This window comes from Cucurbita pepo, chromosome LG17 (genome assembly GCF_002806865.2).
Source record: "Cucurbita pepo subsp. pepo cultivar mu-cu-16 chromosome LG17, ASM280686v2, whole genome shotgun sequence".
Taxonomy (NCBI): Eukaryota; Viridiplantae; Streptophyta; class Magnoliopsida; order Cucurbitales; family Cucurbitaceae; genus Cucurbita; species Cucurbita pepo.
Genome location: NC_036654.1, coordinates 5,481,615 through 5,605,390, shown reverse-complemented (window position 1 = coordinate 5,605,390; position 123,776 = coordinate 5,481,615). Strand labels below are relative to the sequence as shown.

General features: G+C 36.0%; 17 protein-coding genes and 2 long non-coding RNA genes across 47 annotated transcripts; 7 read left to right on the top strand and 12 right to left on the bottom strand.

The window, feature by feature from the left end:
• Window positions 1-4,547: 4,547 nt before the first annotated feature.
• On the bottom strand, window positions 4,548-5,760 carry LOC111778946. Its single transcript, XR_002812616.1, has 3 exons — window positions 5,563-5,760; window positions 5,303-5,417; window positions 4,548-4,918 (listed from the first exon to the last, which is right to left on the bottom strand). It is a non-coding gene; the product is annotated as an uncharacterized LOC111778946 (long non-coding RNA).
• Window positions 5,761-5,829: 69 nt separating this feature from the next.
• On the bottom strand, window positions 5,830-9,082 carry LOC111779197 (pentatricopeptide repeat-containing protein At3g53170). Its single transcript, XM_023659292.1, has 2 exons — window positions 8,719-9,082; window positions 5,830-7,385 (listed from the first exon to the last, which is right to left on the bottom strand). Exons 1-2 carry the CDS (start codon window positions 9,052-9,054, stop codon window positions 6,282-6,284), a joined length of 1,440 nt encoding a protein of 479 aa, XP_023515060.1. The 5' UTR covers window positions 9,055-9,082; the 3' UTR covers window positions 5,830-6,281.
• Window positions 9,083-14,179: 5,097 nt separating this feature from the next.
• Window positions 14,180-18,017, top strand: LOC111779163 (cytochrome b5 domain-containing protein RLF-like). 2 transcript variants are annotated; one of them, XM_023659238.1, is made up of 6 exons: window positions 14,180-14,312; window positions 15,352-15,448; window positions 15,605-15,989; window positions 16,875-17,009; window positions 17,384-17,434; window positions 17,605-18,017. In XM_023659238.1, the coding sequence occupies exons 2-6, from the start codon at window positions 15,407-15,409 to the stop codon at window positions 17,679-17,681; spliced, it is 690 nt and encodes a 229-aa protein (XP_023515006.1). In that variant the 5' UTR covers window positions 14,180-14,312; window positions 15,352-15,406; the 3' UTR covers window positions 17,682-18,017. The 2 variants fall into 2 exon arrangements, with proteins under 2 accessions (XP_023515006.1, XP_023515005.1); XM_023659237.1 differs by having other exon boundaries at window positions 14,185-14,312; window positions 15,349-15,448.
• Window positions 18,018-19,667: 1,650 nt separating this feature from the next.
• Window positions 19,668-25,199, bottom strand: LOC111778369 (protein OBERON 4-like). Of its 2 annotated transcripts, XR_002812537.1 has the most exons (3): window positions 21,733-25,199; window positions 19,886-20,501; window positions 19,668-19,752 (listed from the first exon to the last, which is right to left on the bottom strand). XR_002812537.1 is itself a non-coding variant. In XM_023658152.1 (2 exons), exons 1-2 carry the CDS (start codon window positions 24,800-24,802, stop codon window positions 19,939-19,941), a joined length of 3,633 nt encoding a protein of 1,210 aa, XP_023513920.1. In that variant the 5' UTR covers window positions 24,803-25,199; the 3' UTR covers window positions 19,689-19,938. The 2 variants fall into 2 exon arrangements, 1 of the variants encoding a protein (XP_023513920.1); XM_023658152.1 differs by having other exon boundaries at window positions 19,689-20,501.
• Window positions 25,200-27,299: 2,100 nt separating this feature from the next.
• Window positions 27,300-47,810, bottom strand: LOC111778655. Of its 6 annotated transcripts, none has more exons than XM_023658598.1 (20): window positions 47,724-47,810; window positions 46,247-46,733; window positions 44,349-44,423; window positions 43,611-43,726; window positions 41,924-42,038; window positions 41,661-41,789; window positions 40,686-40,733; window positions 40,209-40,387; window positions 39,931-40,127; window positions 39,511-39,803; window positions 33,846-33,995; window positions 33,213-33,758; window positions 32,969-33,115; window positions 31,195-31,267; window positions 30,450-30,577; window positions 29,971-30,171; window positions 29,747-29,887; window positions 29,550-29,657; window positions 28,155-28,394; window positions 27,300-27,936 (listed from the first exon to the last, which is right to left on the bottom strand). In XM_023658598.1, the coding sequence occupies exons 2-20, from the start codon at window positions 46,376-46,378 to the stop codon at window positions 27,775-27,777; spliced, it is 3,180 nt and encodes a 1,059-aa protein (XP_023514366.1). In that variant the 5' UTR covers window positions 46,379-46,733; window positions 47,724-47,810; the 3' UTR covers window positions 27,300-27,774. The 6 variants fall into 6 exon arrangements, with proteins under 6 accessions (XP_023514366.1, XP_023514367.1, XP_023514371.1 ...); XM_023658599.1 differs by having other exon boundaries at window positions 29,747-29,884; XM_023658603.1 differs by lacking the exon at window positions 44,349-44,423 and having other exon boundaries at window positions 46,552-46,733.
• A 270-nt stretch (window positions 47,811-48,080) lies between these two features.
• Window positions 48,081-52,260, top strand: LOC111778656 (cation/H(+) antiporter 28-like). The gene is made up of 4 exons (XM_023658604.1): window positions 48,081-48,287; window positions 49,274-50,251; window positions 50,652-51,242; window positions 51,436-52,260. Exons 1-4 carry the CDS (start codon window positions 48,099-48,101, stop codon window positions 52,066-52,068), a joined length of 2,391 nt encoding a protein of 796 aa, XP_023514372.1. The 5' UTR covers window positions 48,081-48,098; the 3' UTR covers window positions 52,069-52,260.
• A 47-nt stretch (window positions 52,261-52,307) lies between these two features.
• LOC111778657 (DNA-directed RNA polymerases II, IV and V subunit 11-like) lies at window positions 52,308-54,251 on the bottom strand. Of its 2 annotated transcripts, none has more exons than XM_023658606.1 (5): window positions 54,178-54,251; window positions 53,955-54,044; window positions 53,768-53,846; window positions 53,110-53,205; window positions 52,308-52,647 (listed from the first exon to the last, which is right to left on the bottom strand). In XM_023658606.1, the coding sequence occupies exons 1-5, from the start codon at window positions 54,228-54,230 to the stop codon at window positions 52,615-52,617; spliced, it is 351 nt and encodes a 116-aa protein (XP_023514374.1). In that variant the 5' UTR covers window positions 54,231-54,251; the 3' UTR covers window positions 52,308-52,614. The 2 variants fall into 2 exon arrangements, with proteins under 2 accessions (XP_023514374.1, XP_023514375.1); XM_023658607.1 differs by having other exon boundaries at window positions 53,110-53,199.
• A 1,665-nt stretch (window positions 54,252-55,916) lies between these two features.
• On the top strand, window positions 55,917-62,281 carry LOC111779329. Its single transcript, XM_023659468.1, has 12 exons — window positions 55,917-56,126; window positions 56,361-56,727; window positions 57,266-57,443; window positions 57,516-57,565; window positions 58,110-58,202; window positions 58,287-58,375; window positions 58,954-59,032; window positions 59,185-59,267; window positions 59,846-59,924; window positions 60,028-60,757; window positions 60,875-61,508; window positions 61,746-62,281. Exons 1-12 carry the CDS (start codon window positions 56,095-56,097, stop codon window positions 61,891-61,893), a joined length of 2,562 nt encoding a protein of 853 aa, XP_023515236.1. The 5' UTR covers window positions 55,917-56,094; the 3' UTR covers window positions 61,894-62,281.
• Window positions 62,282-62,655: 374 nt separating this feature from the next.
• Window positions 62,656-64,738, bottom strand: LOC111779328 (protein TAB2 homolog, chloroplastic). The gene is made up of 5 exons (XM_023659467.1): window positions 64,121-64,738; window positions 63,887-63,956; window positions 63,606-63,777; window positions 63,328-63,471; window positions 62,656-63,052 (listed from the first exon to the last, which is right to left on the bottom strand). Exons 1-5 carry the CDS (start codon window positions 64,636-64,638, stop codon window positions 62,793-62,795), a joined length of 1,164 nt encoding a protein of 387 aa, XP_023515235.1. The 5' UTR covers window positions 64,639-64,738; the 3' UTR covers window positions 62,656-62,792.
• Window positions 64,739-64,841: 103 nt separating this feature from the next.
• Window positions 64,842-70,485, top strand: LOC111779327. Of its 5 annotated transcripts, none has more exons than XM_023659463.1 (4): window positions 64,842-65,179; window positions 65,741-66,081; window positions 67,358-68,956; window positions 70,148-70,485. In XM_023659463.1, the coding sequence occupies exons 1-4, from the start codon at window positions 64,969-64,971 to the stop codon at window positions 70,391-70,393; spliced, it is 2,397 nt and encodes a 798-aa protein (XP_023515231.1). In that variant the 5' UTR covers window positions 64,842-64,968; the 3' UTR covers window positions 70,394-70,485. The 5 variants fall into 5 exon arrangements, with proteins under 5 accessions (XP_023515231.1, XP_023515232.1, XP_023515233.1 ...); XM_023659464.1 differs by having other exon boundaries at window positions 67,358-68,978; window positions 70,170-70,485; XM_023659465.1 differs by lacking the exon at window positions 70,148-70,485 and having other exon boundaries at window positions 67,358-68,417; window positions 68,502-69,294.
• Window positions 70,486-70,989: 504 nt separating this feature from the next.
• On the top strand, window positions 70,990-77,799 carry LOC111779324 (actin-related protein 7-like). 2 transcript variants are annotated; one of them, XM_023659454.1, is made up of 7 exons: window positions 70,990-71,252; window positions 71,618-71,833; window positions 72,913-73,054; window positions 73,688-73,932; window positions 76,411-76,594; window positions 77,117-77,184; window positions 77,330-77,799. In XM_023659454.1, the coding sequence occupies exons 1-7, from the start codon at window positions 71,175-71,177 to the stop codon at window positions 77,480-77,482; spliced, it is 1,086 nt and encodes a 361-aa protein (XP_023515222.1). In that variant the 5' UTR covers window positions 70,990-71,174; the 3' UTR covers window positions 77,483-77,799. The 2 variants fall into 2 exon arrangements, with proteins under 2 accessions (XP_023515222.1, XP_023515223.1); XM_023659455.1 differs by lacking the exon at window positions 71,618-71,833.
• Window positions 77,800-78,694: 895 nt separating this feature from the next.
• LOC111779325 (probable cytokinin riboside 5'-monophosphate phosphoribohydrolase LOGL10) lies at window positions 78,695-81,522 on the bottom strand. Of its 6 annotated transcripts, XM_023659461.1 has the most exons (7): window positions 80,183-81,500; window positions 79,943-80,040; window positions 79,840-79,870; window positions 79,651-79,750; window positions 79,485-79,555; window positions 79,122-79,265; window positions 78,695-79,002 (listed from the first exon to the last, which is right to left on the bottom strand). In XM_023659461.1, the coding sequence occupies exons 1-7, from the start codon at window positions 80,315-80,317 to the stop codon at window positions 78,904-78,906; spliced, it is 678 nt and encodes a 225-aa protein (XP_023515229.1). In that variant the 5' UTR covers window positions 80,318-81,500; the 3' UTR covers window positions 78,695-78,903. The 6 variants fall into 6 exon arrangements, with proteins under 6 accessions (XP_023515229.1, XP_023515225.1, XP_023515227.1 ...); XM_023659457.1 differs by having other exon boundaries at window positions 79,077-79,265; window positions 79,840-80,040; window positions 80,183-81,520; XM_023659459.1 differs by having other exon boundaries at window positions 79,092-79,265; window positions 79,840-80,040; window positions 80,183-81,519.
• A 1,555-nt stretch (window positions 81,523-83,077) lies between these two features.
• On the bottom strand, window positions 83,078-86,227 carry LOC111779323 (nuclear transcription factor Y subunit A-4-like). Of its 2 annotated transcripts, none has more exons than XM_023659452.1 (6): window positions 86,054-86,227; window positions 84,968-85,434; window positions 84,782-84,897; window positions 84,527-84,598; window positions 84,074-84,235; window positions 83,078-83,900 (listed from the first exon to the last, which is right to left on the bottom strand). In XM_023659452.1, exons 2-6 carry the CDS (start codon window positions 85,203-85,205, stop codon window positions 83,514-83,516), a joined length of 975 nt encoding a protein of 324 aa, XP_023515220.1. In that variant the 5' UTR covers window positions 85,206-85,434; window positions 86,054-86,227; the 3' UTR covers window positions 83,078-83,513. The 2 variants fall into 2 exon arrangements, with proteins under 2 accessions (XP_023515220.1, XP_023515221.1); XM_023659453.1 differs by having other exon boundaries at window positions 84,968-85,181; window positions 86,054-86,226.
• Window positions 86,228-89,763: 3,536 nt separating this feature from the next.
• Window positions 89,764-96,605, bottom strand: LOC111779322 (protein FRA10AC1). Of its 2 annotated transcripts, none has more exons than XM_023659451.1 (11): window positions 96,521-96,605; window positions 96,350-96,417; window positions 94,968-95,049; window positions 94,544-94,627; window positions 93,772-93,811; window positions 93,637-93,682; window positions 93,073-93,131; window positions 92,009-92,076; window positions 91,107-91,190; window positions 90,973-91,031; window positions 89,764-90,232 (listed from the first exon to the last, which is right to left on the bottom strand). In XM_023659451.1, exons 1-11 carry the CDS (start codon window positions 96,574-96,576, stop codon window positions 90,147-90,149), a joined length of 732 nt encoding a protein of 243 aa, XP_023515219.1. In that variant the 5' UTR covers window positions 96,577-96,605; the 3' UTR covers window positions 89,764-90,146. The 2 variants fall into 2 exon arrangements, with proteins under 2 accessions (XP_023515219.1, XP_023515218.1); XM_023659450.1 differs by lacking the exon at window positions 89,764-90,232 and adding an exon at window positions 90,458-90,818 and having other exon boundaries at window positions 90,929-91,031.
• Window positions 96,606-100,369: 3,764 nt separating this feature from the next.
• On the top strand, window positions 100,370-106,886 carry LOC111779316 (cellulose synthase A catalytic subunit 3 [UDP-forming]). Of its 3 annotated transcripts, none has more exons than XM_023659440.1 (15): window positions 100,370-100,736; window positions 100,896-100,961; window positions 101,175-101,370; window positions 102,178-102,401; window positions 102,468-102,582; window positions 102,683-102,881; window positions 102,957-103,223; window positions 103,301-103,646; window positions 103,744-103,881; window positions 104,435-104,560; window positions 104,651-104,863; window positions 104,943-105,207; window positions 105,421-105,623; window positions 105,719-106,069; window positions 106,186-106,886. In XM_023659440.1, the coding sequence occupies exons 2-15, from the start codon at window positions 100,941-100,943 to the stop codon at window positions 106,768-106,770; spliced, it is 3,249 nt and encodes a 1,082-aa protein (XP_023515208.1). In that variant the 5' UTR covers window positions 100,370-100,736; window positions 100,896-100,940; the 3' UTR covers window positions 106,771-106,886. The 3 variants fall into 3 exon arrangements, with proteins under 3 accessions (XP_023515208.1, XP_023515210.1, XP_023515211.1); XM_023659442.1 differs by lacking the exon at window positions 100,370-100,736 and adding an exon at window positions 100,783-100,798 and having other exon boundaries at window positions 106,186-106,770; XM_023659443.1 differs by lacking the exons at window positions 100,370-100,736; window positions 100,896-100,961 and having other exon boundaries at window positions 101,299-101,370; window positions 102,173-102,401; window positions 106,186-106,770.
• Window positions 106,879-113,738, bottom strand: LOC111779317 (protein DETOXIFICATION 43-like). 4 transcript variants are annotated; one of them, XM_023659445.1, is made up of 12 exons: window positions 112,607-113,738; window positions 110,650-110,796; window positions 109,841-110,358; window positions 109,565-109,737; window positions 109,347-109,482; window positions 109,154-109,250; window positions 108,932-109,032; window positions 108,664-108,827; window positions 108,455-108,526; window positions 108,080-108,196; window positions 107,696-107,992; window positions 106,879-107,008 (listed from the first exon to the last, which is right to left on the bottom strand). In XM_023659445.1, exons 2-12 carry the CDS (start codon window positions 110,679-110,681, stop codon window positions 106,904-106,906), a joined length of 1,812 nt encoding a protein of 603 aa, XP_023515213.1. In that variant the 5' UTR covers window positions 110,682-110,796; window positions 112,607-113,738; the 3' UTR covers window positions 106,879-106,903. The 4 variants fall into 4 exon arrangements, with proteins under 4 accessions (XP_023515213.1, XP_023515212.1, XP_023515214.1 ...); XM_023659444.1 differs by having other exon boundaries at window positions 110,650-110,789; XM_023659446.1 differs by having other exon boundaries at window positions 110,650-110,759.
• Window positions 107,767-112,096, top strand: LOC111779321. Of its 3 annotated transcripts, none has more exons than XR_002812674.1 (3): window positions 107,767-108,044; window positions 108,339-108,430; window positions 111,778-112,096. It is a non-coding gene; the product is annotated as an uncharacterized LOC111779321 (long non-coding RNA). The 3 variants fall into 3 exon arrangements; XR_002812673.1 differs by having other exon boundaries at window positions 111,775-112,096; XR_002812672.1 differs by having other exon boundaries at window positions 111,751-112,096.
• Window positions 113,739-115,691: 1,953 nt separating the features above from the next.
• On the bottom strand, window positions 115,692-117,943 carry LOC111779318. Its single transcript, XM_023659448.1, has 6 exons — window positions 117,650-117,943; window positions 117,494-117,546; window positions 117,264-117,319; window positions 116,719-117,150; window positions 116,068-116,245; window positions 115,692-115,980 (listed from the first exon to the last, which is right to left on the bottom strand). The coding sequence occupies exons 1-6, from the start codon at window positions 117,792-117,794 to the stop codon at window positions 115,831-115,833; spliced, it is 1,014 nt and encodes a 337-aa protein (XP_023515216.1). The 5' UTR covers window positions 117,795-117,943; the 3' UTR covers window positions 115,692-115,830.
• A 528-nt stretch (window positions 117,944-118,471) lies between these two features.
• LOC111778351 (E3 ubiquitin ligase BIG BROTHER) lies at window positions 118,472-122,379 on the bottom strand. Of its 2 annotated transcripts, none has more exons than XM_023658124.1 (8): window positions 122,191-122,379; window positions 121,514-121,660; window positions 121,187-121,415; window positions 121,052-121,089; window positions 120,840-120,884; window positions 120,034-120,161; window positions 118,751-118,859; window positions 118,472-118,669 (listed from the first exon to the last, which is right to left on the bottom strand). In XM_023658124.1, exons 2-8 carry the CDS (start codon window positions 121,658-121,660, stop codon window positions 118,604-118,606), a joined length of 762 nt encoding a protein of 253 aa, XP_023513892.1. In that variant the 5' UTR covers window positions 122,191-122,379; the 3' UTR covers window positions 118,472-118,603. The 2 variants fall into 2 exon arrangements, with proteins under 2 accessions (XP_023513892.1, XP_023513893.1); XM_023658125.1 differs by lacking the exon at window positions 122,191-122,379 and adding an exon at window positions 121,871-122,161.
• Between the last annotated feature and the right edge of the window lie 1,397 nt (window positions 122,380-123,776).

Below are 123,776 nucleotides of genomic sequence, written 5' to 3'. Positions count from 1 at the left end.
CAAATACATGCATTAATACATACATACATATATATATAAACATTTGAAATAAAAGTAATGTCCTCATAAAGGATATTTATGTCCGCAAAGCAACCACTTTGGATAATTGTTATACAATTTTTTTTTTCAACATAATATTATGTTTTTTTAATAAAAAATAAAAATAAAAAATCATATTTAGATAATTTTTCTACAAAAAGTTTTGTTTTTTTTTTTTTTTTTTTTTGGAAANTTTCTATGAGTTTTCATAAAAAAATAAAAAATAAAAAAATAAAAAAGTTATTTTTCTATTAAAAGAAATGAGTAGTTAATAAAACAATTTTGGAAATAAAAAATATAAAATTATATTAGAAAAAAAAATCTAAAATAAAAATTTAAGCTTAATTTAATAAACCCTAAAAAAGATAGCAAAATAATAAATTTGGAAAAGTATAAATAAGAGCATTAATGGGATGTTGATGATTGCCTTCATGCCCACCTCCCCCACTTAATTTAGGGTTTTGAGGATTAAAAAAAATAATTAATAATTTAAAAAATTCAGATTAAAATCAAATAATTTTTGCATTTATTCTTTTAAATTTATTTATTGTCCGACTACTCTTAAAAATAATTTTTTTAATTATTTAGAAAGTAATTTTTTAAAATATATATTTAAATTGAGTTATAAATTTTAATTAGATATTTAAAAGTAAATTCTTTTATTAAAATTAAAAAATTTATGATTGCGTTCGGATATAAAAAATGTCTCGGTCTGACTCAACTCAATCGCAAAGTTCAAAATCATGAGTATAAATAATTCAATATGACCTTAGTTTAACCCACGTAAAAATTTTAATTAGTAAAAAATATTTGACATTTTAAAAATGATAATACAAATCGAAACCAACCTAGTTAAAAAAATATGCATATCTAATTCTGTTCGATTTTTTCTTTCATTTTTATGTTAAAATAGCTCAAACAACGCGTGATTTTATATCGATGGAGAGATAAAAGTACAATTTGGATTGTAACAGCCTAAGTCTATCGCTAGCAGATATTGTCTGTTTTGGCTCGTTACGTATCGCCATCAGTCTCACAGTTTCAAAAGCACGTCTGTTAGGGAGTGGTTTCAACACTCTTATAATAAATGTTTCGTTCATCTCTCTAACTCGGGTAGAATCTCACAATCCACCCTTTTGTGGGTCTAACATTCTCATTGGCATACCACCTGGTGTCTAGCTCTAATACCATTTGTAACCGTCCGAGCCCACCATTAGCAGATATTGTCCACTTTGGCTTGTTACGTATCGCCATCAGCCTCACAGTTTCAAAAACGCGTCTGTTAGGGAGTGGTTTCCACACTCTTATAATAAATGTTTCGTTCATCTCTCTAACTCAGATAGAATCTCACAATCCACCCTTTTGTGGGTCTAACATTCTCATTGGCATACCACCTGGTGTCTAGCTCTAATACCATTCGTAACTACCCGAGCCCACCATTAGCAGATATTGTCCACTTTGGCTTATTACGTATCGTCATCAGCCTCACAGTTTCAAAAGTGCGTCTGTTAGGGAGTGGTTTCCACACTCTTATAATAAATGTTTCGTTCATCTCTCTAACTCAGGTAGAATCTCACAATCCACCCTTTTGTGGGCCGAACATTCTCATTGGCATACCACCTAGTGTCTGGCTCTAATACCATTTGTAACTACCCGAGCCTACCATTAGCAGATATTGTCCACTTGGGTCCATTACGTATCGCTGTCAGTCTCATGATTTTAAAACGCATCTATTAGGTGGAAGTTTCCACACCCTTAATGTTTCAAATATGGGCTTTCACACGGGCACGTGTACAAGTGTAGATACAAGGTTTGTTATCTTTTGACAATTGGGCACATTCGTGATCAAGTATAGATTGCAAGATCTACCCTTAATGATTCATTGGATGACATTGGGACACATTGATTGTCCTTAAATTTAGGGTCCAAAGTTTTGTTCTTGTCACATGGAGGGCTTTGTTTCTTTATTACCAAATGCCTCTAAACATAGGGCTCCTTTAGGACCCAATTCCAAGGCTAGTGGAGCACTTTGACTTTTGTGTCCTTTCTTTGACTTTTCTTTTTCCAATATTAGCCCTATAGACTCCTCCTATGTCTAAAATTTTTAAAGGTATCAAATATCGATAAGTCCTATGACAATTAGTACGAGTTCTTTGAAGTAGAGATTTCAAGAATAAATTTATATCAGTTTATACCGAAAATAGTTGATATCATATTAGTGTAGATATAAGTGAATCAAATGTTATTCCGTCGTCAATTTTATATATATTATTCTGTTAGAGTAAAAGTTTGAAAGTGAAATATATTTTAGGTTAAATTAATAAAATTGTCCTTGAAATTTGTAGTTGGCCTAAAAAAATATTCGAAAATACGTTTTACGATCAGTTTTGGATGATAACTGTTAATACTTTGTGTAAAAAATACACGTAACAATCAAATGTGCTTTAAAAAATATCTTTATTTTTTTGAAAAGTTTCACTAATACCCTTAAACTTTTGTATATGAAAATAACCATTAGTACCACGTTTCATAAATACCTATAAATTTTCAAAAGTAACACTAATTTTTATTAAATAGTTTTTATTAAGGTGCAAATATTTTAAAACTTTTTTATAAAAATTAAGAGTGTTAATTCTACGTTCAGAAGTTTATGGGTATTATTGAAATAGAGTACTAACAGTTTCCATCCAAAAATAACGGTAAAGATATTTTCGAAATTTTTTAAAAGTTTAAGGGTACTATTGAAACTTTTACTAGTTTTAAGATAATTTTTTTAGATCAAATATGAACGGTATGAACGAACGAAAGCATACTCAATCATGATACAATCATGATAGCCATTATGAAAGAATCATGAAAACTTTGAAAGGCAAAGTTGATGTTATATTTGAAACAATTTGATGATTTTCCAAAGAAAAAAAAAATGTGGAAAAAGAATTATCTAAATTGATAAATGGAAAAGTGGGTCCCTTGACATTTGTCCCATTCCCATTGGTCAGTTTAATGCAACTATGGAAAATCTGTGTGAATGTTAGAAGTTGAAAGGAATCCACTTCTATGCTCAATCATGCATTACCAAGAAATCTAAATTTTCATGATTTTTAAACACACAGGTGTTTGTGTTTCTGTTTGTTCTCATCAATTTGGAAAAAGCTGGAAGAGATTGGAGAAAGATTCGGTTCATTCACATGTTCATCGAATTTGAAATCTTAAGCTCGTTTAACAAAGTATTCGAATAAGAAAGATTTCATGTGTAGATGGAACTCTTCACGATGTTTGATTGAACTGTTCGACATAAAGTTAAAAATTAGAGACTAAACTTACCATTTTGTTGTAGGTGAAACTGAACCATAAAAACAGAACTAGCAAAATCAATGACTAAATAAGGCAAAAAGCGCGACACGAAATAAATGAAGGAAATCGGGTAATCAAATAGGAGAGTAAAAGAAACCTTGGGCAAAAGCACAAGTTCCTTGGTCGGCCTAAGGCACACACTAGTCCAGTCCAATCAATCCTCTTTTGACCTAATTCATAAAGAAATCGGATCATGAAAATATTCTTCTTCGACTTGAAAAATGTAATCACTTGCGGAATTTCTAAAATTCCTGATACACCAAATTTCTTCCACCTAAATTATGCATTAGAGTTCACGTGGCAAGCACTACATCGATTTACAGGTTTGAAAATGACCTTTTTTTTTCAAACCCGAGTTGTTGATAATGAAGCAACGATATGCGAGAAAAAGGAATGAGAATATATGGTTTTGTGGGTTTTTGTCAAATCCAAACAAGTCCTTAGCATTCATTGACCCAAATCCAAAATTATTGGGGGATGAAAAACCATTGGTGTCTTAACCCACAAAATTCCTTCAAACAATGATGCCTTCCAATTCTTTGCTTTTTGCTTTGAAAACAGATTGATGGGTTAGCTTTATCCAACTTCTTTTAAGGCACTGTTTGAGCTTTGGAGGAGCTTACATTTGTCATCCCTCCACTAGCAGCCTATTCGTTTTCTCACTGCTTTTCAAGTATCTTAGTTTTTGGATACACGTAATGCTTTAACGAGTTAAGTTATACTTATGTTCATATTGACGGTCTAATTTCTTCTTCGATTGTAGGATTAAGTGGATAACTCTAAAACAAAACTATTCGTAGCTTAAGGAAATCGAGACTCATTCAAAATTTTCTCAAATGAAAGGATCAATCTTATCTTCCACAGACCCATTAGTCTATTCTTGATTCTCTCATCTGGGAGAAGACTAATAAATGCTAGATTTTCCTTAGAATCTAGACCACTAAATCTTCTATATGCGGCTATAAAGTATGAATGTAGTCACAAGGGTGTCTATGTTAAAATATCATCACTAGTTCAATAGGGTCAAACCTAATAATTGTATGAGCCAATTGTCTATGTATTTTAGGAATAAATTGCCTACTCTCTGTAAATACTTCTCCACCCTATAAATGTTTTCATCTCAATAAATACAATCAAAGCAGAAGTGTACAGAGTGTCATGTAATCTCTTCTTAATTGGTGTTAATAAAGAGTGCGAGTATTTCTGACAAAAAAGTTGTGTTCATACACGTTTTAGAATGGCACAACTTGGATCGCTAGTGAAAATACCAGAAGATTATGCAATAGGGTAATGGGGCACAGTATAAAAGTAACAGTCATAGAGTTAAAGATACCAGAGGATTATGCATAGGGTGATGGGCCACGGTAGAACAGTATAGGAGCATCTAGAGTTGAGCTGTAGTCCAATTCTAGAAATTGTAAGCCATATGCTAGGGAGGTAGAGCTCCTCCTCGAGCGCCAAATCATTTGCGATAATCAGATAAAGCTTGTGGGGGGTGGGGTCAATGGTCAAGAACACAGTTTTCCTGTCAAATACAATAATATAATAGGAATTAGCAATGCAATCGTGAGGAAACGAAAAAGTAGATGTATATACCATGTTGCTAATGGAAATTGAACTGAAAATTTGTTGAATTTAGATTTGGTTATGAGTCGAGTTGGTCTAACTGAGATCGACTTTTAAAATCAACCACTGCGCGGGTGATAATTGAACCCTCGACTTTTGAAATAGTAAGGCATCTAATCTACTGAGCTAAGTATGTTCCTAAGTCTATCCTTAAACCAATAGCATTCTGCATTCTCATGAAAGCAATTTGAATGAATGGTGACTGCTGGGATTATGCTATTTACACTATTTTGAGAAGTTCTTTGCAGTCAATTAGATAGAGAACGGAAAAGGGTGCGCTTACACGTCAACACGATCATTTAGACTCGAGACCATCAAGAAACTTTCCTTGTAGTGAAAGATATTCAATGCCACGTCACGAGACACAACTTTTGAACGATATGCAATCTACCTTGAGCCTGAATAAGCACAAAACTTTGGAGTTATAAAAGTGTCATCCAATAGAACAAATCATTTTCCATAAAAGAAGCAAGCAATAACAAAAGAAACAAGTAAGGAAATCTTCAGTTTGAATTCGTAGTGTGACAAATTAATAAAGTCTACCTGAAGACTTGAGAAGCATGGCCTGCTCTAATGAAGGTAGAGATCCATTGAAAAAACATAACCATGCCCCCGGTGGCAGAATTGTGGATCTTCCGCACTAGGGAAGTGTTAGGCACTGTTTTTGTAACATCCCAAGCTCACCGCTAGCAAATATTGTTCTTTTTGGGCTTTCCCTATCAGGCTTCCCCTCAAGGTTTTTAAAACGCATCTGCTAGGGAGAGGTTTCTGCACCTTTATGCTTCGTTCTCCTCTCCAACCGATGTGGAAACATCTCCCTAGCAGACGTGTTTTAAAAATCTTGGGAATAAGCCTGAAAGAAAAAGCCCAAAGAAGACAATATTTGCGAGCGGTAAGCTTGAAATGTTCCAGTTTTCTTGTCGAGCCAGATTCTATTAGAGCCCACCTCTTTGCATCAAACCAATAGGATATAAAAGGGATGTAAGAGGATAATAAAGTTTTGGTACATGAGAACAACATAAAATCAGCTGCAAGGAAAAGGCACTAAAAAAGCAAGAGATTTTCTGGTGTAGGCAGAACGTGGCGTTTCCAAAGAAGCATATATACGACAAGAGAACTGAGTGACATGCCAACATAATCTTATGAATCTACATCACATGTGGAGTAGGAAGATTCAAACCTACAACCTCTTGAGATTAGTAGTAATGCCTTAACCGTTGAGCTATGTTGAACGTGGCGTTTCCAAAAATCATAAATAAGCACTAATTTATCTTGTCGTCTCTACCGACAATCAACTTATTTTCCAATCTTTGAGCAGCCTCAGTCATGCCATGAGTCTTTAAGGCATGAACCATTGTAGCAAATGTAATGCTATCAGGAACACATTTATTCTCTTTCATTTCCAAGAATAACTCTCCCATCTTTCTCACATCACCAGCCTGGCCATACACATTGATAAGGCAGTTAAAAAGAGGGGTATCCAGTACCACATCAGAATTTTCAATTTGCCTCAAAATTGAATCAACTTTCTCAATATTACCAGCTTTACCATATGCATTAACAAGAGAACAGTAAGTTACAGAGTTAGGCTTCATTCCCTGATGTTTCATTTTTCTGAAGTATTCTTCCATCCTCTTAACATTTCCAGCTCTTCCAAACACATCAATGATTGTATTCATAGTAACAATTGTTGGAGAGAAAAAGCGTTTTTCCATGAAATTCAAAACCGACACCATCTTGTCATACATTCTAGCTTTCCCGTACGAGCTGATCATAGTATTGTATGTCCAATCATCTGGCTCAATTCCCATCAGCTGAAATTCATTATACCACTTCTCCATCTTCTCAATCTGCTCACTATTTCCATAAGCTCTGATAAAAGAATTGAATGTAATCAAATCTGGAAGGCAGCTACCAGTTTCAATCATTTCCAATAACAAGCTTTCCATTTGCTCAAACATTTTAGCCTTTCCAAATCCATTAATGATAGTATTGTAAGTGACTGTATTACATGTAATCCCCAGATATGACATGTCAGCAAGTATGTCCTTCAGAAGGTCAAGACGACGGTATCTTGTGCAACAATCAATGAGAATTGAATATGTATGTACATCTGGCTTGCAGTCAGAAATGGATTTCATTTCATCAACTGTTTCAATGGCCTTGTGAAGGAGGCCACTTCGACCATAAGCACTAACAAGAGCAGTGTAAACATCAATAGAAGGTTTCAACCCCTCAGACAACATAATCTGAAACAGCAAGCTTGCTTGCTCAGGTTGCCTGCACTTACCCAGCATCATCAACAATTTTGTGTATGTTTTGCATCTTGGTTCATACCAATGTTGCTGGCGAAGTAGGCCAAAAATCTGAAAAGATATACAAAATTATTTGGTCATAACTCTTATTGTTGAAATACGACGGTAAAATCAGTTCATTAGTAATGAGCTTTTTCATTTTCATCATGGAAATGCTGTATCAATTCTTTGTTTTCTCAATTGAATTAAAAAAAATGAAGGAAAGAAATTTCTCAAACCTATATGAGCCTTCTTTGGATGGATTCTCGGTTGTTTGGTTAGCTGCTACCTTGAAAGCTCTTGTAATAACCCCTTGAATAAGAAGTTCTTCAGAAGCTCCTTCTCAAGAAATATTTCAAATGGGTTTAAACGATCACTAACAAGACGGGATGCAAGGGTTCTGAAAGCAGAAACAAAGCAAACATGGCTCTTTGGGCAGGCTGGGAGTGGGAGGTATCAGAAACTGAAATGCCCCTCTCTTACCAAAACAGCTATAGAGGTTTTTTCTTCAGGAGAACACCACCGTACGGTGACATATCATCTCAAATAGTGATAGCCTGATTCCATCATGAGAGAAATTTCAGGTAGAAGTGTTAGGAATCACGGGCTCTCCACAGTAGTATGATATTGTCTACTTTGAGCATAAGCTAATGACTTTGCTTTTTGGCATTAGCTCTAATGGCTTTGCTTTTGGTTTCCCCAAAAGACTTCATACCAATAAAGATGTATTCCTTACTTATAAACCCATGATTTTCCTCTTAATTAGCCAACGCGGGACTACTCTTTTCAATAATCCTCAACAAGAAGAAGTTTCGGCCAATGGGTTGAGATTGCTAAAACTAGAGCTTTTCTGAAGAAAGGTATAGCCTCTACAGTTTGGGAGGATTCTCCATTTAGTCTTTCATTTCCTAAGATTTACATAACTTCCAGAGCTGAAGACTTCTGGAAGGATATTGAGAACACTAAGAATTTCACAAAAAAGTAACCATTCAGGCATGGAATTGGAGTTGGATGAGTGATCTCTCCTCAATGACAGAGTAGAATTAGTTCATTTTAGCCGCAATTCATGTAGAATTCATACTTCATTCATATTCAAGTTATCAGCTCGTAATAAAAGATTAAGTTTACTGTAATTCATTGAACTTACTTCTGAGTTGATTGATGATTTTATACACTATGAAGAATACGTAAGAGTGTGAAAGCAATTAAAGATTAAATTTATCCTGACTCATCGATTTAGAGCTTTCGTTAAGAGCCGTGATTCAACATTCTTCACTTATAAATCCAACAAAGACAGAAAGAGTATTCTTAACTACATAGCAATCAATTCCAATCAGTTCCAATCAGTTCCAAGCATTGAAAACGAAGAAACAGAAAAAAGGATTAAAGAAAAAGATCGAAAAACCTTAAGAGTGGTTTCCCAAAGATTCTCCTGAATAGCCTCATCGAGAGCCTCGAGAACAGCTCTCGGCCAAAGGTTATTGTACTTTTTGGAATTGGCTTTTCTCTCAATAGCTCTAATAGCAGCATCTTTCCTCAGAATCCGAGACAGGCCCTTCTTGGGATCTCTCTGTAGGCCGTCGGAGGACTGGTCGGAAGTCCGGTTAAGTTTCCGTGAGCGGGAAGAGGAGATGAAGAAAGGAGTGGGGTTTATGGAAGCCATTGAAGCGACTGTGGAGGTTGGGGGAAAGGATAACCAGCCGAAGATTGGGGCGTTGCTAAGGTGAAGGTGAGGCTCCATTGGCGGGTGAGACTTGAGAGTGGAAAGATTTTTGTTGTTGTTGTTTTTTTTTTTTAATTATAAATTATTTCACCTATTAATTTATTAATCGAAATAATAATAAAAAAAAATTAATGACTATTTTTTTTTATAAAGATCAAATTTTGTAATTATAATTTAGACTTATATTAATTTTATATTTTTTTATTTATTATAAATGAAACAATTTTGTGAATAAACAATGATTTATGAGGATTAATAATTTATATTGAAAAATAAAAAATTATACATTAAAATTTTATTTTAAATAATAATAAATTTGAAAAAATTATCTGAGGACAATTCTTGTTTAATTCGAGCAAAAAAAAATTATATTATTGATCTATGATATGAAACTCGAGTGAATTAACTAGATTATATGATTTAAAATATTCAATAAATAAAAAATAATAAAAAAATTCATTTAGATTATATTATTGATCAAATATTTTAAACAATAAAACTTATTTGAGATTCCAATATTTCTATAAATAATATCCACTAAATTAAATTTAAATAATTATAAGCCTTCTAAGAAAATTATATTTTATATTTAAATATTTTTTTAAAGGATTAAAATAGAAAGTGATGAGAGCCAACAATATTGGATTTTGTAGAGCTAGAGGTCATTCTAGAATCTTGCTAAGGTTCACAAAGAAAAATAACTTAACGAATTCATTCCAACCAAGAGTTGGTTAGGAGATGAATGATTCTTAAATCGAACTTGAAATCTATAATGATCATTTTTAGATTCCAAGATGACTCACTCCAAAATTTGCTTGATCAAAACTAATTCAATGAACCGGTTTAAACACGAAACCTATATAGCAAGATTTGAAAAAAAATAACAGAAAAAATGTATCAAAAAAACACGAAAGTTTTGTTTGTAAAACATGATCCTCAAGCATGAATATTATATGTCTTTTAAATAGGCCAAAAAAACAACCCAAACATAATGGAGTTCATCTACCAACTACAAACTACAACTACCGATAAAAGCCAGTAAACATAAATCAAAGAAAATAAGACATACATAAATTATCTTAATTGGTAGTTCAAGTTTTCTAATCTCCTTTCAATGTCAGTCACTCTATTATTTTATTGTTTTGATATACAATGTATCGGCCTTTTGAATCTTCTTAACTTTGCTTCCTTGTAATCGATCCTTTAGATACATACAAAGGGTCAGTAACATCAATTGAGCTGGTAAGTATAAAAAATATTATATTGCAAATTTCTTAATTCATATTATTATATTTAAAAGATAATAAAAACTTTAATAATCTAGTATGATATACACTCATTTATTTATTTTAACTATAATATATATTAGAAATTATATGGTATCATAAACAATAATTATATAAATTTTATAAAAGAAAAGCACACGTCAAAAAAAAAAACAATTAATAATAGTTTATATTCAGCTTATTACTTCGTTTTGCACTTTTTAACAATTATTTAAATTAAAATTCAATTTTTAAATCTCTCATATATATATATATATGTATATATATATATATTTAAAAAATTTTGTTTTATCGAATATGTCCGTACAAACAGGGAGGGTATAATCGGGAATTCACCGTTGCGTTATTATGCCGCCGCACAACACCACCACCAACCCCATAAATTAGAATATATTTATTCCGAATTATTCGATGCCAATAACGCGGCGATTTTTTCCCGCGTAGTTGAGATACACGCGCTTCGTACGTGGCCCACTTACATAAATAAGGCTTTTACATACAACCCCTCTGACCTTACTTTATTTTCATTATTTCCAATAAATAATATATATTTAATGGGTTCTTAAAATAGAATAAATACTCTTAAATAAAAAAATGTTATTTTCAACCATTTTTTTCAATTATATATTTGGTCGGCGATAGAAGAATAAATGTATTATTACTTTTTTAAATTATTAATTTACTCCTAAAATTAAATGTATTTCCAATAAATAAGATATATTTAATGTTATTGTATTCTTGTTTTTTTAATATATATTTCCTATTTATCCTTAATTCGATTCGAATATTGTTTACCGTATAAATTGATTTTGATTTTTTTTTTAAATTTTAAATTATTTCCTTCAATGTTTATCCGGAAATAAATAAAAAAATAAATAGCCAGCTTTGGCAAACAGTTATTTTCCTTTTATCCATTACTATAATATTGTAATTGTTTTGGAAAGTAGGGTATATTTATTAAAATATTAATAATTTATATTTTTTTAATAAGAAAAATATAAATAATTTTATTCTCATTTCCAATATATATTAAAAAAAAAACACATTTTTAACCTCTTTTCTTGTGTATTCAACTATTTTGGTCGGACAAGATGCCTTTTTATAAATAAAAAATAAAAAATAAAAAAAAGTCAACAGAAAAATGGTCAAAAGTCAAAGTTATTTAAATATTTAGGATTTATGAGAGTATTGAAATACATTAATTATTCTTGCAATTTTTTTAATTTTTAAAAAGGAATTAATATTACCAAATACCTTAATAATTTAAATAAATATTTCTAATCTCAACCAATAAAATTGGATAATTTTTAAAAATCAAAATTAAATGGTTCTATAAATCACATAAAAAAAATATGAATGTTGAAATTTAACGGATAAAATTTAAAAATATTATTTTAATTATTTTAATAAACATTTGAATATTTTTTATGAAAAAGATTAAATTATAAATTTGGTTTATATGATTTTTAGAAAATATATGATTTTAAATATTTAAATTAATATTTAGTAGAGAAAAAATTTATAATTAAAGAAATATTTATTTATTGATCGCCTAAGAAAAGAACACGAGGGCACGCGTTCCAAACCAAACGAAAACCCAATTGCAGCGAAACGGAGAAGGAAGCCAGCTGGGCCTATAAATACGAATTAATCACCGTTGTTCTTCCACCTCTAACCATAGCTTTTATCTCTCCTCCATTTTTATGGCCTTCCCCTGGGACGTCTTCTAATTTTTCAATCATCTCCTCTATCTCTCGCACAGAGAGATCCGCTTCTCTGTTTCGATTCCTATTGCGATCGTTGCAGAGATTTCGATTCCTTCGACGTCTCCATGGGGAAGTTCATCGATGTTCTTGACGCTAGCGTCAGGATTGTTGCCAGATTTCATTCGCATTGCCCTCAAACTGGCCGGATGTACTACCATCCGCCGGCTAACTCCGATGATGGCCATCATTCTGACAACCAGGAGGAGCTTCGCCTCGGGGACGGCGCTCGCAGCGGTGATGTGTCGTCTAATCAGATCGTTCGTTGTGATGCCGAGGCCGCGGTCGCGGCCGCCGTTCTCGGCGGCGATGTGTCGTCTCATCAGGTTATTCGTTGTGGTGCCGAGGCCGCCGTTGTCGGCGGCCGCGTTGAGAGTAATGAGTTTATTCTTTACTCTGTCTGATTGCGATTGAAATAGAGAAGTTCTGGAATGTTCTTGAGATTTCTCTCAAATCATGAAAAAAAAAAAATCGAAAAGTAGTTTTCGATTTGATTTTCCCTTTTTGTTTTGATGATGATATTTTATTCGTTAAGAGATGCGGACCGATCGTATCCTGATTGTTTTAACAATGATCATTATTGAAACTGATGCTTTACAAATATACCGATTTCTGGTTATGAGTTCATGTTCTTGAGCTTTTTTTTCTTCATTCTCTACCAGGAAAGTACGCGAGAAAATTGTGAGAATTTTTTTCGTCTCGTTTGATAATGTGAAAAAGAAGAGAAAAGAATCTGAAACAAATTAGACTTGCATTAAAAGCTCCTAATTATAGTAATTTAATCTGACATTTATGGATTTCTGTTTCCACCCGTGACCTCCAAGAAAAGTTTACTTACCATTCTCATCCTCGTTCTCTGTCTTTATTTCATTTTCGCCATTCTAATTTTGAAATTTCCAATTCCCTACCTATAGTTTTATGTGATTACTTGGCATATAAGGTAAGGAATTAATTAAAGAAGATAAGTTTGAGTGTCATCTTCGTTAGAGGAACACAACTCTCCATATGGTATGATATTGTCCACTTTGATCTTAACTTTGCTTTGGAAACACGACTCTCCACAATGGTATGATATTGTCTACTTTGAGAGTATTTTTTGTTTATAAACCCATGATCATCATCCAACACCTCCTTTCTAGAGTCCTTTGTTCGACATTTGAGGATTTACCAATCTAATGGCACGAGTAAGTTTAGGGTATGACTCTAATACCATGTTAGACAAACACGACTCTCCACAATGGTATGATATTGTCCACTTTGAGCATAAGCTCTCGTGGCTTTGCTTTGGGCTTCCCTAAACTCTCATGGCTTTGATTGGGCTTCCCCAAAAGGCTTCATACCCATGAGTATTATTTGTTTATAAATCCATAATTATTTTCTAAATTAATTGATATGAGATTTTCATCATTCAACATCCATCACATCATTGAAGCCCAGCGTCTTTGTCGAATCCTGCTAGTGGTCGAAGCACAGCCTCTCTCGCTAAGCTCAATTTGTATTTTGTAATAATTATAAATTATAAATTAAAGTTAGTAAAATTCCGCGCACATATTTGTAAGATTAAATTTTAAATTGCACTGGTTTGGATTGAATTTTGTGTCTAATAAATTTTTAAATTTAAAAAACATTTGACTAAATAATTTTGAATAAATCAAAAACTTAATTTTCCTTGAATTGTGTGACGTAGGAATGGAATTTCCGTCTTCTAGATGTTCTATGCCCACTTTTCATTGTAAAGGGTATTTTTTTAGAGTATAAAATATTACACAATTTTAAATTTAAATTGTTTAAAAAATAATTTCTATTAATTTAGAATTTAGATTTTTTTTCTTTTTTTATTTTATTAAACTTTGAAAACTAATTTAGATTTAGACTAAAAAGTGAAATATTTTGAGGGATGGATTAAAAGAAAAAAAAAATTATATATATATATATATATATATATATATATATATATATATATTTTTATTTATTTATTTATTTTTTTTTTCTCTTTTTGTTTTAGTCCCAAAAATGTATTTAGACCATGGTTAACTTAACCATGGTCAGCAACCGCGTCACCGTCGGCTCAAGTTGGCCAATCACCCGCCACCGATTTTGTACGCAATAAACCATATTCTTCTTTAATTTCTCCGTCGCTTTTTCTCGACGACATTGGGTATCGAATTCCGTTGAAAAGCTTCGTCGTCAACGGGCAGCCGGCGTATTGACGGTCTTTTCCGATTCAGTAGGTTTTCGATTCGTGAGGATTCTCTAAGTTTCTGACCACTATTTTCTGGCTTGAATTACGATTTCATACAAATGCATGAATAAGTTAATATTCTTCTCTAGTTTCTTGAGATTTCTTCTGTCGATTCTTCATTTACGTCCATTTCCTTCAGTTCCGATTCTGTTTTTTTAAACGATCCAGGTAGTGTGAACTTTGATGTCTTTTGTCTCTCTGCTATGTTTTTCCTTCGTTCTGAATTCCTCCAACTCTCCTCTTCTGTGCTTTAGTCTGAATCTAAACTAGTATGGAGCTTATTAGTTCTCTTGTCATGTCGTGATTCGATTTTTTTTTTTTTTTTTTTTTTTTTCCCCCTTTCCTTCCGATTTTGGATCTCGGATTACGATTTTCTTCTGTTTTGTACTATTAAACGATAGAAACGGACTATTCGACGAAATTGGAGTCAGAAACACGCTTTGAATCATCCGCTGTGCGAGTTTAGCAACATTTCTGTTCATTTTAGTTGTGGTTAGGTGGTAAATTGGCGTGGTTCTCGAATCAAAACGCATTACCCCCTTCATTCCTATGATAAATTTGAGGTATCGATTTGGTTGCTGGAGGGACGACTATCGAGAATCTCCATAGATTAATTAATTTGTTTACTTTTCTCAGATTTTCTTTCACAAGATGATATTAATATATGTATCCTTCAAAGGGCAAGATTAATTACTGAAGTTATACAATGAGTCTTAATGTGCTGATTTAGAAGTTTAAGCATGGTCCCTTTCTTTTCATGGAGTGGAGTTACGGATTATTCAGGACAAAAAACCATTGGTTTCAGGTTTTAATTGCTTATTTCATCATCGCCTTTTTTGTTGCCAGATAATATGGTAAATCTATATATATATATTTCTTTTTATCCCCCCTCCTTTGTATTTCTAATTGGTTGAAAGTAAAATAAGTTCACTCAGACTAGTTAAATAAACTGTATTTCACTTTATTTGAAATTAATGTCAAATCTATCTGAAATCTATTGACTTCTGGTATTGGAATGCAGCAGAACAATTTCGAGTTGTGTTGTTGGATGAGAAAGGTTGCTTAAGATTTGAGACTAAATGACTGAGATGGATTCTGACAATGACTTCACATTTTGTCAGGCAAGTATAATTTTTATGCTATAAAATTAGGTTATAAGTTTTCAATTCAATGACATGTTTCCTTTTTTTCTATCAATTCGCCTTCTACAGTTGTCATAATGTTTGACATCCAACCTAAGTTATATTACTGTTACTGTTATATGAATATATTAGTAGGTGGGTTTACCTGAAAAAGATGATAAAGAGGCAAAGGATCTTGCATATGACATAGGTGATATTACATTGAGGGATGAATTGACAAATGGCGCCGTCAGTAGGACGAATGTCATTTGGGATGATAATTTGTCAAATGATATCACTTCCAGAAAGCAGGCAACAGTGGGTTCCTTGCATTTCAATGTTACTGATATGTCGTCTTCAAAACAATCAAGCACACAGTCAACAGAAAAGGTGCCAAAAGATGCTGAGAAAGTTGCGAAGGTTTCAGGAAAACAAGGGACTGCTGGGCGTAGGCCTGCAACTCGAACAAAGGTTCCTTTTGAAAGGGGGTATAGCCAAATGGATTGGCTTAAGCTTACTCGAACCCATCCTGATCTTGCAGGTACTTGTGGTGTTATGAAACTCTTAGAATTTGATCTAAAAATCTAAATCATCCATGACATGATTAAGACACCTTATTCCGTATAATGTTGAAATGGTATCTTGTGAAAGGGCCTTGCCTATGTAGCAACTGTTTCATTCTTCTTATTACAAAAGACACTTTTGTATCTTAATTTGGTTAAAAGATACTTTTGGTCCTTGAACTTTTATGAAGGTAACTATTTTTATCCCTAAATTTTAATTTGTAACTGCATTTTCAAATTGGTAATAGTTTAACCATTGAACTTTAGTATGTAACGATTTAGTTCTTGTACTTTCAAATTTGGTACAATTTAATCCCTATAGTAAAAAATTCTATCAAAATTAAGTTTATGTAATCACTTAGTCTTTTAGTTTATAGACACACTTAGTTTCTAGTGAGTCTATCCATCTATATATATTACAAATCCCATTAAATCCTAACAAATTTTAACATAGGATTCAATTTCTAGGAAATTGGCGGTACAAAGGCTGACTAGTAGAAACTAAAGTTCACGGGACTGAAAGTGTTTTCTTAAACCTTAATCTTATGACCTTGGCACATATGTTGATGCTTGTTTGGGCTATTAGAGGATACAAATCGTTTGCAACTAGTTGCTTCTTGGCATGTTCAGGGTTCAGAAAAGCTTCTAAAGATCTATAGTATCCAAATTATGAACTTCACGGAGGATCCACTTGTCATTTCCGTTTGTGTTTGTAACAATATTAATATGATAGTTATTATTTGTGTTGCAAAATAGGACAATTTTATTGTTTTCAACATTACTGGTAATTTAATGTTATAAATTCTTATCCCGAGAAATTAATGCAACTGATTTTCAACATTTGTTTTATAATTGTGAATTAGGATTGAAAGGCCAGTCAAATAAAAGGCTTATCCCTATGAGCGAAGTTAAAGAACATCAGACCGAGGGCTCGATGTGGACTGTTCTGAAAGGTCGTGTGTACAACTTATCTCCTTACATGAAGTTTCACCCTGGAGGTATGGGCATCCACAATTTTTCTATATTTAATTTTTTCAGTGAATTTGTTATCCATCTGGTTGTAGTCAGTGTGTCTCTGAGGACCCTAGAGTTGGTAAAGTAGCATGACTAGATTTGTAATGCATGTTATGGTGTCTTCTGTGAAGGATGATTATTCTCCTTTATTCATGACCTAAGTTACTCATAAATACTAGCTTCTAGTCCTACTTATATGTTACTGGTCTACTCTCATGCATAACTTCTAGTTATTATTTGGGTTGAGATTCTTGCAATGCATGTTTTAACTGATGCTGAGACGCATTAGATTACATCATAGCCATTTTCTTTTGGGTAGACTTGAAGTATTTGACCTCTTGACAAACTTCTTTATCAGGTGCTGATATACTCATGAAAGCAGTGGGAAAAGATTGTACATCTTTATTCAGTATCCTTGGAATTTGGTTTAGTTTTTTTTTTGGTTGAAAAGTATCACTTCTTCCTCTATGGAATTTTACTGTTGCCACCTACACCTAGTTCATTTTCCATGCAATTTCAATTGGCTTATTGAATGAACCCTGAATTGGTGTCAAAAAGTTGTCCTTAAACAACCTTCAGATAAATACCATGCATGGGTGAATGCTGAATTTTTGTTGGAGAAGTGTTTGGTTGGCACTTTGGATAATAGTCATTGACAGTTTTATGGCATGTAGCCTTGACCATGTCTAGATGGTGTGTTGCATTGCACAAGTAGTCAAAGATTTGGTATCAGAATGTGTTGGGAACGAACTTACTTGAAGGTTCGAAGGTTCCGAGCAACGATAGTATGCACACTTGAATTTGATTTTGAATTAACTTCTAAGATATATTACCTATTCTTAAGCATAGAAAGTTAGGTATTTTCTGGATATTGCAGGGCACAAACCAAATAAAAATCTTGACGGACAATGTTTATATCTATATATTGTGACTATCCAAGATTCTGTTGTGCACCAGGACCAACTTTAGTCTAAAATATTTGGTTATCTTGATCTTGAAGTTCATTAGACTTTGATATTCTGGATTGGTAAACACTATACACTATGAGATCTTGAGTCTTTTTCTCAACCTTTTGAGTTATTTCCAACCATATTGGTTGAAGATAAAAGGGGCGACACAATGTTTGATTTTGGAAAAAAACTTGAGCCTCCAGTTGTGGTATAGATCTCATAAGTTGTCAATTAGCCATTAATAGTGCCATGAAAGATCGACTTCATCTTAGTTTGATGTTGTCAATTAGCCCTTAATGGATCCCATGAAAGATAGGCTTCGTCTTAGTTTTGAAGTTACCAAAGATGTATTATATATATGATTAGGGTTTTTAGCCCAAATTCTTCTCTTCTTCTCCATTGTCTCATGGCTCGATCCTTTCGTGTTGACCCAAATTCGTACTATATTGGACGTTTTCCTGCTAGTTTCACCTCTGATTTCCCTTGTAATTTGGAGTGTCCTCTTGATCTAATTTTATCTATAACATTGTGTATACGAACCACAACCACACTCTTCTCAGCACCAACTACTTTGTTTTGAACACTTTTTAATTTTTAATTTCCAATCATTCCAATGTTTATGTAAGGAGTTTGTTCCATGACTCCTTTTGTCTATTATTATTACAATTTATCTCACTAAACTTCAGACATACGAGTTCTTTTCTTGTTGATTCAAAAAGCAGTGAGTTCTAAACAGCACTAAGCCTTTTACATTAGCAATTTGCCTTCACATTGCTACAAGATTTCCTAGCCAACTTTCTTCACACCTCCAACCATTTCCTTTTTCGAAAGTACCCAAACACTTGCCACAAACACCTATTATCACTACAGATTTATCTCGAATAACTCTTCATACATTTTAAAAACGAAATTTTAGGGGTTAAAAAAACATTTTTAAGCACTTGAAATTTCATTCCAAACTAACCCTTCAACTCATGTTCACCATATTCGCCTTTGATGTTGAAAGGAAATGCTTCGAAGACTTTCAGTTGCACGATGAACTTTCAAAGGTTGTAAGATCAAATGAACTTCAATTGCACTTTCTTCTCCAATAATATTTATAGCAATTTCTATCATATTCATAGTCATTGCTTGTCACAATCCATATCCATTCGGGGTAAATATATTATTCGAAACGACGAAAAAGGAAAGATAATTGAAGTTGGTTTTCTTTGACCAAAACAGGCTTCTCTTCTTTTTATGAAGATAAAATGGTTCTGTTACAATAATTGAAGCCACTGCATGATCGGGAAGTCTACGCAACTAATGCATATGTGTGCGTGCTGTTTCTTTTCCTGTGCTTATAGTCGTCGGCATGGACAAGTTATCACCAAATTTCTACAACTCACCAATGAAGAAGTGGTTATAACCCCACAGCCTTCCTAATGAAAACACTGATAATATATAAAGCACTGAGCTAACAATTTGGACGTAAAGTGACAATAACAATACAATAAAATTTCAGACCTCTTGATCCTCATTGTCGGAAGACGACGTTGCAGCAAAATGTTGACGCTTCGGGCCGGGTGCTCGGGTACCTGTTACAAGAGACTTCATGCACATCTGCTTCAAAGTGTTTGTGAGAAATATAAGAAGTTTTCAACCTGATAAGAGGTGGTAGTCCAAAAGTTCATCTTCAGCTTAGAACAGACAGCCCAACCAAGAACACAATGCTTTGAGATAAATTTTGGATGAAAACCCGATTGAAAATTTTCTCGGATTTCTTTCATAGATGGAACTGTTTATACATGAACAAATGCTGTTGAAGTCGCTGTACAGACTTAAGTTAGCAGTCCAAAATAGAGGGAGGGGCAAAAACTTAGAAGGTAAAACCTAAAAGAACTAATACGCCAGATTGAAGATATATAAACCTATAAATTTGGCTTGCTTGCTTCGAGTTCGAACGACCGAGACCAGAAGGAGATCACCCTGGAATGTTCCGCTTTGTAGCTTCCATTTTCAAAAGAAGATCTTTAATATCTGCTTCCATCCTTACCTTCAAGCTCGAGTATTCTCGATGAGCTCTTTCTAAAGCCTGGAGTTCCCCGATTTTCTGCTTACGCACGTCCTCGGCTTCAGTCAAACGCAACTTGGCAATTCTACTTGTGTATTCTTCATCTATTTTTTTGTTTTTTGCAATAGCAATGCGCTTTAAACCTTCTGCTTCTCTTCTAGCATCGTCAGCTCGAGCTTGAAACATTTTGGCCTCTGCATGTTTTATTCTAACAATACTGTCCAATTCATCAAACAGAGGCTCCCTGTGAGAATTTATCTGCAATTCTGGCTCCATTACCCGTTTGTCGCTCCGTTCGAAATTCAAACTAGGAAGAGTAATGGCTGCTCTTTCCATTTGGGGAACTTTTTCGGGATATACGGATTTCAACCATGGCGCTTCCAGACATGACCCTGAAACTCCGTTGTTGCTTTTTGATGGATCCTTCCCGGACGGTAGCGGTGTCTTGCCGAGCTTGGAAGAATCAGCAGCATCTGTAGCCACATATCACAAAAAGGTAGAAATTAGCAACAACATTCCCATTCACACCAACAGCACTACTAGACACTCTAATTCAAATCTCAACAAGTCATAGCTAAATGAACTTGTCAACTATCACAAGACATTCCTGAAAAAGAGCTGTTTCACAATGAAAACCAACAGCCAGGCTGCTAAAAAAGAAAACAAGAAAAAACGTTGGATGCACAAAAGTCATATAGTAGTCAAATCTAGTCCGGATTTGGAATCCGGATTCGGCACCTAATGGCCCCAACATTCCCCTACATCTCTCGTGACATGGTCACATTACTTACTCCTCGCTTTTAAGAGTGGAAACTATCTCTGTAGACCAATACGAGTCCTTCCAACATGCTTTATCTTCACTCACATGCATCCATGCATCCTAGAAAAATTCTCATGTCACCCAACATAGAATTGCTTAAAGCAAAACAAGTTTAATTATACAGTTCTTATGATTGAGTCACCAACAAGGAAGATGCACCTTGTTGGTGTAGGTAGTGACTTTCAATTTTTCAAGTCTTTCTTAGTCATCTTATCTTCAAGATTGCTCTCTAGGAATGGGGTCCCGATTTATTCATGCACCCATCATTTATTCGGGTCACATGCCCACTAGCTTCCTTCCTGGTTCGTCCCCAAACCCCATCTTACTAGAAAAGGTGCCACATTGATACCATTTATGTATAACAACCCATACCTAGGATTGGAAATCCAGATTTGGCTAGACATGCTCACATTACTTACTCCTCGCTTCTAAGAGTGAAGACTATTCCCACATACCAACATGGGTCATTTCAGCATACTTTGTCCTCATTCACATGCATCCTAGGAAAAAATTTAGGAGATCACCCAACATATAATTGCTCCAAACAAAGCACGCTTAACTATGAAGTTCCTACAATTGAGCCATTGTAAAGAAAGGTACACCTTGTTGGTATAGGTAATGACTTTCAATTCTTTAAAGCCTTTTTAGTTATCTTATCTTCAAGATCGCTCTAATTCGGATGTGGTCTCGGTTCATTCATGTATCCCTCATTTACCCAGGTGTCACATTAGCTAAGAGACCATCTTTGGCAAACAAAATAAAGGAATGATAAATTCTGATGCTACCAACCAACCAACCAAGAATTCTACAGAATAAGACTATATCATTTTCAATTGCAAGGCAATAAAAGAAGCCATAACATGTAAAGCGTAAACTTAGCTTACCAGAAATGAAAGTCATAATATGAGCGTACACCTCTGGAAGATTTGACTTATTGGCCAATCTTGCCAGCATACGGCCAGCAAGTTCATGAAGTTGTTTCCCTCTCACGTCCTTGCTAGCACAAAAAATTCTTCTAACATATTCAAGTTCCCTAGAGAGAGGTTCAGCCGCCCAATCTTTTGCAAAATTTTGAAAAACCTCTTTCACAAACCCAAACATCTCTGAAGGGTGATCACAGGCAACACAATGAAACTGCATTTCAGTTGCTCCTCGGTCTCCCGTAGCACTCGGACCGTTTCTAATATAAGATTCGCGCAAGGCACAATCCACATGGCACCAGTGAAGACAAACATCACACCCAACCCAACTACATGTATTAGACGCCATATCAAATTTTGAACAAACAAGACACATACAAGCACTGCAAAATCCATTTTTTGGACCACAAACTTTACAATCACACTCATCCACAGGCAAAAGATTCCTGCATGACATATTTCGGCATCTTAAGTTTAGAAATATCTCAGCTAAGTCGGTCGATCCAACGGAACTTACTTCCTTAAGGAAATCTGGTAGACCAGTTTTTAGGCCAACCAAGATTTCCAGCTGTACTCGATGGCATTTAAGTAGCATATCGATAGTTATGTCCGATCTGTTTTGCAGTGCTTTCTGAATTGCACATAATTGACCACGTTTTTCGGCATTGGACATGATCCCGAAGATACTTGCTTTCAGAAATGCTCTGAACTGATCTGACATCTCAGTAAATTTCTTGGACATTTCATTCACAGGTTCAGTAATTAGTCTGGCCACTAATGTGTCTGTAAAATCTGCACCTCCTGTCGGAAGCTTTTCCTGTTCCTTCAAACTACTAGTTCTATATAAACTACCACTGCTAGTCTCTAGCACAATCCTCCTCTTCTCCAAATTATTAGTTAATCCACCATCGTGAGATCCTATTCTCAGTGCAGGCGATTTAACATCATCATTGGGCTTAGAATTTCCCATCAACTGTTTATGAAAGCTTAATTGCCTATCCAGCCCACTCACATTTTTTGAGCTTTCTTCCTCACATGAATGAGGACCCAGAATGGGTTGAAGGCAGCCATTGCCATTCATCAAAATTCTTTGATATAAGGGAAGTTCCTTCGACTTAGTCTCGTTCTGTGACTGTCCCACCCAAGCTCCTTGAGAAGCCTGATCAATGCCCTGAAATATCGGGCGACTTCCAACGGATTGTTCAAAGTTGTCCATTGAGTTCTGATTCAAAGAACAGCTTGGGTTGTGAAAGAAAGAGTGAGACCCTGAGAATGACATTGATGGGGCGAACCCATCTGAATTAGTGCAAAAAGTGTTGCTTAGGGACTGTACACTTCTCCCACGACTAGGGGAACTCGGCGCTGGAATCGAATCGCCAGTGGCACCAATAGGTAACAAAACATTTGGTAGGCTAAGAGAAAGATCAAGAGGCTCGAGCATAAGCTTTTCGTCCCTTCGCTTACTATCACCAGATTCATCCACTTTCTCTTGTTTCCTCACGGGAGATCTTGTAAACAACTCAAACCCCCTAGTACTTGGCCCTTCCATATCATTGTCCCTACAAATTTCAGCAGCTCCATGTTCTCTATCTGTCCAAGCTCCATCTTCTGCAGAATATGCTGCATGGGAGGTTGAAGGACTAACAGCCACGCTTTTGCCTTTATCTCTAAAATTTTGAGTCAGTGCGTTGGTAGCTTTTGTTGTCTCTCCATCTGACATTTCTTTTTCTACCTCTTTATCTGATACATCAAAGTTCCTGGTCTTCACTTCTTGATCGATGCCCTTGCTTTCCTTGCACTCTTCATCCAACTGAACTGAAGATTCTAACGAGTTCTTGTCATCCATCCCATTACCTTGTTCTCTTTCACCAACCGAACTGTCTCCCAATTTGTTGCCTTCGTCAGCCACAACATCACGTTCATCCTTGGTAGAATTCTCCAAATCAATCGATACATCCCGACTTTCTGATAAACCAGCGTCATCACTGCAAGCTTCTCTCTCTTTAGCCACATCCATGCTCTTATCCAACAACTCAGCCTCTACTACAACACTACCTTTCTGAACTTGGTCTAGATTCTCACTTTCAACCTCCCTCTGACCATTATCAGACTTCAAATGTTTTTCTTCTACCAATTTATCTTCACTCTTAGGAAACGATTCAGCTTCACATCCAGTTTCAGATTTGGGGTCTGGTTCGGGTTCAAGATTTGGTTCAGGTTCAGATGCAAGTGCAGTTTCAACCTCAGGGTCAGGTTCTAATTCTCCTTCCTCCATTTCACTGTTATTCCCACTATCGACCTGCAAGTCCTCCCCCTTTTTCACCTCAATACTCTTTGACTGCTCGCTCTCTGAATCCTTCGACCTTGTCGGTGACTTGGACTTAGATTCTTGGGCTCTCACACCCCTTGAAGCCAAGCTAGGAGAGGTTCTTAGTTTCGATTGCTCACTACTTGAATCTTTCGACAGAGATGGCGATTTCACATCTCTCAATCCCTTGGGAGAATTCCTCCCACTCCCTCTCTCGTCCAATCCTCCAACACCACCACCTCTGCTCCTTGTTCCCTCATCAACATCTTTATTCCAACTTCCAAATCGCCGCCATGAAGATACACTGCCTTCTCTCCTTGACCTGTCCCGCTCCGATCGAAATCCTTTAGGGCACACCCTGCGCGACCCAGAGTAGCTTTCTGACCTATGAAGACCAATACGATCCCCTCCACCGCCACCTCCAGTACTACTGGCATAACCCCTACTCTCTCCGCTTTCTCGAAATCGATCAAACCCTTTTCGCCGATCAACCCCCTCAAAATCATGATCTGATCGCTTACGCGCCAGCCTCGACCCTTCCCGATCCTCATCCACCGATCGATCCCGATAATATCTACCAGACGAAGATGACAGATTCTTCCGAATAGCCTCGGATTTATGGTAAAACACTCGATGAGAAGACGAGGTCCGACTCAACACAGGATCCTTACCTGGATTTTTCTCGACGTACGAATCAAGATCGTCGCAAGACTTCAACCTCTTCATCACGAAATAAACGAACTACGAAATCAAACAAACAGCAACAACAAACTGGAAAAAGGATATCGGGCTACAAAATTCTAAACCTCCGCCGATAACCCATATCGAAATTCACGAAAATACCCCGAGAGCTAGGGCTTCAAAGAACCCTAGCTTTGAAACACAAGCGGCGGTATAAGAAAAGAGAGACGATGAAGAGAAGGAAAATAGAATCATAGAATCGGTCACCGGAAAAGGAAGGAGAAATGGAAGGCGGCTGCGGGTGGGGGAGATTGACCGGCGACGGCGAGGAAGGGGGATTTGAGAAGGGACAAAATGGGAATTCAGGAAAAAGGAGAATTCATCATCGGGTTTACAAGCTCAGTCCAAGTAGTCAACGCAGTATAAAAGCAAGAGAGACAGAGTTTGTTACGCAAAGTGCTCAAATTTTGCAGTTTTTATATTTATTTATTTTTGTTATATTAAAATTTTAGAGTGAATTTTAGTTTTATAAATATAAGAATTAATTTAATTTCGTGTTAAATGAACATCTCTATTTACGATTATGTCCTCCTAAGTGCCATTATTCTCGACACGTGTTTAAAAATAAATTTATTCATGAATTAGAAGATGTTTTGGTTCTCGCACGTTGGTAATATTTTTCGGATGATATTTGTATTATTTTTAAATGCTTTAATATACTTTTTAAAATAAATTTACATGAATTTAGAAGAAAAAAATTAAAAAAATATATCAATTTCTCAAAATTTTAGAGGAATAATTTAAAAAAATTATAACTAATTAGGAGAAAAGTGTAATTTTAAATTAGTTTATTAACAAAATAATTAAATTAAATTAAGTAATATTAATATTTTAACTAATAAAAACAGCCTACCATTTATTATTTTACGTTTAATTGTCATGTTTTGTGATTTGCCAGCTGAGATCGGGAGAGGAAAGAGAAGACGGAATCAGAGCCGTCCACGTGGCAAATCAGACGTCAGAAGAAAGGTTGTCAGTATTGGGTTTGACGGTTTGACGCTTTCTTGAATGTTGTCACGTCGCTGCTTTCTGACTCTGACATTAAAAAATAATGGCTTTTTTTTTTTTTTTTTTTTTTTTTTTTTNTTATTGACTTCCAATTTCAGCCGTTGGATGCCGTCGGTCACAATATGCCACGTGTAGGGTAAAGGTGAGACCTACAGTCAAATGTCAGACGAATTTATTATGGGAAAAAGGATTACCAAATTCTCTCTTTTATTTTTGAATGGCTTGGCCTATTTCCAAAAGGTCAATGCCCTATTTTAACTATATATATATATATAATTAATTAATTAAAAATTTTGAATTATTAAAGATAATAAATGCATGTATTTGGATAGGTAGTATAATTAATATTAGAGTTAAATGTTTTTGGCTGTTATATAGGTTTTGTTTATTGGAAAAAAATAATTTAAATTATTTGATTGAATTAAAATATTTATATTAACTATATAACTTAAAACAATTGAGTAATTTTCTCTCTTTTCTCTCTCCATTTCAGAAAAGAAAAAGAAACCTACATCAAGTAAAAAAAAAAAAGTTAATTAAGAAACCTACATCAAGTAAAAAAAAAAAGTTAATTTAAGGGTGTACGTGAATCGAGTTAGGTTAAGATAATCTTTTGGACCAATTCAAAAGTTCGAGTTTGTTGGCTTAGTAGCTCAATCTTTTGGACGAGAAAGACAGACGAAGAAGGATTGAGGAGAACGTCATGCATGTTGGGCTGGCGTTGGGTGAGGAGGACATTCGTGGAGGAAGAGTGGAGTACACTCAACATGTTATGCATGTACATGCATGCAAACTACATAAGAGGAATCGGGTTGGACTTGGGAAAGAACGAGAAAGAAAAGAACAACATGGGCATCGAGTGGGTATTGGGTTGGTCGAAGAAGTTTTTTTTTTTTTTTTTTTTAAGCTTGGGCCAACCTTTATATTAGATAATCGAGTTGCGTTGAGTTGACCTGGTCATTTGCACAGTGAATCTATACTCAACCCAAATCAAATCGAGTACACAAAAAATCAACCCAACCCTTATAATTTGAGTTGGATCGATTGTTCTCGAGTTGAATGTAGACCCCTAAAATTAATATACAACAAATATAATAAAATCTCATAAAGACAATGGTAATTTAATCAAAATTTTAATACACATTACAAGTGAGAAGAGAAGATTCAGACTTACCACCACCGACTCAAACGGTATACAAATGTAAACATAACTCATCAAAACATACATCATTGACTAATAAAAGTTCAAATCTCTCGTAAAAAAAATCACATACTACATGCCTTCAAAGTTTATCAACGTTTTAGCCAAAATTCCATTAGGGCGCTCTCAATGATTCTACAATCTTAGAACTAAAAGAATGAAATTTAAATGATAAAAAGTGTAAGATTTTGAAACTAGGAGGAGGATTTAATTAATTAAAGGAAAGAGGGAGAAAAATGCGAGGAGCCTCACCTCACCTCACCTACATAACACTACATTATAATCCTATATTATTTATATCACAAATATCACAAATTTTTACAAGTGGAACCTTCCTTACAAGCCCAAATCAAAGGCATACATACCACCTAAGAATGCTCTCTTTGGACAAATCCACGGACAGATAATGCCCAACCCCATCTAAAAACCTAATATCTATCCATCCAAATCTAGGGGAACCACCAATGAAGGGTTTCAATTTCAACAATCTGTGAGCGCAGCTGAAGGAAGCCAATGAAAAACACACTATTTGAGCATCGCCATGAAGAACGTGCCAGCAATGAATCAAATGGATAATATATACAAAAACAATGGCAAAAATTTGCACAAATATCTTCATTCAATGAGAAGATGAATGTAGTAGCAGCAGCAGACCTTGAAATTTTGTTGCTAGCTAGCTCGCTCACCTTGAAATTTATAGCCAAGTGTCCCCTAAGTACTCATTTTCATATCCATTCCATGGTTTAACTTAACACCCAGCTGCCTTTAGAAAGTTATCATATGGGCTTGAAGGTGGTAGTTGAAAGAGGTGGGGATAGTGTTGGTACTCAATTGAACAAACCCTAGGAAGGATGTCTTTAGAGGAATGCCGGTTCTTGGGAAAATCTGAGTCCACGAATGGGTTTTCGCTCTGCATTTCAATGAGATTTAAAGTTAGATTTTACAAGAAAGGGATGGTTATAACAGCATGCGAGCATGGCAGAAGTAATTGTGTGAACCCAGGTTGATATATGTTCCAAAACACGCAATAAAATCTCCATTTTCTAATGAGAATGCTTCAGTATCAATTTTTCTCTTTATCTAGAATTAAAATTGAAAGAAAAGTGGAGTATATAAGAAAGAACATACCGTATTTACACAGAAGTGAACTCGACGCCGCGAAGACTCTTCCTTTCTCTGATTGTTGCCACCATGGGTGGAAGTTTTAACTGGACGTTGCCCTTCACTTGGTTGAGAGTTGGTAAAATTTGATAAATTTTGCTGCTTTCCTTCTAAAAGGGCCTCACAGTTGCTAGCCATATCTTTGTAAGGCACATTTACCGGGAAGGAGCCTGATGTTCTTCCTACTTGATTTGATATGTTGGAAACCTGTAGCATACTCCGTTAATAGGGAAATATCCTCCGACTTAAGCTAGTGCACACCACTTGGAAGCATGTAAAAAGAAACTAAGAAATATATCCAGTATTAACTTTAGCCACAATAATAGATCTCAAGAGGCCACATCGAATAAGGGTAAGATAATAATTAAAATCAAGCCTTTTATCATCCTGTCCTTGATCCCAATAGGATAAAAATACCAACAATAATGGTGGAGCCACTCGATTCAACCACCAATTAACGAATTTCTGATTGAACTCGAGTGTTTAATCCAATGAAATGGAGGGATTATTAGGAATCACGACTCTCCACAATGGTATGATATTGTCCACGCTCAAATGGCTTTGCTTGGGGCTTCCCCAAAAGGCCTCATTCCAATGAAGATGTATTCCTTACTTATAAACCCATGATCATTCCCTAAATTAGCCAATGCAGGACTCCCTCCCAACAATCCTCAACGATCCTCCCCTCGAACAAAGTACACTATAGAGCCTCCCCTGAGGCCTATGGAGCCCTCGAACAGCGTCCTCTTAATCGAGACTCGACTCCTTCTCTGGAGTCCTTGAATAAAGTAGACCATTTGTTTGACACTTGAGTCACTTTTGACTACACCTTCGAGGCTCACAACTTCTTTGTTCGAGATTTAAGGATTCTATTGACATGGCTAAGTTAAGGGCATGACTCTAATACCTTGTTAGGAATCACGACTCTCCACAATGGTACGATATCGTTCACTTTGAGCATAAGCTGTCATGGCTTTGCTTTGGGCTTCCCCAAAAGGTCTCTCATACCAATGGAGATGTATTCCTTACTTATAAACTCATGATCATTCCGTAAATTAGCCAATGTGAGACTCACTCCCAACAATCCTCCATAGGGATGGGGTAGCAGATTATGAAAGAATGAAGTTTACATTTTTTTTCATTATATACTACACACGGTAGCCAAAGAGGTTTGTTGTCGATTTTCCTGGTCAGTAAAAAACATTCATATTTTCCCTTTCCTTTTAACTTGATCATCCTACTTTTGTAGTTCGCATCTGCACTGATTTTCAGTTGCATTTGTGGAGAACATATAAAAACTACATTTTCTTGTCTCACTTTATACAACTATATGAGCTCAACTGTATAGCGTTGTTAACTTACCAACTTCAAAAGTTCATCAGCACTCATGACAGTTGGACTTTCCAAGGGGTTCTCTATCTCAAGCTCATTCTGACTTTGAGGTTCATCACATAAGTTACCGTTATCAACCTGCCAAGTAAGCCAAAATGTAAAGTGAAGTCCACAACCCGAAAATCAGTGCAACTATTGGACAGGAAGATGAAAGAAGTGAAAGGAACCAAGTCAGATGTTTCTTCCTTCAAGGGTCCACATTTATATATTTCTCCTGGTGTGACAAATAACTGAGCTCCTAACGGACATGCATCATCTGGTAAAAAATCTTGGAGTAGTTGCTCTCTGATGGATGATAGCTCATTCTGCTTTAAAGATCACACAAATTAGTTATATTTACTAGAAATAGAAACTGACGATCTACTTTGTGGTATACTGAAATAATGCTTACTTCTGACATATTTTCGCATGTTTGCAAAATTAGGTTAGCAAATGACTTTTTAGATTGGCTTTCACTTTGATCAACTGCTGAAAGTGACTTCGCAGCATTTTCATTGTCTTCTTTTGATCCATAAACTTGTTTGGGATTGTCTTGTCCTAAATTAACAACCTGTAACTTGCAATCTTCTACCAACTTTAGAAAGGGGTCAACCTGATAGAAGTAAAAATTCATATCAATTAGAACATTATTCAATAAAGTTAAAATCTCTAACTTTCTCTGGATTCCACATTCTAGGCAGGACTAAAAAAGAAATAAATAAATAAATAATAAAAATAAATTCTGAAGTCAGATCAAGACCACACTTAGGCATCCAGAGTAGAGAGATATGAACTAAAGACTAGACACATTTGTACTACGTATGAATCAGAGTGGCAATTTTTTTTTTTTTTTTTTTTTTTTTTTTTTTTTTTTTTTTTTTTTNCACCTACTGTTTCACTAGTAAGGGCAGCTTTAGCACGAGGGACAAGAGGCATGATGTTGTAAGCTTTTGATGTGAAGATGATCATCGATGTTGCCAACATAAAAAGGGATCTACGCTGTGATGGTCGCAACTGGCCTGCAATTTCGTAAAAGACTCTTTTAGTTGCAGAGTTGGCCTAATGAAGATCCACTCAAAGTGGACATATGACTGGTGATGAAAAATATCTTTCCATCCAAATACATTTGGAATGTCAATTTCATCTTTATACTTTTTCTATCTGAAGTGTTGTGGGCCAGTTAAACTCACTAGGTTACTAGCCTTTCCTCCACTCATATGTCAAGTAAATAAACTACAAAATTTTGTTTGATCCATTAAAGAAAAAATAGCTGTTTCTTTACAAAGATAAAGAAAGGGCCTTTATTTCTACAAAGATCCACATCTAGTATGACATCATTTTTATGGAGTCAGTTTTCAGGATTCCAAATGATCTAGGTTTTCAATTACGGGATCTTCAAATAAAAGGAAGAAATGATGAAAGATCTTACAACTTGACACCCCAGTGTTTACCACAATATTTCGAAGTAATGAAAAAAACTGGTACGATAATTTTATAAGAGCTTGCTCGCAAAGTTTTGACATCACAATGAGGTACTCAACCTCGCTCATGTTTGAATGGGATTATAAATTTAGCAAGATTTGAGAAACTGAACAAATGAAATAAAACATTTCGTTAGTTCTAGAATGTTCCCTACCTCCAGAAAGGGAAATGCTCCGCAAGGAAAATGCAAGTTGGTAACTTCGAATGAGCGTCTCATGCCTCGAGCGCTGTGTATAAGGAAATAGAAAATTCATATAGGTAGTTACAAAATTGTTAAGTATCAACTGGAACCGTAAAGAACTAAAGGATAAGCTGATATCTTAATGTAACATTTACTCATTAGGCTTTGTATGAGTTCACACGAATTAAGAGAACTCTAAACTTAGCTGAATTCCTAGATGTATTTAGAATATGAGAAAATAAAAATGTATATCGTGGCTTGGTTGAAGCTCAGATGACCTTAAAACTGTTAACTGAGTTCCTTTTTACTTAAAAGTCATCCGTGTTTTCTGATTTTCTGTAATAGCTCAACTTAAGAGCACTCCACAATACTCTCACGAGATGTCTAATGCCCTACATGAATGCCCCTTGGGCTTCGTAAACTCTCCCACCTACGCTAGATTGAGTTCAAAAGCCTCTTAGAGCCCTTAGCTACCAGAATGCAATCCATCAATCCAACCCCGTGGGATGAGACATCTATTATTACCTTTAATAATTAGAGGATGCACTTTTAGTAGTCTAAATCAGAAAGCAGTTGGCTGACTAGAATATGTTGGTTCTCTAAAGCTTTACATAGGGCTCAACTCAAAAAATTAATAATTCATAATTCATAACAAATATAAAATAGCATTTCATCAGAACTTTTAAGTTGTAATATACTGTGAAAACATTCGTTAAGTATCATGCTAAGCACGTATACTTTACTTGGTTTGATCATAAAGGATGTTTAATGAGGGTGTATGCACTAATTTGGAATCTTGCATTGACTCCATTGACTGAAGTTGAACATAAAAATTACATGTGGATCCAATTCCATGGTAAAATGAGGGGAGACATCAGTAAATCATCTAATGGGTAATTATTTGATTGTAAGACCTATTCATCAATCCTCAAAGTTCTCATAACCAGTTTCAGTCCACCAAGCAATGTTAGGAATCTAAGTTTGCAACTACACGAGCCTCAAATCATAAATCACCATTTTTTTATGCAATTCATCGAAAGGTTTTCAATTCTATAATTTACTTATGAATGCCCCTTTGAACTATCAAAAGGTTAGTTAGCTCGATAACAGTTCACAAAACCTATGAAATTTGTTCTTATTCACAAGAATAGTTGTCATTTCAAAAGAATTTTCTCTAGCCCTCCCACCTGAAGTTTTCTTCTCAATTTTGAGCAATCCAGTAACTATCCATTTGAAACTCATGCTTATCATGCTAAACCATTGGATCAATACCTCATGAAAACAAGTTTGGATCCTAAATTTTAAATAATAAAGATAAAAGCACATTATAATGCCACATGAACAATTATATAAGAAGCAACTGTGACACATTCTTATAAAAAACATAACTAACTGATGCAAAATAATAAATACTATCCATCAAAGTTGTAAAAAAAATCACTTTACACAATTGTAAAATATCATTCATACTTGATGCCTTTACAAGCCAAAATGTCTTTCAGAAGTAAAATATCATTATCTTTTTTTTTTTATTATTAGCTTTTATCATTAACATACCAATACACCATTAGCCATAATGATGATTGACACTGCCAGAGCTGTTATAATATTAGTCAACCCAAAATGAAGCTAACAATAGAAAAGAAATACGTTCTCTTAATTTCAGACTCCGAATATGAACTATATTACTTGATGCCTGCAGAATACTGATTCAATATATTGATTGAACAAACAACAATGAATTTACCTTAGTCCGTGCAAATAGCAACACCAGGCAGTAAGTATGAGCAATTGCTTCATAGTTTTCCGGTTTGTTTAGAGGAGAGATAGATTGTGCCCATATTGATGAGAGCAAAGTGGTAATCTGGCGGCTGCTTAGCCTAAGGAACATCGTCTGAAGATTTAATTCAACAAAATGAAAATATCAGGCAACCAAGAAACCATAATAGAAGAATCCTTACTGAAACGGTTATAAAAACCAACATACATACCTGTTCCTTTTCTGCACTTCTCAAATCTTTCTCATCAGCAACCACACTAGGTGGATACATTTTCACACTATAAGCTCGGCTGTAACCTGACTTCAGTCTATTTAGCATAGTATTATTGTTGAGCTTTGGATCATTGTCATCTAAAATTGAATCTGTAGCTAGAATTGATGGATCCTTTTTTACAGTGTAAACTCGGCTGTAACTTGACTTCAGCCTGTTCAAAATGGACTCACTTTCAACCTTTGTAACCTGTTTAATAATAGGCTTTTCAGCCACCCTCAAGATGATGTTCTCTTCTACAGAATAATGCTCAACTTTCACTTTCTGAAAAAGTGCTGCAGAAGAGGAAAACACAGAAACAGTTCTTGACAGTGTCCTTTGAATATAAGCGGGCTTTGTGGAGTGGGGAATAGAAGCATGAGGACGTGGGCAGACAGATGATGGAACAAGAACAACAGAAAATATGCGGTGGGCACCAACTCTGGTTTCATGGTCTGAGCAAACCATTGCTAGTAGTAATTGATGAAATAATGCCTCAGGAAAAGCCTGCAACACATTTGTTAAAAGCTTAGAAGACGGGAGAAGAGGGGTAAAGAAAAGGTGGTGCAGAACACATAGAGCATGTGCTCTTGCCTTATCTTGATACACCAAATTTGGTATTGATGCCACAATTTGAGCTGTACGGAAGACAGTAGAAATCAATGTTTTGGCCATCACCGGAATATTTGACAATTTTTCTAGCATTGCAGCCATCATCTCTAGAATAAGACCTGCATCTCCAACCTAGATAACATTTCAGAAAATCAGCACTACATCCATCACAAGGATGTTTGGAAGTCGAAAAGATCATAGAAATCAAATTTACTGTGGTGTGCATCTATGGCATATATGGTATGCATGCAAAAGCGAAAAGAAACTGCTGTGATCTTTATAAATGCATTATGTGTAAAAGTTAAAATGAAGGGACCTTGCCTATAAATAGGCATTTCCCTTGTTTGGAATCTGTAGTTACTGGTTTGACAGGTAACTTCAGCCTAGCTACCAACCTTTTGGTAGCTACATTGCCATGATATTAGGTACATCAAATCCCTTACCCTAAGGATACCAACTTATGGGGTGGATTATCAATAAGCATTAGTTCTTGTTGCCAAAAATAGTCATTTTTGTCTTCTGTAGCTAATTCTGAGTAGCTTTGACACCAACTTGATGTGAAAAATAATTTTCTCAAAGGCGACTTAAGGAACAAGCTCTTATGATTTACCACCAGGTTTTGAAAAGGAACTTGGATACAATAAAATATGTAGACTAAAGAAACCTCTCTATGGCCTCAAGAGAACTTGGTTCAAACTGTTTGAAAAAGATGTGACTAGTTATACATCCCTTCAGAGTTAGGTTGACTATACTATATTTTATAAACAATCTAAAAATAATAGGATCTCAATTTTGATTGTTGATGTAGATGATATTAATTTCATGTGTGATGATAGAGCAGGTCTAGTTGATCTAAAGAAAGATCTTGGGAGTTCCAAATCGAGGACTTGGGAACATTAAAATATTTCTTAGAGTTGGAATTTGCAAGATCAAATAAAAGGTATCTTTGTAAATCAAAGAAAATATGTCCTTTGTCTTATTTGAAAAACAGGAATGCTTGGCTACGAGCCCAATTTGAAATTACAAGCAACAAAAGCGGAAGAAAAGGGGAAGAAATAAAGGACAAGAAATGACACCAGAGACGTGCAGGAAGATTAATTTATTTGTCTCGTACACGTCCAAACAGTGTTCTTACTGTAAGTATGGCAAGTCAATTTATGCAGCGTCTAGATCAATTTATTTTGAACCTGCCTAAAGAATCTTAAGAGATTTAAAAGGAGCTCTTGGAAAAGGAATTTTATTTTATTAAAAAACAACAATCACTTCCAAGTAGAAGTCTATATTGATGCAGACTAAGCTAGAAATACTGTTGATAGAAATCTATCTTTAGCTACTTCCATTTGTTGGAGGAAATCTAGTTACCTGGTGTAGCAAAAAGAAAAATGTGGTGACCAAAAGTATAGCTAAAGCAAGCCTCAGCCCATAGAATTAATGAAGGAATATGGATCAAAAGAATACAAGAGGAATTGAAGTTCCCTTGACTAAGCCTATTCAAATTTATTATGACAATAATAAAACTGTCATATCTATAGCTCATATCCAGTTCTATATGTTAAAACAAAACATATTGAAGTTTTTTTAAAATTTACTAAAGAAAAGATTGATGTTGGTGCTACATGTGTCATTTATCTCCAGACAACAGAGTAAATTGCTAATGTACTAAGGGACTTTCAAAGAAGTAATTTGATAAATTGATTGATAAGCTGACTATGGAAGACATCTTTAAACCAGCTTGAGGGGGAGTGTTGGAATTTCTAGTCTTTATAATTGTGTAAATATTAGTTGTCAATATTCAGTCTTTATTATTTTCATTCTTTCCTTATATTGTAATAGGTCTTTCTCCGATATAAGAAGACCTATATGTTGAGGATTGCTGGAGTCCTACATTGGCTAATTAAAGGGAAGATTATGGGTATATAAGTAAGAGATACTATCTTCATTGGTATGAGGTCTTTTGCGGAAACCAAAAGCAAAACTATAAGAGCTTATGCTCAAAATGGACAAAATCATACCATTGTGGAAGCTCGTTGTTCCTATAAGTGGTATCAAAGTCATGCCCTTATCTTAATTTATCTATGTCAATAGAATCCTCAAGTGTCCAACAAAAAAGTTGTGAGCCTCAAAGGTGTAGTTATAGTGACTTTAAGTGTCGAACAAAGAAGTTATGAGCCTCAAAGGTATAGGCATGGTGAAGATTCATGGTAGAGCACTATTGGACTAGCAATGTGCTCTAGAGAAGAGGAGTTGCGTAGATAGTGCCATATGGATAGATATGACTCTTTAAAGGGAGACTCAATGGTATAATTTGTTCGATAGGAGGATTGTTGTCAATTGTTGGAGTCCCACGTTAACTAATTATAGGGAAGATCATGGGTATATAAGTAAGAGACACTATCTCCATTATACAAAGCCTTTTGGGAAAACAAAAGGCAAAGTCATGAGAACTTATACTCAAAGTGAAGAATATCATACCATGGTGGAGAGTCGTTGTTCTCTCACTAAATTGCACCTATTTGAATAACATACTATTACTCTCCTCAATTTAAGAGAGACTAGATGAAATATTCAGGTCTTTTGGCAGTTTGATTTTATAAGCATTTGGTCAATGTTTGCCGAACATTTTGCAAAGGTCAGCTTTCCTTTGGCGCAGTTCATAAATTTTTGCAGTATGAATCTACCCTTTTTCATCTGAACCAAAAATAGTATTAGTGACATAAAATTCCTTAAATTTCTCCTTTATTTACACTTGTCATTGGCTTCTTGATCTGCTTTGTAACATCATTGTGAAGCTGCAGATCATTTCCAGTTGTTTAAACCCCTTCTTCACGAAGAAAAGTACGCTAAGTAGCAATGAGTATCATTAAGCCAATAGTTAGTCGAGGCTGTCTTGTTAAAATTTAATTCTAATTCACGTCGACCACTTCCTTTGTGTGTCATTTGTTTTCTTACTAAATATTCCACAGGTCTCCACTTTTGTCTCTATACGGCTCCAAGTCCAATGTCCTCTCCTGCATCTTCTTTCTTCTTAAAAAATAAGGTTAAAGTTCAGTAGGAAGAGAACTGGTGTTGAACACAGTTTCTAGTTCAGGACTCTCCTGCTGTTTTAGTGTCCGATAAAAACCCACTTTTCACATGGTTTGCTTGAACCGCTGGAAAGGCCATGGAAATTCTAAGCTTTCTCTTTACTAATTGCAGTACAGTCCATGTCCTGATTCCTTCCACCTTCACCGCCAATGAACCATAAAAACTTTAGTGTTAGAAATACACACTTGGCTGCACTGATGCAGAGTTTACTTTTAGATAATGTAAGAAAATGTACCTAAGCATTTTGCGTGGCTGTCCATTTCCTTCCATTAGACAAAAATGTAAGCAAAGTAGATCACTGAATTCTTCAAATGAGGTTGTAAAACCAGGGTGAAGCTACTTGGGGCATTACTAGTCATTTAAACAACACACCCTCAGCCTTGAATAAAAGTTGCTTTCCACACGTCTACAAGTCATAATCTAACAAAAAGCTACCCACTTTTTGAAAATAAATTAAGAGTATGCACCACTTAAGTGATCTAGGAGACCAAGTAACAGTAAAATGGGGAACCTAGGCTAGGCTATAATTGGTAGTAATCTTGTTCATGGCCCTATTAATATAAATGTATATAACCTTCGATTAGGTGTAAGGACTGTGGATACTGCACATGAACTCATACTTGGCCCAGTGAACCCCTTATTCAGGAGGTCCATCCCATAATGGGGAAACTAGGTAGGGTAGCGACAAGAGAATGATTGCTTAGTGTGGATAGGCTATTTACCAATTCACTAGAGCTGATGTTGAAAACTCATTTAATAATGTCATTACCCTGTTACTGGCACCTAGGACTCAATCTACTCTTCTCTTTTGAATAACAGTGTCAGTAGAGAGTCAACCTCCTCCTTAGTTGTGCCAATGTATTTGTTCCTCTCGGCTACAATATACTTCCTCGTTTGGGGTTGCCTCATGAGTCTTGACAGTGTTATGCAGTAGTAGAAAATCTTTCTTGATATTCTAAAAGAGTTTTTTTAAGGGTTCTTGTGTCCATGCAACATTGTTTGAAGGTCATATAGGCAAAGTCTTACAAAGAAAACACAGGATGCTTCTATTTCAACTATATCACACTAATACAATTGAAGGGGAATCTAGGACATACTTTACTGGCTATATAAATCCAGCACCTTTCTTGATCCATGCAATCTTGCAAGGTGTGGGATGGGGTTTGCTAGATTCTCACAACTTTTGAGTTTTGCAGTCTATAATTACCTCATAAACCATGTCATTTATACCTTTTCCTCAAGAGGATGGTTCTTGTTAGGCATGAAAAATGTTTTTGTGCTATGCCAGGCAAAATGTTCACCTTCCTCCTTATAAGAAAATTGCTTTATTTTTAATGGCTTCCCTTTAAGATGCCATTCCATTCTCTGATTCTTATTGTATCATATCCTATTACCCAACAAGCATATGTTGGGCATCACTCATTTGACCTGTGTCCTGTTTGAACCTGTAGCAACTGATAAGATCCTGAATTAGTTATAGGTAATATTGGGGTCAATAATCTGTCCACTTTTGTTCACTCAGTCACTCTCTCTTTTTTTTTTTTTTTTTTTCCAGCCGTCCTTAATGTCATTTTGGGACTGATTGTGTAACATAGTATGTGAGTCCATCACTTGTTTCCATGTATAGCTTATGTAGCTGCCCTATTCAGTATTTTTCAATCTTAAGGATTAATGTCATGGCCTCCGTGAGATAAGTGGCCTCCGTGAGATGAAAGTCCATTAATGAATCTTAAGATTTTCTGGATTTGTCTCACTGATGATATTCCTTGCATTCACTTCGATGAATTCAGCCACTCCGCTACTTGGTTGCAGCAATTATGATATTAACTATACAGTAATTGCTCATAATTTTCAGGTATGTGTGGTCCTTCAATAGTTTGCTCACTGTAGGCCACTATCTTGTAGGAATTTCCCCTACTCTTTTTAAATTAGCTTGTAGTAGGTCCCACCATGTGAAGATGCTCGAATGTAGTTTAATCAAGAAGCTTACTCTATTTTCCTCGGTGCACACGAAGAAACTCTTGACATTTTTTTACCAAATCACAAAACTATTCAACGTTCCACCATCCATCAAATCTTGAAGCTTACTCTATTCAACGTGTGTCTTCTTGGAGCAAATCTTGAAGCAATAACTATTTGTGGATTGACTTCCTAGCCCTTGCCCATTCTGTCTCTTTCTTCCTATATCATTCAAAAAGGTATGGCTTTGTCACGATTTTCATATATTTCTTCAAGGTCTGATTCACTGCTGATGTTTATCCCAAGCCGCGCATGTCCCATGGTGGCTAGATGCTCAGCGATTATGCTGAAATCACCAGAGATTATGATGATATCTATTTCTTCCTCCATAGCTCGATTTTTCTGCTAGCCATCTCAATGAAATGCTCTTCAAGAACAACTGTAATCTTTATCAACAGTAATGAGGGAATGTTATATTGATGGGGCCTTTAAACGGGTGTTTCCTGGTACCCCATGATGTCGGTAAAGAATCTTTAGTTACCGGTTTGAAGGGAAACTTTGGCCTAACAACCGCTCTTGGGAGAACAAATGAAAGGATAATTACCTTTTTCGACAGCTCCACGAGGCAAGCATCAATTGAAGCTTGGTTTTTTTGGTTCCATTGTACAACTTCCACCCCCAGGTTAGCATCATCAAGGGAGCAATGTATACTTTTTCGAAGATGTCTCATCGTATCACTTAGTGCACCAATGATGGCCACTGATGGATGAGCATCCGAATGCTTAGCAAGGGAGGTGGCGATATTAACAATGTCAATCTGCATGGTAGGATTTTTTAAAACATTCTTGTGATCTAGGTGTTTGATGAGAATTGCAAGCATGAAGTGGGAGTTGTGTCCTGTATCAAATAAATGTATTTCATAAGAACCACTAGCACAATTATGGAAATATACGAATAAGTGGGAAGTAGTAGTTTAGATCTCAAAGGCACCGACTTTAGAAAAAAAATCAAAGGAAAATATTACCTAAATTCTCCATTATCAATTGCATATCCATTAAGACAGAAAGACTAATCCCAAGTTTTGGAGACCAAAGATTTCCGTTATCAAAATAACGGAAGAAACATTCAAAGACACGTCGCATTGTTGTAACTTCTTTAGCCAACTTAGCAAGGTTACGTAGGCAAACCCTGGACCAAAATTCTGGGTTCTGAGCGTCTTCCCTGTTAGATATGTATAAGAATGATAAGACTTGTAAAATTGACATGCAAACATAATTATGGAATACTGAGACATGGACTTACAGGGATACAACAATTTCTCCCTTCTCAGTTACTATCATCTTCCATGAACACATCCTTGTTATGTGTTCACGTTGATGGGAAACTACTGCAGTGACATCCTGAGCATCTTGCTCATCATGGCCAGAAGAACAGGCATAATTTTCAAGATCCCCATAATTATCCAAGACAACAGATATAACCTAATTCACATGGAAGATGAAAATGTTACTAAATTTTTTACAAAAGTTAATACCACCAACGGAAGAAATAACAATGAGTGTGAGGTAAAATATCTATAATAAATAAGAACTATAAGAGATAGGCATATTTATCACATGCCACAGCCATAAGGAAATTATCTAAATTGTTAATCTTGCTTCCTCATACTTATTCAATTTGACGGAGAAAAATGTCAGTTCCCACTGGTAGAAAAGCTGTAGTAACTTCAGGAATTAGAGCAAGAAAAATATAATTATGTGATAATGCAAAGCAACTCACATTGTCAAATTCTGCTGATATATTGGAAAATTCACCCATAAACCAAATCTGCAGGTTGAACGCACTCGGATAAGAAAATAATTTCCAAAATGACAAGAAAGAAAATATGGTTCTTCAAACAGAAATATTGCATAAATGAGAGAACTGGAATGCCATCTAAATGTTAAAGGGTACAAAAAAAAAGCGTACATTGGAAGAAAAAATTAGTTCAGGATAACAACTTTTTTTTTTTTTTTTTTTTTTTTTTTTTTTTTTTTTNTCAGAAAAGCAATGCTTTTGGGTCTTCTCCATTCAAAGATCTTACAATCCACTCTGCTTCAATGTTCCTTCCTTTGCAGATGATACCCACCTGCACAATGTGGAACCTTGCTGCTTGAACATAGCACCAGTCAAAGGACATAGTGATGAGCCCCGGAAAGGTGGTATCAAAGGTCCATTTTCCAACCCAAAATTTCAGATTCAGCGAGTCAAAGTAGGACTCATTGCAAAGGGTCTGGTTTAGGCTTTGATTTGAAAAGTAGTTTTCCACTCCGGTCTTCAATGCATATTCATATCAGGAGGTAAGATGGAAAAACTCCTTCCTAGGTAGGCCATTACATTTGTTTTGTAAAAGAGATGTTCTGCAAATGCATTTGTTTTTTAATGAGAAACGAAGGTTCCATAGATTTATAACTACATTCTTGTTTAACCCATTTATTCTGAATCCTCTCAATTACTTCCTTTTCCCAAAACCCAAAGAAGGATCTCAGACACCTCCTCCGATCCAAAATGTCCTTTGGGTGGCTTAGGTCAGTCAAGACTATGGCCTTACAAAAGCAATGTTTGTGGGCATCATTTTAAGATCATTTTTCCACTCTATTTTCCATCATACAGAAGAAGTAGAGATTCAAAATTAGTCTACTGACTTTGAAAGACCAACACATTCAGTACGTGCATAAATATATAATACATCCAAATAAATGCAATGCTGATTACCATAGATGAGAGAGCTTGAAGGCCAGCTGAACGCATTTGTTTTTCTCTCTGTTCCTCCCCTATTTCTTGCCCTAAAAGGCAGAGTTTGGGAATCATTCCATCTAAGTTAAACATATAAGTACCATCCCTCTGCACAGGCAATAAAAGTACATAAAAATAATGAAGATTTTCAAGGAACAAGTTTAAGTTAACTCATCGCATCCTTCCAAAAATAGATTAAACAATCATAAAAAATGTAAGCATACCATACTGGAAAACCTTACTTGGTTATTAATGAAATCAAAGAGAGCTCGGCATCCTAAAATTCGCAATTCATCATGATGTGCTTGATCTAGTAGAACGTGGATGATGCCAAGCAAACTACTTGCAAATAGAGGCCTGCAATAGTTTGTTCTGATTACAACTTTCATATGCATGTAAGTATTACGTTATCAAGTCAGGAGATATAACAAATCGATAGGCATGCTTATTATCAACCAGCAAATCAATTCTCCATCTATTGCACAAGATTCCACTGAACTTGGAAGAAAAATATCTCAATTCATATTCTCATTAGCCTAAAAGGTTATTATGGTGTTTTAAAACTTCTAACAATATAAAATAATTTTACACATGAACCACAACATTTTAATAAAGAAGTGAACAGAAGATATTAATTTGAAATCCAATCACAAGGATGTACACGTAACAGATACTTGAGGCCATTAAAAATCCAAACAATTTACACAAATACATAATTTCATCCAACCTATATGTGAAAAAACATTAAAAAAATTTAGGTTAAAATAACATTTTGATGTTTGTATTTTGGGACACATTCTATTTAGTCTATGTACTTTCAATAAATATTAAAGAAGTCCTTATAGTCTATGTACTTTCAATAAATATTAAAAAAGTCCTTATTGTTAGTTCGAAGTTAGTTTCTATGGAACTTGGTAAAATAATAATAAATTTAAGAAAAGATACCATGTGAAAATATTTTTCAAAATTTATAGGAGAGAGTCAGGAAAGACTAATAGAGACTAAGTTTTTAAAAAAAAAAAAAAAGTTAGCCATAATTATTTGGACATTTGGACATTTATTAAAAGTACATGACTAAATTTGTTCATTTATAATAACCATTGTACTCTTGTCCCGCGTGACTATTAAAAAAAAAAAAAGAAAAAAAAAAAAGAAAAAAAGTTAGCCATATTTATTAAAAGTACATGACTAAATTTGGACATTTGAAAGCATGTGAATTATAATAGAAAAAGCAAAAAACTACACCATATTTTAACCAAATATTTATTTTCCATACCCAACTATTTTTAACCAGCTTGAAAATACAAATTAAAGTGAAAGATGTTAGACCCTAGAAGCTTAAAAAAATGAATGAAAGAAATGAAAGTGCTACTAAAGTGAAAATACAATTAAATTACCTTGTGTTCATTTATAATAAACATTGTACTCTTGTCCCGCCTATAACTACTACAGGCAATACCAATGTCCTAAAGATACGTCAGCCTCTATTATATAACTTGGCAAATTGGACCCAAATCCTAATGTAAGTCTGAATAGTAGAATTGGTCACTAAGTACTGTGAAAAGAAGAGTAATCAAAGTACAACCATTTGTTCATAGAGCACAGGAATTCCTAAGGACTTGTATGCAAGGTCATCTACAACAAGTATTCTGAAAAGGAAGGAATTTGTTTGTTTGAAATGAGAGAAGAGGGTTAAAATATATTTTGTATCCGAGTTGAGTTCATTTGATTGCCATGAACAAGTTCTACTTGCTTCAGAAAGTCATTGATATAACTGAGATGTACTCATGTATCAGCAGCTTGCACCACTCAACCATATCTATCTTTCCTGGTGCAAGTTCTATAGGCATCTCATAGGAAGATATTAAGGAAAGTGATATTAATATTTAAAATATTTAATTCCACTACAAAATTAAATAAGTAACTCACATTTGCGCTTTACAGGAAACCAACAGCTTTCTATAGATACATATGATGATCTTCACGGAGTGAAGTTGCCCATTCCGCAATTCCCTGTAAAATTTATGCTCAAGATAACTTGTGATCTGCAAAAAGGAAAATTAAAATTTCGTGAAAGAATAAGAATAGAGCTGTTCTAAAGGTTAACCAGGAAATTACTATGGCCCAATGCCCAAAGGACCAAGCAACGAACCTACGACAAACAGCTGAATTATGCCAAAACAAAAGAGAAAAAAGAAAACACAAGCACTGGAAAAATCCTTAACCTCTCAAGCTGGAAAATAAGCTTTAATGGGAAGAAAACATTATTAAGGTATCCACATCAATCAATCATTAATCAAAACCAGGTAAACAGTCTCTGTGTTAGGGAGCATGATCATGAAAAAACAAAAAATTCTGAATTTCAAAAATAAGTTTCCCATGGACCTTCGAACTATCAACTCCCATCATATGATTCCTCGGAGGGGAACAAAATGAGAGGGCAGAGCCCAATGCTTGATACATATCATCATAGTTCAGTACTCCGTCCCCTATGTTAATGAGAGTCCATTACCTCATTGTCAAAAACAGTTAAAGCCACATAGCACTATGCTACTATAACTTTAGAAATGTGACATGGACAAAAAAAAAGTAAATAATTCACTTTCAGAATAATCCAAAAGCACAGTTCAAAGATATTACTGAAAGTAAAATTCAGCTAAGTGACACCTTGGGAATACGAAAAGGATTTTTGGACGCATATTCACATAATTTATTAATCTGTCTGTCATTGGGTTCTTCATCCTGCCATAAAACAAAAGAGAATGATCAATTTTGGAATAGAATTCTCAGACGCTTAAATAGAATATTTAACTTGTAGGCCATTCAGGCACAAAAAATACTGACGCGCATTATAAGCTATAAGGGAAATAACAAAAATTAAACTATGAACAAAGAAAAATAAGCAGGATAGAGTTAGCTTCAAAGTAGTAAAAATGCCTATGTATGTTGTAATACCATGTACATTAATAAACATTATTGTTAGTAATTTAGTAATATTCCTCTTAGTCATACCATATTAAATAGTACAGTGTTCCTTTTAGGAATAATGGTTTGAAAGACTAAACCACCGGAGGGGGGAATAACTTATCTTTTAAACTCTTATGTCTCTTACTGTTGTCGTCTGCAATAATGTCCATCTTTGTTTGGTGTGTTCATTTTGTACCAATACAAACTATAACCTATAACTACACAGAAGGTCTTTTATAGAAGCTAAATTAGCAAATAGGAAAGGTGGTCAGACAATTCAAATCATCGTCGAAGAAAAGAAAGGGGGGAAAAACTAATAATCTGAATGGAACTTTATTGAAGTAGGAACCACCTTTACCAATCAAAGAGACTGGAACACGTTTAAATTCATTGGAAAAGGGAAAAGGAGAGAATGTTAACAGCTTTGTGAAGTTTATATGGTTGACCACAACAAAAGCCATTGTAGAGAACGATGCAAAATAAAGCTGTAATAATTTGTACTTGGATGATGAACCAATGAGAATTATTTTAAACCTTTGTACAATTTTATATCATAAAATGGTCATATATATTTCAAAGAAACGATTCTGGAACGCTCTCTTGAAGATTTTATGGGATACACGAACGTTTTCAAAATGAGAGAGATGAAACCTCCTGAAGAAGCTTTTGTTGGATGATGTAAGTGCCACATCGACTAATTTAGGGAATGATCATGGGTTTATAAACAAATAATACTCTCTCCATTGGTATGAGCCCTTTTGGGGAAGCCCAAAGCAAAGCCATGAGAGCTTATGCTCAAAGTGGACAATATCATACCATTGTGGAGAGTCGTGTTCGTCTGACATGGTATTAGAGTCATGCCCTAAAACTTAGTCGTGCCAATAGATTGGTAGACCTCAAATGTCGAACAAAGGACTCCAAAAGAAAAGGAGTCGAGCCTCCTCGAAGGCGGTAAAAAATGACTAAGACTCCAAAGGAATCGAGCCTCGATTAAGGGGAGGCGTACTTTGTTCAAGGGGAGGTGTTGGATGATGTAAGTCCCACATCGACTAATTTAGAGAATGATCATAGGTTTATAAACAAAGAATACTCTCTCCATTGGTATGAGGCCTTTTGGGGAAGCTTAAAGCAAAGCCATGAGAGCTTATGCTCAAAGTGGACAATATCATACCATTGTGGAGAGTTGTGTTCGTCTAACAGCTTTAACATGGATCTGTGGCATTCTAACATTTCATGGAATCATTTAACCTCTGGTCGAGCTCATATGTCTTAACCTTAACGGATTGTAGCGTAGATATTGTAGTTTTCTCTCTAATCTCTCGTCTAAATTGTCAAATTTGAAAGTTTATGCATGCAAAAAGTTTAGAATGTAGATTTTCGTCTCTCCCATACAAATTTCTGACTCTACCCCCCTAGCCAATCCGGTCACAATCAGATCAACCAGCCACCTGTTTATGGAACAAAACTTAAGATGCAAGGGCCAGAAGATCAATACAACAACCTGACCAAATCTAGACTAAGCTAAGCATGGATTCAACTCAGACCAAAAAATATTGCAATTTTTAAAAAAGAATAGTAGACTGAGAAAGAGATAGAACCTGAGAACGAGGAAAGATATCGGCGAGAAGCTTCTTATAGCGCTTGATGGGATGCCTCGACCTCGCACGCAAAGCAGGGCAAAAGAAACACAAAGCTTCACAAACAGGTAACATCACTTGCCCCGAAACCATTCTTATTAATCTTTCGACACTAAAAATTAGAAGAAATCCCCAACGACGCCCCTAAAATCAAACAGATACCTCCGTCCACAAACTCCGGCGGTGAAATCCTCAGCCCAAAAAATCAATCCGAAATCGATTGAAAATTTGGAAAAAAAAATAAAAAATGGAAATGAAATTCTCACCAACGGTGCTTGGGGAGGAGGACCTACGGTGGGATTCAAGTGGCCTCCGGAAATTTGTTAAAGAATTGATGTCCGGTCTGATCTCCGAGGCCTCCACCGAAAGAAAAATGGCCGAACTCAACGCCATTTTATACCGTTCTTCCTTTCCCTCCATTTTCGGCTACACGTATGCTCCCATGGTCCTGGTTTTCGCGCAATGCCATTAGCCGTTATTTTGTTATAGACAAAAACGATCTTGGAATTTATCTTTTTTTAAAATAATAATAATAATCAATTAAAAAAAAGGGCATTTCCAATTATTTACCAATATATTATTTATTTATATATCATAAAATATTAAAATTATATATACTATTTTAACTTTTATAAATCAATTACTCCCGTAAATAAAATCAAGTACGTTTTAAAAAATTTTACACATTAGATCATATTAGTAATTGTATGCCGATGTGGTGTTCGTCACAAACACTGCTAAGTTAGAGCACTGTAGCACATTTTAAGTTTAAGAACGAGGTTTAATGTCGTTTTCATACTATATTTATGCGATTAATTTAAGGGTTTCCTTCGTTCTTTCAAATAGAGCTAGGAGAAGGTTGAATCGGGCTTCTCCCGAGCTTCATTAGATTGTGGCATGCCCACGTGTGCTCAACCCACCTTAGTTCAGGTCAAGGTACCCTTTCAAACCTTATAGTTCAGTCAGACTCGACCTTACCTTGGGTTCTATATGACTCTAGTTTTGAATCTAGTAGTTTTCTATCGTTTTGGGTTTGATCCTACTGTTTAAATTTTATCACTCTCAAATTGGGATCTGTAGCTTTAGCCCTTCACGATCGTTAACATTGATAACTAAAATCTCGTAAAATTTAATATCAAACAATTACCAAATCATAACGCATCACTAACATCGGTTATAAGCGTTAAATATTATCAATCTCAGTAATTATCTTAAAAGTAGGGTTAATTTACGTTGCAATATTACTGTTTAACTTTTCGTAAATCTTTTAAAAGCCGTCATTTTTTAAATAATAAATGTATTTTTTTAAGAAATAAAAAAGTTTATAGTTTTTTTCTTTTAGTTTAATGTATTGAAAAATATATTATTATTGTTATTTTGAAAACATTAAATTATGAAAAAAATAAATAAATAATTACATAAAAAGGAAAATAAGAACCTGATAACTGATAATAAAACTGTCGTCTGATCTGATCTTGACCTCGGTAGGGGACGCATTTGGTATATGATCTCTTGCATGGCTGTTCCTCCGGAGACTGCTGCTTCATTTTCTGCTAGATTTAAGCCGATAATCCCAGCCACTCGAACAGCCGTGTTGGATCAACAATGTCAATGGTGCAATCGTTCATCATTTCCAAGGAAAAAGGTCGGATCAACAAAAACTTCATCGCAGAGAGGCGGGGAAAAAACAAGGATAGTTATTATTATTTTGTGTTCTTCATCTTCTTGCAGAGCAGAAAAGGGATTTTTATGGTGATTGGGAATTCAGTGAGGAAGAAGAAGAAGAAGAAGAAGAAGAAGAAGAAGAAACGCAATGGCGAGGACTAGGGTTCGTGAGCCATCGCGATTGTTAGCTGGTAATACATGCAGGATTCGCCTCAGTGAAATTTTCGGGAGGGCGACCCGGTCTATTTTGGGCTTTTTTCTCATGATGGGTCTTTGCAATGGCGTGCATTACCTTTTTAGGCCTTTTTCTCAACCTCGTATTAGCTCTGATACGATCGTAAGTCGCTTTTTGATTCTCTTCTCTGAAAATTTCACATCGATTCTTGAGTTTGGGCTCTGCTTTTTGGTATAACAATCTGATTCTTGAGATTTTGGTCCGATTTTTGGTATAATAATCTGATTCTTGAGATTTTGAGTCCGCTTTTTGGTATAACAATCTGATTCTTGTGATTTTGAGTCCGCTTTTTGGTATAACAATCTGATTCTTGAGATTTTGGTTCTGCTTTTTGGTAGAATAATCTGATTCTTGAGATTATGGCTCCGATCTTTGGTAGAATAATCTGATTCTTGAGATTATGGCTCTGATCTTTGGTAGAATAATCTGATTCTTGAGATTATGGCTCTGTTTTCTGGTAGAATAATATGATTTTTGGATTTTGAGTGTCTCAATAATTCACATTCCAGAGCACAGAGCAGTGAGTTGAAGGGAATGGGAAAAAATGGAAGAAAATCTTCCATTGTTATTAGAATAAATGTATCAAATGGCAATTGATCTTTTAGGCAATTCTTAGTTTCGCTATCAACCTTTCAAAACTCTTTAAGTTCTTTCAATTAGGTCCCTCACAAAAATAACTTATGTCTTATTCAATTATTAGCTTATCAACATGGTTGGACATGTGGTTTGCCCCTTTGAAGAAATGGATTTTGTTTATGGACAAATGGAGTTTTGAGGATGAATAAGTTGGATCTCGCGTGTCGGTGAATCTGTTTAGGGTCAAATTGAGAATTTCGTAGGACCGAGACGAAAATGAGAATAACTCAAACGATGAGGGACTATTATGTATATTTTGCCTTATGATTATTATTATTTGTTTTTGGGTCCTTGAGAGGCTGATAGGTTATATGTCATATGATGGTCATTAGTGTGTTCATGAGTGATTTCTTCTTTTCAATTCATTCTAATGACACTGAGAACAGGGTGCTTTTGCCCTCTTGGTCTAGGTTGAAATGCTTATGATTTTGTAATGTTCTTTGAACATGCAGGTAGGTTTGGTTGTTGGGAACTTCATAAGGAAACAACTCGATTTATCAACGCTTAAGACGCTGCGTTATATCGTTGACTTTGGTATGATATGCTATATGTTCTCGCTGGGTTTGGAGATGGATCCATACATACTCTTCAAAGCACCTACACGTGATGCTAAAGTAGCTTACGCCGGGATGATTTCGACACTGGTCTTAGCCTGTTCCATAACCCCATTTATCAGTTTTTCAAAGACAAAAGAGATCAGTTTCATCCTCTCCCTCTCAATTGTCCTCTCTAGCACAGCTTCTCCTGTGCTAACCCGTTTGATCACCCGTCTTAAAATAGGCAAGTCGGATATAGGTCGACTTGTTATTGCTGCTGGGATGCATTCTGATTTTATATCCACTCTCATTATCTGTATTGGTTATCTCTTTTGCAAATGTCAAGAGGTACGCCTCTCCACGACACGAGGTTTTCAATTAGGTTTTGTGTTATTGATACAGATGATAGTCGCAGCAAAGGTTTCGCCTGTATTTATGAACTGGGTTAATAACGAAAACCCCGAGGGTAAACCTATGAAAGGTCCTCACCTGGTTCTTGCAGTTGCTTTCATGGCCTTCCTTTGCAGCTGCCCTACTATACTCGGTTACAATCCGATTCTCAGTGCATTCTTAGCGGGAACGTTTTTACCTCGAGAAGGTCGAGTATCGAGATGGGCCATTGGCAAAATTAACTACCTGCTTAGTACCGTTTTCTATCCCATCTTCTTCTTTTGGATGGGGGCTGAATCCAAGTGGAGCGACTTTGAACCTGGACAAATAATGACATGGGTCAGGTTGATTCTTCTTTTTGTCATTGCAACCGTAGGAAAAGTTGTTGGTACTGTGATTGCTGGGGCAATTTTGGGGTTTCATTGGCCTGAATCAGTAGCACTTGGGCTGCTGTTAACCATGAAGGGCCATTTTCACATATACTTGGCCATTGCTGCGAAAACCGTAAGTACCCTTGTACAAGGCTTGTCGAAAAATTATCGATTGCGATTCAGTTTTTTTCAAATGCCCCAACCAGGGTTTCCAAATGGGTTTTGGTTTTAATTTCGTACGTACAGTGCAATAGGCTCTCTTTTCGCTCCCGGCCATCTTTTGTTCGACTGACTTCAAGGTGCCATCGTGGCTATTTGCTCACGTTCTAGGGCAGTTTCGAAAAGCTACCTTCTCTTTCTGATATCTTAATATTCCCCTGGAAAGTAGTGCTCGATCTTGAATGTCGAAGAAAGAGAACTTATAGCACTGTACATACAGGATTAAAAACGAAACCCTAAATTGGAAAGCCTGATTGGGGCATTTGAAACTTTCGTCTTGTTAAGTACTATACTGAAATGATGAACAAATGCAGGCTGGAAAGACGACGACTTCTACGAGCATTGGGATGGTAATTGCAATCTTCTTCACAATTGTGCATGCGCCAAAAGTTGTCGCACATATAATCAAAAGGGCAAGGAAACGTACACCTACGCATCGAATGGCGCTCCAATTGCTTGATCCATCAAGCGAGCTTAAGATCTTGTTATGTATACATGGACTTCAGAACACTGCAGCAGCCATTAACATCATGGAGATTTCTCGGGGGATGGCTAAACCTGGAGTTGTTGTATATCTCACAGACATGATTGAACTTACAGATGAAATAGCAGCCACATTAGTGCAGGTTGAAGGAGAGGACACCCTGACTGTAACTCACGCGGGAGTGAGACAAATGAGAGACCAAATTACTGCTGTGGTTCAGAGCTATGTAGACGAAAATGGAGACGGAATTACACTTGGAAGAATGCTAGCTCTCTCAGCATTCAATTCTATGGCTCAGGACATATGCATTTTGGCTGAGGAATTGATGGGAGCTCTTATCATACTGCCATTTCACAAGAGCCAGCGTGCTGATGGGTCTTTGAGTGAGGGCAATGCGGGTTTTCGCTACGTCAACCGCAAGGTAATAAGTTATTACTGGCAATGCTGCCATCAACTGGTGCATTTCAAGTGTAACACATACAACTACAAGGAAATTGGTTGATTATAGGATGTTTGATGCGAAGAAAGTGAAGGTTATTATAGATTTAACTTTTGAGAATTTTGCGTTTCTTACAAATCTTCTCATCAATGGCTGACACATTTCATTCAAGCAGGTTCTCAGGAATGCCCCATGCTCTGTGGGAATCCTAGTGGATCGAGGTCTTGGAACAGTAGAGAAAATTTCGAGATCGTATGCATCTCTGAATGTGGCAGTCATCTTCATCAGCGGTAAAGATGACCGAGAAGCATTAGCGTATGCAGCTCGAGTAGCAAGGCATCCTGGAGTTAAACTCTCTGTGATTAGATTCTTGGTGGATGCTGCTGCAGAGAATGCTGCAAGAAGAGCTGGGACCTACAGGATAAGTGTTGCTGAGCAGGAAGAGGAAATGAGACTAGACGATGAATGTTTTGCTACTTTTTACGAACGACACGTGGCTGGTGGGCACGTTGCTTATGTCGAAAAGCACCTTGCGAGTTCTGCGGAGACATATTCTACATTGAAATTACTGGAAGGGCAATATGCACTCATAATCGTCGGTCGAGGTGGGAAGGTGAACACGGTGTTAACTTTTGGGATGAATGACTGGCAACAATGTCCAGAACTTGGTCCTATAGGGGATGTTCTTTCGGGGTCTGAATTCTCTGTTAGGACCTCGGTTTTAGTCATCCAACAACACAATCTAAAAGGAGAACTAGATGGACTTGATGATGATTTTTCTATTATGGAGATGTCAAGAAACCGATGAGATTAGTGGCGGGATAGACATTTAGAAGCTAATTGTAGCCTTGGAATACAGTGATTTGTAGAACTCTAGCTGCTGGAAATTATAGAAAAAAAGTGTAGAAATATTGACAGAGTACATAGAATTCTGACCATTTGACTTGTTCTGTAAAACAGTGTTCTCTAACCAGTTGAAAAATAAGGCAAGTTCTCATTTTATTTGTTTGTTCTCATACTTTCAGGACTCTCCCTGCTATTTGTGCCTTGACCACTCCTTTAGGCTCAAATTCGATTAATAATTTAATTAACATAAAAACAGCTGTTCTTTGTTCCTGACTAAATTTCAAGCTTTCATTGAAAGAAAATGGAAGAATATACTGGAGCACTTATGCTCCCCCAACACAGTAGAGAAAACTAACAAAACAAAAGAGGAACCTAAAAAATGCTATAAGTTTCATTTTTGGCATTCCATTTCCGACTGGAATTTTTGGAGTTCAAGCACATATGCAAGGAATTGAAATCTTAAAATGGTCGGATAATAGAACTTTCCCTTGGTTTTCTTCAAGGCAAACTAATAGGTCCTCGAGAACCTAGAAAACGCACCCTGCATCAAGTAATTATTCACAAATGTAAAATAATGGTAATAATGTCATAATCTTTTTTACCCTTTAAATATTTGGACTAATAACTTGTATACCTAAACTTTGCATTAAAGCTTTTTTTTACTGTTAAGTTCTTAGGCTTTATTTAACAAAAACTTCAAACAATTTTAAATGAACTTGTATTAGAGACTACCTGTATCCCATATGTTATAGAGGTTAAAATAAGTGTTCTAAAATCTAGATTACATTAAATATGAACATTTAACAAGACCACACAAATTTTTATGCAAGTTTCAAGGATAATCAGTAATTTTAAATATATGAACAGAAACAAAATAAAATAGGCGTAATACCTCTTAGTGCAGAGTAAGCAGAGAACTGTATTCAGTCATAATGAAGAACAAAAACATATTCACGTCACCCAAATTGCAGAAAAAATGGTCGAGGGGGAGCGAAATCATTACCTCGAGCTCATATTTCAAAACGTCAAGCTCCTTATCCAAATCATTGATAGCCTGATTATATGCCTGCATCGGCGAGGACTGGCTAGCCGTCTGTATCTGCCCAACAATGAGATCGAAAGAATCGAACATAATGATATAAAAGAACACCAATAAGAACTTAATGGCCAATTGTAATTTAATAAAAAACAGACGATATAAAGCTAGAAAAAAATTACGGTATTCAAAAACAATCAGTAACTGCAAAGCTTTTGCCATCCTCAGGGATTTCTAGTTGAGGTTTTCTCCCCATGTGATGGAAGAAGGAGGGGTAATTACCCCTGGCTCGTCTTAAATTGAGAAAATTGTATAAACAAAAGCGAAGATTTTAAAGTTTCCATCATAAGAAGTTAGTGGCAAAATTCTTGATTTACTCCTTCCCAGGGATGTTAGCCCCCAAGAACAACTTAACAGTCTCAAACTAGCGCATGTAACAGAGAATCATGAGAATAAATCAACGCTAGTTACATTATAAAATTTAATCAGTCGTTCTCCTCCAGAGTGTAATCTGCCATTACCAAAGAGAAACATTTCCTAGCAGATATACTCAAAATTCTGTTCAATTAACCATTCATGCAATAGAACAACTAATATACAATGGAAAATTGACCTAAGTACTAACCCGAACAAGTATTCTGTACTTAAGAGGATGAGGAAGCTGGTAGGCAGCAAACAGCACATTATCATCTCTGTGAAGTTGCCTGATTATTCCACCAGAAAAACATATATAAATATACAACCACGTCAATAAACAATAACGAAGAAACTAATCAAAGTCGCCGGAACTTCCAGTTAACAGAAAACCTTACATGCGGATGATGTTTCCGATAGTATGATCCTCTCTCTCTACGATGAAAGTCGCCGCGTTCATGATCTTCGTGTCTCTCTCGTATGAAACCCTACAATGTTCAATAAAATGGACGCCCGTACGGGAAATCACAACAACGATGGTGGTGGTGTGTATATAAAGAAAGCAAAACCGATCGCCGAATGAAACTGATTATGAAAAAGGTTAAGGATTCAAGAATTTACTTCTTGGCGCCCTCGGGGACGACGAAGCGCTCGTAACGATCGGGTACGTTCATCGTTTTTTCTTCTTCCTGAAACTGAACTTCCTCTGAAAATAGCTTTGTGAAGATGGCGACTTGGGGTATTTATACGCGCTCTGTTTCCTCAACGGCTTCCCGCTACGACGCCGTTTTGACAGTCGGAGTAATTCAATGCGCTAACGACATGTCGTTTTGGGTGGGATGGAGTCGTATCGTCTAAGTTGGTAGGGTTGAAGTAATTTTGGTGTCATTTTACTGAGAGGAGGTTGAGTTTGGAGGGACGTGTGCTCGACTTACTCGTGCGGTCTCAAATTTAGCACAGTTGATAACTTCAGGGTTGATCGATATCTAACACAATTTCTTTTATTTTTTAGATTAAACGTCTCGAATGTATCACTCGATTTTTATTACGAAGATGTACCACATTAGGATCCGTTGTTGGCATTTTGTAGAAGTGGCTCGGTTATTCCCATTTGTCTCCCACGATTCTTCCCGTTTAGAAACTCTGGGGAAGGATAGGGGTCGCTAGAGTAAGAAAGGATTTAGTACCGAGAACCAATAATGCGTAGACTAGAAATCCATCGTTCGAGGCCGACCAATTCTAGCAAGAGTTAGTCTCACAGCATTCTCTCCACTTAACGGCTTACACATGGGATAGATTTTATCTCGACTTGTACATACCACTAGACATTAGTGTCGTTTTCAACTTTTGTGGACTAGTAAACACAGAATTTCTTTTAAGTTATATTGCATTCAGTTAGATTTAGTGTACTCGTGGCTTTTGGTCTCACTCGATCGAGCCGTAACTAACTTATAATATGTGTTAGGTTGCTTCTAACAACATTCCATTCTGAGATGACGACATAGTTTCTTCAAGTTCACAGGGATTCTAATGATACTCGATTTCGCTCATATTTAGTTGCTACTTATCTTAGATGATTACCCGTCTCACTTAGTTAAATTACAACTAAATAATAATAATAATAATAATAACAACCACACATATATACATATACATATACATGTACATAGATACATATACATGTACATAGATACATATACATATACACACATATATATATATATAATATTTATTTATTTAGTATTTTTATTTTGTTTAAATACAAAAGAAAATAAAAAAAACAAATATTAAAAATACTATAGTTTAATAGAATAAAAAAAAACACAATTTAGTAAATCAAATCGTATTTAAAAAAAAAAATTATTTGATTTTAGAAAAATACCCTAATTCAAATAAACTTCTAAACTTATGAAATTAGATTTCTTATAGACAATACTTTACCTGGATTTAAATTATATTTTAAATCGTACAAATTGAACGTTACAAAAATTAAAAAATAAAATAATTATTGGAATAAAAGGAGATAAATTATAAAATTAGACTCTATTATTCGAAAAAAAAAATTAAAATTAAAATTTTATAATTTTAAAAGTTAGGTTCATAATTTGATAAATTATTATAAATAATACCTTATAGTTTAATTAAAATTAAATGATACAAACTAAAATTGTAATTCAACTAATATTTTAAAAATATATTTCATAGGTTGAAGTAGGGAAGGTGGGTGACTTTTGAAAATTCGAGTTGAGGGGAGGGGTATTTTGGTAAAACGAAGAACAATTGACCTAATTTAATTGAAAAAGTAGGGCAGTTTGACAAAATTAAAAATGGGGTCTTTCAAAGAGGACGAAAATTTTAGTTGCCCCGCCCTTCATCTTCGCCTCTCGAAAACTCTCTCATCAGTGTCCTAATTTTTTTATAAAATTTTCAATTTTTATATATATATATTTTGGATGGGATTAAAATTTTAGAGGGAGAGAGAAAGAGAGATCCCGAACGCACAATCAAAAATTCAAAATCTCTAAATCTCTCGCAAATATGGCATTTCACGTAGCTTGTCCAATTACATGGTATACACACTTCCCCCTTCTTTTGCTCTAATTTTTTTTCATTCATTCTTCTAATCCTCATTTTACTTCTCTTTTTCTCTCGCTTTCTTTTGGGTTTTATTGGGTTTTTATTGGGTTTTATTCGGTTGTTCTCTCTTCCGTTGCTGTTTTCCCTTTCTTTCTCTCAACTACCCATCTCGTTTTTGTTTTTCGCATTGAAACCTCACATGGGTTTGGTGTATTTGCGTTGTTTAGTCGAAGAATTTGCTTCTGTCCGCTTGGATTTGCTCCGGAGTTGCAGAATGGTAGGGCTAAGAATGAGTTTCTTGATGGGGTTCATAAGGTGGAGGATTTTCTCAAGGATCCTTGGGGAATTAGGGTTAATAAAGATGGAAAGGGAACGACGGTTCAAGTGTGGGTTCCTAAGGTTGCGCCGCCTCCCCCACCAGTGCTGCAGCCTGTTGGGGTTGTCGGTGAGGCGTTTGGTGGAGCTGATGGGGTTGATGAGATGACGGCGGCGATGTCGGCTCAAACGAAGCGTATTGCGCTTCAGCGTAAGGCTGCTGCTGCTATGATTGCTGCTGAGGACTACGCCAGACGGTTTGAGTCTGGGAATTTAGTGGTGAGGATTTGTAATTTGTATCGTTTTCTTTATCATGTTGAAGATTTTGGCTAGTTGAGTATGTCTTTGTTGTGACAATTATCGTTGAGTGTGCAGTTTTTGTTTGTTCTTTGTTGTTCTGATACTCAATTTAGCTGATAAGAACTGGCTGCTCAAGCATTTTAGGTTATTAGAGGCACTACTATTGGAACTTTTATGGGGAAAGTTCATTAATAACTCATTTTTTCTTAACCTTTGGGATACTTGGACATGTTTTTGGACATATCAGGTGTTCTCTCCTTGTTACTATCCACAGATTTGTATTTGGCTTTAGTGAGAAATTTAGTGAAAATACGAAAAAATGTACGTAACGAGTAACGCAGCTGATGGTGGAGAGTATACATTTAGTTTGGTTTTACTAGATCAGTGAATGACCTTTACTATGGAGGGGTACCTTTTGCGTTTTTTCATAAATTTCGCCGAATGCACATTATAAGGATAGGTTTTTGAAGTGCCCTGTAAGCTGCGGTCGTAATCATGTTTTTCTCCCTTCAAACAGGATGCCTCTGGTAATCTCGTGGAGGAAGAGCAGGGGCAATCCAACATCAATGTAATGTGTAGGATATGTTTTTTTGGTGAAAATGAATCGAGTGAGAGAGCAAGGAAGATGCTTTCGTGCAAAAGTTGTGGCAAAAAATACCATCGCAGCTGCTTGAAATCCTGGGCTCAACATAGGGGTAAGGCTACTTCGTTATAGGACCGTTTTGAGACTCGAATTTTTTAAAAATTTGTTATGGGTTTGTCTGCAGATCTATTTCATTGGAGTTCATGGACCTGCCCTTCCTGCAGAGCATGCGAGGTAACGAGCTACATGCAACATTCCTGTATTCTTTTCCCTTCGTCGGTTTCACTAATCTATTAGAGATATGTCTATGCAAAGTGGCACATTCTTATTTAGTAGCCTGATAGCCTCTTTAACTTCGAGTCGTGAGCATTTTAATTGGGTTTAAATTACAAAATCGAAGGGGTGGTACTTCAAGCTACAACATTTCACAATACTTGGTGCATCTGAAATCATCGATCGAACGGATTTTCTTCATTTCATGTTTGAATCCGATAATTCACGTGATCAGGATTGAATGCAGATAATAGTCCATTAAATGAATTAGTGAATGTTATAGTAAAACAAATGGCTGGGAGAGTAATCTTCTAGTTACTTCAAAATGATAGAATATTGCTTAAGCATTCTCCTCGATACTGAATGAATCTCAACTGCTTAAAATTTTGGCATTTAACTCGAGACATCTAATCGAGATGCGTAATATTGCTCCTTAGTAATTGAAGAGATTAGAGCACATTGTCATTTGATTTAAATAAACTTTGCTTTATGAATATTTTCTTAGGTATGCAGAAGAACTGGTGATCCTAATAAATTTATGTTCTGCAAAAGGTGCGACGGTGCGTACCATTGTTACTGTCAGCATCCTCCTCACAAGGTAGGGGCGGCTTTCCCGTTCTTGAGTTGTATATTTCGATCAAGTAACCTGCGTATTTCTGATGCACATGATTGAATATTGTAGAATGTAAGTTCTGGACCTTATTTGTGTCCAAAGCATACGAGGTGCCATAGCTGTGGGTCTAATGTTCCAGGAAATGGCCAAAGTGTGAGGTATGCACTTCCTTCTCTTGGATGGTCTTGCTGATATTTCTTATTTTTTGTTTCAACATTTACATCTCGATTCTGTTGGTTTCTAAGTTTTTTCTTATCGAAAGGTTCTACATACGTTCACCTCATTGTCTGTTACTCTTAATTTTTATTTAAAATAAAGAAACGCAGTTTTATGTGGTGTAAATGAACTACTTTTGTCTGGTCTGTTATTCTCTTATATGCACTTCGCTGTTAATAATTCAACTAAACTCGAGTGATCTGGCTAACCTGCTGCGATAGACGATTAAGCTTTTCCGTTCAGTTTATCAATCTCAATTTCAGTTTGAATGTTGCAAGATATTTACTACCAATGATGCTTTTTTTAAAATTTGTCTTTTAATTAAGTCGTGTCGACTAATTAACAACATTCGAAGTTTGCATAAGGTGGTCTAGACCCCTACGATTATATATAGAAGGCAGTTAATTAGTAATACTCTTCATAGTAACGTGCATATGCATCGCTATGAGTTTATTTCCATCGGCATCAGGAAGGAACCTGTTTGTTTTGAGTTTTCATAAGTTGAACTGTTGAAATGCAGGTGGTTTCTGGGATATACATTTTGTGATGCATGTGGCAGATTATTTGTAAAGGGGAACTATTGCCCTGTGTGTTTGAAGGTAATATAATTTTCAAACACGATATGTTAGGATCTTAAGTCGAAGTTTGGAAAGTTCAGTTTCTGTGGTTAAATGTATTGACCACCAATAGGCTGTCGCCTTCTTGGTCGACTCCGGTTACTCTCTGTAAACTTGCGTGTTCTTCATTTTAGGTTTATAGAGACTCGGAATCGACTCCGATGGTTTGCTGTGACACTTGCCAGCGCTGGGTACATTGCCAATGTGATAGTATCAGGTTCTTCCCTGCCTTTGTTCCTTACTTTTGCACTTCTTTCCTTTTACTGTCCATGCTCATTGTTTGCCGCTAATTATCAGACACCACTTTTCCGACTTTTTGGAATTAAACGATCTATATTTGCTATTGGGAGTCCATTCTTCTATCTGTTAACCGAGTTCCACGTCTGGCATCGGTGTTTCTTACAAGTAATAACCACTCGAACTTGAAACTAAATAATCGAAAGCCTAGATGTTCATAGTGGTGGTAGCTGTGGTAAGCTTATGGATTGCACAGCAGGTTCGCACCACTGTTGCTTTCCTTTGACACCACCGCGATAGTCATACAGATGGTGTCATTGGTCGGTAGTCTAGAATTGTTCCCTTGATGTTATCATCCGATTTGTCTTTAGCTGTAGACGAGCAGTAACATCGTCTGTCGTTTCCTTACGAAATTATTACAGCATGTTACCGAGTTAACTTTACTGAGTTCCTGTTTCCATGTGTTTTTAGTGCACGCGTTAATGATGAAATCGCTGTTCTCCATTTTCTAAATCTTCTCGTTACACTTGCTAAGTTTAGTTCTTTTGATTTTTACAGTGATGAAAAATATTTACAGTTTCAAATGGATGGGAATCTCCAGTACAAATGCACCGCATGTCGTGGAGAATGTTATCAGGTTTTCTTCACACCGCGAATCCGTTCCCCCTATTGTAGACGCTTACAGGAGATAGATGGTTTAGATTTATGTTGTTCTTGAGTCCTAAAACTTTATTTTGTAGGTTAAGAATCTGGATGATGCTGTTCAAGAGATTTGGAGAAGAAAGGATGACGCCGATCGTGATCTAATTGTTAATTTGAGGGCTGCTGCTGGATTACCCATTCAAGAAGAAATATTTTCGATTTCACCTTATTCCGACGACGAAGAAAATGGTCCTTCTGTTATTAAGAACGAGTTTGGACGTTCAATAAAGCTGTCTCTGAAAGGGTTAGGGGACAACAAAGTGCCCAAGAAGAGTAAAGATTATGGGAAAAAATCGTCGAATAAGAAGTATTCAAAAGAAAAAGTTTCTCAGACTCCCGTAGCCGATCAGTCTGAACTAGAAGAGCATAACGATGTTCAACAATACGGATTTGGCGAAGGTAACGACAAAAATGGTGGTTTGCAACCCCAAAATAATAAAGGCACATATTCATCTCCTGTTGCTGGTAGTCTTGGCCACCATGAAGGAATGTGCTCTATTAATCAACCAGGGGTGTTGAAACACAAGTTTGTGGACGAGGTGATGGTAAGTGACGAAGAAAGGACTTCAAAAGTTGTTCAAATCAAGGCCAACAAGACTCCTGGTTTGGAAACTGGAGAAGATGCAGGAAAACACGCCAGTAAGTCGAAGACAACGAAAGGAAAGAAGCTAGTAATAAATCTAGGTGCCCGGAAAATTAACGTAGCTAATTCCCCAAAGTCGGATGCTTCGAGCTGCCAAAGAGAGCAAGATTTGGTTACCTCAAATGGTATGGTTTCTAGAAAGACTTGATAAGCTCACAGTGGTGTATTTACGTTAAATATGATGAAATGTTGGATCGAAATTGTATTGTAGGATTTAATTTGTAGTTCTCTTCTACGTGCAGGAGACAAAGTCGATAACTCGAGTCAATCAACAGGACCGAAGGCGGTTGAAACGGAGAAGAGCCTTCCTAGCTATGGGAAAGTTAGATTTGGATCTTCCGACACGAATTCTGCATTTGGCAGGACAAATACTGCCAGTGGATCTGAAGTTGGTACTCCAGATGGCCCTCGGGTATTTTCTCGTAAAAGAAACGTGGAAGGAAGCACACCTGCAGTTGGTTCTCTCAGCGACGTTTCCACGGTAAAAGAAGAGAAGGTAGCTTCAGGAAAGCAACACGAAAGTGGATCCCATATATGCAATGATGGAAATGATGATAGTTCTCAGACACCTCTACCACAGTCTTTGCCCAGAGACTCGAAACCTTTGTTAAAGTTCAAATTTAAGAAACCGACCCTCGAAAATCAAGCTTCTTCTCACGAGGAAGAAAGAAGTCTTGTCAAAGGCCAGCGGTCGAAAAGGAAAAGACCATCGCCCTTAATGGAGAAAATATACTTCAATGAAGTCGAAGACATGGCACGGTCTCGTCAAGATAATTTGTTGGATGAGATCATGGATGCTAATTGGATTCTCAAAAAATTGGGTAAAGATGCAATTGGAAAGAGGGTTGAAGTCCAACACCCATCAGACAAGTCATGGTAAGTGTTCTTTTCCTCTCTATCTACTAAACCCAGAAAGGGTATTAGTTTATACACTTCTAGCTATCTAAACGGATCTGTTGGCATTGGCTAATGATATTACCATTTTAAATGATCAAGAAGTCATTTTCTTAGGATGATTCTATGAACATAACGTTGTTAAAGAACATTTTCTCTTTGATTTTTGTACAATATGAACTCCAAATCTCCAATTTCTGTATTTGATATGATGTTCAGGCAGAAAGGAGTGGTTTCAGACATGATCGATGGCACATCGACATTATCAGTCGAGGTCACCCTCGACGACAACAGAGTAAAAACGTTGGAACTTGGGAAGCAAGGGATTCGGCTCGTTCCTCTTAAGCAAAAGAGATCGAAATCATGAAGGCGGGTGAAGAGAGGCAGTGTGTAACTAATATCAAGTGGGATTTTCTTCTCCATTGTATATGCAGTGTATATGGAGATGTGATTCTTTAGAGGATTTGAAGGAGAAAGCAAACAGTGGCTTTCTGGTTGCTTCGTGTGGAAAGCTGATCTCTATCTAACTCAACCAGATCCTGTAATCCCTTGCAGAACAAGAACTGGGTAGCTCACTTCTCTTGTAGTTCTATTAAGCTCTCTGCCATTTTGATAAATTTATAAAGTTTTAATTCTTCTAGGATAATACCATTGTCATAGAATAGGGAATGAACAGTCGGCCTAAATGGCCATTTGGGTTGTATTGGGTAGAACTCTTGTTCAATGAAAGTATGAGATTTTTTTAATTTTATTTTTATTTTTATTGTGGTTGATGAATGTCTGCTTCTAAATCTTTTAACCCACCGAGCACTCACCGAGCAGATACTGTCTTCTCTAGGCTTTCCTTCAAGGTTTTTAAAACACATTTGCTAAGGAGAGGTTTTCACACCCTTGTAAAGAATAAACGAGCTTCCTCTCAAAGTTTTAAAGCACGTCAGCTAGGGAGAGGTTTCCACACCCTTATAAAGAACAAAGAATGTTTTGTTCTCTTCTCCAATCGATGTGGGATCTCACATTCAACGTCCAACCGTGCTAGCTACATTAGAACAAAACACACGTTTCTTTATCTTTTTTTTTTTTATTGGCAAACACAAGTTTTGCAGGTCTAGAACTTTGCTCAACAATCCCATCTCCCAGAAGTGAACATTATCCTATATTATGCATTTGTTTGTACAACCAACAAATAATCAAGTTACAAAATTTAACATGCTTTATACGACTACCTACCTTAAAGCGAAAAAGAAAAATTTGAAACTACTTCACTGATTATACTGGCGGCGGTGGCAAGTCTAGTAGGAGCCAGAATCCAACACAGTCCTCTGAATCCAAGTCGTCTTGTATGGCAAGAAAATGCAAGCCTCCACAAGCCTTTTTTGCTGCTTCCCAAGCTTCAGCCTCAGCAGTTGTCACTGGATTTTTTTTATAAGTAGCATAGACATATCGAGTCGAGATCCCAACGGATAGAATCAAACAAGCACGAGAGGTATCAGCTTCAACTGAATATACTTCCATTCCATTAATCCAAGCTGTGGAATGATACAAAAAGAGATCAAATGGCAGATTGTTTATACTCATCGTACTGCGAGTATTGTTTGGGGAACATGTATGAAACAGAGTTCAATTTCTTACATTACAAAATCTTCGTGATGGACGATATGATTATCAAGAAATATTTTATACTGCAACGAACTAATCGACTCGGAAGATTGAAATTAGAATGATTAAGGAGTTTGTTGTGAATCATTTGTTTATATATGTTCCGAATCACCAAATCTCAACGGGTTTTAAAGTGGTGGTATACCTGCCAATGGTTGAGCTCGTGAAGATGCAACAGACAACCCTGGGATCATTGTATTGTCATCAATTTCGATCCCCAGTAAATCCAGATCAAGACTGGAGCCAAACATAAAACTTGCATTCAAGTTTGAGACCTCCTCTTGAACAGCTGAGAATCAATGGAGGATCAAATTATTATTGGAGAAACTATAAGAACAATAGGCAACATCCTTTAGTAAAGCAGCAACTCTTCAGCCATGTTTAGAGTCACCACAAAATAAAGAAGAAAAGCTATTGGTTTACCTGAAAAGGGCAATTGAACAAATGCCCACCTCTCCCCGAAAAGATTGTCTGGGAGTTCCATTGGAAATGGATTATCTAATGCAAGGAGGGGCTTAGACCCTTTCTGAAAACCTGGATGACGCGTGTAGACGGTCTCGTATCGTTCTTCCAGCCATAAAAGCAGGGAAAGACACTGATAGAGCAATGGAAAATCTTGAGCTCAGAGAGTTTAATCCATAATCTAAATCCAATCTACTTCACCAAGAAACTGAATTGAATATAACACCTATAAATTCATATACCCTTTTACTTGGAATGGGCTTTACGCCAAGCTCGGTACATGCTTTTGTAATAATTGTCTGCATCTGTGACCTATAATCCCATCAACATTTCTATCATATGAAGACAAAGACACCATTCTCGAATAAATTGCTACTCAATCATAGGTTTTTTTGCACAAATTCAGACACATTTTGAAGTTGAAATGCATAAACACAAGATTCATCCAAATGAGCTTAATCAATCAGAACATGTACCTGAAGAAGCGGATTTTCTCTGGTAATGGCACCCCCAACTCTTCAGTAATCGAAGAAATCGCATCTCTCAGAGTAATGCTATTAATAACATTGTTAGGAAAATACTTCGTGTACTGAAGCGAGAGCGAATTATCACACGCTACAAGCTCCCACACCTTCTTCCCTCTGATATCCAAAATAGGTCTCGAGCAGAAATCCAGCTCCCACTCCGTAATACTCTCAGGATCTGTCTCCGAATCCAAATAGGCCAACTCCAAAGTCGGATCATCCTCAGCCTCATCCTCATCCTCATCCTCGTCCACCGCCACCTCCACCTCATCCGGCACCGAAATCGAGCTTTCCGATACAGAATTCGATCGAAAACGACGGAGTAGTTGTTGATTGATACGGAAATCGGCTGAGAATCTTTTCGCGGTTTTAATCGACTGTGGAAATGGTAACGATCTAGGTTTCGGTTTGCAAAGGTGAAGCCCCCCTGGGGTTCTTATTCTGGTGGGGTTGAAGCTTAAGGTCGCCATGGAAGTGGAGCTCTCTCAGTAAGATAAGCTTTGTAAGAGAGAGAGAGAGAGAGAGAGAAGCCAGTTTTGTTCGTTGTTTTTCCGCCACAAAATATCGTTACTGAAAATCTGCGCCGTATTGGGCCATCCCAATTCTCCACCTTCAAAAGGCCCATTTTATTATCTTCCTTTTTTAAAAAAAAATTTAAGCATAATTTAATTAGTCAAGAGTATTAATAAATTTAATAAATGAGTTCGCTTTGAAATTACGAACACAAATCTGAATTCCTCACTCTCTTTCTGCTAGCTATCTGAGATTCTCCGTTCAACACAATCGGGAAACCTGCCGCCATGGATTCACAGACCGACGTCGACGTTGGTTGCAGTCCTTCATGGAGCTCCGTCACGAATTGGTTGGTCGCTGGTGGCTGTTTGGACAGTACAGTTGCTTATGAATCCTTCTATTATCCGACTAACGAGGAGGAGACGCTCGATTCCGGCCCGAAGTTGCCTCTTGTTCTGCGCCGTCCTTCACTCGAGTCTGGTCCATGCGAGATCACTCGTGAGTTCTGAACTACTCGTTTTCTTCTCATTGTTTCGTTTGATATTTTGTTGGAGTGTTGTGGAGATCAGATCAAATTTTCCCTAACATAGGCTCTCAGAATGATACAATGGATTTTGCATCAAGAAATTGTAGGTTTTCTGATTCATTTATGCGTTTGTTGTTTCATCTTCTGATTTTTAGCTAGAAAATGACGATCGATGGATAATCTTAGGGCTGTAAGATTAAGTAGAGAATCGGTGACTATAAGTCAGGATTTAGCTCTCTGATTTGATTTGTTTAACAAAGACGGGACTAGTGACTATACGTTACTGCAATTTCTGGCTACTGGAGGTTGGGTGAATTTAACAATTTCTTGTTTCTCGAGTCACTGTTCAACTCGAGCAACTTCAAACATGGAATATTTAACGGGGTTATGCTATGCATTGTTAGTCCTTTTCCAGTTTGTTTTTCCCTCATCTTTGAAGTAAAAATTGAGTTGGCTACATTGCGTTAAGCATTTCAGACTTTCAGTGATGCTTCTTGAAAGGTTTAACAGTAACTAAAGATCATGGTTTGCAGTTCATTTTGCGGAAAAGCACGAGGTCCAGCAGGTTTATGTTAGAAGCACCGCTCGAGTCTATGAAATATATTACGCTACCAATTCCGAGAATGAAAAGGAATATTTATGTACTGTTCGTTGTGGTGCTGCATTGAGAGATGAAGAAGTGCTACACACTACTGATATTGAAGGTGTATCTGCTCTTAAAAATGGGTCTAATGGAGATGTGGCCGAATCGAATTCACAACGTGGTTGTAATTCGAACACAAATGAAGATGATTGGGTTGATGTTAAAGCGCTTGATGGCCCGGCCGTTCATCATAAAAACAGTTCTTCTACATCGAAGTTTGGTGCGGACTTGGTGAGGATTTTAAGCAGATATGTTACATTGGAAATCTTTATTGCAATTCTCTTTGTAGTCTGGGATTTTACCTTCCATTTTATCATGAAATCTGCTTCCTATTAAAAAAAAATCATTGATCTCACCAGTATTTTATTGAAAAAAAACTCATTCTATCCTTTCCTGTTTATTTGGATTCTCATGATACTATGGTGTTCTCTACTTAAGGTTTCCAATCTTGGATTAGTCTCAAGTGACAATAGTTGACCTTGTAATATTTCCCCCTGATTAATAACTATTTCATGGTGGTTGAATTGAATTGTTTTATTTGAAGATAGCCAGTAGACTGGAAAAAGTTTTATCTTGTCATCTGTAACGGTCCAAGTCTACCGTTAGCAGATATTGTCCTCTTTGGGCTTTCCTTTCAGATTTTTCCTCAAGGTTTTTAAAATGTGTTGGCTAGGGAGAGGTTTCCACACCCTTGTAAAGGATGTTTCGTTCTCCTCTCCAACCGATGTGGGATCTCGCAATCCACCCTCCTTCGTGGCCCAGTGTCCTCGCTGGTACACCGCCCTGTATCCACCCCCCTTCGGGGTTTATCGTCCTAGCTGGCACACCGCCCGGTGTCTAGCTCTGATACCATTTGTAATACTCCAAGCCCATCGCTAGTAGATATTGTCCTCTTTGGACTTCCCTTCAAGGTTTTTAGAACACGTCTACTAGGGAGATGTTTCCACACCCTTATAAAGAATGTTTTGTCCTCCTCCCCAACTGATGTGGGATCTCACATCATCTATCAATGAAAAGCAGTTTCTCGCTAAAAGAAAGTCTACATGACCGAAGTGTTTATTAAAGAATGTGCCATTAGCTCCTAGATTTGGAAAGTCGCCTAAATCTTGGAAGGGAAGCTACCATTGGACTTGAAATGTCAGTGCTTGGTGATATTTTGAGAACGTTTCTTTTTAGTTGAGATCCATCTATTTTCTCATTGATGTGGACTGACTTTAGTCCTAAACAGTGACTAACTAACTACTGAAGAGGAAGTGAGCTAATTGTGTTCTTGGATGATTTCTACTTAGGAAGGGAAGGTTTAAACTGCAAAGTAGTATGAAAAAGTTAGGATATCTAAACTTTTGCCTTGATGGAAGCAATCTTCTATGGAAGGAAGATTCACACCGCATCTATATAGCTACCGAAAATTTTGAATTTCTGAATGGTGATCTGGCGTTTAATCACGTCGTCTGAATAATTCTGTTTTTACTAATATTTTCCTGATGAATGAATTTTCTTCCCCCAGGACTTTTATGAGGCTACAGCAGAAATAACGGATGCACAACCTTGCATGTCTCTTACAATCCGTCTTCTTTCACTTCAGAATAGAAGTACTGTATATGTTGATGAAGTCTATGTGTTTGCCAATCCCGTTGATTCAGAAGAAGAGGGTCCAGTGGAGAACTCAGGTCAAAATTCTCATAGTTCTTTGATGTCCATGCTTGTCCCAACCCTTCTGCAGTTATCTAAAACTACTAGCTGTAGTAAGAACAGCGACGGGCGCACTTCTAATGCAGAGGGAATACTTGCATTGCCCAAGGTTGAGCCAAAAGCTCCCCATCCAATCAATAGTGTAGCTGAACTTCAGAAGGAAGGAAAATCTTGTGCAACTGTCGACGATGAAGTGATATTGCAAGAAGAAAATGAGTCCGACAGACCTGTACGTAAGCCCGAGGTGCCTCTACAAGTTCCTGTTAAAGAGAGGATGCGTGATGAACCGCTTAGTTGTATTGAAAGCATTTTGGGGCAGCTTGTTTCTCGAATGGACCGAATAGAGAATTGCTTTTTGAGGTTTGAAGAAAATATGCTAAGGCCCATCAACAGCATTGAAGGCAGGCTGAAGCAGGTTGAGCAGCAACTTGAAGTTTTAACTAAGGAGTCTCATGGTTCAGAATGGCCATCTTGCTACAGAATGTCTGCTCCGAGCTTTTCTGCTAACGAATCGGTTTCTAACTCGTTCTATAACAGTGGGAACGATCATCCCAGTTGTGGACCAATTGAACCGGATCAAAAGGAACTTCAATCAGGTGCATCACCTGTTGCACTTAATATACCCAATTCAGAGTGTTCTTCACTGTTGTGTCCTAGTCTTGTGGTAACTGCTCCTGAGTTTTCAAACGGCGAGGATGATGATCAGGAGCGTGTTATGGTAACTGCTTCCGAGTTTTCAAACGGAAATGATGATGGCCAAGGGAATCCAGTCCAGGAAGTTGTAGTCGATTCGCCAAAGAGTAAACCGAAGCCATCCATTGATGATGTATTGGCATCTGCTCTAGCTCAGTTCGCATTATCATCATCTTTATCAGGTGATATGTCTGAAAGTGAATTAGATCCTTTAAGCTGTTCCCAAGAAACTGATAACACACAATGCACACCAAATTCTTCTTCAGCCAATGGCGGGAACTTGAGCCCTTCCAGGCATGACCATACTTCCAAAATTGACGAGGGAGATGGCGACGACGTTCTCGACAATCCAGAATGTAAGCATCAGAGTACCGACGGCGATGTTGGAGTTGCTTCAGCTAAACAAAGCATGAACCAAATGGAGGAACTTGAAAATGTGCAAGCTATTAATGAAACAGGTGAAGATTACATTCCAGAGAGGAGTAACATTAATGAAAACGAACCTGATAGTATTCATGTCGATGCCGATGCCGATGCCGATGTTGATGGTGATCCTATGGAGGTTACAAAAGAAGTTCGTAACATAGACATTATCCACGATGTTCTCGGATTTTCCCGTGACACATCTGTTGTGAATTTCAAGATTCCAATCCTGGATGTAAGCTTCACCACCGTTGGAGATTCGACTTCCAACGATACCCTCAAAGAGCTTCTCGGGGACATGGCGGAATCAAGCTATGGAGGAGCATCTCGTCCCAAGGAAAGTGATGATCGTACTCCTGTTGGCGAGCAATATGACCTCATTTTGGTTGAGGAAGAGGTCCAGGAGAATGCTGCCACAAGAAACTGCCCCATATCGGTTGATATGAACTACTATACCATTATGAGCGAGCCGCTGGTTACTGATGGCGAAAATTTGCAGGATTACTACTGCAACAATGATACAGCCATCTCGAGTCTTATATGACTAATTTCTGATATAGTTCTTATGGTGAATGTGGATATGTATTTGTATATAAATCTTTTTTAGGCAACAAATAATCTTAGTTTATTTTGGTACCGGTCTTTAAAATTTCAAAAGTTTTAACTGTTCGTTAATTTTTTTTAAAAATACATCGAAATTGTCTTACAGCATAAAAAAAAAAAGATATCTTTGGTCGATTAATTTTTACTTTTTATAATGGAATATAAAGGATAAAGATTCGAACTTTAGATCTTTTACTCCTAATGATTTGATTCAATTCGAAGCAATTGGATGTTCGACTTGGACCTATATGACATGACCGAGCAATAGAAATATTCTAACACTCCACCGTTGTCATATATTCCATATATCACACTGGATAGATATCATATTCATGGAATATGATTCACTTTCAAGATGCTTCGGTGAATGGTAGACACACGAGACTCAAATGCTAGAAAATTCATTTCTAATAGATAATGCTATCAAGAAAATCGATACAATCTGAGTCTCGACCTAAAGAGCGTGAAGGATGTTTTAATAATTTTACATTTTGAATATATTGATATTTTACTAAATGATAATTTTAAAGTTCAAATAATATTTTAATTCACTTAGTTTAAATTTTATTTTATTTTAGTCTAATTTTTAATCTTTTACTTTTAGTAAAAAAAAAAAAAATTATTTACCATTTGTTGAATTTAAAAAAAAAATAAAAAAAAAATAAAAAAAATAATTTCTATTAAATTTACAATTTTTTTATGGACTATAATTATTATTTAAAATTAATTAATTTTAAGATTTTTTTGAAAAAAAAAATAAAAAGGAAAATAAAACTCAAACTAAAATCTTATTTTAATCAAGAAAAAATGATCGAAGCCGCGAAAAACACAAAGCGGAAGAAACATTCGACGGTGAACTGACTGAAGAATTGAGCTTCTCGGGGACATGGCGGAATCAAGCTATGGAGGAGCATCTCGTCCCAAGGAAAGTGATGATCGTACTCCTGTTGGCGAGCAATATGACCTCATTTTGGTTGAGGAAGAGGTCCAGGAGAATGCTGCCACAAGAAACTGCCCCATATCGGTTGATATGAACTACTATACCATTATGAGCGAGCCGCTGGTTACTGATGGCGAAAATTTGCAGGATTACTACTGCAACAATGATACAGCCATCTCGAGTCTTATATGACTAATTTCTGATATAGTTCTTATGGTGAATGTGGATATGTATTTGTATATAAATCTTTTTTAGGCAACAAATAATCTTAGTTTATTTTGGTACCGGTCTTTAAAATTTCAAAAGTTTTAACTGTTCGTTAATTTTTTTTAAAAATACATCGAAATTGTCTTACAGCATAAAAAAAAAAAGATATCTTTGGTCGATTAATTTTTACTTTTTATAATGGAATATAAAGGATAAAGATTCGAACTTTAGATCTTTTACTCCTAATGATTTGATTCAATTCGAAGCAATTGGATGTTCGACTTGGACCTATATGACATGACCGAGCAATAGAAATATTCTAACACTCCACCGTTGTCATATATTCCATATATCACACTGGATAGATATCATATTCATGGAATATGATTCACTTTCAAGATGCCTTGGTGGTGAAATGGTNAAAATAAAAAAAAAATAAAAAAAATAATTTCTATTAAATTTACAATTTTTTTATGGACTATAATTATTATTTAAAATTAATTAATTTTAAGATTTTTTTGAAAAAAAAAATAAAAAGGAAAATAAAACTCAAACTAAAATCTTATTTTAATCAAGAAAAAATGATCGAAGCCGCGAAAAACACAAAGCGGAAGAAACATTCGACGGTGAACTGACTGAAGAATTGAAATGCCGATTTCCTGCGGAAGCTAGGCAGCATCTCCAAGCTTTCTCGTCGCGATTTGCAGGAAAAGATTGAAACCCTGAATTCCTCTGATTTCCATCTGAAGAAGGGAAGAACAAGGAAATGGAAGCCGCCGTGGTCGACCCTGGTTCCAAGCTTCTGAAGGCCGGACCTGCCATTCCGGATCAGGCTCCCTCTATGGTATTTTGCTTCTACTACTTTTTTTTTTTTTTTTTTTTTTTTTTTTTTTTTTTTNTATCTGCTTAGGATTGTATTCCACCGCTGTGAATAGTTATGCAAGTTCCCCACTTCAGTTGTAGACGATTCTCGAGAAATGTTATGGTTCCTGCTGGTTTTCGATCAAATTAACAGGTTATTTCCCTGAGAAACGTCTTTTGAAGGGGGTTTTCTCTAAGAGACTAGCGGAATGGTGAGGGAAGGTCGTTTTGAACATAGAATTTCACACTATTAGTCATTGTGTGGAAATGATTTGGTCAACTTGGAAAATGGTTTTTAGTTGGGGATTGTTTTCTTAATTGTCTTAAATTTATCTCCCCATGATTCAGGTAATTCCTACCCACATGAAACGTATGCCTGAGGATGAATCGGTAAATAATAATTCACAATTTGAGGACGTGACTGTTGATCCAGTTGTTCGGGGGTTTATTAAGGATTGGGATGCTATGGAGGATTTATTGCACCATGTTTTATATACTGGACTTGGATGGGAAATTGGCAATGAAGGACAGATATTGTTTACGGATCCACTTTCTACCCCCAAGGTCAGTCTCAGTTAATCTCCTTGTTTATTCTTCATGAACAAATGAATAATACTCATTTCACCGGGAATCGATGGCTTCTGCTTTCTTCCGGTCCTACACACTGAAAAATGTTGTATGGGGTCTTGTTCCTAGTAGTTGCATTATTTTTCTTATTTATTGTTTACTTTTTACATTTTCTAGTGATTTGAATAAGCTATTTTTCTAAAGGTGATGTCCGATGTGAGAGGGTAGCCTTTATAGTTCTTTCATGATTTTGTTGTGCATTCATTGTCTATTCATATCCTCCAATGGCTTCTGTTCTCGTGTGAGGTAAACCATCATTTTTCTAGGCCTATGATTGATCTACCAAATAGGCCAACAATAGACAATAGCTCCCCCTTGTACATAGCTTTCAACTTTCATTGTACTATATTCTTCAAGTGCAACTCTTCTCAAAACTTTGAAGATAATGAACTGTAACTCCATTTTAAAATTCTTATGGTTCTGGCAGATCCAATTACTACTACTAGGAAGCGTCATTTAGCAAGAGTATGTTAGGTTCCTAGTTTCAAACAACCTGTAATCACACAAAAAGAAACACAAAAACTAGGAGTAATGGAAACCAACCCTGTACTATTGATAATTCTTCAATGGAAAGAGTGTTATTTTCGACAGATTGTATTGTTATATGAACAAGGGAAAAACACAGAATCTTCACCCATACCTTTCCAGCTATTAGAGAGAAAGTTGGCAACCTCTCCTCATACTCAAAAATCTACCTAAAAGCACAACCCCCAAAACCTCTACAAAACCCTTTCACAACTGGACCATACCACAAAAGCATGATCCCAAATGGTCCCACCACAACTAATCACTGCATCCCTTACCTCCTTTGATATGTGTGAACAATTGGAGGTCTCATAGAGTACTTATCCACCTCTGAACCATCTTTGTGTGGGTGGTGAAGAAAGGGCATCAATTGATGGAAAAATACTTGCTGGTCACTGGGGTTATCCCGTACAACGAAGTACATACATGTAAGCATACCATTCATATACCTTCTTCTCTTCAAGGAAAATGAGAGGCATTCTGTTTTCCAGGCTATCAGAGAACAGTTGGTGCAATTGATGTTTGAGACATTCAACATCTCAGGGTTTTATGCATCTGAACAAGCTGTATTGTCACTTTATGCAGTAGGGCGTATATCAGGATGCACTGTTGATATTGGTCATGGGAAAATAGGTACAGAAACCCTATCTCAACAGACCTTTGCTATGGATGTTCAAAATTTATTTTCTATGATGAACAAAGCAAGGTATTAATTTGTTTCTTGGATAGAAGATTATAAAGATAGAGATCATGCATTATTTTTTTTTTAATTATAACTAATGAAAATTACCTAGTTTGAATTGGTTCCATTGTTTTGTATCCATGCAACTAGAAATTCAATGATGTACCTGTTACTTTAATTGCTACATGTTATTTAAACAGGGTATGACCTGTGAGAATGTTCAAATTAAAAATTGAAAGGCAGTGGTCATTTTACCACGAGTATAATAATGAACACGGTATGAAGTGGCCTTGTGATTAAATCTTTAGCCTTGCAGCAGATTCCTGGTTAATATAGCCACTGTACTGGCTCATCATCTTGGGCTTGTTTTGTTCCTTATTGTTTCCTCAGCAAGACCCAAAATTTCGTAAAAGGCACCCTTATGAATTGTTAAGTATCACTTATCAACATTCTTCTACTTTCACTTGAAGGTTCCAAGACGTGGTTTAAAATTATCATCTCTTAAAATTTTCTATTTACCATTTCAAGCTCTCAATGCAAGAAACATAATTCTTGTTTATATTGCCTTTTGGCTTCGTGACCAGATATTGCACCAATAATTGAAGGAGCTGTTCATCACATTGCATCACGAAGACTTGAAATCGGAGGTATCGACTTGACAAGGTTACTTGCACAAGAACTTGGAAAATCTCACCCAATGGCGAATATCAACACAGCTGATGTTGAGAAAATAAAAGAATTGTATGCTTGTTGTGCTGAAGATGAGTTGGCTTATTCAAAAATTGGTGGTTCATGCCAGCTTGAGACACACACCCTTCCAGATGGGCAGGTTTGCTTTTGAATTTAGTTCTTTCTTAGCGATTGTATTTTACTTGACCCAAGTATGTGTTTATGCATGTGCTTACAGTAACTGGTTGTTGAGCTGATTTTAGTTGGGTAGGAAAGTTGGTATCCAAGAGAGTTGGAAGTTGGAGTTGGTCTAGAATTTTCATGACTGATGAATCGTGGCCTTTTATGACTATTGGAAAACAAAAGAGGGGGCAGTATGTTACATACAACTGAATATCAATATGTGCATGCTGAGCTGTGTTGCAAGTCCCAACATCCTATAAAGAAATACTCTTTAAAGAATTCTATGCAGGCTTAGGCTTATTGGGCGTGTGTATGCTGAGCTGTGTTGCAATTATTTCTGAATAGCCCTTGGCTTATCAGGCCATGATAGTGGAACACCTAGAGAGTTGCTCAGACTAATCTATGCAAACAGTGGTATTTCTGTTTTAATCTAGGCCATAGAATTTACATTTATGAATTATGGTAATTATAACGTTAAGCCCATTCTAACCTGAATATTTCAGATTTACTTGGCACGGTTCCAATCTCAAGTCATCAAATTGAAACTCACAAGTACCATGTGATTTCTAATAAGGTAGACCTAATAATTAAATATGGCTTACTGCTTGAATAAGAATTAGGAACATGAGGCAAGTGACTCTAGCAAAAATTTATAGAAGAATCGGGTCATTCCACATGCATTTTGAGTCATTGTCTTTCCTTTCGCTCCTACCGTTGCTTTAATCACTTTGATTGCTACCTAAGAAGCACAAACGAGACATAGATGTGACATGATAGGAACACAATGACATGTCATTTAAAAAATAGAACACAAATACGACAAGAACACATACACTTTTTTTTTTTTTTTAAATCTAATCATTTGAAGGAAATTCAAATTTAATTAGTTTATGCATTTATATGCTTAAAAAACGAGTTTGACATATTTCATTCTCAAAATGTATTGTTTATATTTGGTATATTGAACAAGTGTTTGATACTCAACTAATGTTGGACTCATATTCATTTTGTACAACTAGTGTCAAACACATTTTTATTGTGCTAACATATGTCTAATATGTGTCAAACAAGTGTTCGATTTGGTGTTAAACATGAACACATTAACCTAACTAAATTTATATTTTGCCTCATTACCTTTTACTGTCACTACTCATGCCTTGCTTGAAGGCCTATGAATACTTCTTTGGTGGAAGCTTTCAAAGTGCTTGGCCTTTTTTTAATGAAAAAAATGTAGGAGTGCGGATTTGAACCTTTGAACTCAAGAGAAGGAAGTTGGGTCCTTATTGCTTTTTTTAGAAAAATATAGATGAAGAATGTTTGAATTTTATAGTAACCAGACATTTGAACTAAGTACATAGATGATTCTGAAACACTTAATCAACTGCTTATACCTGTTGCTTTCATGATCTTGCCCACCTGTTGTCTGGTTTTAAACTCCACTGAATAATCCAAACATTTATCTGACATATAGTTTATTCTCGTGTCTTTGGAATTTCTTTCTAGACTTCTAGTTTCCTCTATTAGTTGCATTGCAAACTTTCCTCAACTGGATTAAATATTCTGATACATACACGTTACACCCATGGCAGAAAGAAGCATTCACGTAAGGAACCCATTAGTTGAATTTTTCTTTATGTAGTTTCTTTTCAATTTCCATATTGTAAGGTGTCCTCCACCCTCATTTCTATTTTAGTTATTTCCCTTGTTTTAGGAGGATGATCCTCCATGGTCGGGTCATGGCTCCATTGAAGTTACAATGGTCGCAAGGATCCCACTTTCATTTTAATTTTTAGCTATTTCCTTTGTTTTAGGAGGACGATTCTCCATGATTGAGTTATGGTTCCATTGATGTAGTAATGGTTATTATACAACTTGTATAAATAATCATAAACATTAATGAAGAGGTACCTAAATTTTCAATTTAGTTTTGAGTACCTCTTAGTTAAAGTACTCAAAACTAAATTGAAAATCTTCCGGTACCATCTTCATTAATGTTTATGACTATTTATACAAGTTGTATAATAACCATTGCTACATTAATGTAACCATGACTCGAGGATCGTCCTCCTAAAACAAAGGAAACTAAAAATAGAAATGAAAGTTGAGTCCTTAACCATTGCTACATCAATGGAATCATGACTCAATTATGGAGGATGATCCCCTAAAACAAGGGAATAACTAAACCATTGCTACATCGGAATCATGACTCAATCATGGAGAATCATCCCCTAAAACAAGGGAAATAACTAAAAATAGAAATGAAGTGGAGGACTCCTCCTTACAATACGGAAAAAAAGAACTGCATAAAGAAAAATGCAACCAATGGGTTCCATATGTGAATGCTTCCTTTTGCCATGAGTGTAACGTGTGTACACTTGTAGTGGCATTTGTATCATATTCAAACTATAATATCTATAAATTTGCCCTCTGTATAATGTTTGGTCATTGATTTTAGGTAATAACAATTGGAAAAGAGAGATATACTGTTGGTGAGGCATTATTCCAACCACAAATTTTGGGTTTGGACTCGCATGGAATTGTCGAGCAGCTTGTTCGGACTATTTCAACCGTTTCATCTGATAACCACCGACAACTACTGGAAAATACTGTTATATGTGGAGGCACTTCTTCAATGACCGGTAATGGTTGCCATTGGTTTTGTCTCCCTTTTCTAGGGGGTCATTTTTACTTCTTCAGGCCTCTTAAATATTAAATAAAAACTATATTCAGGACTTTTGATTAGTATACTTTAAAGCTAATTGGCCCTTCCTTTTCAAGATGCTTTTTAAGTGTAGAGCTTTCTATGCCAACATTGGGAACTTGATCGGCATACCACCTACTGATGGGTGGCGTCAAAACTACACCTGATGACAGTTGATCTGTAGATGGCATGGTGTACCTGCTAATACTTTCTGAAATGAAGCAGTGATGATGTGCATTAGCATTTAAAAAAAAAAAAAAAAAAACTGAACGAAGCTAATGAAATTGAGGATGTAGATTTTTTTTTTCTTGATCTGCTGATATTTTTATTATGTTTACAATTTACCATTACTTTGAAAGGGCACGCAACTCTGTTCATGCTATGTGTTTGATTTTTTTGATTCTTGAAGAAAGCTATTTCTGTATATCATTGTACAGTTGGTAATTTGTTACATTTGCAGGCTTTGAAGAAAGATTTCAGAAAGAAGCAGGTCTCTGTTCATCTGCTGTTCGTCCTGCTCTTGTGAAGGTAATATAATCCTTACAAAACATAAGGAACTGATTTTGAGATTGTTTCACTCAACAATCTGAATTTGTGTTTGTTGTCTTTGCTGTAAGGAACTCGACATGTTTGCTTGGATTGATGAGGGGATAATATCCTTTTCTTTTTGTAGGCTCCAGAATACATGCCAGAGAATTTATCCTTGTATTCAGCATGGATTGGAGGCGCTATACTTGCCAAGGTTGTCTTCCCCCAAAATCAGCATATAACTAAGCCAGACTATGATGAAAATGGGCCTTCAATCGTTCATCGGAAATGCTTCTAATGACGCTCTCTAGTACAAATCTTTCAGTATTTGTTTCTCTTCCTACTTTTAGAATATTACATGGATGTATAGTGGTAGGAAACTAGTTCTGCGCAATGAGGTTTGATAGTTGTACAAGTATGGATCTGTATTTAGTCTAAATGTTAAGTCATCACACCCATTAGTTATGTGACATAATAGGATAATAGAATTGAATCCTATCAATGTAAGTCATCTTTAACAATGTCATGCTAGGGATTGGATTTTGGATCCTTCACTTAGAACTCAAGTGAGTTAATATTGAAGAATTAAGACCACATGGTTTTGACTTTTGATCATTTGTTTTGTCAACTCGGCTCAATGTTTCATTTTGAACAAGCAGCGTTATCGAAGATGTGGAGACTTCTTCAGCGGTTGACAACAGCTGGTGGATATAAGATATGTATCCTATCGATTTTGTAACATCCGAGTAATTTTAATTGTTTTATATATCTTTTTCAGTATAGTATTTGTATGCTGTAATCGAAAAATCTGATTGTTAAGAGTACAATTATTCAGATCAAATTGCTTATGAGATGAGTAATTTTCTCTAGTAAACTAGTTTTCCTTCCTGTGGTCGTACCTAGGCAAGGCCTTGTCAAAGTATTCTTGCCCACTATAGGAATATTCTCTCTCTTTCTCCTTTGTAATTGTTACAAAGGAGTTAATCAATTCTAAAACATTTAATACGAAAAGCAGAGATAATTATTGCCTTGGGACCCCACTCGTGGGAGGTTGGGTTTAGAAATTTCCTTCAAGAACTGATAGTAAACAAACTCTTATTACATTCTTCAGCCTGCATTTATAATAAATTCTGGAACATAATGTGTTATTGACAACACTAACGAGAAGGAAAAGATTGTCTGATGAACATATTAATGGAAAGAAATTGAGAAGAGAAGAGAAGAGAAGAGAAAAGAAGCCACTAGGAAACAAATGGGTCACTCTGCAGGGAGGGTCCCAGCTCAGTGAATAAAGACCCAAAATCCAAAATACTGCTATCCACACATCACAATGTAATAATGAACTTTGCTGCACCATTGGTACAATGGTCAAGTTGGAGGGTCTCTTCTCCTTGCATCCCTACCCTCCAAAATGTCTCCTTCTCTTTCATGGCCTTTTGGACACCTATTTTGTACCATTAACCATGTATGGCTTGTTTTCCCTTGCCTTTTTTAAGTTAGTCAATGGCCTGATGAGAGAGAAAGATCTTACTATTCCATTGATTCTTAGTGGAATTTAATACAGGTCATCTTTAAGGATATACAAATAATTGATCAAGATTGAGGATCTTGAGAGAGAGATAGAGAGATCTGGTCTATCTTTTGGTAATCTCCTTGATCAAATTTGAGCACACAACCGCAGATATTTATACAAATGGCTTGCTCGATGGTGATTGAGATCTAAGATCTCATGGATTGCCCACTTTGAGTAGACTCTGATAATTGGTCCACTTCCCATCTTTGTCTGGGTGCAACCTTGTCATGGACAGCCACATACTCCTGCAAAACATAGCCAAAATACAATGAGTAATCCGTTCTTTTCGTGCCTTTTCGGACAAAAATCTGTTTCCCACCAATAATTCAGCAACCTCTAATAGAGCACCTTCTCCCCTTCCTACCTCCATTGTCTGTATTAGTTCCTCTGCTGTGTTTGCTATTACCACTATTTTCCTGGCTGCATTGTCTATGAAACCTTCCTCTACTCCTTTGTCGAATAAGGCAAGCAAGCTGTCGTAGTACCCATCTACATTTAGCAATCCTACCTGATAACACATTTTTCAAAACCAATAAAAGGGCAAGATAACAATAAACCACTCCAATCACATCTCTGTTTCTTGTTTTTTTGTTATTAGTTGTTCTCAAGAACACTGTTGGAATTGTGAATGAACCAAGGAAGTAAAGAATGGAGATCTGAAAAACCATCTTTGTCGTATTCTTTACTCTTTTTTCCAGAAAGTTGTCAATAAAAATCCATATCTTACTGGCTTGTCATGAATTCCTAGCTGAGCCCAAGTTATCATCTCTAGCAATTCTTCCATGGTTCCATAGCCACCTAGTTCAACGGATTTTGAGTTTCTGCCAGTTAAGTAAATGAAACAAGCCATTTTCAGGGCAAATACACACACAGTCTATATTTGTTATAATAACCTGGAAGAGCTACAAATGCATCAGCATGTTTTGCCATTTCTGACTTCCTTTGGTGCATATCTGCTACTGTCTTCACTTCTCCGACAGTCTCTCCTGATATCTACAAGTGGGGTTTCATTAATTTAACAAAGAAAAAGAAAACAGCTTACATTCCAAAAGACCTAGGAAGGAAACTTGCAGAAAAGGTACCTCATGAATCTGAAGTGCCTTGGGAATCACTCTGTACATCATGAATGAAACAACAGAATTAGCAACATGGTAAACAGAAATGTAAATTTGTATAAAAACATACCCAAGTACATGGCAGCCTCCAGAGAACACAGTTTGAGAGATCAAACCCATTAGGCCCACACTTCCTCCCCCATAAACCAAGTCTATTTTTCTCTGAACCTGATACAACCAAGAAAAGATTAGGACTTTCAACTTTTGTGGGAAAACATTACATACAACTTGAAGAAGAACGAGAAGAGCAAAAAATATAGAATAAATACTTGTAATTACAGTATAGTCCATTGATTGATGTAGAAATTACCAGTATTTTACCAAGCTCAATGGTGGCTTCAGCATATGTAGACTTGTATCCAGCTTTGCTGCCACAGAATACACACACCCTTTTGAATCTTCCCAATTTCTGTTCACTTGTCGACGATAAATCTGTTCCCTCCATTCTTCACACACACACACACACACACACACAGAGTTGAGAGGAATTAGGAGACAACAACCTTTGATTTTGTGAGTTAGCTATTTCTTTCTGTCAGACAAAATCTCTTGTCTGCTTTAACGAGATCTCTATCTTCTCATCCTTTTATCGTCTCGACACCAACAAGACGCGACCCACTCTTTGAATTCTTGTGGAATTCATGGCAATAACCTTGAACCCATTCTCTTTCCTTTTCTGTTCATCTGTCTCTGACTAACACTTGGCTTTTATCATTTTGTTGTCCTGCATCCCTTCCTCTCTTAGTACATGATGGGCCTCAACTTAATCATCCACTCTCTAACCTTAGCTTTATATATAGCTCTGTGGAATCCTCAGAGCTTTTGCATTTATTTTCACATAGGAAAGTATCAAACCAATGAAAATCATAAATAGAGATTAAAGTCAAGGGAGAATCATTCATTTATGATGCAATTGATTCATCTTTTTTTTTATTTTTTATATTAGAGGTCTAAGCCTTTTTTTGTCTAGTTATTATTGTCTATATCTTGGTTGAACTGACATTTTGAATCAATTGATTATGTTAAAGATGGAAAGGGGAGTTCACACTTCTTTGCACTATGTCATTTCACCTAATATTCATAAATGTTCATCGGGTGACCTACTGAACATTAATATATTATGAATGGTTGTTAAGACCTATGAAAATAAATAATGTGGCAAGTTTCTGATGGACCATTAGCAACATTGCTAGGTTAGACTATTTGATTTATCAATTTGTTTTGCAGCAACATGGAGTCTATGATAAAACTTTCAATATTTGTTGGAGATTCTCTTTTGATCTTCCCTATGTATTTGACACAGACTAATATTCTTGTTTTATAGTTCATTAATTTGACTCTTCAATCCCAAAGCTCTCAATAATATTTGGCTTGTTGTCTTGTCAGCACCTTTCTTTCTAATTTCTTGTTATCTTGCAGTGGTTCTTGACCTTTTACAACCATTTGCAGCAATTGAAAAAGATCTGTGAGAGAGAAAGAGATGATTATGGAACTCAATATGGCTAAAAGTATTGAGAGAAAACTACTAGGCCAACCAAAAACATGTGGTTGTCTCTCTCTTTCTCTCTCTTTTGAATTCAACTGCAAATATTTTTTCAGGTTACTGATTGATCTGCTGCCCCATATGTTGACGCCATCAGCATCACATGGTTAAGTCTCTTTCTCCCCCTTTCTTTTGATTCTAACTCTAAATATATATTCAATTTGCAGTCTCTTGATCTGTGTCTCCATCAGAATGAGTTTTGTAAGAAGCAGAAGGATATTAGATGGTTCAAGAATTCCAACCCTCTATTTGTTGGGTTTTGAAGGGGTAAAAGTGCAGAGAATTATAACAGTTTTTACTGTTATTTGTTCTAAGAGTTGCCTTCTTTCATCATAAGAAAAGCCTTGATTAAAGAATTAAAGCATTAAAGATGGGTCTGATGTATGCTTAAATTATCATCATCCTAATGAAATTGGGATCTTGAGAGCATGTTCTGAGGACCCATATTTAGATTCTTCTCTCATCCCATCCATCCTTTTCTTATTAGAGAGAGAGAAGGCAAAGTTATATCCATTTAGATATTGCTTCATCATGTTTTTTGCTTTCTTTTGCAGATTTAATATGCGCAATTGGCCACCACCCAAAGCAAAGGATGTCATAATCTTATTAAAGCTGCAATTAACCAAAAAAAGGTCAGAGTCAATGAATTGCTTTTCTTGTTAAAGCTTGTGAAAACAATACAAAATCAAGCTCCTCCTAATTAATATATATATATATATATATATATATATATATATATACTTCTTTTTAGTACTGAATTTTTTATTAATAAAATCTGATAATTTGAGAATTTTTAATTAATTTAAAAGAATTTTGGACATGTCATTTTTTCAAAATTTTAATAAAACTTGGTAGAATATAAGATTTAAAAAATGTTAAAAAATATAGGGTGAGTGCCCTTTATTATAATTTAAAGAAATAAACAAATAAAAAAAACTTTATAAAAAAAATAGTTAAAATNGATTTCCATGATCCACCTTTCTGTTACATCAGAAAATTAACACGTTTTATTCTTGGGAAGCTGAATTCTTTTGGGCTTGGTCCATTCTAACCATTATATGGGCCATACGAGCCCATTACAAGCAATTTCTGTAAAATGAGTTATGGGCTTTGAAGAGACTGGTATTTTAGGAAATTATTTAAATGGAAATTATTTATTTAGTTTTTTTTTAGCATGGAATCCTACGTCGATTGGAGAGGGGAACGAAACATTACTTATAAGGGTGTGGAAACCTTTTCCTCACATTATTGTTTTAAAACCTTAAGAGGAAGCCTAAAGAGGATAATATTTGTTAGTAGTGGGAACGAAACATTACTTATAAGGGTGTGGAAACTTTTTCCTCACATATGTTGTCTTAAAATCTTAAGAGGAAGCCCTAAAGAGAACAATGTTTGTTAGTAGTGAGCTTGGAATGTTACAAATAGTATCAGAGTTGGGGCCTCAAGGGAGATGAATTGTGAGATCTCACATCGGTTGGAGAGTGTTTTTTTAAACCTTAAAGGGAAGCCCGGAAGGGAAAGTCCAAAGAAGACAATATCTTCTAGTGGTACGCTCGAGTGTTACAAGTATGAACAAATACGAGCTTAATGATATGATTATATAAATAATGTCTTTTAACTTTATATGTTCTTTGTTATGTATAATTTAATGTATGCACACACTTGAAAATGAATATCATCTGAAAACAAGCACACAAAGTTGAATAGGTACACAGCACATAACTGCGTCTAAAATAAATTACAAGTCTGCACACATCAAATCTTTGTGTTTCAGAGACACAATTCAGAATTAGAATTACATAGGAAATAGAAAAGGTAAAGAGAAAGGAAATAGCAGAGCGAAAGTACCACATTTTTGGTGCACTGCATTTCATCATCCTCCTTCAACCAAAGCCAAGAATGAATTGCCTGAGAAACACCACCAAAAGCGGTGTTCTTCCCAGCAGAGAAGGGGGGTAAATCCACCAACTTGTGCAACCAGAAACACAGCCTTAAAAGAATCAACGATCTTCAACGATCTTACCGAATCTCGAGTTTTTTGCAGTGAAACTGGTTAAACAGCGTTGGAGAAGGAAGCCCCATTCCCATCAAGAAACTTTCACTTGATGGGGATGGCCCTCTGTGGAGCCGCATTCACCTGTATGCTTTCATCAGCAAGTTTTGAATTGTATGTGGATAAACCATGGCCATTCGACTTTCCACCATTGAAGAAAGCGTGTGTTATCTGCATATTTTGAGGCATGAACTCTTTGTCCTCCTTTTGTTGATCATCAAGTGTATCCTTCATTCCATTTTCATTAGCCACCATGTAATTTGATCTACCCTCACTGACAGGTTCTGATACATGGTTGATACTAGAATTGATGTCTTCCTCCATAGTTTTGTTGGAAATAACACTGTTCGGCTTTTTGGTATTCAGGAAACGTCCTCCGCTGCCTCTTGCTCGTCTCATAGCATGGAGATGTCTGGATTCATGAAGATATGGCTGCACAAAATGGAAAAGAGTATCCAGAAAACGAAATTATGAGATACAACTATGATCAATTGTAATATCGATAAGAACAGAAAGACAACTTCTAGCAAAAGTTTCTTTCAATAACTAAAAGTGTTCATTTTTGGTCCGCTTAGTCCTTGAATGAAACAAGTTAGCTGCTATACCTTTCTACTTTTTATCACTTTCTTCTCAAGCTCAGCTTTGGCACGCGACTGTCTTCTCCTCAGGATACCATGATACTGCTTTGCGTTCACATAAACAGGCTCTGCTTCCATTTCAAGGGGTAATGGCATCCTAGCATGGTGAAGTCCATAAAAATGAGGTAACTGCAGGGAAATCAAGTATAATCATAATCCTTGAACAGCCAATCAGCAAGTAGGATCTATACAAAAGGATCCCCCATTCTTATATGCATTCTTGTTCAGTAGAACTCAGGGTTAAACAATATATCATAAGAATTGCAAGAAACAAACATTTCGCGTCTGTTCATACCGAATAAACTTCAACAATACATAATAAACACAGATGAGTACCCTGGTAGGATGCCTTTCGTTTCTATGCAAGGCAACTGATCATATGAATTAGCAAAAGAAACTGTACCAGAGATCAGAGCATACCGTTGTTTGTGGTCCATATGAAGTCAGCATTTGACAACATTGTGCATCTGAAAAAGGATATGATGTCAAAACCTGCAAATGGAGATCCTTGAAGTTCTTTTGAAATCCAGTAAAGAGAAACAAAGTCTAAATTCCCAAATATCTATTTCTTCAAGGGAAGAAATATATTCATTAGTCATTGCAGACGAATGAAGAACTTAGGCACCTACTCATATACATTGATTTCAGAGAGAAAGATAGACAGTTCGTTCTTACAATCGAGTGGCCAACAAGTTCCATCTGGGAATTTGGATCTAGGCGTTCGCCCACGGGTGGGGATGTCGAAAATGGAATGTACTTGAGATGCTGAACTTCTTGCCCAGTATTTTCATCTGATCCAAGAAAAGTTTCAATATGTTGCTTAAATTGTGTTCATAGGAAGCATATTAAATTAACTAATACCATTTGCTTGTGAAAGCATAGCTGCACTGGTAACAGTAACGTTCAGGTATTCAGCAGAAGACGTTTTGGTAGCATCTTCATCAGTGATGGTATTGTTCCCAACGCCATGCCACCAAGGCTCAGAGTATTTGGTTGATTGCAGCAAATACTTCGCCCCATCAGCAGCTTCTTGTTCTACAATTCCTGGTTTTGAGGGCATTGTTTGAAACTTGTTCTGCCACCCCAAAGGGAAGAACATTAGAAACAAAAACAATATAAATCACTTCTACTTATACCACACCGGATTCCATGGTTTGGGGCTGCTCTAAAAAAAGTCCGAGCCTTCTCCAAAGTACGTCGAGGGTTTAAATTATTGTTCATCTGAAGATTCAAGCGCATGAACAATAGGGAGGACACGATCTTATTGTAACGGCTCAAGCCCACCGCTAGCAAATATTGTCTTCTTTGGATTTCCCGTTTGGGCTTCCCTTCAAGGTTTATAAAATGCATTTACTACTAAGAGGTTTACACACCCTTAAAAACAATGTTTCCTTCACTTCCCCAACCGATGTGTGATCTCACACTTAGGGTTCTATAACCCTAAGCAACCCAAAATTCTCGCATCTCAAAATCATTGAAAGAGCTCCAGAATGCCGGATGATCATTCAATGTGGACAGAAACTCATCAGAGATCCATATAACTCATCTACAATACATTACAGGGCTTCAAGATATCAAGAGACATACATCCAAAACAGACTATACAAACTTCAACCTCTGCAATTTCCATAGATCCAAAACAGAGGCTCTATAGATATATTTCTCTGGTTGCCGAAAATCATGCAGCAAATAAACTAAAAGTTAAGAGAAAAATTAGGGAAAAAAAAAACTAACAAACAAACAGTATTTCTCTGTTCTACTCATTCATAAACTCAAAATTCCTAGTGTTTTCCGTAAATATCATGATTCCGTCGCTTGTAGATGAAAAACAAGCACAAATTTCTCGAGAGAAATGGAGCCTTAAGGAAACCAAACTCCGATCAAAATTCCGATTGAAAGGAGCGAAATCAGTGAGAAGTGAAAGCAATTTGCAGGAAAATCACTTACAACTGTGATGTGAAACAGACGATCGAACCCTAGACAAGCTTTAGCTTCGCAAGTCGCTCTGGTTTTCTAGCTCAGCTCCATTACTCTCTCTCTCTCTCTCTCTCTCTCTCTCTCTCTCTCTCTCTCTCTCTCTCTCTCTCCCTCCCTCTATCTCTCCCCTCTCTGCGCGCAGTGGCAGTGGAAGGTAACAGAGAGAAGGAAATTAAAACGGAGAGGGACAAAATTAAAAATTAAAAATTAAAAATTAAAAACTAAATTATTAAATTATTAATTAAATAAATAAATTTATTTATTTATTTATTGGTAGTTTATACGCTTAATTTATTACTTTGCCTCCCTAAATTCCAACAACTAACAGCCGTCTAATATCGCAGCTTTATATTATTAAATAATAAATATTAAAATAATTTTTATCTAATTTTTTTTCTTTTTCATTTTGAAAAAAATAGCTCTCACACACCTCTTCATAATGTCTACTTTGAGTATAAGCTGTTATGACTTTTCTTTAAGCTTCTCCAAAAAGTCTTATATCAATGAAGATAGTATTATTTGATTATAAACTCATGATCATTCTCTAAATTAACCGATGTGAGACTTTCATCCATAGTTTAACATTTATAACTAGTTCAAAAGTTATTATAAAATTTTCGTGTTTATTTTGTAAGTATGTAAAAAAAAAAAAAAAAAAAAAATTCAAAATATATCNAGGTAAAATTGTGTAAATAAATAAACAATTAATTTTAATTTTAATTTAATTTTATAATAATATTGAGATGAATTAATATTATATTAGGGTGAAAATTTAATGATTGATACACGCAAAGGACACAACTTGTTATCCAATTGTCTCCTTTTAAGGAAGAAAGGGATAAAGATGCTGCCTGAGTTGACCCTTTTAACCTTCTTATTTTAGACACGCGCACAAAATTATTTTTTTATTTTTTAAATATAAATAAATATCAATTGACAAAACAAACCTTTCCATTTGACTTTGGGCCTTTTTTTTTTTTTTTTTTAATTTAATTCCTTTTATTATGATTTATTTAATCCCATTTTTTATATTATAATTAGGTATAATAATACACTTGCTCCAATTGAATTTTTATTTTTATTTCTATTTTTTAATTAGATTAGTTAAATAATACTAGATATGATATTCAAAGTTCCTAATTTCGTTAAACTTTTATTTTATATATATATATATATATATGACGTTTGACATTTAGATGAAATGAGAAATAATTAATTATTGGACTTTTAATTGGTTGAAACGTACCGCTCATAACGGGTATATTGTAGGTTCGAGCCCTACTAACCCTACCACCCCTTCCCTTATCTTCACCTGATACAAGGCAGTCGAAGTCCCCGCCACCCTGAAGATCTCAATCTAGCGACGTGGAACCACACCACTGCCGCTGCCCTTTGGGCACGCCTCCTATGCTTACCACTCACCTTCGTTCTTGCAGCATGCCCCCTTCCTTCGGGCAATACGGCTTTCATAATACGCGGAGCAGCTGAGCGAGCGATATCTATTCGATCGTTATATTGTCCACGAACTATATATTTTTTAAACGAGCTTTGAACATCAATCATTATTTGTCTATGGGACATTTAATAATAATAATAATAATAATAAATAAGGTAGAAAAAAAGAATTGGTTATGGGGAATTTTAAATCTAAAAATAAAATGGATAATGATCAACAAGGGCAATTTTGTAATTTCGTTCATATTAAAAAAACTATAATTCAATGCATACAGAAAAGGAAATCAAGAAGTAAGTTTGGACCCCAAGCTTTTGGACATTCCCAAAAGATAAAAAAAATAAAATAATAATAATAATAATAATAATATATATTTTTTAAAATGCAGATAATAATTATTGGAAAATGTGAGAAATTGACAGCTGTACGATTCAATTGAAGGCCGTTACGTTTCACAATTAGAGAGGTCAGAGATCCACCTCTGACAATTACACTACAACTCCATTTTATAACGCCGTGATAACAGTTACCGTACTGAACCGTTAAATGATCGTAACAAGTCGTTTGTGCCATTATGCAGGCAGCACGCAAATTTCGTGCCACCGAATGCATGAGCGCCACGTAAGAAAGATTAGTGCCTGAGATAACGCCACGTTTCATGAACTTAGTGGATGAGGTGAACGTGGCGTTTGTGCATATGCATGGACTTTGAATTGAAACATTTAAAAATAAATAAAAATCAGTTGAAATTTATTCAATATTTTTAAGACGTAGCTATATTTCAAGGTGACATCACAAATCCACAAACAAATTTATTAATAAAATATAATTTAATAATCCACAACTTTCTTTTTTAAAAAATCAATTTTTAACCTTCTTTTTTTAATAAAAGGGTTTAATTGATTCACTCCGATCTCTTTTTTCCTTTCCATACACTCGAATCTCTTTTGTTTCATCAATTTTATCCGGATCCTCCTTTTCGTCCGAAAAAGTGGAAGAAGAAGTATTTTCTTCGGTGGATCCCTTTTGTTCCTATTTAGTCCTCTCCGTTTCTTTCAATTTCTTAGTAAGAATGAGTGACGGTATTCTTCTTAAATAGTAGACACATGTAATAAATAAGAGAACACTAAAGATTCGAGCCATAGAATTGAATTTTTCAATTCTGACACAAGGTACTTATTAGATTTAATATTAATCCAACCCATTTCATGAATGAATAAAATGTGACCAATTAACTGATTAACCAAACAATGGTTAGATAAAGTTGAAAGATCCAAAAAAATTTTACAGACAAATGAAAAAAAAGAAGTGTCTCCACTTGATATATTAAACATATTATATCGATTTAAATTTTTATTGACTTATATTTTCAAATATCAGAGTTAATCAACATGTATATTATATCATAGAAATAAAAAATAAAAAAAATAAAAAAATAAAAAACCTAAAAATGACCTATCAATATGTGGACCTTATTAATATTTTCTTACAAAAATAAATAACTCAAGAAATTTAAACTTATTTAAAAAAAAAATATGCATATTTATTTGTTAAGTTAAATATATATATATATATTTTTCCTATAAATTTAACTTCATTTCAAAAGGGCGACTTTTTACAGACATTTCAACTAATATTTTTATAACAAGAACCCTTTAAAACCCCTATAGCCATATTAACAAGAACCCTTTAAAACTCCCTTATAGCCATTCTAAAACTATGACATATTTTGGTTTTTTAAATTGTCTTTATCAATCTTAAACTTGACTGATTCTTTTTTAAATTTAAATTTCTCTGTTTTTTTTAAGTAATATTTATTATATGAATTCAGAGAGCCAAATTTAAGTTAAAATTACGAAAGTCAGACCCCTAAATAGCATTTATTTCTGGTTAAACTATTCATATTAAAAATAATTTAAAAAGTTCAAAATAACATCCTATAAATCTTCATTAAAAAACGAAAATGCAGACAAAATATACCCTTATCACTTAAAAATGGCTAACTGGATGTGAAGTTCTAACATCCACCCACCACTCACTAACCAGACAATTGGACATGTCCTCATCAAAAGTCCTCTTAGGAGTAAGCAATCTCAATCAGTCATGAAGTTCATCCGAGGAAGCTAACAAAGGTCAATCCAATCGAAACGAAAAGGGTTGTTGGTGATAGTGAGGGAGACGATGGTCAGAAGGGGGGCAGATAATGAACATTGAATAGATGGGAGACTAAATCGACCAACAAATGTTCATTTTATCGGTTTGAGTCGGGTGGGGTTGGTTTTTCAGTTTTGCCCATTTCATTCCCAAGGGAAAGTATGAGCCTTTCTACTAGTGGCCTTGGGCAAAAATACATGCTTCACAGCTCATTAACAGAACAAGTTATATAGACCGTGACAAGACTACAATTAAACCATTATTAGAACACACACACACATGATGTTTCAAGTTGAGATATAAATTGCCAGAAAAAAAGTGCATACGTACAGCCACAGGCATTTGTCGTCTTCAAAAAGGTTTCAAGGAAGTGGATACTGAGAGTAATAGTCGTGGAGACAGGAAGTGTAGCCTTGAGGTCCATATCCATCCACATTTTGAAAAATGGCATCAACATTATGGAAACATTCCTTCCAGATATTCATCGAAGTCCTCTTTATCATCAGCTTTAGGATCCCTTGATGATGTTGATGCCTTCTTTCCTGCATAGAGAAGGCAAAAGGGTATTAAAAAAATTCTTAGGTTTGTTCATCTATTTCGGATAGGAAGCCATTTCATTGCTAATATGAAATGTTACAAAAGGATGAATGTTTAAACTATAGTTGTAAAAAGGTGAAAATTCTTCACACCAATATAAAGCTATAAAGATGGAAATATCTAACAATGCTTCTGGGCTTCTTTCTTCGTACTGAAAAATTCTAGCATTTCTGTTCATTCTAAATAAGAGCTTTATTGATATTCAGCCACAAGATCCTCTGGCCAATCTAGCCAATAGTTTCTAGTCTATTTTGATAGGAAAGAAATGAAATTATTGACAGTGCAAGTCATTAGCTAAGGACGCTCGAGTATGTCGGTGAGAGAGGTTTCAGAGTCCTCTTAACTACTTGGGGTATCTTTCTATATTTCCTTATACTACAAATTATCGAAGTGGTTCTCTGATTTCAGTTACAGACCCAACTTTTCACACTATCAAATGAATCTGACAGAATGGCACCAAGCCTAGTAAATGGTCTCCCTCTATAATTTAACAAACGCTCTAAGGGGCACGATATTTTTAAGTTCTTCAAACGCAACCACTTTAACTTAACTGAAGAAGCAAAAGCAAATATAAGCATAAAAGTTAGTGTAGCAACTATAATATAACTTTCACTTTATGGCCATTAAGTACATAGTAAAAAAAAAACTCTCATGCGTAATGGTGTAAAAAGGCACTTCATCAGACCTTTTCTCCTCCTTGTTCTGCTCCCCGCATCCTCACTATCTGAACTGTCATCACTTGGCCTGGAAGTAAATATAAAGTCAGCTTCTGTAAAACTTGACAATTACAAAATTGCACCTTACAATTTTGAGTAGCACCTCTTTCTTTTGGACATTTCTTGCTCCATCCTTTCCAGTTTCTCCTTATCTTTATTTCTCTTGTAGTGAAGCTTCTTTGAGCATCTATTCCAAATTATCCAAGATGGTAGAAAACGTTGGTAAATAAATCTTACAAAGAAACATAAGTTTGAGATAATATGAAAATAGAAAAATTGAATCAAAGACAATGGTTTTGGTCAACAGGGAGCTTGGTGAGAAAATTGTTAGATTCCAATTTGACAAATCATTTTTTTTTTTTAATTCAGATTCCAAACAAACATTTACTACAGTGAAAATAGTTGCTTGCTTTATTTAGCATTTAACATCATATTACCGCAATCGATGAAAATATAAGATATGGAAGTATGGGATGATGGAAACTAAATAGCAACTAATTCAACCATATCCAAGCAGAAATAAAACGTATAAATAAATGTAGATAGCTATATGACATTCAAAATCATGCAAAATGGACTTAATAGAACTGCATTTAATGATATTATATATTCAGATTCCAATTAATTATTTAATTCAGCAATCAATCATTTGCACCTCTATGAATGCTAAAGTAACTCGTATAATTTTCGGCTTCAATCACCTCAGAAGAATAAATGAAATTCTTGGCCAAACATATGGCCCTTGATTGTGAAAACAATACCAATATGTTATAGTATGACCTAAAGGCATCCTTCAATCAGCTAAAAATAGACAGTGTTATTCCATGAGATCAAATCGCATTTTAGGAACAAACAGCATTGGATAGTATAATGGAGTTTTAAAGGCTTCCATGGATTGCATAATGAATAATTTTTTTAAAAAGAATACAACATCATAGAAGTGCTGAAACAAACAGCATAGTCGAAATAGAATGGAGAAACTAAGCATATAAAAGGGCCACCTACCTCTCACAAGTTACCAGCTTTACAAGGGCTTGTTTGTTTTCTCCTGCTTCAAAATAAGAAAAGTTCACCTGCAATAACAGAGAAGTAAAAAGATTTGCAGTAACTAGAAGCAGCCAACATGGGTCATTTAAAATTTTAGTTCTGTAACAAATAGGAAACCATTTCAAACTTGAACATCCCAGCTCACCAGAGATATCATTATGACGAATAAAATTGCAATAGAAAAAATTGGCATTTTCCTGTATACATCAATGCCAATAACATTTGCACTAACAGCTTGCAACCACATGGATTTCCATCATTACAATCTCATGATCGTTCCTGTATTTATAAAAGAAAATTTTAAGCCTCTGTCTCTTTCTTTTTCTGAAGTCCTTTTCCTAGCCATATAGGCCATCTTTTGCCTCATGAAGAAACAATTACAGTCGAACGGATAAATTATTGATCTGACCATGTAGAAGTAAGTTCAGCTGGTACTTCGAAGTTTGCAGAAAAAGAAAGGACAGACATGCCCAAACAGAATGTTGATCAAGCACATCTAGCCAAGTCAAAACCAGACTAATAAAGTTTAAACTATTACGCTATGTTAAGCTTAATCTTTTCAATTCACTCTTTCTTGCGTGGCCTTGAATATTGATTTCGATTCAAAAAGTCTAGTACATAGATTATTAACCAACTGAGAATGACAACATATTCAATTCAAGACTTCTTCCTTTGACACCATGTCATATCGCAATTACACCTGACAGCTTAAGCTGTTACGCTTAAGAAAATAATATTTTCAATTCAACAGAGTCGTGAGATGTGATGGGCAGTGCAAGAATCAGCTGAACAATTGTACCAATTTAAGAACTATTAATCCTTGTTATATATCTCCTCTGGTCCCAGAATTCCAAATAATATGTTCCTATTTGTACATTATCAAGTTTATCACTGTCCAAAAAAAATCTCTATCATTTCTGATATGCTGAAGTAGAAAACTAGCTAAAGCTAGCATCTAGATATAAATTGAATAAAACATTTTTTATATTTTGTTTTAGTATCTAGATGTAAATTAATTTCACCTCATAGCTTGCTAAACCATCTTTCTCATCACAATGCTTGTTACCGCATATGAACTGCCCTGACAGAAGAAAAAATGGTCAAGAAAAAGCTCAACCACAAAGCCAAGGCAAAAGATAAAGATTACAGCCAAGAGGAAATTGTGTACTTCTCGACTATTAAATGTCTTTGGATAAATTGTGAAAAAAATGCAACTTATACAATTCTATATGCACGTTTAAAAAAGAGGAGGTAGCTCCAATATCCAAAATAACAAAAAAGGTACTTAGAGAAGTGGAATAATTTTTTAAGGCTACTGACCACCGACTAATTAGCCAGAGAAACAGAAATTTAAACTAGAGTAAATAATAAATGAAGAGGCAACCAACCTTACAACGAGTAGGAAAATACCTCATCGTCAACGAAAAAAGCAAAGCACCTGCGAGAATTCAAGAGGGTTGACCCTCGTAACTTTAGTAGTTCTACAGATGATCTGATAGTGGCACAACTGTGGTTGAATTCAATAAAGANAAAGAGTGCCGACACTACTAAAGAATGGATAATTTTTCTTCTTTTTTTTTCTTTACCTTTGCCAGACATTACTTCCTTCTCTACACGCCACCTGAGACCAATCTATAAGGAAAAATTTTAATAGTAAATATTTCAAGTGACGATTTCAGCGAGAAACTGAAAATTGTAGTGAGAAAATTCCATATGCTCACCTTCCCACTTTTGTATTGTGTCATATCAGCTATGCAGTATCTTCAACGAATTTAAGGCAACAAAATCTGATTTCCTCTCACACAGGCATAAAAATATTATTAATTTTGTTCTAGAAATCAAAAGCATTGCACATTGCTGGAAATAAAGTAACTAAATAGGGAACCAAATTTAACTATTCCAGTTTCCCCAATAGCAATTTAGCCCTTAAAAAGCATATTAAAGAAAACTATTCAAAAGTTACTAGTAAAAGAAAACCTTAACAGATACAAGTATTGCGATGGTACACAGTATCTTATTTAGATTTCAATGTAGTTTTGGTCTTAAAACTTTTACCTAGTATCTACCTTCGTCCCTTAACTCTGAACATTCTGATTTTGGTTATTCAATTTTAATCCACTATTCATTTTGGTCGTTAAACTTTTACAATCTCATTTCAAATCCTCTTTCTTTAAATTTCTAGAAATGCAATGTAACCCCTTTATTTTATACATCATATTCACGTTATCACCTTTACAATAGAGATTAAATGTAAGTTTTTTTAAAAAAAGAGCTTCAGGACTAAAATTAAGATTTTGAATATTAAGTAACCAAAAAAAAGTGTTACTAAAAAATGTGGAAAAAAGTTCACCGACTAAACTTTAAAGTTCAAAAGTTCAACCATCAAATAGAAATCAAAGACGAAAATAAAACCACATCTAAATTTTTATTTTAACCTATATAACAAACAGCTAAAGCCCAAAAAAATATAACATTGGGCTATACATAGGATACTCTTTAAAAAGCTTATCATAATATCGCTTCACCAGCTTCTGCTCCCATGATGTATCCATGTCATCTTCTTCAGAACGAATGAACCTTAATAACAATTAATTCAAAATAGCCTATAAACTTACTGAAGAAGAATTTTAATCAATGAATGGTGTAAAGTATCTGTAATGTATACACCAAAGTAATGGGCATCCTATGATGAAGCAAAACAGATCTTTCCAGAAATAATCCTCTGTTCATATACAGTTACCATTATTCACAGTATTTCATCAACTTTACAATATCCATAATAGATAACTATTTCGAAGCCACTACCCGTATGAACCTAGTTCATTTCCAAATGAAAACTCCTCTAATCTGATCATAACATGTTGCATAAGTGAGGAACTATACCATGACTGTCATAGAAATAATAGTGGGAACATACCGGTAGCCCTCCCTCAAGGTGTCTTGATCAGTCTTAATAGGAAAATTTTCTTCCCTAGATTTATTTTTCCCGTAGAAATGAACTGAAACCAATAAAGACCACACAATTCAAATGCTTAAAAATAACTACATAAAATCCAGTAATCTACTAACGACAAAGGAGCTATTAAAAAATTGAAGATATGTTTATTCGCTAGTCCATTGTCTGACATGAATTTGACATAATTTCAGATGTTTTAAGATATGGTGCTCTCTGTCTAGTGCCATGGGAAAATAAAAGGTTGCCATGTACAAAGAAAATATGAAAATGAAAATCCATGAGCCTAACCAACATACTGTTCAAATTACAAATTACAGTCTCGGTTCGAAGTCTACCTTTTTATAAATAGATCAGCTGTCTTTGAGAAGCATGAAATTATAGAAAAAACCTACTTTGATATCAAACCAACTTGAAGTCTTAATACTATACATTTCGCACAAATATATAAAATCTTCTCCTTACCTAGAGAAAATATATGTTATCAAGCATGAGAACAGACTACCGTAGTTCAGTCATTTTTAAGAATATTAGTCTTAGCCACATCTATAATTGTAAGAAAATATTTTTTAAAAATAGAGGACTCAAATGAGGTAAGACTTGCATAATCGCATTGAAGTTTCACTACCTCACTCGACATATACAAACACTCCTGCCCCATCAAAACATTTGTCCTTCCTGGGATTGATATCTTTCTTTCTTTTTCTTTTTCTTTTTTTCACTTACTCTAGTCTCTAAATAAGAAATTTTATTACCCTACTGGAGTTTATGGCTAAAGGACAAAGGCGAGAGGCATAATTAAGGTCTGTAATATGCTTAATGTACTTGAACTAATCTCAAGGTTAGCTGAGAAATCTCTTGCATCAAAATGTATGTAAGGATGACTGTAGCCTCCTGTCATCTTAGTGAAGGAAACTGTTCATCATTCTTTTGCTTTGGGACTCCAGGATATGCAAATAAGGGGCTCAATATTTGCAAGCTTCCTTCACGTCCGTCTATCAACTGATAAGCTTATAGGCTAACTTGATAAAATTTACTTAACAATTCTTAGAGCAACGGACCAATGACCATGTTGTCACTCTATCCATTATTTGCCACCAAGATAGATAAAATCCGAATAAGCTGAAACCAAAACAATTGCTCTCAATCACTTCCATAACTGAGCAGAAATTCGCTAGTAACTAATTCTTCATGTTGAAAAAATAAGGCCACGGGTCAAAACTACTAAAGCAACGAATAATTAAGCCACAATCATCAATCCAATCGCTTCCATCGCAAATGCTCATTAATTACACAAAAATGCACAACGAAAAGTTCGGTAAGGATTAACACAGTCGAAATCTCACCATAATCATGCATTAACTTCTTGTGGCGATCGTAAGCATTGAGCCCTCGTACATGAGCCTGGTACTGTCTGCAACATTTTCAAGAATATGAAATAAAATTAACTAACAGAGAAGCCTCCAGGGGAATGAACTATGGACATGTTAAGAAAGATCAACGACAAGAGAACGCACTGTTTTCTCTCTTCTCTTTCGAAAATGGCGTTCTTCAGGGAGCCGAACGATGCCATGGCCGCGCCAAGCTATGGAATTCGCCGTGATTTGGTGACTCCCAAAGCTCCGTCTCTACTCTTGTTTGAATCGGACCGAGGCCCAAACAACAATGATTTTGGGCCACTAACTGGGCTGAGCTTTACTACTCTTCATTGGCCCAAACTTCACGAACGGATGGATTTAACACAAATTTGGTCAAATATTATATAAATTTTATATAAAATCATTTTAATATTTGTTATTATTATTTTTTTAATAATTTAAATAAAGTTTAAAAATTAAAACATATCATTTGAAGACGAGTATAAAAGTTCAAATATTATATACTAATATCCATGTTGTGTTGGCTCAAGCCCACAGCTAGTACACTGACATTCGTTTTCTTCTCCCATCAATGTGGGACCTCTAATTCACCCCCTTTTGGAGTCCAACGTCTTTACTGGCACACCGCCTCGTGTCCACCCCTCTTTCAGTGCTCAGTGTCACAATCGCACTCTTGATGGTAGCAGACTTACGATTGTGCGGCACTCACTTTCCAACGACAAGTGAGCTAAGCTAATTCGTTCTTACGTCGCCTACGACCAAGCAACGTATGCTTGAGCCTCTGGCCTCGATTTTAAGAGAATGTTTTAGAAAACGAGGGCAAAGAGAGATTTTTGAAAGAGACATTATATAAGCAAGCAAGAGAGAAATAACAACGGCTCAAAGTATATAACCTTGGGTAGGGAGAAGTTGACAACATATACATTCGGAGGCATTTCATGTCTGATAGGCCTAGACATGATATTGCTGAAACGTCATACTTCCTAGAAATACAAAAGTAAAACACCAGAATATGAAAAGACATAAAGGGTTTAGCTTGTCGTGGGCATGCGGCCATGGGCAACACGCCTTGGACGAGCATGACCGTGACACTCAGCTTCCTCGCTGGTACATCGCTCGGTGTCTGGCTCTAATATCATTTGTAACAGCTCAAGCCCATCACTAGTAGATATTGTTCTCTTTAGGCTTTCCCTTTCGAATTTCCTCTCTAAGCGCATGTGTTAGGGAGAGGTTTTTACACTTTTATAAATAATGTTTTGTTCTCCTCTCCAACCGATACGAGATCTCACAAAAATGGTTTAAAAACCTAAGACGAGGTGTAAAACCAACTAAAACACAGCAACGAACTCAAACTATGAAACAAAAGTCACGAAAGATCAAGTCGAAACATGATATAATTCCACTAACTCCCGCCTCTAAAATAAATATTTTTTTTTTAACGATAAACAATAGTTCACGGGGTCGAGGATTGTTGTCATCCTTGATTTGGTTGCCACAAACTTGCCATGGATGTCACTTCAATGATCACAAAAGTAATAACAACAACGAAATCAATAACTACTCCTATCCACCATTTTGCCCCTAATCTAGATGTCATGGACCCATGGATGTCACCCTTTTCATAAGGAAAGATCTATTCCCCAATTAACAAGCCATGGTCTTGCCTTGTCAATTTAGGGTAAAATAGCTAGGCCAAATTGTAGGTTCGATACTCGAGGGCTCCATCATCTTCAATTATTTGATAGCAAATTTGTCGATGACGTGAATTTCAATAGTAAGATAATGCTAAATTTTATACCCGAACATCAAAATATGTATGATAAAATCTTTAAACTTTAGCTGTTGGTACAGTTAGGTGGTGCCTCACCACACGTGAATGCACAATATCGTTCGTGATGGTGTTTTAAGATTCCAATTTACTGCATTCAAGATCAAAACGAGCTTGTCAGAGAACCATTGCTGTCCAATTTTAATGTCTTCGTGTTTCCTCGTTAATGATTTCATCTTCCGTGAAGATACTCCCCTCGCTATGCCTATGCCTACAAGCTCTGTGTTAGACGAACACGACGCTCCACAATGGTATGATATTGTCCACTTTGAGCATAAGCTCTCATGACTTTATTTTGGGTTTCCCCATAAAGCGTCACAGAGAGTATTCTTTGTTTATAAATCCATGATCATTCCCTAAATTAGCCAATATGAGACTTTCATCATCCACCACTCTGCTCATTTCTCCCTATCTCTAAAGGGGCGGCAACTATGAAGGCTTCAAATGAAATTCGGTCACGATAGATAATCGGGAAGATGACATGACAGACCTTCCCTTTCTGCCTGAGCTTCATGGGCGTTGCCCCGTTCCCTAATCAGATGTGTGGATGTAAGCTACACTTCGCAAGGAGCCAAACGAACGTATAAAACTTTATTAGATTTTAACCTGGGTGAATGCTTTTGTATCATAACCAAAAAAATATATATTTTTAATTTAATATAAGATAGCGATGTCTTTCTATGGATCACATGGTTCGTAAGGAACGTCGAGCCAGCAATGTTGGATAAAATAATTTATTAGGATAAAGTTTTCGATCTATTTCCGTCCCACCGTCCCATTTTAAAGATTTATTTGTGGTTGCTTCTAAAATTAATATATTATATTATATGGTCCAAAAATAAATAAAACTTTATAATTTAAAACAAAAAAGACACAAAGCTCCTTGCAAATCAAGCATCTCTTTTGAGGGATTGTACTTTTGTGGATAATGTTGGCAAAAGGGGAGAAAGAGTGAAATAAAAGCCAAAATTATTAATTTAATTATTTAAGCATTATTTGCCACGTCATGCAAATTTAACAATTTTTTTATTTAATTCACATGCCACGTCAAAAATTTAGATCTTAATACCAACATAATTATAAACAAAAACATAATTCATAGTTTTAGAAATTAAAATTGTACATTGTCCAAAATACCCAAATGAAATTTATAATTTAATGGACTAAAAGAACAATTTTTAACAAAATGAAGGATAAATTTATAATTTCACATAACAAAATTTAACAATTTTTAGAAATTAAATTATACCAACATAATTATAAACAATTTTTATAATTCAATAGTTTAGAAATTAAAATGGTACATTGTCCAAAATATCCAAATGAAATTTATAATTTAATGAACTAAAAGAATAATTTTTAACAAAATGAAGGATAAATTTGTAATTTCACATAACAAAATTTAACAATTTTTAGAAATTAAATTATACCAACATAATTATAAACAATTTTTATAATTCAATAGTTTAGAAATTAAAATGGTACATTGTCCAAAATATCCAAATGAAATTTATAATTTAATGAACTAAAAGAATAATTTTTAACAAAATGAAGGATAAATTTGTAATTTCACATAACAAAATTTAACAATTTTTAGAAATTAAATTATACCAACATAATTATAAACAATTTTTATAATTCAATAGTTTAGAAATTAAAATGGTACATTGTCCAAAATACCCAAATGAAATTTATAATTTAATGAACTAAAAGAATAATTTTTAACAAAATGAAGGATAAATTTGTAATTTCACATAACAAAATTTAACAATTTTTAGAAATTAAATTATATCATCATAATTATAAACAATTTTTATAATTCAATAGTTTAGAAATTAAAATTGTACATTGTCCAGAATACCCAAATGAAATTTGTAATTTAATGAACTAAAAGAACAATTTTTAACAAAATGAAGGATAAATTTGTAATTTCACATAACAAAATTTAACAATTTGATTTAATCACATATTATTGCGTCTGGACCCTTATCTACTGTCAGTTTTGAACAGCTGGTTTTTGGTTCCATAAAAAAATCAGCCAACACGACCCCACATCCTTAAATGACATTGATTTGTTCTTTTCATTTTCTTTCAATTTCCCTTCTCCATAATAACAAATTTCATCCCTTAATTGAATTATCAAAGAATAATTGGATTTTGCAGCGACCCTTTCAAATTCAAACAAAAACCATCTTCCCGCAGCAGAGCAAATGATTGAGCTGCGCCGCTCGTGACCATCTTCTCCGTTTTTCTCTCCGCCGTCCGCTACCGTCTCTTACGGCGGAGAGATAGAGATAGAGATAGAGAGAGAGAGAGAGAGAGAGAGGAGATTCTCGCGTTTCCTTGCACTTGTTCTGTCCCTTTCATCAGACCCATTTTCTCTCTGTCAGCATTGTGAGCTTGTTTATAGCCAGCTGTTTTGCCACTGCTTTATTGACTCTTGAAACAGAGAGAAAAGAGGAGATTCTGTATACTCCGCTCATTCCTCGCCCTTTCTTGCCTGTTTCTATATTCGATATTTTTGAGGTTTGTTGTTCTGTAGCCATTTTTCTTATCATTTGAAGATTTGGGGTTTGTTTTTTTATGGGGTTTGTTCACTAATTTTGCCGGTGTTCTTGGTTTTAGAGTCTTGGAATGTTATTGATTTGCACTGATTGTTTTTCTCTTGTTTGGGGTTCTTTACAGGATTGATATCTGTTCTTATCTGATCAAAGAAAGGCAGCAGCTGCCATGGAAACAGGAGAATCTGTGGTAAGTTACGAAAAAACTTGTTTGGTTGGTGGGAAAAAGGATTGAAAGGAAGAGAGGAAGCTTTGTTTATGTCAAGTTCTTCCTCAAAATCAGTTTGTAGCATAAAAATAAGCTTTGATTCTTAACCAAATTGTTTATTTGATATCACTTAAGAGTTGAAATTATGAGATAGTTTAATCAGCTATGTGTTCTGTGATGCTCATTTGAACTCAGGCAAAGGTTATGAAGAACATGGGCCCCCACACCTGTCAAATATGTGGAGATAACGTTGGGAAGACCATTGAGGGTGAAGTGTTTGTTGCTTGTGATGTTTGCACATTTCCTGTTTGCAGACCATGTTATGAGTACGAGAGAAAAGATGGGAATCAGTCTTGTCCTCAATGTAAAAGCAGATACAAGAGACACAAAGGTTTGTTTTGTCATGTGATAATGTTGCTGTTTCTTCTTGCAATATTTGTCGGTTTTTCTCAGTGTGTATGTGAGATCCCACGTCGGTTAGGGAGGAGAACGAATCATTCTTTATATGGGTGTGGAAACTTCTCCCTAGTAGACGCGTTCTGAAAATGTTGAGGGGAAGCCCGAAAGGGAAAGCCTAAAGAGGACAATATCTGCTAGTGGTAGGCTTGAGCTGTTACAAATGGTATCAGAGGTAGATACCGGGTGATGTGCCAGCGAGGAGGCTGAGCCCTGAAGGGGGGTGGACATGAGATAGTGTGCTAGCAAGGACGTTGGGCCCCGAAGGGGGTAGATTGGGAGGTCCCACATCAATTGGAGAAGGGAACGAGTGCCAGCGTGAACGTTGGGCTCCTAAAGGGGGTGGATTGTGAGATCCCACATTGGTTGGGGGAGGAAAATGAAACATTCTTTATAAGGGTGTGGAAACCTCTCCCTAGCAAACACGTTTTAAAAACCTTGAGGAGAAACCCGAAAAGGAAAGCCTAAAGATGATAATATATGTTAGCGGTGGGCTTGAGCCGTTACTGTATAAGATCTACAAAGTTGTCTATTTTCCCCCAACTTGTTTGTCTCATCATATCGAGTTCGTTAAAAATCATGAATGGCTTGTTCTGTCTCATTTAGGATCGTGAAGTTACGAATTTGAGTACCCTTTTGTGATAAAATTTCGGATAGTACGTCATTTCTTTGAAAGATCGCTTACCACCTCGACGTCGTAAAGTTATTTACAATAATACCCTCTTCCACTTTCTTAGTACAGGAAGTCCTGCTGTTCTAGGCGACGAAGATGACGTTGAGCTTGACGACGACAACGACGACGCCATTGATTTAAATTACATTTCTGAAAGTCAAAAACAGAAGCAGAAGATTGAGGAGCACATGATGAACTGGCGGATGTCATATGGACAAGCACAAGATCTCCCGCCTCCAAATTATGACAAAGAAGTTTCTTTAAATCACATTCCCTTGCTCACCAATGGGCAGGTGATATCATTTCCTTAGCATAAAAGCAAGTAGAGCTATCTTTTTCTTAATATTATGTACCTTTAGGTTTCCGGAGAACTTTCAGCTGCATCGCCCGAGCATCATTCAATGGCATCACCTGGACATCCTCGTGGGAAGCCGATATATTCTCTTTCTTACGCAGCTGATATCAACCAATCACGTATAGTTTCTCATTTTCGTAACGTAACATCTATCTATGCTGTTGGGTGTATGCAAGTATCATAAATGACTTGGAGATTCTTGGTTGCTACTCGATACAGCTAATGTGCGAGACGTGGACGCTACAAAGGAGTATAATTCATCAGGGCTAGGCAACGTAGCGTGGAAAGAGAGAGTCGATGGCTGGAAGATGAAACAAGAGAAGAATGCTGTTCCAATGAGCACAGCCCATGCTGCATCCGAAAGGGGAGGTGGAGATATCGATGCCTGCACGGATGTGCTTGTCGATGATTCCTTATTGTAAGTTTTTTTCGAAATGAGCAATATATTATGCAAAAAGTTCATGTTTTTCATGTCAACTCCTTTCGTTTTTAGAAATGATGAAGCTCGTCAGCCTCTCTCGCGAAAGGTTTCTATTCCATCATCAAGGATAAACCCTTACCGATTGGTGATTGTTCTTCGGCTCGTGATTATTTGCTTTTTCTTGCACTACCGAATAACGAATCCTGTACGTAATGCATACGCTCTATGGCTGGTATCTGTTATATGTGAGATCTGGTTTGCAATATCCTGGATATTAGATCAGTTTCCGAAGTGGTTTCCTGTAAACCGTGAGACATATCTCGATCGGCTTGCATTAAGGTAGAAAAAGTTATTTTCCACTCTATTTTCATTGTCGAAACGGTTTCGTAATTCAATGAAATTTGTATGTTTCATAGATATGATAGGGAAGGAGAACCGTCACAGCTTGCTGCCGTTGACATTTTCGTGAGTACAGTTGACCCACTGAAGGAGCCTCCACTTGTCACAGCCAACACTGTGCTATCCATTCTCGCTGTTGACTACCCCGTTGACAAGGTCTCGTGCTATGTCTCTGATGACGGAGCTGCCATGTTGACATTCGAAGCATTATCTGAGACATCAGAGTTTGCAAGATCATGGGTGCCTTTCTGCAAGAAGTACAGCATTGAGCCTCGGGCTCCCGAATGGTACTTCGCTCAGAAAATTGATTACTTGAAGGATAAAGTTCATCCATCGTTTGTCAAAGATCGAAGAGCGATGAAGGTAGTGCCTAAAACCCGAAAAACAACCGCCCGAAATTGTAAATATCTACAAAGTTTTGATAGAGGAAGCTATTTTATTGGCCCTCACTTTATTGCAGAGAGACTACGAGGAGTTTAAGGTTCGGATCAACGGCCTGGTATCGAAGGCGCAGAAGGTTCCCGAAGAAGGATGGATTATGCAAGATGGAACGCCATGGCCTGGAAATAATACTAGAGACCATCCAGGAATGATCCAGGTACTATTTTCAATTATTACTGACCTCAGCCAGTTACATCAGTACTTGAGGTTCATCCGTCTATAAACATATGATCATTTTGTGAGATCCCACGTCGGTTGGAGAGGAGAACGAAACATTTTTTATAAGGGTGTGGAAACCTCTCTCTAGCAGACGCGTTTTAAAAACCTTGAGCGGAATCCCGAAAGGGAGAGTCCAAAGAGGACAATATCTGCTAGCGGTGGGCTTGGGCCGTTACAAATGGTATCAGAGCCAGACACTGGGCTATGTGCCAGCGAGGAGGCTGAGCCTCAAAGGGGGGTGGACATGAGGCAGTGTACTAGCAAGGACGCTAGCCCTGAAGAAGGGTGGATTGTGAGATCCCACGTCGGTTAGAGAGGAGAACGAAGCATTTCATAAGGGTGTGGAAACCTCTCCCTAACAGACATGTTTTAGAAACCTAGAGGGGAATCTCGAAAGGAAAAGCCCAAAGAGGACAATATCTGCTAGCAGTGAGCTTGAGGCGTTACACATTTTCTTATTAAATACAACCTTGCATGCCATTTATATTCAGGTTTTCTTGGGCCAGAACGGTGGACTGGATTCTGAAGGTAACGAGTTGCCTCGATTAGTCTATGTATCTCGTGAAAAACGTCCCGGATTCCAACATCATAAGAAAGCCGGTGCAATGAACGCTCTTGTGAGTATTAGCTAGCTACAAAAATGATATCTTTTTTCACGTTAATGAGCGTTAAATTACAGTAAAATAACGTTCAAGATATCGCTGCAGGTTCGGGTGTCAGCTGTTCTTACGAATGGCCCATTCTTGTTGAATCTCGACTGTGATCACTACATAAACAATAGCAAGGCGTTGAGGGAAGCAATGTGTTTCATGATGGATCCAAACCTAGGAAAATATGTCTGTTATGTTCAGTTTCCTCAAAGATTTGACGGTATCGATAAGAACGATCGATACGCCAACCGTAATACTGTTTTCTTTGATGTAAGTTATTCCTGTGCTCTTCTTTTAATTCAAGTAGTCCATTTGGGTTCTCATTCTTCCTTTGATTTCATTGTCTCAGATAAATTTAAGAGGTTTAGATGGTATTCAAGGACCAGTTTATGTGGGTACTGGATGTGTTTTCAATAGAACTGCACTGTATGGTTACGAACCTCCTCTCAAACCGAAGCGTCGGAAACCAGGGGTTCTGTCGTTACTCTGTGGTGGATCGAGAAAGAAAAATTCAAAATCAAGTAAAAAGAGTCCCGACAAGAAGAAGTCGAACAAGCACGTGGACCCGACAGTGCCAATTTTCAATCTCGACGATGTTGAAGAAGTCGTTGAAGGTATACTCATTCCTATAGATTTTATCCTATTTGCTTGTTTTGGTATTTACTTCATGCTGTTTTCCTTTCGGGCTTCCCCTCAATGTTTTTAGAACACGTCTGTTAGGGAGTGGTTTCCACGCCCTTATAAAGAATGTTTCGTTCTCCTCTCCAATCGACGTGGGATCTCACATAGATTGTCTATGACAAATTAACAAGAGATTACGTGTACAGGTGCTGGATATGACGATGAGAAGGCACTGCTAATGTCGCATATGACTCTCGAGCAAAGGTTTGGCCAGTCAGCTGTTTTCGTTGCCTCGACCCTTATGGAAAACGGCGGCATTCCTCAATCTGCAACACCTGAATCTCTTCTGAAGGAGGCTATTCATGTTATCAGCTGCGGATACGAAGACAAAACCGACTGGGGATCTGAGGTTTGTCGACTTTTGCTGCCTTTCTTGCTCCAAACAGACAGAACATGTCAAAATACATATGATGCATTGTCTGCTATTGTTCTGTCTGTTTGCAGATTGGATGGATTTATGGCTCTGTCACTGAAGATATCCTTACAGGATTCAAAATGCATGCTCGTGGTTGGCGGTCGATTTACTGCATACCAAAACGTCCTGCCTTTAAAGGGTCGGCGCCTATCAATCTTTCAGATCGACTAAACCAAGTTCTTCGATGGGCGCTCGGTTCCGTGGAGATTCTTCTGAGTAGGCATTGCCCTATGTGGTATGGCTATGGTGGAAGGCTCAAATGGCTCGAAAGGTTTGCGTATGTAAACACGACAATCTATCCGATCACCGCTGTTCCTCTTCTCATGTACTGTACGTTACCAGCCGTGTGTCTGCTGACAAACAAATTCATTATTCCCCAGGTGCGACATAACGAAAAAAAAAAAAACCCGAATTTTAGGTCGACGTATGTTTGTTCACAATGGCATGGCTAATGCCATGTAATGAGTCTTCATAACTTGATTCCATATGTTTGCAGATTAGTAACATTGCAAGTATATGGTTTATATCCCTCTTCCTCTCCATCTTCGCAACGGGAATTCTCGAGATGAGATGGAGCGGAGTCGGGATCGACGAGTGGTGGAGAAACGAACAATTCTGGGTGATCGGTGGCGTTTCAGCTCACCTGTTTGCTGTTTTCCAAGGTTTGCTCAAGGTTCTAGCTGGAATCGACACGAACTTCACCGTCACGTCCAAGGCATCGGATGAAGATGGCGACTTCGCCGAGCTTTACTTGTTCAAATGGACAACTCTTCTCATTCCACCAACTACACTCCTTATAGTAAACCTGGTTGGTGTCGTTGCAGGCATATCTTATGCAATCAACAGCGGATACCAATCATGGGGACCGTTGTTTGGCAAGCTATTCTTTGCCTTTTGGGTGATCATCCATCTCTATCCCTTCTTGAAAGGTTTAATGGGTCGTCAAAACAGAACGCCGACCATCGTCGTCGTGTGGTCGATTCTACTTGCTTCCATCTTCTCGTTGTTATGGGTAAGAATCGATCCGTTCACTACAACAGTCATAGGTCCCGACGTCGAGGAGTGTGGAATCAACTGCTAGTTTTACCATAAATGGATGTAATGGCTTAAAGTGCTTTACTAATAGCTTGTAATATAAGAGTTTGATATGATACAAACTATAGAGTATTGAAAATATATAACCATTTTAAGTACTAATGTGACAAAGTAATAGCTTATAATATAAGAGTTTGATATGAAGCTGGAACATGTATCGAGTTTGTCTTTAGGGAAGCCTTTGGGTCTTGAGGTAACGCCACGGTCCTGTTCCTGTACCCATCCTGCAATTATATAAACAACGTATAAAAAAAATAATAACTAAATTTACTCGAATAGATTTAGAATTTTCTGGCTCATTAAAAATTGAGCTTATAAAATAATAGACTAAATTATTAAATAAAAATATCATTGAATTTATTTCTTTAAAAAATATCATATTATTTTAAATATATATATATATATAATATTACTTTTTTTATAAATATTTTAAAATTACTATTTGGGTAAAAAATATTGTTATTTTAAATTAATTTAGAAAAATATTGTGGCCGTTTTAAGTTACCGCCATGTCAGCTTTTTGCCCAGTATTTTGACAAATTTCTCCCTCACAAGTTTTAAAACGCTTATAAAATATTAAAAAAAAATTTAGAAATTTTTTCTCTAATAATTTAGCATAAATATTATATTAAAGTAAAATTATTCTCAATTTGTTTTAATATTTATTAACAATGAGATTAAATTCACGAAAAGAAATTAAATATCTCAAATATTATATATCTACTTTCATAATAACATTAAGGTTAAATTACAAATTTAACCCTCGTAATTATGATACGGTTAAAATTTAGTTTCTATCTCATAAATAATTTCGTGAAATACGTATAATAATAAGTATTTAAAAAATAAAATTATTATATTATTTTGTGTGTTATTTTATTGAAAATGAAAAAAGAAAATTAAAAGAATACCTCCAAACGCCCACAAACGTACGCAGAAACATGTAGATGGTTAAAGCAGACCAGATCCCGATGAAGCCATTGCTCTTGGAGAGAAGAAACAGAGATGCAACGCTCACAATAGACACCAGAACCTGAAGCATATGATGAGCAAACTGAGTAACGATCGAGGAGGTTTTGCAACCAGGTGGAGGATGATCCTGAAGAACTTACCAATGAGTATGCGGAGTACGCAAAATCTGAAGCTCCAAAGTTTACTCCGTCGAAGACAAACGCCAGTGAGTTTATCGGCTGTGTAGCTGCGATGAACTGATGAGTTTCCAGAGAAAGATGAGAATCAGAGGAGTTCATCAATGGCATTGTAAGGATGAAGATTTTCTATATTTGTTTATTTACCGGAATTCCTAGATGTATAAGGTATTGCACATGAATGTCTTTTGAAAAGATTCCTGCTCCGAAGAATGTTCCGATTCCGACGAAAATAGCGAGTCCAACACCTAGAATAAAGCTCATCTGTCCAATAAAATGTTTTAGATTGATTAGAGGAGCTGAGTTTTTGTTCTTCTGTGGTAATAGAAGAATGAATTATTATAGATAATCATGGTTCTGAAATATGGCTGTATTAATCTATCCGTTTTGATTTTGGATGATGCAGATTTTGTTATGCAAGTGCATGGTACTCATGATCTCTGCGACTGTGGCTATGTGTTGTTATCTTTGAAGCAGAAAGAGAATGCTCTCCAATTTGTGAGTTTCGAATTCATTTCTTACCTGTAATACTCTGGTAGCCGTTGCTGTTATCTTTTCATAGTTTTTCTCTGCAAATGCACTGGCTAGAATTGCCTAAATGAACAAGAAAATGAATCATACACCATAAAAGAGATAACTAAAAGACTTCCCCCACCCCTGCCAAACATATATAAATTGTCACTTAGAAATGACGTCTTGGAGTTGAGGGAATTAAGCTTTTGTTTCACTACCTGTCCTGCTACTGCTAAACCATCAGACAATAAAGAAGATGTCATCCAGACTTGCAAGCAAGTTTGGAATGCAGCCATAGGAATTGGACCCAGCCTTGCAGCCAGTGCTGCTGCTAGAGTCACACAGAAGGTGACTGCTATAACTCTTGCCAGCAAGAGCCCTCCTGTTCCCAGCCATTCAAAGATCAATAAGAGCTAAAGATTAAGGGATCTCACTATTTACTTGGTATTGGAGTATCGAGTTAGGAATTGTTTAGGAACTTTTTACCATTTTTGAGAAATCGGCCAAATTGCAAATCTTTAAGACTTGGAGGCATGAGATTGACTTTTTGCACCAGTCTCCAGAAGAGAACCAACACAATAAAGTACCTGGAAGGATTGAAGTAAGACTCACAAGTTTTTTGGAATGTCAAGACAAGAATTTAATGCCATTTTTAAGCAAGGTTGTAAGGTTCCAGCTACAAGGCAGTGCGTAGAAATTGAAACTTACTGAGAAAGAACATGAGCAGCAGCTGCACCTTTGACCCCCCAACGGCACACAAAGATGAGAATAGGGTCCAATATGATGTTTACAGTATATCCCAAAACTACATAGAGGCATATAAACAAATGGTTGCTAGTCATAGGAGGTTGATATACTAGGTTCAGCTATATGTAGAGGAAAAGGGAAACGCAAGGCCTACCGATAACGTAAAGGGGAGTTCTTGTATCCTTGAACCCTCTAAAGATCCCTTGCATGGCCAATGACAGAAGAACAGCAGGAGCACCAAGTGATCTTAATGTTAAGTACTTGTGAGCAGGGGCTAACATGGGCGAATTCTGTTTGTTGTAAGTACCAAAATATTAGAGGGAGACATTTGATCTAAAACGGAACTACATCTAAGTTACAGGGAGCACTCACATCTTTTACACCCATTAGATTCAGAAAAGATTTGGCTCCGAAAACAAGGAATATGGCTTGCATGAGACCTAGAATTGAGCCAAATATCAGAGCTGTTGATGCGGATGCAATTTGCTTCTTTTCTTTCTTTTTGGACTTAGCAGCGGTAGACTTGATTACGTTGGCACCCGATTCTGGAAAAAGGTAGAAAAAAAAAAAGGAAATCAGAAATTACATGGGTAGTACTCATCAAAATTATTAAAATCTCCTAAATGTAACCATCAAGTTTTGCTTTACCTTTTCCCAAATCTTGAAGAGCACCATTATTATCTGGACCTGATTCTTCTGTTCCCTCTTTTGTTGAAGAGCTCTCTTTGTTTTCTTTTCCTGCACCTTGTTCAATGGAGACAATATTCTTTGTTGGCTCGTGATTCATGTTGACAGAGTCTTGTTTTGCTGCAAGTTTTTCACTGTCCTCGCGCTCATGTTCTTCTGGCACATTCACTTTCACTGAATGATCATCAGCCAAGCAGTTCCCTTTGTCACCTTTTGCTGCTTTGGTGGCAGCCTGGCTAATGGCATCTTCCTCAGCGACAAAAGAAGTTGTAATACTTACAAGTGGAAATATGGTAATCCTTGAAGCTTGATTGAATATAGCAATTGATACTCCAACTGCAGCAAGTTCCACTGGTCCAAGATGGCCGACGAAAGCAGTGTCAATAAGAGAAGCTACAGGATCAGCTGCAACAGCTAGAGCAGCAGGCAGTGCAATTTCCAGGATCTCTCGACCAATTGTGTCAAACTTGAAAACACGTCTACATGTATTTGCATTTAAAACATACTAGTCATTAGTTGAAAAAGTATCTTCCAAGGTCGGAAAAGAGTATCTAGTAAATTAATGGATATTTGTGGCACAAATTTCTTTGGGCAATCCCTAGATGGGAAAAGTGATTTTTTTAAAAGTGGCATAGTAGGAACTTGCCACATTGAATAGCCACATGAACCAGATTACAAGTTTTGATTGAAAGATTCAGATCGGGATTTTTAATTTAAATTTGAGCATCAAGCATTTTAAGAAGAGAATTGATTGGAACATGAAAAAGCACCTTGCGTCTTTGAAGAAAACATTAACAGGCATCTTCGACTTGATCTCTCCTTGTGTGGTCAGACTAAGGTTCTGGTTCTGATTCTGCAGTGTTGTAGAACTGAACTGAGGCTGTTGAATTCCGATCCCAGAATAGAAGATCTGAAAGCTTTAGAAAGCACATTTATGCAAGTACATAAACATTCTAAACAGCTAAAAGTTTTGAATGTCGAGGGAACAGCAGCAAGTTTGAGAATGGCAGTGAAATTGAAGGCTTTGAAGTTGACACACCATGCATAAAACCATTATTTTCAACCGAAAGAATGAAAAGACTTCTAGTTTTAGTATGTTACATTAGTTTTTACACACTTAGAGAGAGAGAGAGAGAGAGAGAGAGAGAGAGAGAGAGAGAGGTTACGAGTCAAGTGTAGGATTGGCCCCGAGGACCACTAATGCTGAGAGCTCTGTGCTTTGCCAATAAATAATATAGAAGCCACAAGGGAGAGTTATATAAGTGAACAATCTGATGTTCAGGGTAAATCACGATGCATGAATTCTCAGCCAACCGTTCCTCTCTAAGTTCTTTGTTCTGTAGGGGATTATGTTAATGATACGTTCATACCCAACACTAGTTTCAGAATTCGAACATGGAAAATAGGTGAAGAACTCATGCCTAGATGTATATATACATTGATTCTTTTATTTGAGAAGTACATTTGAAGGAATTTGATTCTGATTTTAGAATTTTACATGGAAATATTAACACTTTGTTCATTCCATGCATATGAAACCCTCCCCAGATCTGCCTTCTGCTGATGACAATTTAATAATATTGTTTACACCAAAGCAAGGAGGAAACAGAAGGAAAAAAATATGCTTCTATGATGGACTATTATGGGGGAACCTTCCTAGCTAGCTTGTAATTGAATAATAATAGTTTTCCTGAAATCTTCCCCAGATAACCTCAAAATATGGAGTTTTGATCCTTGATTAAAGAGATTTCACAGGAAAAAATGGGACCCAAGAAATCCATAGAGTTGTTTATTAATTATACTCCATAAAGATTTCCATGGATGTGGCCTTAGTGAGAATATTTAATAACTAGTTAAGCATCCTCTGACAGTTTGTTCATTTACGAGGATCAAAGAAGAATGAAAGAAAACAGCCCATGAAATAACAAAGCAATTATTATATGGGGATGAGCCTGAATGCTACGTTTGTTTCCTACACCAAATAACTCTCAGATCTTAGATTTTCTATGTAAAGTTGATGTGACCAAAACCCTACTTAAATATTAAAGAAAACCAATGCTGATTTTATTATTAGGGGTTGTTTTTATTAATTTATTTTAGTTAATTTGTAGCGTTGGTTAAGCAGATGGATTTGGTGAAAAAGATGAGAAGTTTTAGAATTTTCATGTGTCAAAAGAATCTAAAATATTTGTATTTGTTAAACTCTGATGTTACTAATTTGTGTTTTGTTCTTACAGTACGAATTAGACATAAATTTAATAATCATATTATTATTATTATTATTATTTTCGTCGGTTGTAGTTGACCACATTAATATGTGAACAAAATGAACAAATTCCTACAGAAAAAGATTGCAAAGGAACTCAATACACCATAGACAAAACTCCATCCGCCCATACATACCAAATTTGCTTACCTGTAAAGGGAGCAAAAGAAGGACCAAAAACTCAACTAATCTCACGAAAAAGCAATGCAAAGTTTTCACATAACACATACAAACATCATATATTGCCCAAAGGTATCCTACAAAGGACTTACGAGCCATTTCATGCTTGCCTCTATATATATATGTGTGTACATATGTATGCATGTATGTATACACACATATGAGAAGGTATTATGCAAAGAAAAAGGAGAGTTTAGGTATTAATGAAATAGTATAAGAGAGGCTAATTATCATTATGATGCAAAATAAATGAACTAACTTGTATGTATATAAATAATAACCTTCGTTTAGAGTCCTCTGACTTAGCAAAGATATTTCAGCTGATCCTTGTGCTCTTCCTTCCCTACCAACTTGCTTTGTTTCGGACACCAAAACAAACTCAGCCACCCCTTCCTTTTATACCACCTTTAAAGAGAGAATGGCTTTTGTGAATTAAATGGTTTTCTTTGACTGTGTGGTGGATATTCCACCACTGCAATTGAACAAAAGCGTAAACTAAAGTGCTTTAGTGCACACTAGATTCATGCATTTTTTTTGTTTTTTTGTTTTTTTGTTTGTGATTCATTTTCTAAGGGTCTATTTGTGTTATATTTAATGTATATGATACCAATTATGCCTAGCTCAAAAGAAAATGAGTTAACCTAGGATGGCCACATACCTAAAATTTAGTATCCAACGTGTTTCCTTGGCAAACAGATGTAGTAAAATGAGATAGTTGTCTGGAATGGATAATACCTTTAGTTTGCTCCACTTACATGTGTGAGAATATTTTGAGCATAAATCTCTCTCTCTCTACCAAGTGCATAAAAGATTGAAGTGACTTTAATGAGTAGGTAGCTGTCTAGTTTTTTATTTAATATTATTTTGTATTCTTTTGATAAATGTGCGACTACATAGGATTTCCAACACCCCACGCCTCTTATATGTATATATATGAATGAACTTATATTTTTCTTTGTTCTTATAGTGACCCACTTTTTCTGGGTTAAGTGGGTATATGACACTGGATTAATGAGAGAGAGAAAATTGAGCCTAGATATGTGGTAACTTAGCTATAAGATTAAGTATCCAGAAAGTTATTTTCATAATTCATTCCAATCTTCAATACTGCTTCCTTAATAATTCAAAGATTAAATCTGGATATGTGATTCATCCATATAAGTCAGTATTTGTGCAAGCCTGGACATCTGTAGCTTGAGATATTTTACTTTTAAAGTCTTTGTTATTTTACTGTTTCAATGTAATTGAAAGATTACTTGCTATTTAGTTTCATCTACAAAGCTTCGTCCACATGGGAAGTTATGTCCTGGATATCATTTTATTAGAATAGTAAGAACTTTCTCTATTCCATAGCGTTATTGTTGAGGATTATTGGGAGTGAGCCTCACATTGATTAATTTAGTGAAAAATACTATTTCCATTGGTATGAGTCATTTTAGGGAAGCACAAAGTAAAGTCATGAGAGCTTATGCTCAAAGTGAACAATATCATATTATTATGAAGATCCGTGATTCCTAACAGTTACTCACTGAAAACGTAAACTTGCATGATTATTTACTTTTGAATTAGAGAGATAATTGATAGAATTATTGTCCGGATGGTTGATACAAATGGAATTTGTGTACTTGTGAAAGTTCAACAAAGTAAATGTAAAACTAGTCGGTTGAAATTCTTTATTTAGGATTGAACTTCACTTGTGAAAGTTATAAAGAACTTCACTTGTGAAAGTTGAGCTAGAAAATGCAAAACTTAGATAGTTCAAGATTATTTATATTTAGGATTCAAATGTATTAAGCAGAAAATTCTATAATTTTCTATTAAGCAGCCAAAGATCAAATTTTGGACATGATAATTCCACTACCGATCCCTTTAGTGCTCTTTTAAATTTAATTAATCAACTTTTGTTATTTCCTTGGGAGACTACTCGTCTATCCTCTTTTTTCCCATGCTTGGGGAAAGTCCTTTTTCAAAATAAATAACTAAAATTTAAGCTTTTGAGTCTATTATGTCATTAATAAATTCGAAATTTTACTAAATTAATTGATTCATTTTAAAATTTTAATTTTGTATTTAGTAGATCCATAAATTTTAAACAAAGTTGAAAGATATTATATTTGTAATTTTTAAAATTTAAAGATCAAATAAAAATGAATTTTAAAATTTTTGGACTAAATTTATAATTTTTTTTTTTTTTTTTTTNGAAAGAGACTCCCACTAAAAATAAAAATGATAAAAAAAAAAATTCCGTTTTTTTTTTTCGTAAATAATTAATTTTCAAGTGAAACTTTAAAAATAAAATAAAATGGAGTGCCATATTTTAATTTTCAACTTGAAAATATAAATTTAAATAGTGGGTGTTTTAGGATTATTAGGTACAAGTTCCGTACCTTTTAGTGTTAGGATTTTACATCGCACTCCAAAACCCACTGATTTATAGACACTACGGACATTTTTTTAAACAATGCTTTTTTTTATTGTAAAAAAAGAAATTGATTTTGTTTGGGTTTTGGGTATGAAAGTTCAAAGAATGATTTTTTTTTGCCCTTAATTTTAATTAATTAATTGATGTTTTATTATTAGTATTTTGAATTATCGTTTGAAATAAGATTATCTATATAGTAAATGTTGGGAAATAACGATTTCAAAACCTTTTTCAATTACTCAGAACTCGTTACAGTCAAACATGTGGTGACACAAAATACGACATTTAAAACTTTTAAAAAATGGTAGAGTTTTTAATTACTTAGAAATAAAAACTAACACCATATATTTTAATTTGGTATAAAACATCATATATCATTTAAATTATAAAAGTAAAAAAATAAAAAAATTGTTACTCACATTATTTTTATTATTTTATTTTATAATTTGAAATTTTTTTTGGTCCACCTAACATTTACTGACATTTATGGGACACCTTACCTTTAATGCACCTTTATCTACGAACACAATAAATATTAAAAATATCCACTTTTTATTTTCCTTTCCAACACAATAATTATAAAAATATTTTAATAATTCACATTTCTCCTATTAAATCCTATTTTTCATTCTTTTCGTAATTTCTTCGATCTTAATTTTTTTAAACCTCTGTTATAGATCTCGAAATAAGCTTACAAAGCCTCCAAGCACGCTCTCTCCAAGCTTCCAATCGACTCCATTGTTGCTCTCTCAAAGCTTTCCCAAGCATGCTTTCTCCAAGCTTCCAAGCTTATTTCTCTTCATTTTATTTTTGAGAGAGATTTTTATTCTATTGTGAAGAAATAGTTGCAAGTGATCAAATTGTAAATCTACTCTGGTAGAGAGTTGTGGTGTGTTCCTACAAAATAATTCAGATACTTGTATCGGTTTGATCATGAGTCGTGAAAAGGATTGATTGTTCTTTTACTCTTGGGCCCTGATCCGAGGAAAGAATCGAGAAAAGTTTATTCAACAAAAGCCCTTGAAAAGTGGAGTAGGTCGAGTTTGACCGAACCACAAGCTTAAATACCCTATTGGGATTTCTTTAGTTTGAAAGAGTGCAAGGTTTGAGAAACCAAAGAACATCCAATGCTCTACTACCTTCTTTTTCACCAACAGCAGAAGAAGAAGAAGAAGATACCTCTTTTGACACCTTTTCCTTCCCCAATTCTACAATCATGTCCTTCTCCATCTCCTAAACACAAACACAAACACACACACATGTTCAATCACACAACTTCAAGGAACATCATCATCATTATCAACTTGTTTAGTAGCATACCTTTAATCTAGATTTCGTGCCCTTTGAAGGGGTGATCTTGTTTGGTGCCATGGAAAAGCATTGAGGAGACGGTGGATTGGTTCGGATTTGCAGTGCTGCGGTATCCTCTCTTTCGTGTCGTCGTACCTTCTCCAAGTCCAGAGAGATCGGGATGTTTTCTCTATCTCCGGCAGTTCGGCTGCATTAGATATTGTATAAACTCATCATTGGCTAACACTTGAAACATGGTCTGAAATTGCAGGCACATTGTTAGAACTTCATTGAGTTCTGTATCATGAGCTGCCCCTATTGAAAAAATTGAACTAATCCTGGAATAACAAGCTGCCTATTGACACAAAATGAGTGATGAATTGAAAGAACAGGAGGGATTGTTGGTGGGGAATCCCACGTCGGCTAATTAAAAGGCTAATTGAAAGGGTGATCATGAATTTATAAGTAAGGAATACATCTCCACTCGTATGAGACCTTTTGAATAAACCAAAAGCAAAGTCATGAGAGTTTAGGCTCAAAGTGGACAATATCATATTGTCGTCTAGAGTCGTGGTTCTTAACATATGATTCATAGACACATGGACAAGAAATTGGCAAGCAGGCACTGCATAAACTGAACCAGAGTCCAAAAACAAGAAGATTGATAAGAAAATTACTCACATATTGATTCTTTTCTTATGCTTCATGCTGTTATTGATTGATCCATCAGATTTCTCTACACTGAGTTCACCAAATGGCTTCCTCTCTTTCACCGAATCCTTCAACGGAACCTCCTTCTCTACACATTTCTCCACAGCCAATTGCTTATTATCCTCTCCCTCCCTTACCCTGATTGCCATTCTCTTTATCTCATTACAAAACTCTGTAATTTGGTTCAGAATATCTCGCCCTGCAAATAAGTTCCTTGATGGAGCCGCCCCATTATTGTTCTGTCGTTCATCCTCCGCCATTGGATTCTTCTCAGTGCTGGATTTGATCTCTGCCTTAGTGAAGACAGCCTTGGCTGTGTGGTTTTGAGGCGTTGAGAAATTGGGATTCTGATTCTCATTGTTTGATGATTGAGGATGCCCTCTTCCCTTCAACTTTCCATCTCTGAATCATTCCAAAAAAGGAAATAGACAAAAACTTCAGATCTATTTGGAATGAAGAAGATCAATCCAAATGTGAAATCTGCTAAAACTGAAACTGTTGAATCATTGAAGTACCTTCCCTTCCGATCACTGGATCGAACAGTTTCAGAGCTATATCCAGGGCTTGTAAGCTTCAATGGAAAGAAACCGGAAATTTTAGGGAAAAAAGAACTACGTGCCCTAATTAGGTCAGATTATCTCAACTCAGAAACGCCAACAACCAAGTCTACAAAATCTTGACATTCTTCCCACACTTCTTGCCAATCAAACAGTACGAAATCAAAGAACACGAAAGAAATCGGTACCTTCGAAGGAGTTACTCGAAGTAGCTCTTCAGCAGTTTTCGGATGCTTACAATCTACACAGAGCCAAAAGAAAACAACACTTATCACTATCTAAAGAGCAGAAGAACTCCAGAGAAATAAAGAACAGAGATCGATCAAGCGGAAAAAGAAGCTCACCAGGGCGACAAAACCAGGCCTCATCATCGACAGCGTCGTGGATCGCGGTGAAATCAACCCATTTAGGGGCGTTAATGTGCTCGTACAGTTCGTCCTCCACGAATCTCCATTGAACATTTTTCCAGTAGATTATTGCTGCTTCCATTGTTGTGCTACCGCAAAATAGAGAGGAGATGAGCCGTAGAAGAAGAAGAAGATGAAGATTTGACCGTTAAGTACGCTGGAGAATTCTCTGCTCTTTCGTGAACGTCTTTGTGCCCAGCTTGTCGGTTCTGACCGTTGGAGTTTTTTTCTCAATTATTATTTATTTAATTATCATGTAAATTGTTTAACGTTTGGGCCGGGGGTTGGGCTCATCGGCCCATTTTTACCCACCCGACCCGACCCGTGAAGATAAAAAATATTTAACTTTGTCACTATTAATTTTTTTTTTTTATATTCGAGTGTAACATGTATGGTAAATAAATTGAATTTTTTAGAATAATTATAAAAATAAACCGACAACCCAACGCACCCGAGTGTTGGATTTAGAGATATAGACAAAATGGGGATGAGGAAGGTTTCCCCGTCTCAACCCCACCACCAATTTCATTCCGTGTCCCTACAAAACTCTCCATTACTACTTTTGATACATAATAAAGAAGAAAAATATTCTTAAAAATTTATCATCGTTTTCACTATTTCGTTTACAAATTTTGAAACAAATGAATGACGAAATCTAACCTACGAACACGAACACGAACACCGTGGTTCAATGCAAATCAACACGAATCCCCCATGAAAATGGCTACAAAACAAGCTAAATTTTTGGTAAAGAGTTGAGAAGTTATAAGAGTACTTAATTAACTTAGTTAAGTAGAGATGTACAAAATGGTGAGAAGAAGGCAAAACTGGGAAAAGATGAAGAGGGAAGGTGTGCAAAATGTTAGAGCTTCCAAAATCTAGTGTCCGTTATCACTGCCCGCCCGACGCATCCGTGCTTTCGTCTCCGAACACCTCGATGTTGCAGATTGGACAAATCTGATCGACACGAACGAGTTAGAACGGAAATGGTGGGAAGTATAAAGACATGAGAAAGAAAGTCTATGAAATTAAACCAACTTTGTTGATGGTCAGCCATTTGGTTATGCATTTGTTGTGGTAAAAATGCTTGCAAGGTAATTTTATTTGCTTCTCCCCTCTCTTGTACCTCATTTGGCAGATCACACATCTGTTGTCAAAACAAAATAAGTATAATCAAATCGTACCGAGAAGGTACGGGGATCTATACCCAGCTAGCAACTTAAGACGACTCGAAGAACGTGATCTATAGCTAGCAAATTGACATGGATATACAAAAGCCCGAAAGACCGAACAGAATGTGTTAACTTGCATAGTGTGAGGGAAAAAATAGATCCTGTAACGACCCATGTTCATCGCCAGCAAATATTGTCCTTTTTAGGCTTTTTTTCGAGGTTTTTAAAATGTGTCTGCTAGGGAGAGGTTTCCATACCCTTATAAAGAATGCTTCGTTCTCCTCCCCAACCGATGTGGGATCTTACAATTCACGCCCCTTTGGTGCCAATATCCTCACTGCACACTGCTCGGTGTCTGGCTCTGATACCATTTATAATGGCCCAAGACCACTACTAATAGATATCGTCCTCTTTGGACTTTCCCTTTCGGGCTTCCCTTCAAGGTTTTTAAAACGCGTCTACTAGGGAGAGGTTTTCACACCCTTATAAAGAATACTTCGTTCTCCTCTCCAACCGTTGTGGGATCTCACAATCCACCTCCCTTTCGGGGCAGCGTCCTCACTGCATACCACGAGGTGTCTAGCTCTGATACCATTTGTAACAGCCTAAGTCCACCGCTAGTAGATATTGTCCTCTTTGGACTTTCCCTTTCGGGCTTCCCTTCAAGGTTTTTAAAACGCGTCTACTAGGGAGAGGTTTTCACACCCTTATAAAGAATACTTCGTTCTCCTCTCCAACCGTTGTGGGATCTCACAATCCACCTCCCTTTCGGGGCAGCGTCCTCACTGCATACCACGAGGTGTCTAGCTCTGATACCATTTGTAACAGCCTAAGTCCACCGCTAGTAGATATTGTCCTCTTTGGACTTTCCCTTTCGGGCTTCCCTTCAAGGTTTTTAAAACACGTCTACTAGTGAGAGGTTTCCACACCCTTATAAAGAATGTTTCGTTCTTCTCTCCAACCGATATAGGATCTCACAAGTTCATTGGACTTCAGAATAAAAATTATCCGAAACAAGCATCATTTTAAAAAACGTTTTCCAATAGGTCCTTCTAAGCTCTCATGACAGGAAAGTTCCTATATCCTCCAAGTAATGCAGACTAACAAACATCGAGCGAGATTAATCGAATGCATTTGTCGAAACCATACCTTTCATCTGGCTTTTTTCTCGAGAAAAAGCTCGTTAACTTGCATCGTGCAGTCGGAAGCAAGCTTATTTGTTCTTCGGAAAGACCCCGACTTTCGGTTCCAACCGATTCACCCAAGTCCAACAGTTCCTGTAAAACCATGTAAGATAATCCACAGTCATGGCTCAGTCATGGCTAAACACAGTTCCATTGTACTTTTCTTTGTTATATAGTAAAAGCTTCTATGGTTCCCATTTATAAGACAGTCAACCATAGTTCTATGGCCCTAAGAAAATAGTGTCTTGTTGATAATTGAGCCTACAAAGCCTTCACTTTAAAGCAAAACAATCACGGGTTCGGTAAAACATTGGTTTCGAGCGTACAATAACCTCGACTTCTATGTGCCACTCGATTACAGATCTACAGACATCTTCTAAAACATGTTATAAAACTAGTTCAATTTCTAAACGTTATTGTAACAGCCCAAGCCCACCACTAGCAGATATCGTTCATTTTAGTCCATTACGTATCAGTCTCATGGTTTTAAAACGCGTCTATTAGGGACAGGTTTCCACACCCTTATAAGGAATGTTTCATTCCCCTCTCAAACCGATATGGGATCTCGCAATCCACCCCCCTTAGTAGCCCAGCGTCCTCGCAGGAACACAGTCTAGTGTCTGGCTTTGATACCATTTGTAACAGCCCAAGTCCACCGCTACACGAGTTTAAAACGTGTCTATTAGGGAGAGGTTTCCACGCCCTTATAAGAAATACTTCGTTCCCCTCTCCAACCAATGTGGGATCTCACAGTTATAGTAGAAAGCTTACCTCATAGGTCATGTGGTCAGGATCAATCTCGTCTTGCCATATAGCCTAAAGAGACGAACAAAAGAAGATGGATTCGATGAGTTTCAAACCTTTGATGATAATAGCGAAGAACGTAAACCGATCCCGAACAACTTTTTGATTAGCCATTAAGTAGATGATAGTCCTAAGAGAAAAAAATAGACATATTGCATATCAAGAAGAAAGCATCATACTTGAGAAGTACTGGTCTCCTCCTGATGACTTATATCACCTACAAAACAAAAGATGCCGATTTTCGACAATTCAACTCGACGTTTTGGTCACGAAACAAACGGACTCGGTATCATATCAAAATGATCAAGGCTTACATTCTTCTGGCATAGAATGAGTATCTACAACATCCTCCTCGACCGATGGTGCATACGTCGGTTCAGGAACATCGACATTCACCGTCGAAGGATACTCCCATTCCCTTTCACCAACATCAACCGAAGGAGGCAAATGTCGACTTTCCTCCAAAGGGTCGTAATACGTGTTCCCGTGATCGGATGCTCCAAATTTGTAACATTGCATATTCATTGACCAATATGCATTCCCCTAAGAAACAAATCACCATACATTTCCAATACTAATCACTCTCTCAACTAAGAACACTAGAGTTCATCGAAAAATTTCATCGATTGTCGCTTCGTTACCTGATCGAGCAATGGCACGGCATTGGCATAAGCAGGCACTTGATGTTGGTGAAGCCCTTCAAAGAAATCCATGAAACTCTCAGTAACTGTGTAAGGGAAGCCGCCGCCATCGAGGTAGTGTAGCTCCATTTGTCTATCCTCATTCATCTTAAACAAAAAAAAAAAAAAAAAAAAAAAAAAAAAAAAAAANCGACACGAAATGAACTTGAAACCTACATTATCCACAACCATCTATTTGGGGGAAAACAGCAGATTTACAATTTTGTGTTCCAATGAAATAGGAAATAGACCCTAAAACACACAACAACATAGAAAACATGAAACAAAAACATTAAAGAAAACGAAAAACAAACTTACATTAGAAATTGTTTCGTCCCCAAAAGAAGAAAACAAGGGAAAATGCTACAAATTTTGGTTTGTAGACAGCGAAACAGAAACTCCCCCGACAGAGGAAAAATGTGAAGAATTGGACAGATGTAGACAAATGAGCACAAAAGATGTAAGAGAATCCTAAGAATCAGATAAAAACAGACAAATGAGCAAAGAAGAAACAGGTACAGATCCCAGTATTCCTTAGAATCCTAATAATATTCACAGAAAACTAAAAACAGAGCCAAAAAAAAAAAGAACAAGAAACATAGGATGAACAATGGGAGGTGAAGAAATGAAGAAATAACCTTATTTTTAGTGTTTCTCTCACTAGAAGCTGTGATTTGTAGCAGAGTTTAAGGAGAGAGAGAGAGAGATGAAAATGAAAGGAAATGAAGAAATGGGTTTGTGCTGTGTTGCTTGGTTGGTTCTTGAATTTGTTTTGTGGCTATAATCCACATCCCATCTCTGAGCAAAGGGAAGGTTTTTGAGCTCTGCTTTTATGGGCTTTCAAATCTTCTTCAAATGGCCAAGTTCATGTATTTTTATTTTTATTTTTATTTTTTTAATTTTAAATAAAAATAAAAAATAAAAAGATTGTATTTTTCTCGAGAAAATAAAAAATAACAAAAGGGTGGTCCACTCCACTCTATGCCATGGCCTCATTTTATTTTTATTTTTATTTTTTTAATTTTTAATTTTCTTGTTGGCCAAACATGTTTCATGTCAGAAACACTATTCAAGGAACATAAAATAAAATTAAAAATAAAAATAAAAAAACAATTCCCTAAATTTCTTAGGTAATTTAAACATGTTTGATGCATTTGTTATATTACTCGAGGATTATACTCGAAACTAGTCTGTTACGTCGTTTTTTTTTTTAATTATGTATATGTAGAACAAGTAGTCACATCGGTTAGAGAAGGGAACGAAGCATATTGTCACAATCGCACTTTGATAGCACTGCACTTGCGATTGTGTGGCACTCACTTTCCAGCAACAAGTGAGTTAAGTTTATTCGTTCTTGTGTCGCATACGGACAAGCGACGTATGTTCGAGCTTCTAGCCCTGGTTCAAGAAGAAAGTTTTAGAAAATGGGGGCAGAGAGATTTCGAGTATAAAATAAAGGCAACAACAACGACTTACTACATATAACTATCGGGTAGGGATTGGTTAAAGAAGGGAATGAAGCATTTTTACAAGAGTGTAGAAACCTCTCACTAGAAAACGCGTTTTAAAACTCTCGAGAGAAAACCTAAAAAGGAAAGCTCAAGAAAGACAACATCTGGTTGTTGTAAGTAGTATAACAACCTTAAAATATTGTTTTTTTTGCATAATTTTTATCATTATTTATATTTTTTTATTTTTCATGTGGGAAATATAAATAAGAAAAGGAGGCAGCTTTAAAGTGCAAAAACAGGATAAGATGTTGGGTTTTTTTTTTTTTTTTTTTTTTTAATTAATTTTAATTGGAAATTTTGTGGTCTAAAAGTCCAAGTAGTTGAGAGTACCAAAACCAACTGCCTTGTCTGGTTGTATGTAGCTTTGTGTTTGTGTCTTCTCCCAATACCCTTATGTCCTTCCATTCCCAAAACTTTTACTATTTTATTCATCCTTAATTATTATTTCTATCCTTTCCCGTACCACTTATCTCTAAATCAAATTTTAAATCCCGATCCGCCTCCTTGAGAGCCAACATCCTCTCCAGCACGCCACCCGATGTCTGGCTCTTATACCATTTGTAACCGCTCAAGTACACTACTACCACATATTATCCTAGCTTTCACTCCTTCGCTTCCTCTCAAAGTTTCTAAAACGCGTATGCTAGGGATGAGTTTCTACATTCTTATAAGAAATGTTTCGTTCTCCTCTCTAATATACATGGAATCTCATA

Excerpts from the sequence above, each read along its gene's own strand:
- LOC111779197 (XM_023659292.1), bottom strand. The coding sequence starts at position 9,054 with ATGGAGCCTCACCTTCACCTTAGCAACGCCCCAATCTTCGGCTGGTTA. Across the intron at positions 7,386-8,718 it reads TTTGGGAAACCACTCTTAAG|ATTTTTGGCCTACTTCGCCA; the intron begins GTTTTTCGATCT and ends ATATCTTTTCAG.
- LOC111779163 (XM_023659238.1), top strand. The coding sequence starts at position 15,407 with ATGACTGAGATGGATTCTGACAATGACTTCACATTTTGTCAG. Across the intron at positions 15,449-15,604 it reads ATGACTTCACATTTTGTCAG|GTGGGTTTACCTGAAAAAGA; the intron begins GCAAGTATAATT and ends ATATATTAGTAG. Across the intron at positions 17,010-17,383 it reads CATGAAGTTTCACCCTGGAG|GTGCTGATATACTCATGAAA; the intron begins GTATGGGCATCC and ends CTTCTTTATCAG.
- LOC111778369 (XM_023658152.1), bottom strand. The coding sequence starts at position 24,802 with ATGAAGAGGTTGAAGTCTTGCGACGATCTTGATTCGTACGTCGAGAAA. Across the intron at positions 20,502-21,732 it reads TATTATGACTTTCATTTCTG|ATGCTGCTGATTCTTCCAAG; the intron begins GTAAGCTAAGTT and ends ATGTGGCTACAG.
- LOC111778655 (XM_023658598.1), bottom strand. The coding sequence starts at position 46,378 with ATGGTTTCGGGGCAAGTGATGTTACCTGTTTGTGAAGCTTTGTGTTTC. Across the intron at positions 40,388-40,685 it reads TATCAGCAGAATTTGACAAT|GTTATATCTGTTGTCTTGGA; the intron begins GTGAGTTGCTTT and ends CATGTGAATTAG. Across the intron at positions 31,268-32,968 it reads TGCTATTTGCACGGACTAAG|CGCTCGAGGCATGAGACGCT; the intron begins GTAAATTCATTG and ends CCTTATACACAG.
- LOC111778656 (XM_023658604.1), top strand. The coding sequence starts at position 48,099 with ATGGCGAGGACTAGGGTTCGTGAGCCATCGCGATTGTTAGCTGGTAAT. Across the intron at positions 50,252-50,651 it reads TGGCCATTGCTGCGAAAACC|GCTGGAAAGACGACGACTTC; the intron begins GTAAGTACCCTT and ends GAACAAATGCAG. Across the intron at positions 51,243-51,435 it reads TTCGCTACGTCAACCGCAAG|GTTCTCAGGAATGCCCCATG; the intron begins GTAATAAGTTAT and ends TCATTCAAGCAG.
- LOC111778657 (XM_023658606.1), bottom strand. The coding sequence starts at position 54,230 with ATGAACGTACCCGATCGTTACGAGCGCTTCGTCGTCCCCGAGGGCGCC. Across the intron at positions 53,847-53,954 it reads ATCGGAAACATCATCCGCAT|GCAACTTCACAGAGATGATA; the intron begins GTAAGGTTTTCT and ends TGGAATAATCAG. Across the intron at positions 52,648-53,109 it reads TTTTGAAATATGAGCTCGAG|GGTGCGTTTTCTAGGTTCTC; the intron begins GTAATGATTTCG and ends TACTTGATGCAG.
- LOC111779329 (XM_023659468.1), top strand. The coding sequence starts at position 56,095 with ATGGCATTTCACGTAGCTTGTCCAATTACATG. Across the intron at positions 58,376-58,953 it reads GGAAATGGCCAAAGTGTGAG|GTGGTTTCTGGGATATACAT; the intron begins GTATGCACTTCC and ends GTTGAAATGCAG. Across the intron at positions 61,509-61,745 it reads CACCCATCAGACAAGTCATG|GCAGAAAGGAGTGGTTTCAG; the intron begins GTAAGTGTTCTT and ends TATGATGTTCAG.
- LOC111779328 (XM_023659467.1), bottom strand. The coding sequence starts at position 64,638 with ATGGCGACCTTAAGCTTCAACCCCACCAGAATAAGAACCCCAGGGGGG. Across the intron at positions 63,472-63,605 it reads TGTTCAATTGCCCTTTTCAG|CTGTTCAAGAGGAGGTCTCA; the intron begins GTAAACCAATAG and ends ATTGATTCTCAG. Across the intron at positions 63,053-63,327 it reads ACGAGCTCAACCATTGGCAG|CTTGGATTAATGGAATGGAA; the intron begins GTATACCACCAC and ends ATCATTCCACAG.
- LOC111779327 (XM_023659463.1), top strand. The coding sequence starts at position 64,969 with ATGGATTCACAGACCGACGTCGACGTTGGTTGCAGTCCTTCATGGAGC. Across the intron at positions 66,082-67,357 it reads CGAAGTTTGGTGCGGACTTG|GACTTTTATGAGGCTACAGC; the intron begins GTGAGGATTTTA and ends TTCTTCCCCCAG. Across the intron at positions 68,957-70,147 it reads TCAAAGAGCTTCTCGGGGAC|ATGGCGGAATCAAGCTATGG; the intron begins ATGGCGGAATCA and ends CTTCTCGGGGAC.
- LOC111779324 (XM_023659454.1), top strand. The coding sequence starts at position 71,175 with ATGGAAGCCGCCGTGGTCGACCCTGGTTCCAAGCTTCTGAAGGCCGGA. Across the intron at positions 71,253-71,617 it reads CGGATCAGGCTCCCTCTATG|GTAATTCCTACCCACATGAA; the intron begins GTATTTTGCTTC and ends CCCATGATTCAG. Across the intron at positions 73,933-76,410 it reads ACACCCTTCCAGATGGGCAG|GTAATAACAATTGGAAAAGA; the intron begins GTTTGCTTTTGA and ends CATTGATTTTAG.
- LOC111779325 (XM_023659456.1), bottom strand. The coding sequence starts at position 80,317 with ATGGAGGGAACAGATTTATCGTCGACAAGTGAACAGAAATTGGGAAGA. Across the intron at positions 80,041-80,182 it reads TTGAGCTTGGTAAAATACTG|GTTCAGAGAAAAATAGACTT; the intron begins GTAATTTCTACA and ends TGGTTGTATCAG. Across the intron at positions 79,751-79,839 it reads AGGCACTTCAGATTCATGAG|ATATCAGGAGAGACTGTCGG; the intron begins GTACCTTTTCTG and ends CCCCACTTGTAG.
- LOC111779323 (XM_023659452.1), bottom strand. The coding sequence starts at position 85,205 with ATGTTCTTCCCTTTGGGGTGGCAGAACAAGTTTCAAACAATGCCCTCA. Across the intron at positions 84,898-84,967 it reads TATGCTTTCACAAGCAAATG|ATGAAAATACTGGGCAAGAA; the intron begins GTATTAGTTAAT and ends TTCTTGGATCAG. Across the intron at positions 83,901-84,073 it reads AAGTGATAAAAAGTAGAAAG|CCATATCTTCATGAATCCAG; the intron begins GTATAGCAGCTA and ends CATTTTGTGCAG.
- LOC111779322 (XM_023659450.1), bottom strand. The coding sequence starts at position 96,576 with ATGGCATCGTTCGGCTCCCTGAAGAACGCCATTTTCGAAAGAGAAGAG. Across the intron at positions 93,132-93,636 it reads GGAAGTAATGTCTGGCAAAG|GGCAGTTCATATGCGGTAAC; the intron begins GTAAAGAAAAAA and ends TTCTTCTGTCAG. Across the intron at positions 91,032-91,106 it reads GAAATGTCCAAAAGAAAGAG|GCCAAGTGATGACAGTTCAG; the intron begins GTGCTACTCAAA and ends ATTTACTTCCAG.
- LOC111779316 (XM_023659440.1), top strand. The coding sequence starts at position 100,941 with ATGGAAACAGGAGAATCTGTG. Across the intron at positions 103,647-103,743 it reads AAGATCGAAGAGCGATGAAG|AGAGACTACGAGGAGTTTAA; the intron begins GTAGTGCCTAAA and ends ACTTTATTGCAG. Across the intron at positions 105,208-105,420 it reads TGTTGAAGAAGTCGTTGAAG|GTGCTGGATATGACGATGAG; the intron begins GTATACTCATTC and ends TTACGTGTACAG.
- LOC111779317 (XM_023659445.1), bottom strand. The coding sequence starts at position 110,681 with ATGCCTGTTAATGTTTTCTTCAAAGACGCAAG. Across the intron at positions 108,828-108,931 it reads TGGCCGATTTCTCAAAAATG|GAGGGCTCTTGCTGGCAAGA; the intron begins GTAAAAAGTTCC and ends GGCTGGGAACAG. Across the intron at positions 108,197-108,454 it reads CGGCTACCAGAGTATTACAG|ATGAGCTTTATTCTAGGTGT; the intron begins GTAAGAAATGAA and ends TTTATTGGACAG.
- LOC111779318 (XM_023659448.1), bottom strand. The coding sequence starts at position 117,794 with ATGGAAGCAGCAATAATCTACTGGAAAAATGTTCAATGGAGATTCGTG. Across the intron at positions 117,547-117,649 it reads GGCCTGGTTTTGTCGCCCTG|ATTGTAAGCATCCGAAAACT; the intron begins GTGAGCTTCTTT and ends GGCTCTGTGTAG. Across the intron at positions 117,151-117,263 it reads TCCAGTGATCGGAAGGGAAG|AGATGGAAAGTTGAAGGGAA; the intron begins GTACTTCAATGA and ends GGAATGATTCAG.
- LOC111778351 (XM_023658124.1), bottom strand. The coding sequence starts at position 121,660 with ATGAATGAGGATAGACAAATGGAGCTACACTACCTCGATGGCGGCGGC. Across the intron at positions 120,162-120,839 it reads CTGACCACATGACCTATGAG|GAACTGTTGGACTTGGGTGA; the intron begins GTAAGCTTTCTA and ends ATGGTTTTACAG. Across the intron at positions 118,670-118,750 it reads AATGGCTGACCATCAACAAA|ATTTGTCCAATCTGCAACAT; the intron begins GTTGGTTTAATT and ends CGTGTCGATCAG.